Source organism: Salvia miltiorrhiza, chromosome 3 (genome assembly GCF_028751815.1).
Source record: "Salvia miltiorrhiza cultivar Shanhuang (shh) chromosome 3, IMPLAD_Smil_shh, whole genome shotgun sequence".
Classification (NCBI taxonomy): domain Eukaryota; kingdom Viridiplantae; phylum Streptophyta; class Magnoliopsida; order Lamiales; family Lamiaceae; genus Salvia; species Salvia miltiorrhiza.
The window spans coordinates 24,737,612-24,881,456 of record NC_080389.1 but is presented as its reverse complement, the minus strand read 5'-3'; the positions used below and the strand labels follow the sequence as shown (position 1 = coordinate 24,881,456).

The following is a 143,845-nucleotide window of genomic DNA, read 5'->3' as shown; positions in this document are numbered from 1 at the left end:
CAAAGTCCATGGAAATATCCTCCCAAGGTGCACTAGGAATAGGTAATGGTTTATACAAACCATGTGGATGTGATTTTGATTTAGCTTGCATGCATTTATGCATCTTCCACAAATTTTCTCAACATCAACACGCATTTTAGGCCAAAAGAAATGTTCATGCAAAACTTCCAAAGTCTTATGACACCAAAATGTCCCATTAACCCACCCCCATGAGCTGTACGAACAAGCAATTCACGCATGGAACACTTAGGAATGCACAATTTATTTTCTCTAAATAAATAGCCCTCATGCTTATAGAACTTATCAAATGCAGCATGCTCACAAGCTAAATATATAGAACCAAAATCAGAATCATGGGCATACAATTCCTTAATTGACTCAAAACCAAGAAGCTTAGAACTCAAAGTAGTGATCAAAGCATACCTTCGAGACAACGCATCAGCCCACAATGTTTTCCTTCCCTTTTTGTACTTGATCACATATGGAAAAGATTCAATGAATTCCACCCACTTACATGTCTCTTGCTAAGCTTACCTTGACCCTTGAGGTATTTGAGAGATTCATGATCCGTGTGAATTAACAACTCTCTTGGCCACAAGTAATGCTGCCATGTTTCCAAAGCTCTTACCAAAGCATATAACTCTTTGTCGTAGGTTGGATAGTTCAATTGAGCTCCTTTCAACTTTTCGCTAAAATAGCAATTGGCTTTCCATCCTGCAACAAAACAGCACCTACTCCTACTCCAGAAGCATCACATTCAAGCTCAAACATTCTATCAAAGTTAGGTAATGCAAGAATAGGAGTAGAAGTTAGTTTTTCTTTAAGGAGATTAAAAGCATGTTCTTGTTTTTCCCCCCAATGAAAAACCAACATCTTTTTTCACTATCTCATTCAAAGGTGCAGCAATCGTGCTAAAATCCTTAACAAATCTTCTATAGAAACTAGCGAGACCATGAAAACTTCTAACTTGTGCCACATTTTGAGGAATTGGCCATTCTAAGATAGCTTTCACTTTCTCTTTTTCCATTTCAATTCCATTAGCACTGACAACAAAACCAAGAAAAACAACTTTATCCATGCAAAAAGAACACTTGTTTAAGATTAGCATACAATGATTCTTTTCTTAAAGTGTCTAAAAACAGCACGCAAATGATCAAGATGTTCTTCAACGTTTTTGCTATAGATCAAGATGTCATCAAAGTAAACAACCACAAATTTTCCAATGAAATTTCTCAAAACATGATGCATCAATCTCATGAAAGTACTAGGTGCATTAGTTAATCCAAAAGGCATGACTAACCACTCATACAAACCATACTTTGTTTTGAAAGCAGTTTTCCATTCATCTCCTTCTCGAATTCGAATTTGGTGATAACCACTTTTCAAATCAATTTTACTAAACACAATTGCCCCATATAACTCATCAAGCATATCATCTAGCCTAGGAATAGGATAGCGATACTTTACCGTGATCTTATTAATTGCTCGACAATCCGTGCACATTCTCCATGATCCATCTTTCTTGGACACAACAATCACCGGTACAAAGCACATGGACTCATGCTCTCACGAATCTTTCCTTTCTCCAACAACTCTTGGACTTGCCTTTGGATCTCTTTAGTCTCTTCCGGATTGGCCCGATAAGCTGGTCGGTTTGGTAGAACAGCTCCGGGAACAAAGTCAATTTGATGCTCAATACCTCTTAAAGGAGGTAATCCACTTGGTTTCTTCCTCGGGAAAGACGTCCTCAAACTCCTGCAAAAGAGACACAAAAGTACTAGGCAAAGATGGGGTTAGTTCGTTAGTGCTAAAGAATGACTCTTTGTACACCAAAATGAACACACTCTTTTCTTCGACTATTGCACTCTTTATTTCTTTTGTTCTCACATAAAAATTCTGTTTTTCTTTTCCCTCACTCTTGCTTTTCTCTCGACTCTTTTTTTCACTCGACTCTTTTTTACTACCTCACTTTTATTGCCCTCACCTCACGAGCTCTCCTTGCTTGAGACAATTTCTGCTGGTCCTCTTGAACTTGTTGAGGTGTCAAAGAAACAAGCATGATGGATTTGTTGTTGTGCTTGAAGGTGTAGTGATTGCGGAATCCATCATAGGTCACCCTTCGATCAAACTGCCATGGCCTCCCCAAAAGAATGTGACTAGCATGCATTGGCACCACATCACAAAGAACTTCATCTTTATAATTACCAATAGAAAATGAAATTAGAACTTGTTTGGTCACACGAATTTCACCACATTCATTAAGCCATTGTAGCTTATATGGATGAGGATGCCGTTCAGTTTTAAGTTCAGTTTCTCCACCATCTCGCCACTTGCCACATTGGTACAACTACCACCATCAATAATTAACATGCAAACTTTACCTTGGACTAAACATCTTGTGTGGAAGATGTTCTCCCTTTGTTTTTCCTCATGTTTGATTTGCACGTTAGAGCCCTTCGAACCACCAAAAGCTCACCATGTTCCGGTACAATCTCCTCCAATTGTTCATCATCTTCATCATCATCATCATCATGTTCACTTCAGATTCGATTTCTCCATTCGGCTTCAAGACCATCACCCTTTTGTTTGGACATTGAGATGCAATATGTCCAACACCTTGACATCGAAAACATTTGATATCTCTATTTCTAGTAGAAGATGTAGAATTAGAGATACCTTTGCCCTTTTCGCCTTCGTTGGACTTGAATTTGGACACATCATTTTGAGGTTTAGAGGCTGCCCCCAAAATTTGACTTAGACGAAGTCCACTCCTTCGACTTTGAAGATTGAGAACTTGTTGGAAAATTTCTTTGAAAGGTTCCCTTCTTCTTCAATTGCCTCTCCACTTTCATGGCCATGTGAACCATATCCTCCAGCTCCACATAGTGTTGTAGGTCCACGATGTTTGCAATCTCCTTATTCAGCCCGCATAGGAATCGAGCCATGGTTGCCTCTCTATCCTCATCAACATTTGCCCTAATCATGGCAATCTCCATCTCTTTGTAGTACTCATCAACAGATTTAGTACCTTGATTCATAGATTGTAATTTTTGATACAATTCACGAAAATAATGAGAAGGTACAAATCTCTTACGCATTATGCTTTTCATTTCCTCCCACGTGGAAATTGGTCTCTCTCGATAGCGCCTTCTATTTGTTGTCAATTGATCCCACCAAACTATTGCATAATCAGTGAATTCAATTGCAGCAAGTCTAACCTTCTTTTTCTCGGAGTAGTTGTGACACTCAAAGATGAGCTCCACCTTTCTCTCCCACTCCAAATAGGCTTCAGGATCACTCCTTCCTTGGAATGTTGGGATCTTCAATTTGATGCTTCCCAAGTCACCATCAACTTCATTTTGATGTCTTCTTCTTCTACCTCCTCCTCGCCTTTCATTTCGATGTGTTGATGTACGATCATCTTCTCCTTCGCTCTCTCCTTCATCCTCATTCCTCGGTGGTGCTTGAAATTCCAACCTCTCTAATCGTTATGTTACATTTTCCATAACAGCTCCAAACCTTGCAAATTGTTGTTGCATGGCTTGCAATGTAAATTCAATAGGATTTGTGTTGTCCATGACCTCACAATTCACTCGTGTATCACACAAATATATCCTCACACAATGTGTCTAAATACTAGCTATTACAAAAACTTCACTTCATCTCTCCCACTTATACTGAAAGTTTTTCTCTAAGTGGGTGGCATCAACCGCAATCCCATCCCTCGAGCATGCTTCTCATAGGTCTTTTGCGGTAAGCTTTTCGTGAAAGGATCAGCTAGGTTCTCCAATGTGACAATCTTCTCAACTAGCACATCTCCTCTGTTTACGATTTCTCGTATGATGTGGTACTTTCTCTCTATGCGTTTGGACGCCTTGTGGCTCCTGGGTTCCTTAGAATTTGCCACTGCACCCGAGTTATCACAATAAATTATGATACTCTTAGGCAAATTAGGGACCACTCCTAGATCCAAGAGGTAGTTCCGGAACCATACAGCCTCCTTAGCAGCTTCCGAAGCAGCTGCATACTCGGCTTCCATGGTGGAGTCTGCAATGCACTTCTGCTTTGCACTCCGCCATGATACGGCTCCACCTCCCAAGGTAAACACATAACTAGAGGTAGATCTCTTCTCATCCCGGTCAGCCTGGAAATCCGAATCGGTGTAACCCAAAGGAAATAGACTGTCTGACTGGTAAACTAGCCTATAATCTCGAGTCCGTTTCAGGTACTTGAGAATATGCTTTACCGCAGTCCAGTGTCCTGGTCCAGGGTTCGACTGATATCTTGCAACCATGCCAATGACATAGCAAATATCAAGTCTCGTGCATAGCATCGCATACATGAGGCTACCTACGGCGGAAGCATAGGGTATCTTCCTCATCTCCTCAACCTCACTAGGCGTCTTAGGACACATGTCCTTAGACAGAGGAATGCCATGTCTAAAAGGTAGCAAGCCTTTCTTGGCATTTTGCATGCTTGGTGGTCGTCGTATCCCACCAAAATAATTCCTGCAGAATTATCAAGAGTAAATTAGTACACTGATAAGCAGGGTCGATCCCACAGAGAGCAGATTAATCATCAATTCCCTAAATCTATAAAAAACGGTGATGCCACCACGCCTTAATTTTAAGAGGAATTAATTAAACTAAGAATGCAAAATTAAATCAAATAAAATACGCTTGAAGTAAATCAATAAAAAGGTAATTCGGCTCAAATAAATCCACTCTAATTCAACTCTGATCCTCGACGCAATAATTAATCAATCCCTATCAACCAACCAGTTATAGGATACCGTGATACGCACTGACATACCCCAATTCCTACTTACTATGTCGATAAACAGCTAGATACGCTAGTCTTGTCTATTTCCCTTATTAAAATATAACCTAGCTGGATACGCCAGTCTTAGATTTAATATTCTAACAGCATTAAGAGGAAGGAACCCAATTTAGACCAATTATCCTAAATACGCTAGTAATAATTAATCCACCAATTTTTTCCTACTACAAACATGGTAGTTTTGTCACTAATCAGCCCTATTCCAACAATTACGGATTGGAGGTGCTAATTGACTATAATCCAATTGAACCTAAGTTGATCAGACTTAAATAAAATCAGAATTATCATTGAACCTAGGAATTAATCGGAATCAATAGGAATCAATTTTAAACCAATTAGGTCTCACAGATCATTAAATCAGAGTTTCATTATTCTCGCCGAATTAAAAATTTAGCTACTCATGCTTAAATTAAGAACAACAAAGAAATAAAAGTAAACATAGAACAAAAGAATAAATTAAAACGCAAAGAAAATAAAATAACCAATCTGGAATGAAAAACGTCTGCACTAAAAACTGAAGCAAAAGTATGAATGTAATCGAAGTAAACTAATAAATCAAAAGCTAAAGTTGCGGCTGCCAAGGGAAAGATGATCTCCAGCAAAAAACGAAAATTAGAGCAAAAGATTGTGTATCTGAAAGAAAAACTAGGCCCTATTTATAGACTTCGAATCCCTATGGATCACCATGGAAGTTTCCATGCAAAGAAGAATTCTAAAGGCAATAGAATCGTGCAAAATAAGGCAACTTCCAGCTGGATGCGCGCTTCTGGAAAACACTCCTACTCTCGCCAACTTCGCAGCTCTCGCCAGAGGAATGGATGATTTCCCTGACCTCGCCAGCGAAATGGTTTGCCAGCGGAATGATGATCTCTCTGGCATTCGCCAGAGGAACAGTGAATTCTCTGCTATCGCCAGAGGAACGACGATTTCTCTGGCTCCTCAGGGCATAAAAAAAATAAGGAGAGTTTAGAGAACGTCCCTGATTATCAGCAATGAAAAACTGAAGCATCGTGAGAGGTGGTGAAGAGTGGAGAGTAGCAGCGCTGGCAGGGCAGAGGAGAGAGTGGTTCCGCTGGCAACCGAACTTAAGACAAAGAACAAAACACCAACTAAAAACAAAACAAGAACAACAAAAACAAATACTAAAAACAAACCATCGGTGGGTTGCCTCCCACCAAGCGCTAGAGTTAAAGTCTCCAGCCCGACTTCAGATTTGACTCATCAGTGAGGATCATGCAGAGCGTGAGGCTCCACCACCATCGGAGTACTCCGCCCATAGTAGGATTTCATGCCATGACCTCTGACCTTGAAACTCTCCTTCGCATTCTCCATGTACAACTCAACTGCACCAGGGTCGAACACATCCGTTAGCACCGCATCTTCTTGCTTCCGAGACAGCGCTGGTGATCTGAACATCGGCGCCTCATTTTCCTCTTCCGTGCAGGTGCTCATCAAAGCAGGCTGGATGGGCAGCGCTGGGCTCATCAGAGCTGGAGTGCTGGACAGATTTGGCAAAACTGGCAGAGTTGGAGTGCTGGAAATTCCCACTTCTTCCACATGGTCAGAAATCTCAATAAAAGAACAGAAATGCATTAAAGAGGTGGGAATAACAGGCTTCTTATCGAAAACCGAGAACGTTACCGATCTACCGGACCCCGCCATACTCACAGTTCCAGATCCCACATCAATGCGAGTCTGGGTAGTAGCCATAAAAGGCCGCCCGAGTAGAACAAGATGTCCATTCTCTCCTATAACGCCCTGCCCTGCATCAAGCACCACGAAATCTGCCCGCACTTTAATTCCTCTCACCGTGACTTCTACATCCTCTAAAACGCCACGGGTGCTGCTAATTGCGCCATCGGCTAGCTGAATTCTCGTATTCGTGCATTTCAACTCATCTTCCTTCTTGCCCAATTTCTGAAAAATAGCAAACGGCATTACATTGATTGTCGCACCTAAGTCTAACATTCCCAAGAACTCTCCAGCTCTACCCAAACCAATACTAAGAATAAAGTTGCCCGGATCTCCTTACTTCGGTAATGGTTGGGTTGGATCACCCATCGGTGATGGCAGAGGTGGGCTGGGATGTTGGACAACTTTCGGTGGTCGATACGGCGTAGTGGACTTGTGGAGAGTTAGCTCTGGCCGCCTTATCAACTCTGGTATTCTCCTCTGCTCTGGCGTCCTTTTCCTTTGCTCTGGCTGCCGAGTCAGAGCTGACTCTCTCCTCTGCTTTGGCGTCCTTTTCCTCTGCTCTGGCTGCCAAGCCAGAGCTGGCAGCCTAGTCTGCTCTGGCATCCTCGCCAGAGCTAGCGCTTGATGAGTTTGGTTCTGTTGCTGCTGAAGCTGGTTCACAGTGCCCGACAGTTGATTCACATGAGTTTGGTCCTTGGGATTCACATGAACTTGAGATGGTAAAGCTCCATTATTTCCCTTAAGTTGATTCATGGATGTGGCGAGCTGAGACATCTGACGGGATAGTCCTTCGATTTGCACCTTCTGCTCGGCTTGAGATTGTTGAAGCTGTTGCACATTACCTTGCAGAAACTGTTGGTTCCCAATCAAATCCGCCATCATCTCCTCAAGTGACTTGCCTTGCGTCTCGGGAGGATGTTGTTGAGCTTGTGGAGCTTGATATCCTGTCCTTTGATGAGGAGGACGGTAGTTTTGCTGCTGCGGCGGTTGCATCGCTGGTGGCTGCTGTTGTTGCCTCTGCTCCGGATCCCTCCAACGAAAATTAGGATGGTTTCTCCATGGTGCATTGTGATTGTTCGTGTACGGGTCCCGTTTGGGCAAAGGAGGCAGTGGCGCATCGCAACTGTAAAAATTGTGGGAAGAGTTCGCATGGGCTTGATACTCTTCCTCATCTCCTGTGCATTGCAGGCTGGTGTGGCTTGGATTACCACATGCTCCACATGGCTTCTCTGATGGTTGTCCAGCCGTTGCAACTTTCTCCACCACATTGCTCAACATTCTCTCCAATTTCCCCATCCTTGCTTCGAATTTATCCTTAAAATCCGATGAACTTGCTTGAGCAGCTTTCTTGAGCATTTGAATGCGTGGCTCATCATACTCCCTCGTTGCATCCACCAAGTGTTGAATTAATCTTTTGGCTTCACTCACAGTGTTTTGGGAAAATCCTCCTCCACTCGCTGAATTCACCAAATTCTTGCTTTCTATTGTCATTCCTTGGTAGAAGTACTACAGAAGATCTCCCTCGGAAAATTTATGGTTCGGGCAACTATCCACCAATCTCCTAAATCTGCTCCAGTAGGCGCTTAACGATTCATCATACTCCTGCTTTGCACCACTGATCTCCTTCTTTAGCGCATTCGTCTTGGTGGGAGGGAAAAAGTGCTCCAGGAATAGCCTTTTCATCTCCGCCCACGTAGCGATAGAATAAGGTGGGAGACTCGCGAACCAAGAGTTCGCCTCTGCTGTCATGGTGAAGGAAAAAGCAGCTAATCTGAAGTGTTCCTCCGTTACATCAGTAGGGCGCCTCTGGACCTTGCAAATTTTTATGAATTCGCTCAAGAAATTGTACGGATCTTCTCCCTTCTTGCCATAGTACTTCGGGAGAACATTAAGCAGTCCAAGCTTAATCTCAATACCGGTAGCAGCTGCCGGCATACGAATTGGGGTAGGTGGGTCATCAGCCTCGTGACTGGAGAGGTCACACAGTCTAGGATCGTCAGCCATGTCGTCTCCGGTGCTCTCGTCGGAAATTGACTTAACTTCCTCCTCACAATCAGTTTCTGCCTCAATGAACTGTTCCGTGTTGGTCGACCGGTCAAGTTGCGAATCCAGCAGTTCCAGCAACTTCCTCGCCTTAGCCTCCTTTCTTAGTTTCTTTTCGGTCTTCTCGATTTCACTATCGAAGAGGAGGTTTGGTTTGGACGATCTGCTCATAAACAAGGAAAATAAAATAAATAAAAAAGACAAAGGGAAAAGAATTAATTAACACCGCTCCCCGGCAACGACGCCAATTTGGTGGTCGTCGTATCCCACCAAAATAATTCCTGCAGAATTATCAAGAGTAAATTAGTACACTGATAAGCAGGGTCGATCCCACAGAGAGCAGATTAATCATCAATTCCCTAAATCTATAAAAAACGGTGATGCCACCACGCCTTAATTTTAAGAGGAATTAATTAAACTAAGAATGCAAAATTAAATCAAATAAAATACGCTTGAAGTAAATCAATAAAAAGGTAATTCGGCTCAAATAAATCCACTCTAATTCAACTCTGATCCTCGACACAATAATTAATCAATCCCTATCAACCAACCAGTTATAGGATACCGTGATACGCACTGACATACCCCAATTCCTACTTACTATGTCGATAAACAGCTAGATACGCTAGTCTTGTCTGTTTCCCTTATTAAAATATAACCTAGCTGGATACGCCAGTCTTAGATTTAATATTCTAACAGCATTAAGAGGAAGGAACCCAATTTAGACCAATTATCCTAGATACGCTAGTAATAATTAATCCACCAATTTTTTCCTACTACAAACATGGTCGTTTTGTCACTAATCAGCCCTATTCCAACAATTACGGATTGGAGGTGCTAATTGACTATAATCCAATTGAACCTAAGTTGATCAGACTTAAATAAAATCAGAATTATCATTGAACCTAGGAATTAATCGGAATCAATAGGAATCAATTTTAAACCAATTCGGTCTCACAGATCATTAAATCAGAGTTTCATTATTCTCGCCGAATTAAAAGTTTAGCTACTCATGCTTAAATTAAGAACAAGCAAAGAAATAAAAGTAAACATAGAACAAAAGAATAAATTAAAACGCAAAGAAAATAAAATAACCAATCTGGAATGAAAAACGTCTGCACTAAAAACTGAAGCAAAAGTATGAATGTAATCGAAGTAAACTAATAAATCAAAAGCTAAAGTTGCGGCTGCCAAGGGAAAGATGATCTCCAGCAAAAAACGAAAATTAGAGCAAAAGATTGTGTATCTGAAAGAAAAACTAGGCCCTATTTATAGACTTCGAATCCCTATGGATCACCATGGAAGTTGCCATGCAAAGAAGAATTCTAAAGGCAATAGAATCGTGCAAAATAAGGCAACTTCCAGCTGGATGCGCGCTTCTGGAAAACACTCCTACTCTCGCCAACTTCGCAGCTCTCGCCAGAGGAATGGATGATTTGCCTGACCTCGCCAGAGAAATGGTTTGCCAGCGGAATGATGATCTCTCTGGCATTCGCCAGAGGAACGGTGAATTCTCTGCTATCGCCAGAGGAACGGCGATTTCTCTGGCTCCTCTGACTATTGAGCGCTGGACTTTACTTCTCTGATGCTGGTGCTTCTCGGCAGAGGAATAGGTGATTCCTCTGCTCCGGCTTCTCGATTCCTCTGACTAGCGACTTCTCTGACTAGCGACTTCTCTGACTGGTGATTCCTCTGGCGCTTCGATTCCTCTGGCTTCTCTGCTCCTCTGGCGATTGGTTCCGCTGCTCTGGCTGGTGATTTCGCTGCTCTGGAGATTGGTTTCTCTGACGCGGGTCTTCGGCTGACTTCTCTGGTCTGGCTACAGAGTTATGCTAAAAACACCCTCTTTAGCCCCGAAATCTCCAAAATTATATTCTTCCATCTAAAAACCTAATTCTCCTGCGAAGCATCAAACAAGCCATAAAACGCACCAATTTCCAGAAGATTCTCTTAAAATAAAGCTTATATAAACCCCAAAAATTAGCACAATTAAGCATAAATCAATGCTAAAACGAGCAATCACAGTATCAATGTAAGACGCTTGAGATAAGCTCAACATCCTTTTCTGGCGATCACGAACGACCTTGATCCCCAGGATGTACGCTGCATCTCCTAAGTCTTTCATTTAAAACTGTTCGGATAACCACTTCTTTATGTCTGATAATAGCTCATAGCTCAACATTGTTGCCAATGAGGAGGATATCATCTACATAAAGTGCAAGGAAAACCACGTCACCATTGGCATCTAAACGGTACACGCAACTTTCGTTCTCACAACGAGTAAATCCATAGGATTTAATGACCTCGTCAAAATGTTTGTTCCATGACCTCGAAGCTTGCTTAAGTCCATAAATGGACTTCTTAAGCTTCCACATAAGATGCTCTTCGCCCTTCTTCACAAACCCTTCAGGTTGCTGCATATAGATGTCCCTTCCTTCTTCAAGGAAACCGTTTAGGAAAGCGGTCTTGACATCCATTTGCCAAATCTCAAGGTTCATGTGGGCTGCTATGGCAAGGAGTATTCGGATAGACTTGAGCATGGCAACCGGCGAAAAGGTCTCATCATAATCTATACCCTGTTCCTGGGTATAACCTTTCGCCACCAGTCTAGCTTTAAAAGCTGCGACTTCGCCATCCGAATCTCTCTTTCTCTTGTATACCCACCTACTACCTATAGCTAAAAAGCCATCTGGTAGTTCGGTCTTCTCGTATACATCCATAGCACCCATGGATTCTATCTCAGAAACCATGGCTTCGTACCAAGAATCTGCATCTTGATCTTCCATCGCTTGTCTAAAGTTGTCAGGGTCGATATCCTTTTGTTCATCAACAGGGAGAAGATCTGAAGATTCTCCCAAGAACATAAATCGATCGGGTTGAACTATAACCCTCCCACTACGACGAAGCGGTGGTGGTACAGCTGTGACAATGGTTCGTGCAGTGTCTTGTGGTGCATTCACTTGCATACTTGGCTGGGGTAATGGAATCGCCTGTCCATTGCCTTCGATTTCTTGAAGGACAATCTCGGACTTAGACTTGTGATTATCTTCATAATCGTGTTCCAAGAATCGTGCGTTGGTGCTAACAACCACTTTCTGATCCTTCGGATTATAAAAATAACCACCTTTCGTTTCCTTAGGGTATCCTATAAACAGCATTAGTTCGCATCTAGGCTCCAATTTCCTCGCTTCCTTGTCTAGCACGTATGCAGGACAACCCCATATCTTTATATGATTCAAGCTGGGCTTACGCCCTGACCATAACTCAATAGGAGTTTTAGGAACCGATTTGGACGGTACCCGATTCAGCAAATAAACCGCTGTTTCCAAGGCATATCCCCAAAACGAAATAGGCAATGATGCATAGCTCATCATAGATCATACCATTTCCATAAGAGTCCTGTTTCTTCTCTCTGCTACACCGTTCTGTTGGGGAGTACCCGGTGCAGTCAATTGGGATGTAATCCCAGAATCTGACAAATATTGCAAAAACTCGTTCCCGAGGTATTCGCCACCGCGATCAGACCGTAATGACTTGATAGATTTACCCGTTCTCTTCTCCACCTCCGCCTTGAATTCTTTGAATTTCTCAAAGCATTCAGACTTGTGTTGAAGTAAGTAAATGTATCCATATCTTGAGTAATCGTCAATGAAAGTGACAAAATACTCATACCCTCCACGAGCTCTAGTGGACATCGGTCCACACAAGTCAGAGTGAATCAATTCTAACACATGCGAGGCCCTATTCCCCTTTGCCTTAAAAGGCCTTGCCGTCATCTTTCCCTCTATACAGGATTCGCAGGTTCTAAATGGAACCGCTTGAAAGTCTTTCAAGATTCCATTTGAAACGAGCCTTTGGATCCTATTTAGATTGATGTGGCCTAATCTTAGGTGCCAAGTATGTGTATATTGTTCATGAGAATAATACTTCATCTTATTCGGATTTGGAAGGATTTGTGATGTAGATGCAACATGGACAGAGTTGTTAATTGGACATGTAATAGTATAGAGAGAGTTGTTCAAAATTCCAGAACAAATAGTCTTGTTATCTCTCATGATAGAGACACCCCTATCAAAAGTAACAGAATATCCATTCAAAAACAATTTTGAAACAGAAATTATGTTCCGCCGAAACTCCGGCACATACAAAATATCCCTCAAAACTAAAATGTCATCACCAAAACATAAAGATAAATCTCCAATTGCAACAGCTGCGACCTTCGACGCGTTGCCCATGGAGATGGTGATCTCATCACTTGCCAGTTCCCTTGTCGGCTTGAAGCCCTGCAAGGTGTAACAAACATGGTCAGTTGCCCCCGTATCCACTACCCATGAATGAGTAGAAAACGAAGCTAAACATGTTTCAGTTACTAAAACTTGTGACGTACCTTGTCCCTTTGCCTTGAGCACTAGACAATCTTTCTTCCAATGCCCAACCTTGCCGCACTTGAAGCACTTTCCCTTGGCCGTTGGCTTCTTCACGCCGCCGGTAGGGCCATCTACTTTGGCTTTACCGCTCCCACTAGCCTCACGGTCATGCTTGCCCTTTGGACCTTTCCACTTCTTTTTCCCGCCTTTCGACGAAGAAGCAGATCCCTTGGCAGCAACAAGGACCTCTTTCCCACGGCCCATCACTCCCTCTGCCGCAACTAGAGCATTCAACAACTCATTAAGAGTGTAGTTGACTTTGCTCATAACGACATTGAGACGGAAGTTCTCATAGGCTTTGGGGAGAGTATTGAGGATGATATCGACCTTGGCTTCGCCTTCGATACCCCCTACTAGCAGATCAAGCCTGTCAAACAAATTTGTCATATGCATGACATGATCGTGCACAGGACTGCCCTCGCTCATCTTACAAGATAAGATTTCTCTCATCAAGTTAAAGCGAGCAGACCTCTCGGACTCCCCATAAACCTCCTTGAGGTTTAACATGATGTTAGCCGCGTCATCCATGACCTGATGCTGGAGTTGCAAAGTTTGTGACATAGTCATCATAATATAGCACTTGGCCATATTATTCGACTTGTGCCACCTTTTATGCGCCTCTCGTTCCGCATCAGTCGACTCATCAGTTAAGGCTGCGGGACGTGGGGTGGTAAGCATAAAACTGTGCTCATCAGCGTCAAGTATGTACATAATATGGCGTTTCCATTCGGTATAATTAGGACCGATGAGAGGATTGTTTGCTAGAATGTTAATTATCGGAGACATAGACATATCTGAAAGTAAACAAATAAACATGTAAGAACATGAAGCACATAATTCGTAACAATAATACTGTAACCTTCTGATAAAACAATATTAATGAAAACTCCAACGGCTCAAAGAATCCCATGTGCAAGCCACGTTGGGTGGACGTTTATACACGAACTCCTTAACCAGACTATTTACCTAGTCATTTAATTTCCATCCATGTCAACTTAACCTTTTGACAAAGGAAATTAATAGTTGGCACCTTAACTAGACCATATCATCATCAAGAAGGGACTCCTTTGGGAGTTGTACATTGTACTTGATATGATATCTAAGCAATGACCACATTTTAACCTCAAAAATTAAATTCTCGAAATTAGCATACTCACTCGGACCATGCCGCTTTCAATTTAATTTTCTTGGTTATCTTATTTAATTCCATTCTCCAAAGTACTTGTGAAAATTACACAAGTAAGCCACGTTGGGTGGACGTTTACTGCATAACTCTCACTACTTCAATGGTTTAAATATTTTTTATAGAAACCTCTTCTGACAAACTTATGAAAAACAAATATGAAGTAAGCCACGTTGGGTGGACGTTTACTCACATGAGTGTGCATAGCTGGAAACCCAAATTGTTTCACTTATGGAAAACCAGGGCATTACTCGAGCCAGTGCCCCAGTTGACAGCAAGGGACGAGTAGAGGAAGACCCAATCAGTTTCCAACCCCACAGCTCAGGGCAATGAAAGGAATTCTTCCTCTACCTCAACCACTACAACAACAACCATTTCGCCATCCAAATCAGCCTCATAAGCAGCTACCTGCGCCGCAAGCAAGTGGACCACCACAATATCAAAGGATGTATGACATCGACCAGAAGAATCAGGATAAGAATCAAGGAAACTTAATAGGTATTGGGGAACTGAAAGGTGTACCCATTGTTATTCTCTTTGATACGGGCGCGTCACATTCTTTCATCTCATATACCTGTGTGGATACGTTAGAGCTGAATGTAGAACCAGCCCAGCTACACTTAAGGGTAGCCACTCCCTTAGGGAAGGTCACCACTGTTACACATGTGTGTCCTAACTTGGAATTCGAATTGGGACCTCTTAAGCTTAAGGCTAAGACGTTGAGATTTATGCGAATGTGGAGCACAAACATCATTTTAGGAATGAATTGGTTAGCAGAACACTATGTGGTGATACAGTGCGAGCAGAGACGGATATCATTCCAGCCACCAGGCAAGGAACCTACATGTTTTTATGCCATCAATAGAAAATGGAAGAAGACACCTATCATCTCTGCAGTACAAGCGAACAAGATACTAAAAGAAAAGGGTGCGACGACATATTTAGTATACTTGAGCCAAGAAGAGGAAGCACAAATAAAGATTGAAGATGTACCTATAGTGCGGGAGTATCAAGACGTTTTCCCCGATATTCTACCAGGTCTACCCCCGAATCGACAATTGGAATTCACGATCGATTTAGAACCTGGAGCAGCACCAATATCCAAAGCACCATATAGGATGTTACCAGCAGAATTGCAAGAACTGAAGTTACAACTACAAGAGTTGTTGGATATGGGATTCATTCAACCCAGTGCTTCGCCTTGGGGAGCACCGGTCCTGTTTGTCAAAAAGAAAAATGGAAGTTTAAGATTGTGTATCGACTATCGGGAATTGAACAAGGTGACCTTAAAGAACAAGTATCCGTTGCCACGTATAGACGATTTGTTTGATCAACTTCGAGGAGCACGCATTTTCTCAAAGATAGATTTAAGGACAGGGTATCACCAATTGAGAATACGACCTGAGGATATTCCAAAGACAACATTCCGCACAAGATACGGACAATATGAGTTCATAGTGATGCCTTTTGGATTAACAAATGCCTCCGCCGTATTTATGGATCTCATGAATCGAGTGTTTCACGAATATTTGGATCAATTCGTGTTAGTATTCATAGACGACATCTTGATTTACTCGAAGAATGAGAAGGATCATGAAGAGCACCTTAAGACTGTGCTAGAGAAGCTAAGAGCTGAAAAGCTTTACGCTAAGTTTAGCAAATGTGAGTTTTGGCTACGAGAAGTCAATTTCTTAGGTCACGTGATTTCAGCTGAAGGAATCAAAGTGGACCCTGCCAAGGTTTAAGCAGTGCAAGAATGGAGATCACCAACGACACCTCACGAGATTCGTAGCTTCCTAGGATTAGCAGGCTAGTACCGTCATTTTATACAAGATTTTTCCAAAATAGCCAAGCCTATAACTCATCTGCTCAAGAAAGAAGTCAAATTCTTGTGGACGGACGAATGCGAACAAAGCTTTCAAGAATTGAAGAATAGGTTGACCACTGCCCCAGTACTAGCCGTTCCGGAAGCAAACAAGGAGTACACTATCTATACGGACGCATCAAAGAAAGGACTAGGTTGTGTACTGATGCAAGAGGGAAAGGTAATAGCTTACGCCACGCGACAACTTAGGCCACACGAAGCAAATTATCTGACACACGAGCTAGAGCTAGCAGCAGTAGTGCATGCATTGAAAATTTGGAGACACCACCTTTATGGAGTAAGGTGTGAAATTTACACCGACCATAAGAGTCTCAAATATTTCTTTAAACAGAAGGATCTGAATATGAGACAAAGAAGATGGCTAGAATTGGTCAAGGACTACGATTGTGGAATCAATTATCATCCAGGCAAAGCCAACGTTGTGGCAGATGCCTTGAGCATAATGGAACGAGCCAAGTTAGGATGTATCCTAACCAAGGAAAATGACTTTGTCAGGGAATTCGAAAGGTTAAGGTTGGAAGTGGTATTTTCGCCACAAACCACAGATTCGATCATGGCGACACTCAGTGTTACCCCCGACCTAAGATCAAGGATTGCTAGTATGCAAAGAGAGGATGGGAAAATGGAAAAGTTGCGAGTGAAAATCCGTACCGAGAAGCTTGATTCATACCAAGAAGCCGCGGATAACGCATTGATGTTTGAGGGAAGAATCTGTGTACCCGATGATGAGAAATTAAAGAATGAAATCATGAGCAAGGCTCATGACACGCCTTACGCAGCACATCCGGGAGGTACGAAGATGTGCCAAGACTTAAAAGAAAGATTTTGGTGGGAAGGCATGAAGCGAGACATAGCTTCATTTGTAGAACGATGCTTAGCTTGTCAGCAAGTGAAGGCGTTGCACTAACGACCTTATGGCCAATTACAACTGTTAGAAATCCCAGAATGGAAATGGGACCACATTGCCATGGACTTTGTCACTGCATTGCCAAAGTCGAATAGAGAAAATACTGTCGTTTGGGTGATCATAGATAGATTGACAAAAAGTGCTCACTTCATACCGATTCCTATCACGCATGGGTCCGGAAAGTTAGCTCAAATATACATTCGTGAGATAGTACGTCTGCATGGAGTTCCAATGACGATTACCTCCGATAGAGATACAAAATTCACCTCACGTTTTTGGATGAGCTTACACAAGGAATTGGGTACTAAGTTGAATTTTAGCACAGCTTTTCATCCACAAACGGATGGACAGTCTGAAAGAACTATACAAGTTTTGGAAGATATGATTCGGACTGTAGTGTTAGATAGATGAGCTCAATGGGAACAAGTATTACCCCTGATTGAGTTTGCCTACAATAATAGTTTTCAAACGACTATTAACATGGCACCATATGAAGCCCTCTATGGAAGAAAATGTAGATCTCCGCTTTATTGGCATGAAGTAGGAGAAAGAAAAGTGTTAGGTCCTGACGCAGTGGAGGAAATGATCACAACTGTGAGACAAATTCGGCAACGGATTAAAGAAGCTCAAGATCACCAAAAATCTTATGCCGACACTAGACGCACAGAGATTCAATTCGAAGTGGGAAGTAAGGTCTTTTTGAAAGTTTCCCCTTCTCGAGGGATTCACCGATTCGGTATAAAAGGAAAGCTCAAGCCTAGGTTTATAAGCCCATACGACATATTGGAAAAAGTAGGCCCTGTTGCCTATAGACTCGCGTTACCTTCAAATTTCGCGAATGTTCACAATGTCTTTCACGTGTCGCAATTGAGAAAATATGTGTTTGACCCGAAGCATGTTATTCATCGAGAAGATATATCTCTTGAACCGGACCTGAAATATGAAGAAAGACCCGAAGCTGTGTTGGATAGGAAGATCCAACAATTGAGAAATAAGTCAATTGCCGTGGTCAAAATACAATGGAGACATCACGGGCAAGAAGAAGCGATTTGGGAATTGGAGGATAAGATGAAGGAGAAATATCCAGAATTGTTTCCCGAATGTGAGATTTCAAATTTCGGGACGAAATTTTTTTAAGGGGGTAAGGATGTAACACCCCTTATTTTGAGAAGCTATTTGTGCCCTAGCTCAAACTTAAATTGAGTTTTTAAATAGTAGCTTGAATATTTATGCACGCAGGTGAATAAATGAGATAAGAATTATTGACAGTTTATTAGGGGGCGATATTATTTTTCTCGGGCCTTATAAATTCTATTATGAAGAAACCTATCTTCGCCCAATATTTTTATTGAAATGTCTATGTGATATAAATATTTAACTTGGTAGAATATTCACATATAATTATTGATGCATTGTTATTATGATATTAGTAATATCATAATTGAGATAAATTTCCTACACACAAGATGAGAAATAAATTATTCAAGTATATATATATATATATATAGAGAGAGAGAGAGAGAGAAAAGTTAAACAGAGAATGCTAAATATTTAGAGAATAGAGAATTCGTGAAATAAAAACGAACAAATCAATATACCGCATGAACAGCAATTTGCCCCGGGTTCGAATCCTGCTGGTGGCGAGTTTTTCTCTTTTTTCACTAAATACGTCTGTTCGTTAGTTATGTTGATCTGTTCGTAAAATGTATAGACTTGTTCAAAATGAAATATATAATAATTCTCTGTTTAACTTGACCCTATATATATATATATATATATATATATATATATATATATATATATATATATATATATATCTCCCGTCTATCTCCCTTCTCTCTTTTTTTTTTCTCGTTCTTTTCCCTACATTAAACACACATGCATGCATAGTAACCTCCCCTCTAAACCTAGCTCTAACTAGCAAACATCCTCCACAATTCATGCACTCACATGCACATGCACACTTCTTCCTCTCTTCTCTCTCCCCCTCTCACGGCTGCTCTCATCTCTCCCTCATCTCTCACCTTTTCTCTTCACTCTACTTTATTCTCTTCCCTCTCTACTTATCCTCACTTCTCTTTCTTCTTTCTTTCTTTCTCCCTCTCCTCCTTCCTTCTAAACCCACGACACCCTCCCATATTTTTCAACCCCTAATACCTACATTTCATAGCAATCTCTTGAAGATTATGCATTTATTGTGATGAGACCACACAGTCCCATCACCTCTCACTCTAAGTATGGTTTCTCTCCTTCTTTCTTCTCTTAAGTTTCGGCCAGCACCTTCCTCCATTTAGCCTCACTATTTTCTCCTCTTGTCTCACCAAATATAGTAAAAGATTAAGGTTCCAAAAGTGTTCATCTCCAAGCTAAAGCTTCAAGAAAATACTAAGCATCATCCTCTACTCCACCTTCGTTGATTTTGTTGGAAGTAAGCTCATATCCTCATCTTATGATATGTGTAGGTGGCCATCCGAACTGGAATCGTGAACCGAACTGAACCGCACGGTTCTGGAACCGAAACCGTGAGAGACGGTTTCGAACCGGAACCGAAACCGGCTCAAAACGGTTCGGTTACGGTTCCATTTTTGAGAACCGTCGGTTCCCGGTTCCAAACCCGAACCGAAACCATGGAACCGTGGAACCGCCATAATCGGACCGGAACCGTCCAGAACAGGCAGAACCGTCTGTGCCTCGTTTTGCGTGTATTTTGCATGCAATTTTGTCATGCATTGAAGTGTGGCAGGCTTTGTCATGCTTTGCAGGTGGCAGGCCATTTATTTGACTGCATCAATTATAATGGAAGGGAGCGTATGTATGTGAATTTGAATTTCAAATTCAAATTCAAAATTTACCTCAAATTCATCTCAAATTCACCTCAAATTCACCTCAACATCTTCCTATAAATACACCATTAATTCTCTTCATTTTTCCTCACACCAACTATCATATCTTCATTCTTTCTCTGCAATTCTCTCTACAAAAACTCTCTCTATATTACTTTGTTGCTCTCTAAATTACTCTCTGCACTCTCTTTCTCTCTATATTACTCTCTTTCTCTCCACAAATACTCTCTCTCTGCATTCTCTCTACTACTCTTCTTCCTTCTTTCATTTATCATCCGCAGTACAAAAATGGCTGCTTCCGGTTCCGGCTCTGGTCGTAGTGGTGGCAAGGGAAAAACACTCGTTGACTACACTGCTACCATTGGAAATAAATCCCGCGCCCCTCGTCGTCAACGTGGGGTTGTTATTCGAGATCTCGACGAAGCAACCTATCTTGGGAGTGAGGATCCTACTTCTCAATTCCAAAGGGTGCCCAATCGCCGTGAACGAGAAGAAATAGAGGAGGAACAAATGCGTGCCGATGCGGAAATGGCGGAGCGCCTTGCTCAACAACAATCCGATGAAGAAATTCCATCCACATACCAAACTGAACAAGCCGATGCCGATGCCATCGATTTGGAGGACGAGATGGGACCGCTCCGACCTAAACGATCGACAACGAGCAAGAAAGAACGAGCTCCGCGGTCCAACGTCTTCACGGTGTACTTCAAAAAAGTACAAGTGAAAGACCTCAAAATCGGCAAAACTGTCACGAAGGCCGTGTGCAACCTTTGTGGCAAATCTTATGTTTTCAGCGCGGGGAATGGTTATGGCACCTACAACAAGCATATCAAAAGTGTGCATCCTCCCACCAAAGGCAAAGGTAAACAAACGCAACTCACCTCTACCCTCGGCGAGCAAGGTACGCCCGAAATCTCTCTTTATAAGTTTAACGATATTTTTTGCTAGGGAAGTTATGGCTAGATTTATTAGTACCGAATCTCTTGCTTTTCGATTTGCCGATAGCATGAATTTTGAAAATGCCATGAAATTAGCATATAATCCCTTAGCTAAAAGAATCACACGTACAACTATGACTAGAACCATAGTTAAATTAGCTAGAAGATATAAAATTCAATTGCGTAATATTTTGACTACTTTACCACATAGAGTTTCTGTGCGCTCCGATATTTGGACATGTGCATTTAAACATAATTCTTATATGGGTATGATTGTTCATTGGGTCGATTTGCAATGGAATTTGAACAAACATGTTATTGCTTTCAAAAAATTCAATTGTGCTCATACCGCCGAAAATATTGCTCTTATTATCTTGAAAATTTTGCAACAATTCAAGATTACTGAAAAAATATTTTCAATTGGTTTTGACAATGCAAGCGCCAATACCGGTAGTGTGCCTTCTTTAATTTGTGCATGTAATCCTTCGCTACAAGGTAAGTATTTTCATACTCGTTGCATTGCTCATATCTTAAATTTGTGTGTTCAGGATGGCCTTAAGGCTTTGGATAAATCAATAAAACCAATTAGGCAAGTTGTTGAAATGTTACGTGATAAGAAAAAATTACATAGGTCATGGCTAAAATTTTGTAAAGCTCAAATTGGACGTAGCAAGTGCTTTAACATAGACGTGTGCACTAGGTGGAATTCAACATATGATATGTTGAATTCAAACATACGAATTTAAGGATTTATTAGTAAAAAATTTTACAAGTAGTTGATTCAAATAAAGTAATTATGCAATTTATAAGAATATTTGTAAGAATAGCAACTTTTATTTTATATTTGTAAGAATTGCAATTGCAATTTTTAAGTTAAATATATTTGTTAGAATATTTGTAAGAATATATCAGTTAATTATATAAGAATATAAGTTAATTATATAAGTTAAGAATATATTCTTTGTAAGAATATATAAGTTAATTATTTTATATTTGTAAGAATTGCAATTTATAAGTTAAATTATATTTGTAAGAACTGCAACTTTTATTTTATTTAATTAAAGCATATTTCATTTAATTAAAGCATATTTTATTTGAATACAATTAAAAAAAAACTAAATCACGGTTCGGAACCGGAATCGGAACCGCCGGTTCACGGTTCGGAACCGTGGAAGTTCTAAATCGGTTCGATTTCGGTTCCCGTGTTCATAACCGTGGAACCGCCGGTTCGAACCGGGAACCGGACCGTGGCCACCTCTAATGTATGTATAACATTAATAAGCATGTATACAATTGAAGCATGATGAGTTCTTGGTATGAAAAAACATGAATATAGTGGTGGAAATTATAGATCTATGAGAATATGTGAAGTAAACTTTGAATATATCAGCTTTGGTTTTTCAACCATTTGAGAATTCTTCACCAAGCTTTTGTACTGCTGAGTCAACGAGGTTTTCATTGTCCAAAAATCTTGAAACTTTTATGGTGTGTAGACAGAGGTGTCGTAAACATGCTTGTAAAATTTCAAGTCATTTGGACTTTGTTTACTACCTTTTTAAATTATAAAACTTCTACTGCGAAATTCTACCGAAAATTTGGAAGGGCAGTCACTGGAGTCACACTTTTCAGTAGCTTTCAAAAACATTCAGCCTCCCAAATTTTTATGGTAGAAAGATACATGTGTGATACAGATGCACACCGAATTTCAAGCTATTTGGGCAACGTTTACTATTTTTCAAAGATCTTAACTTCCAGTTGTCCGAAACTGCCGAATCTGGTAAACCGTGGGAAAACATCCATATCTCTTAAACCACTTGGAGTGTTTCAACCTACTTTTTTTTAAACGAAACTAGACTCAAAGAGGTTTTCAACGGTAAAAGTCTTGAATCCAGGAGATTTATGATATGAAACAGTTTATTCTTTAAAGACGAGGCAGTGCAGAGGTAGTAAGTTGTAGGTGTTCGAAATTTCTTACTTTTGATATTGTATTGAGAATTTTAAAGTTTTGGTGGAGAAATACACCATGTTATGTCATGAAAATGCTACTAGAATATATATATATATATATATATATATATATATATATATATATATATATATATATATTCCATAGCTTACATGAATATTTGAGAATTTACTTATCTTTTTCCAGTTTCATAGAGTGACTTTTAAGTCATTTGATTATTGAGATAAATTGTGAAAATGTATTATGTGGAATAATTGATTAATTTGAAGTGTGAATGACTATGTAAATTATTTGAGTGCTATTTACCTATAAGATTGAGAGTCTTTTGATTGGATAAGATATCCAATTAAATTGGGAGGTCCAATTGGGTAAATAGTGTAGAAGTTATAAGTTGAGATTAAGCATATGATGAGAGTATGAGTATTAGATATTAGTTAGATGAATTTCTAACTAGAGTTTATTTTGTCGCATGGCAATCTAAACCACGTGCGCCACCAAAGGTTCGAGTGACGGCCGGCGTTAGTACGACTCGGAGCTCTACGTCATCGACCCTTGAGACTGGTGGGATTTATTCTAACTCTATTATGGCAAGCTACCATGATAATGAGTTCAAATGCAAATCTTATGAAAATGAAGCAAGTTGAAGTATTATTGATGAGTATTATGAAAATTGTCAACTTGCCATATTTACTATTGATGAGAATGAAATGTGATATGTTGCCTCTATGAAAGACATGACTATGATCACGATGCAAGATATCAGCCTTTGACTGATTTATATGACAGTTAAGGTTTTGTGCGCAGAGGTGATCGTGAGCCGTCTCTAGTCGGCCGATCACGGTGATTTGAAGGAGGCCTCCTTCTCTTCACCTAATACATATATGATATATGAGTTCTCATAGTTGGCACATACCCTGAATATAAATTGTCTGCAGACTAATAATATTATTATGATGATGCAAATGAGTTTATGACATAAAAACATGAACAGGTATTTTTTTTAATCTCACTAAATCCTGTTGATGCATTGAAAAGGGCAAGGTTGACATATAGCTCTAAGAGCAACATTTCAATTCTTTCCGGCATGATATATGCATCTCTAACATTGCAAATTGTCAAATACTTCATAACAATGCATCAAAACAAGTAATCACATTTCTCATTTAATCAAAATGGCCGCTTTGGCCAATCATATATATACCATGAAAATTGCCTCAACAAGGACTTCTTTTGTACAAAAATTTTATACTATGATCTATATACTGCTATAGGTCAGTACAAAGTACTACTCTGTTAAAGACCTAGCTACTGCATCTATACTGCGTCCATGTACAAGCAGCCCTACAACTGGGTACAGATACTATCTGTTACCTGTGTACTATAGGGGCCTAACAAAATAAGTACAAAGCCCTATGGCTTGGGATGGAACTATCCATTGCCATCTAAATCTAAAGGCTATCTAAACAAAGCTACTATATATGCATCTCTACTCAGTACTAGCATATCAATACCATAACCACCCATTACCTCTACCATCATCTCTGCTACCATCGTCGCTTTCATCCCCCATAGCATCATCACCGTCATCCTCTCGAGCGTCACCCAAACGAGGCATATGAGGCACGCCGTCCTCACTGTCAGAGTCGGCACGGCAGAATGGGTCAAAGGGCGGCTCTCTCTCGAATCGGATCTCCTCGGGGAACGTCCGTCTCGAAGGCTAGACCCATGCTATGAAGGGCCAAGGGCTGTGAGATGAGAGTCCCAACAACTAGGACTCTCTCGAATCGGATCTCCTCGGGGAACGTCCGTCTCGAAGGCTAGACCCATGCTATGAAGGGCCAAGGGCTGTGAGATGAGAGTCCCAACAACCAGGACTGCTCCAGTGTCGACCTCTGTGTCTTTAGCCATCTCGCGAGGTCGTGAAGGCCCTGGCGTGAACGGATCAACATCAATCACAACAATCTCACCCTCTCCAACAGTAGGGAGAGGAGGAACAGAGAGGGTCTCACGGAAGGGGCTCATCAACTGCTCGGTAGTATCATGGCCTCGGTAGTGTCGATTGTCATCAGAGTAATAAAGGATAAGTATCCGAAAGTCGGGGAGTACATCCCGGGAGAATACATGGGATAATGGGGGTCCAAGACAACAATAGGAGGAACCTCCTCTTCGGGCAGAATGCCCTAACGAAGTGAATGAAGAGGGTCAGTAATCGGCTGGGAGCTAGGAAGGTCTAGTCCCAATGCCACAAAAGGATCATCAGTCTCAGAAAGACCCTGAGGCTGGCTCTCAGTCTCTCCCTCTCGGGTGTCACTCTCTGTCAGATAAAAGTACGACGGGTTCGCATTAACATGAAACGGCTAATCAGAATGGTTATGTACTCTGGAAATCGCACCTCGAAACCTCTCGTTACCAACGGGTCATAGAAGTCAGGGGCTATGAAATGACACCAAACCTGCCAATGAGGTGGCATCTTATGCGGCAGGATTTGCATGGCCTGCTGAGCAGTGACCTCGTACTCTACGGCATCAATCCACATGTGGTGGAAGCGAGTCATACTCATGGTGCTCCAAGGTACAGTCATAGAAGGCTTGCACTATTTCAAATCCGTCTGTCATGCTATAAACAAAAATAACAATTCGTGTTACTCAAACTAAGTCAATAATGATTTACTCGCTTATTACTCAATAACATACTCGTTTGTCGGTGTTCCTCTAGGATTCTCGTAGTGCATTGGTATCAACATTGATTCCGATAAAAATTCCACCATCTCACTTATCCAATCTACCAAAACAAGATATCAAATTATAATTATCACTTTCTCAAAGTTTAATCTCTTATAGAATGGTGTAATTTTTATAAGAGATTAAACTTTGAGAAAGTGATAATTATAATTTGATATCTTATTTTGGTTGATTGGATAAGTGAGATGGTGGAATTTTTATCCGAATCAATGTTGATACTAATGCACTACGGGAATCCTAGAGGAACACCGACAAACGAGTATGTTATTGAGTAATAAGCGAGTAAGTCATTCTTGACATAGTTTGAGTAACAAGAGTTGTTATTTTTGTTTATAGCATGGCAAACGGATTTGAAATAGTGCAAGCCTTCTATGACTGTACCTTGGAGCACCATGAGTCTATAAGAGAGTTTTTGGCTCGCTTCCACCACAGGTGGATTGATGCCGTAGAGTACGGGGTCACTGCTCAGCAGGCCATGCAGATCCTGCCGCATAAGATGCCACCTCATTGGTAGGCTTGGTGTCATTTCATAGCCCCTGACTTCTATGACCCGTTGGTAATGGAAGGTTTCGAGGTGCGATTTCCAGAGTACATAGCCATTCTAATTAGCCGTTTCGTGGTTAATGCGAACCCGTCGTACTTTTATCTGATAGAGAGTGACACCCGAGAGGGAGACGCTGAGAGCCAGCCTCAGGGTCTTCATGAGACTGATGATCCTTTTGTGGCATTGGGACTAGACCTTCCTAGCTCCCAGCCGATTACTGACCCTCTTCCTTCACTTCCTCAGGGCATTATGCCCGAAGGGGAGGTTCCTCCTATTGCCGTCTTGGACCACCATTACCCCATGTATTCTCCCGGGATGTACTCCCCGACTTTCGGATACTTATCCTTTATTACTCCGATGACCATCGACACTACCGAGGCCATCGATACTACCGAGCAGTTGATGAGCCCCATCTGTGAGACCCTCCCTGTTCCTCATCTCCCTACTGTTGGAGAGGGTGAGATTGTTGTGACTGATGTTGATCCGTTCACGCCAAGGCCTTCACGACCTCGCGAGATGGCTAAAGACACAGAGGTCGACACTGGAGCAATCCCGGTTGTTGGGACTCTCATCTCACAGCCCTTGGACCTTCAAAGTCATTCAAGATTTAATTTTTTTTATTATTACTATTACCGTACTACATAGCATGCAAAGTTATCCAATTTATAGTTCAACATAAGTTAAGAAGCATGCAAAAACAAAGTGTTTAAATTCCAAGTTAAATACCGAATACCAGAATATCAAAGCATGCGATATATTCTATTTTATTAATTAATTATATACAATACAAGGTATATGTTTATATGTTATTATTTATTTCAAGTTTTATGGTTGTTTCTAAGTCAATATACATTGTTGTATTCTTTTTCCCGATGTATGTTCTATTATATTAATTAATTGGTATCATAACATTGATATTAACTTGATTATATTAATTTTACTAGTTGTTTTCAATCATGAGTCGAAAGGATCCAGCTTGGAAGTACGGGAAAGAAATTCCCGTAACAGGAAAATTATATAAATATCTTGAATGCAACTTTTGCAAACAAGATATTAAGGGTGGAGTTGGTAGAATGAAGAATCATCTTGCTTGTACAGATAAGAATGATACAGCTTGCCCAAAAGTTCCGGATGAAGTCAAATAAGAAATATTAGATTACATGAAGAATGAGAAGATGGATAAAGAAAAGCATCAAGAACAATTTAATGATATGGTTAATTATGGAGATGGCAGTTCAAATCCTACACATGGTTCTCATGGTTAGGCCTGGGAATCGGGTCGGGTTCGGGTACCCTACCCGAAAAAATCGGGTACCCGAACCTGAAAATCTCCAAAACCCTATACCCGACCCCGACCCCGAAAATGAAATCGGGTACCCTAATACCCGACTCGGGTACCCGAATCGGGTATTCGGGTACCCTAATTACCCGATCAATCGACGGATCTCTTCCAAATCAACTGCATAAATTCGAAATATGTATTAAAAAAAAAAAAAAGAAGAAGAAGAAGAACGGCGGGGCGAGGGTCGCGGTGGGAGTTGCTGCGGCGGCGAACGGCGGGGCGAGGGTCGAACGGCGGGGAGTTACCTACACGGCTGCTGCGGCGGCGACGGCGAGGAGTTACCTGCACGGCTGCTGCTGGGGAGGCTGGGACGACTGGCGAGGGGCGCCGCCTCCCACGCCGGGCTGGAGACTGGAGTGGCGAGTGGGATGGCCGGCTGGGACTTGGGTTTGGGAAATTGGGATGATTTGGGGAGGACGAGATGATTTGGGAATTGGGATGAATCGGCTGGGACTTGGGTTTGGGAAATTGGGATGATTTGGGGAGGACGAGATGATTTGGGAATTGGGATGAATCGGTTGGGACTTGGGTTTGGGAAATTAGGATGATTTGGGGAGGACGAAACACGGGGCGGGTAATTAAAATATACTCCCTCCGTCCATGAAAAAGAGTCCCATTTGGGACTCGGCACGGGTTTTAAGAAAGTTGTTAAAGTAGGTGTAAGTGGAGAGAGAAGTAAATTTATAGGGGTAGTGTTAATATGACTTTTAAAGTCCTTAATTCTCAATTAACTTTTGATGTCAATAATTTAACTTTAAATCGATTCCAAACAAATTCAAGAACAGATCGATTCAACAAATTCTCAATTGAAATTCCAATTCAAGAAGTAAATCAATTCTCAATTCAACAAATCGATTCAAGAAGTAAATTCAACAAATCGATTCAACAAATTCAAGAAGTAAATCAATTCTCAATTCACCAACAAATTCAAGAAATTCCAAAAATAAATTTCAGCAACTAATTCAACAAATCGATTCCAACAACAAATTTAAGAAATTTCAGCAACAAATTCAGGAAATTCCAACAACAAATTTGAACAAATTCAACAAATCAATTCCAGCAACAAATTTAAGAAATTACAGACCAAATCGAGTAGCAGTAGCTTCGCTTTGAAGCTACTCGCGCAGGTAGAGCAGAGGAGGCGGCGCCTTAGGGTTTCGAGCTCAGAGGGAGCGAGGCAACGAGATCAGTGAGGCGGTGCTTTCAGACGATGGGCTCGGCGGCGGCTGTTCGGCCGGGAACGGAGAAGTGGCCTTCCGGTCGTGGCGCTCAGGGAAGCGGTGAGAGAGAGAGAGAGATGAAGCTAGGGGATTTAGGGTAGATTCGGGATTTTGGGGATTTAGGGCTGAGTGGTGAGAGAGAGAGATGAAGCCAGGGGAGCGGCGCTCAGGCGCGGCTTCGCCGGAGAGGGAACCGCGGCGGCCGCAACCCTCGCTGCTGTCACCTTCGCCGGAGAGAGAGATGAAGGCGGCGCGGCGTCTGGGTTCAAGGGTGCGTGAGAGTTTGAGAAGAGAGAGAGGGCGTGAACCCCTTTGCATCCCCTCTCTCTTTCCCGATGAAGAAGAAGAAGAAGAAGAAGAAGAAAGAAGGCGACGCGGCGAGATTTTCAGAAAGTAGGGTTTTGCCAATTAGGGAAGGATTTAATTAGGTGATGATTCATTTGACCGAATTTAATAATGGGAAGGATTTAATTAAAAAATAGATTAAGATTTAATTATGGTGGGTCCATAAGGGCAAATAAAATAAATAGAGATGTTAAAAGAGGGTAAAATGGTACAAAAAGTGAAATGGAACTCTTTTTCATGGACAAAAAAAAGAGGGCAAATGGGACTCTTTTTCGTGGACGGAGGGAGTATTAATTAAAAAATCGGGTAATTCGGGTATACCCGATACGCGATCGGGTATACCCGATACCCGATTTTTTCACACCCTAAATACCCGACCCCGACCCCGACCCCGACCCCGATCCCGAATTTTTCGGGTATAGGGTACCCGATACCCGATTTTTTCGGGTCGGGTATCGGGTACCCGATTACCCGATCCCGAAATTCCCAGCCCTACTCATGGTGAATGATGAGGATCGTTATGATTAAAATTTTAAATATTTGACAAATTGGAGAATTTGGTTTTTTTGATATATTTTCAGCTTTTAGGTTAATTATTTTAAGACTTTTAAACTCATAATTTATATATTAATTGTATTTGGTGTTATTTGTTGTTTAAATTTATTATGAGTTTTTTTTTGTGCTCGGTGTGAAGCTTACGCCTCAAACCGCCTCGAGGCTTACCGCCTCGCCTCGAAGAGGCAAAACGCCTCAATCCCGCCTTAAGCTTTTCACAACATTGGACAAGAGGCGTGAATTTGAATTATTTTGGAAACATATGTATAGTCAAAAGTTGAAAAAAAATTAGGCCCAAAACCTAAAAATTGAAAAGAAAATAGTCAAATTTGAGTTTTAAAATTTGAATTCACAAACCAATCTATATTCGAATTGTGAATTTTAGTTTTAAAATTCAAATTCACAACGAAGACAACTAGTTGTGAATTTGGATTTTAAAACTTGAATCACAACCAAGATAACTAGTTGTGAATTCAAGTTTTAAAACTCAAATTCACAATCAATCTATATTCGAGTTGTGAATTCAAGTTTTAAAACTCAAATTCACAATCAATCTATATTCGAGTTGTGAATTCTAGTTTTAAAATTCAAATTCACAATAAAGACAACTAGTTGTGAATTATAACTTTAAAAACTCGAATTCACAACCAATTTATATTCATGTTGTGAATTCGAGTTTTAAAACTCGAATTCACAACCAAAACAACTAGTTGTGAATTTAAGTTTTAAAACTTAAATTCACAACCTAGATTGCACAGGTGCGAGGGGGCGGGTGCGGGAGCGATACGATTCGGGCGCGGGGATACGGATTTTTAAAAATTATAGGGTGCGATTCGTGAAGGATACGTCTATTATATTTATATATTTTATTATATATAACCAATCAAATACCATATATATTTATATATTTTATTATATATAACCAATCAAATACCAATTATTATGCATCATCCTTAAAATAATTAAATCAAACTATTTATATAATCTAATTAATGTATTTCATTAACAAGCCTTTCTTAACTAAAAATGGAGCCAACCTTTTCTTAACTAAAAATGGAGCCAACCTTTAAATATAAGGTAGCCCAAAATCGGCCCAGCTAGGCCCAGCCCCTTCTCCTTCTTCACCAAAATAGGCCCAGCTAAACCCAACCCTAACAGTCTAAAACACTTTCCCCTTCTCCTTCTTCACCAAAATCGTTCCCTCTCTCTCTCTCTGCTACCCGCAACATCCGCCCCAGCCTCCCTCTCCGAACTCCGGCCACCTCTCCCTCGGTTCTGTGACTCAACCCGACGGTACCCCGTGCGCCTCACGATACCCACCCCACTGTTCCTGCTTCTCTCCCACTTTTTCGCACCCCCGACGATTTCAGCAGCGACAAGTCGCTGCTCCGCCTTCCTCCTTGGCGACGGCGAGGCGCCATAGCCACCGGCCACCACCGCCATGTCTGCTGTGTGAAGATTCGCGAATCCGATTCGCGAATCCAATTTTTTTTTTTTTTTGGGGGGGATTCGCCAGGTGGCGAATCCCGTGCGAATCCCACGCGAATCGCGCCCGCACCCGCCCCCCGCGCGAATCGGATACTGCAGGGCGTTGATTTCCGGCGAATCCGTGCATTATAGTTCACAACCAACGTTATTTTCTATTGTGCATTCAAGTTTTAAAACTCGAATTCACAACCAACGTTATTTTCTATTGTGCATTCAAGTTTTAAAACTCGAATTCACAATCACAACTAATTGTGAATTTAAGCTTTAAAACTTAAATTCAGAACCAATATTATTTTTTATTGTGAATTCAATTTTTTAAAGCTCGAATTCACAACTAATCTATATTCAAGTTGTGAATTCTAATTTTAAAACTTGAATTCACAACCAAGACAATCAGCTGTGAATTCTAACTTTAAAACTCGAATTCGCAATCAATCTATATTTGTGTTGTAAATTCTAGTTTTAAAACTCAATTCCCAACCAAGACAATTAGTTGTGAATTCGAGCTTTAAAATTTAAATTCACAACCAATCTACATTCAAGTTGTGAATTATAGTTTTAAAACTCGAATTCACAACCAAAACAACTAGTTATGAATCCTTACTTTAAAACTCGAATTCATAACCAACACTATCGATTCAGTTGTGAATTGATCGAGTTGATTGTGAATTCAAAAATATTAACAACACAAACTCACTTCCACAATAATTTGACACATGCAACCTTGAATATTTAATTATATCCACATCAATTTCTCATCACTTGTATTTTTTTTTTCTTATTGAAAAAACCACAAAAAACATAACTCAATTACTACCATCTAGAGGTAACAGATGAGGGGTTGTGCCTTGGAAAACAAGTCATTACTACCATCAAGAAGATAGTTACGAAAGCAAAAAACTCCACTATTGCACCAAGATATATCCAGTCACGGTGGTGACGATTATTAGCATTTTTAGGCCTACCGCTCTACAAGAAAAGCTCTAACATCTCAACAATGTGTCCAGCAAAATGACACTAGGCGTCACTGTAAACATACAGATATCTACTGTAATGCAATTTAACACATAATGAATACCTCTGTTCCAGCTGCAAACTTGTCGAATTCATAAGGCCATTCCAGATGATTGTCTTAGTAGAATCAAGAGTTTCGTCGAATATTTAATAGAATATGGCCCAATATCTATGCCCATACATCCATCACGGATGGCGGATGCTGAAACAGTTTGAAAACAAAAGAACCAATTAATTTTTGAGATAGCAGCAAAGGTGCTCAATTATTTATGTTTTGATCGTGAAAGTGAGACAAGGAAATAACCGCCCTTGATCAAACTTTGACATAAAAATTGGCTAACTCATAAATTGAAAAATCGGCTACCCCCTCTGTCCTCCACTCAAAAAATTGGCTAACTCATAAATTGAAAAATCTAGCTACTGCTCAACAAAAAGAAAAAAAGCCCAAATTCTAATCTAATTGAAAAACAGAGGAAAAAATTCAAACTCACTGTGAGAGTCACGAGCAGCCGACGCAGCGTCGGCGTGGAACGCGAGCGGCGGTGGTGTTGTGGCCGGACAGGGGCGACTCTGGAAGCGGCAGCAAGCAAGAAGGGTTTCAAATTTAGTCTGTCCCGTTTGTGTTTTACAGCATGGAGTATTTAGTTTTATTACTATTATTTTTTATTTATATATATAAAAATTAAAAAAAAACATTCAAAATTTGGGGGCTCTCCTGATCCGCCACTGGCTCCATGTACTCTCCTTTCATCCTGGTAACATACGCCATCTCCTCCTCCCTCAAGCTTTGTTGCGCCTTCGGCCTTCTCTGACTCCAGCTGCTCCAGCCGCTATGTCGCCTCCTTCCTGTGCCGCACCCACACCTCCCGCCCTTCCTTCACTTCCCTCACGTACTGGATCGGAATCCCCATCTGCTACAGAAGATCCGCTTTCGACGGCGGTGCCGACGACGACGACGAGATCTACGATGATGTCGCTGTGGAGGTGGAGATTTCTAGAATCACGCAGAGAGGGACAGGTCGAATGAGAGAATTGAGAATTGATAGAGATGGAAAAGAACGGTTATTTTTTAGTTTTTAATTCAGGGGTAGTTTAGATTCAATATAAAAATTGGGTACTTATTTAAATTTTTTATAGGAGTAATTGTCTGTAAATACATCACCTTTCACTTAATTCTGATATTGCACGTCATTTTTAAAATTCGCCTCCAAATACATCACATTTATCTATTTTTTTATTTTGCACATAACCACTAAATCTGCCAACCGTGAAGATGAGTTGGAAGCCGAAAATCCACATAAGCACGCTGGCGAAAGCATTTAAATGACGTGGTTGAGAAGATTGGCCAAAACTACATCGTTTTGCTCATTAAATCAAACTCCTAAAATTTGAAATCCCTAAATCAAATTACAACAAAACTCGCGCACTCTCTCTCCCTCACTCCACTCACGCACGCACCCTCACTCAACTAACGGCCGAGCACACCTCGCCGGAGCAGGGTGTCATTGCGTTGGCCGAACTCAGGGGGCCGATTTCACTGGCCGCAGACTGCCGATTTTAGATGAGCGACAAGAGATTTCAGGCGAGCGTTTTTCAGCTGCAGGGATTCAGGCCGCAGACTGCATTGAACTCACGCTTTGCTGCATTTCACAGCGATTTCGATCGTGTCGGACCAATTCGCCATCGCGCCGGCCGTAGGGGGCCGATTTCGGGCGAGCGACGGGTATCTCTAAATCGACGGCTACGGTTCGCGAGCAATTTCAGATTTCACGAGCGATTTTTCAGGCGAGCGATTTCACTTTTGGGCTCGCGAGGGTAAGGCGAAAATCGACAGCTAGGGTTCGTTGCTTTCACAGTTGCAGAGATTCAAGCTCGCCACGACCAGGTTTAATTAAGTTGAAGTGAGTTATGCACATTTTTCTTACCGTGAAATCGCATTGGGCAGAAGCTTTTTGAAGTGAGTTTTGCACATTGTACTTGAGTTTTTTCTAGTTTTCTTACCGTGAAACATGTTTGTGTTTTATCTTCGCGTAAGCTGCTGCTGCTTCGTTTTCACATCGTTGCTTTCTAAGCTATATATGTTATCTTGATGTTGTCATTATGTTGATGCTACATCTGTTATCTTAATAGTAATTAACTGATTGGTGAGCAAGGGACCAGGCTTCGATGTCGAACTCAACTAGCGCAAGAGACTCCAGTGGTGGATTTCAGAAGTTGTGTGGCCATGGTATTGTAGCTGTCGAGGAGACCTCACACACTCCGAAGTATCCAGAGAGAAGATTCTACTATTGTTCACGAAGGAAGGTGAGTCTACCGAGAAGATTGTACTCCTGTCGTTGAAGCTGAGTTGAAATATTTTTTTGCTTGTTTTGTTGTTGTATATGCCTCAATTATGAATTGCTTGATTTCGGATGATTGTGGCTTGTGGCAATGGGTAGATTCTGAATTGACATCTTACTACAAATTGTGCTTCAACAACATCAAAAATGAAATGGATAAGCTATTAGAACAAGTGAACTTCAGAGGCAAATGTGAAGAATTGGATGGCATGAAGTTGAGGCTGGAAGAAACTAACTTTAAGGTTCAAGAGTTGGGGAAGTTGGCAAACGAATTGGAATGAAAGCTGATAGTACTGTACTTTATTGTAGGATCTTGTGTAGTTTTATATGTTCTGGTGAAATTAATGTCGTAATTGTGTAGTGGTGAAGTTTCTAGACTAGATTTCATGTTTTGTTCATGTTTTGTTCATCTGGAATCTTGAGATTCATGTTTTGTAAAGACTATATCATGCAATTCTTGGATAAGAGTAATTTCTTTTCTTCTTTCTGTGTTGGCTTGGTTTAATAATGCCTCTGTTTGAGCAAGCTTCTTCACTTCTCTTTGCTTTGTCAAGATAAAACATTAGAAATGTCTCTTCAAGACTCGTTGCATTATTAGAAACAGGAAGCAAATCTATAACAGAATATAAATATTTCCATCAAGAGTTCCTTCTAACAACTCATTTTATCAGTCAACAGCCACTCGATATGCATTCTGACATTTTTCAGCATATTAGTTATTGCTAAAATATAGAGAAAACAGTAGTAATTGCAAAAGTTAGACAAAATGGAAGTTCTTTTATCTTTATAATTAAGATACCAGATAATATAGGAGCTACCAAATGTTTTGTCTTTATAATTGAGATTCACCCCAAATGACAGCAATACAATCACCATTAAAAGAAGCATAAGCTATTAAAAGAAAAAGATCAAAATCAGAAAAAGAATGAAAGTTCCAAATCTGTCAAGAACAACATATTTAGTTCCCACAACACAAATTAAAGTTCCAAATGGAAAACGTTTCCACAAAACAGATATAGATGCTTCAGGCTTACAACATCAAAACCCAAGTAACATGAAAGAATGCTATAAACCTATCTAATCCATGGGTGCATTATCAGAGGCATTAATGCTTTCTTGTGTGGAAGACAGTACTTGATTTTGAGTAGAGTTTGAAGTTACTCCTCTATCACAATGTACATGATACACTCTTCTCTGTAATGGCGCATGAGTATAGATATTCCCAGTTCCCTCAGCTATGAAGACACCAACACCTTATCTAGCAAAGTTCCTCTCTTTGGCAATAGTAGATGCTTCACTTGCTTGTGGTGTTTTTCTTGACTTACCCATGGATGTAGAAGCTGCTGCTACAGGTGGATTTTGTTTAGCCGACTGTCCTCTTTTCCCCTGAAAAGGACCAGATCAACGTGTGTGTAAATAACACTAGCCAAATTAATATACAAAATTTAAAAACAATGATACCTTTTCTTTGGTTGGAAGCTCCACTCGATCTACCTTGCACGGTCGTTTGTTATGCCCTACTCCTCCACAGTTTTTGCAAGCCATTTGCATCCCATCCTTCTTCAACTTATTCGGATTTGCTGGATCTCGTTCAGCAATGCCCCTAATTCTTTTCTTTTTGGGCCTTCCAGCTTTTTTTAAGATCATAGGTGGCTTCACCTTAAATCCAGAAACCTCTGGCCACATTTTTTCCCCTCTAACAGGTTCTAGTCCACATTGATATCCTAGCAAATATTTCTCGACAGAATAATATTGATGCACGTAGTGAACTGGATCATGATTCATGAAATGAATGGCAGCCACCACATGCATACAAGGTATGCCAGATAGGTCCCAAACTCTACAAGTGCAACTACGGTTCCCTAAGTGCACAACAAATTTATCATTGTAATGGTGGACCTCGAACTTTCCCCCCAGTGCAGGATGAACAACACAATTTCCACATGTTGCCCTAACCTTCTCAAGCTTCTTTCTAATGTTAGGACATATAGTATCATGTCTTGTACTCCTCAAGATAAGTGCTTCTAACAGCCCTCCAAAAGAAAATTTTCAAAGTTGCACCCTTATGCTCCTTCTTCCAGTTCATGTACACGTGAAGTGCACAATTTCTATGCTCTGCAAAAGGTGTCAGAGCAGCCACAACTTTCTCCAATCCCTGTGATTTTAAGATAAAATTGAAAATCAAAACAAACACAGCTTTCTTGATTTAAACAAGCTGCAGTTCTCTACAAAGTTGCACAGATTATGAATAGTATCAGAACCATGACAAATGAACTAGAAAAGCAATAACACAAGTTCTATAAATGAGGTGCATTCACACGAATAATAATATAACTTGAGGAATAAGATACTAAACCTAAACTCCTTAAGTTCTTGACAAATCCTTGTTCTATACTGTCACCCTCCTTTTTAATCTCCAGAATTTAAATTTACATCTATCAAAATTAATAAATTTTAATCTTCAACTCTGAACAGGGTCAACGGAAAACAAGTAGTCTTTGGCATACATCTGATCAAAATTAAAAGGTCAAATGTTCAACTTTTCAAGGGCACCCATGAAGATATTCCAGAAAAACATTCAAGTCTTCATTTATTTTTAGTCAATTATCAAATGACTGTATACCTATCTCCGTACAAGTAGGATTGCTGCATACTTAATATATATATATATATATATATATATATATATATATATATATATATATATATATATATATAAGTGCATGTAAATTAGTGATATATACCGTATATATGGGATGAAATGCATGTATGTTCAAGTAGTGAATTTTGTATGAACATTATATGTATATTATATTGACTTTAATTTGGTGTCTTAACATTCATAATTTTAAGCTATGTTACAAAATAATCCGTACAAATAAATCAAACTGCATTAAGGATCGAACACATACAAATAAATCAAGCACTCAATGGAAATAATTAAAGGAAAGAAAGTATGAATAACATTACCTTTTGTTGATCTGAAATGAACGTGTATCCATTTCTATGAGGAACCAACTTCAATTATCTTCGTTTTCAATTTCTACCACTGTCCATGCTATGGGAAACATCTGATTATTTCCATCTTTCCCTATAGCACATAAGAATATACCTCCTAAATAGGTTTTTAGGAAGCAACCATCTAGCCCAATTAGTGGCCTGCAACTATGTTTGAAACCCTTGATTAGTGAGCCCAAATACATTCCCTTAAACACAGCATTTTCCCACTCCACCCACCGGACCATCATCTTGATTATTATGTTGTGTTTCTGTACTTTGAATACTTGACTATTTCTATTATGTTTCTTAACACTTAAATATTTTGTTATGTTATGACTATATGAACGATATTTTAGAATTTTAATATTTTATTGATTTTGTGTTTTTGGTGATTGGTGTATTGATAATATACTAGAATAAAAGTGTATAATAGGACGTCGATAACTGGGTAGAGCAAATTATATATATATATTTTTTTTAAAATCAGTGACGGAATTTAAGTCCGTCGTTAAATATGGAGCGGACAAATAGCGACGGAATCGTAGTCCGTCACTAAAGTTGACCCGCCGAACAACGACGGAATTTCAGTCTGTCGCTATCTAGCGACGAAAAATTTTGTCGCTGTTTTCGTCGACACCTTCGTCGTCGTTCCCCGTCGACGGCCGCGCCGTCGTTATTTCCGTCGGAAAATTAGCGACGAAAATAAAATTTCGTCGGTATTCAATTTAGCAACCACTTTTACGGCGACAGACGGCCTCCGTCGGCCTTCCGTCGTTGATTGAAATTAGCGACGAAAATTTGGGGATTAGCGACGGAAAATTCCGTCGCTAGTCGCCCAGTTTCTTGTAGTGTTCCCCTAACAATAACTCAAACCTACCCTCTCTATCTACCCTTCGTAACTCAGCAAGATACCTCCTTATCTGCCCATAGTAATGCTCTTAGAAATTCTAAAACATACTTAATAAATATTGTTAGGTCCGGAGGGTCTCGAATAGGTGTATGGGGGGGGGGAATACACCTATGGGCTATTTTTCTCCTCTAAAACAGAGGGATCTCAAGATAGAGATCAAAACGAAACTTTACAAACAAACAAAGACACCTGTTAACAGAAAGGAGTTTTGACCAAACAGGGTTGACGACTGATACTGAAAAACTCTTTAGTAAGGAGTTATCAATTAAGTCATTGGAACTTAACTGATGCACGTTAAGGCTTCAGTCGAGTTTGCTAAGACAGAGATGTTACAAGTCTTCCTGACTATCAGAGGATAGATCAGTCAAACTGATAACATACGCAGCGGAAATAACTTTGTTTCGTAATAGCCTCGGTTGAGCACGTTGTTAGTCTTAGGTTTCTCTTTGCAGTTAATCAGAATTCAGTTTATCAAAAGTAAGAACACAAGTAAGAATGTAAAACTGAAAGCTGTAAATAACACAGAGAATTTTACGTGGTTCGGAAAACACTTCCTACATCCACGGTCGGTTGATCAGACCAATAATCCACTCCACAAGTGCTTAACTGGTGCACTACAAACCTATTCGTATGCTTGCCGGGTGCACACAACCGAAACAACTGAAGATCCAATCTTCAGCACCAACACTTCACTCGCATTGGATTTTTCACTCCTAGCACTACCTGCACTAGGATCTCACGGAGTCAGAGTACCTTCCTGAACTCCTTTACCACTCAAACACTCGATTCTATCTCTCGAAAGGAGGTTTGAAAACTTGCCAACTATACTTCAAAGAACGAGTTCTTTGGAGCAAGTTTGACCTAGGCTTCTGGGTAAACAGAGGTTTGCCTAAGGTCTAAGAGAATGTGTGTAATCAGCAGTGACTGCTTTTTGGCTTTGGAATTCTCTTCTTCGATTCAAGCTTTGGGGAGGTTAAGCTTTTGGCTGAGAAACTATTTTGGCAGAGTTTCAGCTTATGTCGTTGAATCGGTGAAGATTGAAGTGATCCTCGAGCGCTATTTATAGGAGAGGTCTTGAATAGATCCGTTGGCGGAGAACGTCTTCAAGATTTCTTCCGTTGGAGAGCATTTCGAATTTGGGCTAAGGCTTCAATCTTCGAGGTTCCTTGTTTGGTGGAAACGACTATGTTGTAGAGCAGGAGATGTGACGTCTCTGATAAAGTAGCCACCAAATAGGAATTACCTCTGCAGAGAGGGATGATCCTGAGATCTCTGCATTTAATGCGGCTGTGCTTTTGGAGTACGTGGCTTCCTTTGAACGTTGGAAGTTCAGTCCGAGGAAGAATGTTTAACTGATACTTGACTTTAGTATCAGTCTGCTGAGTTCACGCGGCACGCATTAAGTAATCAGTTCCGAACTGATTCTTCAACTGATACTTCAATTGGTATCTTCAGTCTTCAGTCCTTCGTCCTTCAGTCTTCAGTCTTCAGAACCGCAAGCTAAACTAGAAACGAACTCTAACACTTGAGTTCAAACAGTTCTAGTCTATTACAATTAAGACCTATGGATTTTGGTATCATCAAAACAAGGATTAGAATATTCCACAAGGTTCCCAACAAATATTATTTAAACCTAGCATGCTCTTCTAAGTGTTGTAAATAAATAAATATCAACAAAAAAAAAATGGATATGTTATAACTGCGATATCCAACGCATAGACATACACTACATGCTATTACATAAGGAATAAAACCTACGACATGCCAATAACAACATAAATAAAATAAATAAGTTCTTCGCGACCCATTCGTAGAATTTCATTCTAATCTATTACATTAAAAATAGGGTCATTAGCTTAAAGCAGTCGCCTTCTCAAATTGTAGTGGTGCGTTTAGCAGATATAAGATGGTGGCCACTCGGCAAAGCAGCTGAGACAACCCGGTAAACTGACCTCACTTACTTGTACGTGCCGTCTCCTATGATGTTCTTCGCCTTCTCCATCCTGTCGGCCTCCGCGCCGGGGAGCCCCCCATTTTCTCCTATTCTTTGAACTCCATTTAAACCTACTTCTTCAAGCCTGTTGCCACCTATGAATTGTTTCAGGAGAATTCCGGCCGTGAGGACGATGAGTGGCTACCGGCGGTCATTTGTGGTGGGTATGGCTCCCGATGAAAAGAAGATGACCCATCGTTCGCCTCTCAATTTAGCCAAGAAGTAGGATAGGCCAAAGCCGGGAATGAGACCAGATATATTTCCTAAGTTGAGCCCAATAAAAACTCCACTACCCCACCAATGCCAGCTAATCTTCCAAAAGAAGATGAAGAAGATGAAGAACGGAAGAAATAGGAAGATGAGTAGAACGAGGAAGTGAATTCGAACAAGGAAGAAAAGTGAAGTGATATATTCTAGTCTTGCACGCAAAGAAACAAGTAGGTATACGAGACCTCCCGATGACCTTTCTTCGTGTAGATTATTTTTGAGCGACGACCTGTTTAATTTATGAGTGTAGACATTGGCCTCTAAGATTGTACGCTATGCATCTATCCTCCCTGTTTACATAATTGAGCTCGCAATGAGGCTTTGTATACTCACTCCGTCAACAAAAAAAAATCCTAGAAAGAAACGCCACAGATCTTAATAAAAATGATTAATGTATTGTAAGTGGAGAAATGGACCCATTTAAAAAGTAATGTTAATAATTATAATTAATTGTATTGTAAGTGGAGAAGAGGTCCACCATGTGATAGAAAATTTTCAAATATAAAAAGAGACTAATTTTTATGAACGTCCCAAAATGGCAAAAATGAAATATTTTTTATGGACGGAGGTAGTATTTCGTTGTCATTAAAATATGAGATTTTCTGTCATGCAACATGTAATCTTTTTTTCCTTTTTGATTCTAATTAGACCATACATTATAGCTATTACATTAAAAGTAGAAAATAATAATAATAATAATAATAATAATAATAATAATAAATCTCATTGGGCCGAAAAATGGGCCCCAAAACACACACAAGACAGCCAGCAGCGCCTAGCCCAGCGCTTAGGCCCATAACGTAAGCCCAAACCGCGCTCCAGGCCCAAACCCGCGTAGCAGACCCAGTTCACGACCCTTTCACCCGTGCCCGACCTGGTCCACCATTTTTCTGCAGTTAGGGTTTGTGAAACCCTAGCAGTCGCTGCACATCACCTGCTCGGCCGCTGTCTAATGCACCTTCTCCACGACGTCGTCGTTCTAGCCGTGGTCTTCCCTCTGGAGAGCCTTTGCTCGACGCCGGTGTCGCAGAGCCGCAACAACTCCCGGAGCAAGAACACCACCACGACGACTCCGGAAGCATGTTCATACCTTTTGAGGTTTGATATTTTTTAATTGAAATTGAAGCAAATTTGATCATAGTTTTGATAATTATTGGATTGAACACGATCACACACTGGCGAGCCCAAGTTTTGTGCTCTTTTTCTTTGTTGGATATGAGTTTTTAGTATTAATGAAATAAACGTTTGAAAAAATAAAAATAAATAAATAAATTGCAAAATAAAATAGACAAATAGACATCCAACACAACTCTGTTGTCAATCAATAAATAGACAAATCGTTGTCTATTTGTTGATAGACAAGATGCAGAGAAATAGTAATCTATTTAAAAAAATCGCAGTCGAAATAGACAACGATTTTGTCTATTAGCTCCCCCTATATAAACTAGAAATTCATTTATAACATGCTATTTTTTAATAGACAACAGTTTTCTCATGTTGTGTATTAGCGAAATTCTTGTAGTGTAGAGAAGTCCCAACTCGAAGAGGTCAGAGTCTCTGTAATTATGCTCCAAACAAGACTTCATTCAATCAGAAGATAAGAAGTTGTGCAAATTCTCAAGATTCGCCAAGAGAAAACTCTCAAAACAGCTTCTAAAAATTCGCGAACAGATAAGCTTTGCACTATATATCCCTGACACAACTAGCACAATGAGTGATATTATTCTTACTTCAGGAAGTACATATGCTAATACTTTCAAAATATCTATATAAGTGAGTATAACGTATACTCTAACAATAGGCACTGCATATTTTGCTCTCCTAATGTATAATATTAATTTGTTCATTCAAATTTATGCATTTATATTTTTTAATGTGATTATTCATATGTTATACTACCTCCGTTCCATAAGAGTGGTGCATGATTGTTGATGTCACGTGTTTTAATAAATATTAGGTGAGTATGTTATTAGTAAAAGAAGGGACCCACTTTTATTAATTAGTGGAAGAAGGGGTTCAGAAAAGGAAAGTGCACATTTTTATGGGACATCCAAAAATAGAAATTAGTGCAGACTCTTATAGGACGGATGGAATATTAATTTGTTCATCTCAAATTTATGAATTTTAGACGTTTGTGCATGTATTATTCTCTATTAATTCTCACGTAAAAATCTCATTCTCACTTGATCCTAAACCTATAAATACAAAACATGCATATTAATACATTTGAAATTGGTAGTGATGAAATAGCCCCTATAATAACCAATCAATAAATTAATTAGGAAACATATAATAATCACAACAACAAATGACGGCCATTATTGGTTGATTCAAGCATATACACTCGCGTACACAAAAAATACAATTCAAAAGCTGCAGAAAAGAAAACAGTAGAGAAAAGAGAAGACGTTTGAGGTGGGCAGGGCATCAATTGGCAATGGCATCCTGATCATCTTCATCATCATACTCTCCTTCATTATCCGCATTGGCATCCTGATACTGCTGATACTCGGACACGAGATCATTCATGTTGCTCTCGGCCTCGGTGAACTCCATCTCGTCCATGCCTTCCCCGGTGTACCAATGCAAGAAAGCCTTCCTCCTAAACATGACGGTGAACTGCTCCGACACCCGCCGGAACATCTCCTGTATGGACGTGGAGTTCCCGACGAAGGTGGACGACATGGACAGGCCCGTGGGGGGGACGTCGCACACGCTGGACTTGACGTTGTTGGGGATCCACTCCACGAAGTAGGACGAGTTCTTGTTCTGCACGTTGATCATCTGCTCGTCCACCTCCTTGGTGCTCATCTTGCCCCGGAACATCGCCGACGCCGTCAGGTACCGCCCGTGCCGCGGGTCGGCCGCGCACATCATGTTCTTCGCGTCCCACATCTGCTGCGTCAGCTCCGGGATCGTCAGCGCCCGGTACTGCTGCGAGCCGCGCGAGGTCAGCGGGGCGAACCCCACCATGAAGAAGTGCAGCCGCGGAAACGGGATGAGGTTCACCGCCAGTTTCCGCAGGTCCGAGTTCAGCTGCCCCGGGAACCGCAGGCAGCAGGTCACCCCGCTCATCGTCGTCGAGATCAGGTGGTTCAGGTCGCCGACTGTATATTATATTAATATAATCAGACCAGATCACACCATACTCTTTTTACTTTACTTAACCTATATTTATGCATACATTTCACTTTTGGTACGTTTTTTAAATTTATACATACTCTATTTTTAGACAGTATTATCTCATACATACATGGACGGTTTTTTAGGCCAGGCACCCTTAACCACTGCCCGGTCAATTCTTTTTATCTTACCTGTATATATGATTTTAAAAAAAAATCTATATATGTTAATCCCGTCTGATCATAATTGTATAATTTCAAATAATTATTTTAAGATCCGACCGATTTTCTTTACTAAAAATTCATTAGAATCATCCGATGAAATCTCACTGTGTCCTAAATCCGCCCCCGCACACATAATTTTCACAATTTTACCTTTATAATTTATATTATTTATCCATAATCTATTTAACAATACCCTCATTATGAGACTCTTACTTCACTATCAATATTTAAAACAACTTTATATTAAAGTTGGTGTCGTGGTCAACTATGTATATTTAGGGGGGGACGGAGGGAGTAGTAGTATACTTACAGCTTGGGTTGGTGAGCTTGAGGGTGCGGAAGCAGATGTCGTAGAGGGCCTCGTTGTCGAGGACCATGCACTCGTCGGCGTTCTCGACGAGCTGGTGGACGGAGAGGGTGGCGTTGTAGGGCTCGACGACGGTGTCGGAGACCTTGGGGGAAGGGAAGACGGAGAATGTGAGCATCATGCGGTCAGGGTACTCTTCTCTGATCTTGGAGATGAGGAGAGTCCCCATCCCAGAGCCCGTGCCCCCTCCCAAGGAGTGGCATACCTGAAAGCCTTGCAGGCAGTCGCAGTTCTCTGCTTCTTTCCGAACCACGTCGAGAACAGAGTCGATCAGCTCTGCTCCCTCCGTGTAGTGCCCCTTGGCCCAGTTATTCCCGGCGCCGTTCTGCCCGAACACGAAGTTATCCGGCCGGAATATCTTCCCGTAAGGCCCGGTTCTCAGGCTGTCCATCGTCCCGGGCTCCAGGTCCATCAGCACCGCCCGGGGCACGTACCGCCCTCCGCTAGCCTCGTTGTAGTAAACGTTGATCCTTTCCAGCTCGTTTTTCGACGTCCCCACGTAGTTTCCGACCTCGTTGATGCCGTGCTCTTCGCACACCACTTCCCAGAACTTGCCGCCGATTTGGTTGCCGCATTGCCCTGCTTGGATGTGAAGAATTTCTCTCATTTTCTTGTTTTTCTGTATCTTTGATGGATCAACCCAAGTTGTAGTAGCTATAGGCTATGGAGAGGAGAGTAGTGTTGGTGTTTTTGTAGTGAAGGGGGAGATGATTAATTATAGTATGTATGATATGATTGAGACGTTGATATTTCTTTTGCATATTTAAATGTGAAGAGATAAGAATATATCGATGGTTAGAGTTTAATAATTTAATGTGGGCTTGTTTTTTCGGCCACCATGTCAAGGATCAACAGGAGTTTCTGAGCTGGAATGGAAAGGAGACAAGGCAACTAACTGCATCATATCTCATGTGGGCTGCATAAAAATCCAAGATTTGCTCCAACCCATATATCTATCTCTTTCTTCATATAATTATAATCCCATTTATGACCTTGTCCAAAAATTGAAAAACATATACATATCGACTATACCATTTATGGCTCCCACCATTGTCACGATATATGTTTCGTGAATTTCGGTTTCGGTCTACATTCAATGTGTTATTTGGTCAATTTAGTTAATTTATGACTATACCATTTATGACTGATTGTGTCACTGTACCAGTCACTATTATATTGATTATTTTAATAAATTTTTTATTAACATAAAATTTATTATAATATTATAAGTCATCATTTTAATTTTTATATACATTTTAACTGTTCACGTGAAGTCAAGTCTATGAACATGGTAGGAGATTTAGAAATCTTAGTGTCATTATTTTTGGAGGGTGGGATGTGATGTTATTCTTAATTAATCACTTTTTAGGTGATAATTAGTGTTCCTTAATGATAATGAATGAGTTTAGACATAATAATCGTCGGTTGCCAACTTGTGTACTAATCTGGCATCTTAATTGAGAGAGAAGAAGGTGTGGAAGAATAGGTATAGGAAGCTTCAATTATTGATGCAATGAGTGTCTCACTGTCGATGATCATATCTCTATTTTTATTACAAACTTCTCTCTCATTTCCAGATTGTAACAATGGCGTATGGTATGGGATCCAATGTTGTACTCATCTCATTTTTAACCAAATTTAGTTAGTATAACTTTTTTTTTAGGTAAAAGGAAATTTATTTAGAAGACGAATAAGAACACCCGAGAGTCGGAAGACCAATCACAATACTAGGCAGTTCAGTCCACACATGAGGGTTCAAAAAAGACCGAGCAGAACAGACAAGAAATAGCACAGAATAAACCATTTAGATACAACAACTTTTTGCGTATTCCTCTGTTACATTGCTTTTGTTGTTGATTATTGATTTTGGGTTCATTGCTTTCGTTGTTGATTTTACCATTTTGGAAGGGCCCTTTAGGAGTAATTAAATAGCCTAATTAACTGTTCCTTGATTTAACAGGCACAAAATGATAAGACAAATTTAATACTAGCATAACTGTGGAGAATTCATTATGATTTGTTGAAAATTACACGACATATGAATTTTATAAATTATTCCAATCACGCTGTTCTTTTTTGGCTTTATTCTCTACTCGTAAGTTAGCACACATTGTTAACCAATTATATTGATGTGTTACTACTAAACTACGCTACTTAGTTATTGAGATCAAGATTTACTATTGAAATCTGTGTGATATTGTTATTAAAAGTGATTATATATGTACGTATACATATATTGTCAGTGAAGAACCAGTGAGGCAGTGTTGTTTTATTAAACATGCCAGATATTTTGTTCTACAACTTGCTGCCGCCACGTCGTCATCGCAATCGAAGCAATTTTTTTCTCTCTTTAAAAATTTATCACAATCAAGAGTTCTTTTAGATATTCGTGTACATTATTCACGAAAACATTCTCATTGATTTAATTAAACTTCAAAACTTACAGTATATCATTTGTGTAGTCCCATTTTTCCCTTTTGTCTCATCTTGTAAAATGACCATTATTTATTCATGTAGTCCCATTTATGAAGTGGTTCAGCCAACCACGCGTCTCAACTCATTATTAAAGGATAATAAAGGTGTGCAAAACCAACGCCAATCAAACACTGAAATTAACTTTAACATATAGTAAAATCGCATGCTTTATCGGGCTTATCAAAATTTTCACTGTGTTGGCAATTTTCTTTACTGTCATTTCTTTATCTCTTTTTGTCATGCATTCAATTTAACGATTCATCAAATATTTGACCAAGCCTTACGTAACATCCGAATGATTACAACACCAAGAAGTCATAGTTTTCCATACACATCGAGGTGGTTAAGGATTCAGAAATGGGATAGATGAGTAGCAATGGAAGTGAATTCCAATTTTTACCATTTTGTATAAAATTGCTGAATAAAATACACAATTTATTTCGAAATTTCTCAAAAACTGACGTGGTTACGTGGCAGCATCGAAACTTTTACCAACTTTGCAGAATATGAAAAAAATATCATAAGTTTATCAAGTACAACCAATTAACCCATAACAAAATGGGAGTTACTAGGAATCTAGTGTAATTTGGTAGGTATAAGAGGAAGAATGTAAGCACATGGAACACTATGATACCCACGTGGCTGTGAGAAGTAGCTGGATCCTCAGCAACACACACTCATGCATTGTTTTGTTTCCATACCAACTCCCCATAGTCCCACCGAGGTAACTAACCATCTCATAATAATAATAACAATAATAATTAAAACGTACAAAATTACAAAAGTCGGCTTAGGTAATCAAATTGCATTGGATTATACTCATATAATGCAACAGTGCATGGAAATTATTCATGCACGCCCCGACGAGGTACATACATAGCACAACACGAAGCAACGAGAAAGCGAAACAAATGAGGAATGAGAGACGCAGAAGCTGACCTTAAGAGTAAGAAATCTTCATCAAAACTAAATCTAACCTTTCCTATTCGGGTGGGGTTCAAATCGGAGAAGTATGTATGTAGTTCTGCGGGGTACAATGAAAAATTTCAGCTTCCAACTGATTATATAGCACGCGAGGCTTAGTACCAGGGGAGGCACGTTCACACCGTCCTGGTCCGATCTTGAAAAAGACCACCCAAAATACAAGGTTGCTTGAGATAGTAATATCTGATACACAAGAAAGAAAAACTAATCTGTCATGTCAATAATATTCCTGATCACCTAGAAAGAGACAAAATATTAAAATCATATCCACAAACGACCTCTAGTAGAGCAGCTCTTCAAATACAGGATCGACACTTTGTCCCCACTTTCCATGGTACAGAGCAAGGAGTTTCTCGGCTGGAGTTATACCTGCATTAGGCAATTTCAGAACAAACATGAATCCAAATTGGTCTTAAAGAGGCAGTACACAAATAATACAACATTAAGGGGGTGTTTTCGTTATGTGAGAGCATAAATAAAATTTAATAGAGTATATATATAGACTAATCTACCACAAATGTTAATGGATTGGACAATTTTGAGCTTGTTTGATTATGAAATCCTCTATATACTGTCAGATCTACGCAGCCTAATAGACAGAAAAGGTAATAATCTACGAATTAATGATCGGGGCATTGCGGACTGGAAACATTTTTTTAGCATTGTTGGAATTCTTGGAACTCATTTTAGGTACAAACAATGAGTGCTGAGGATGTTTCATAACAGCAATTTTGTCAATATTGGATCAGAGGGGAAGTAAATTTGACAAGAATCTAAGAATTAATGCATGAAAAGTAAGTTCATTTGCACGACATAGAATCTAATGCCTCCCCTCTTGTTAGGAATGAGCTGTTAGACATTCAGCACATATTATGAATTCCAACTGGGTAAATTATAAAAAGAAGAGACTATGGGAGATTTGACCCTAGAAGTTTTTGGGAGAGTGGGGTTTCAGTCCTCACCAGTATTAACAACTTCAGTCACTTCATTTAAAAATCCGGTTTCCTTGAAGCCTCTTCTTTCCAAGCCATCCTACGAGAAAAAAAACATAAAAATGAATGGTGGACAGGAAAAAATGAAGGAAGACCACTCAACCTACGATTGTACCAATAGTTGAGTGAAAGCTACTACTACTATGTGCAAATCAAGCCAACCAGGACAAGACAAAATGAGATTATTATAAAGTCACCTTAGCAAACTTGACAATTTCTTGCGCTACATGCTTCAGCAGCCCGTCACGAAATGGTGTCTTTAGCCCACTCTTTGGGACCTACCACAAATTTTCGATTAAAAGGGATGGATCTTCATGGCTAGCTATAAAAGAACCTTGCAAGTTCAGAAATGGTATTGCAGGACAACAAAAATACATCTTAAGCAGTTACTCTTATCTCGGTAATTCTACCATGAAAGAGAATAGAACTCCGGATCTTCAACCAACGGAAACCCAAAATAGAAAGGTGACCGTACTTCAATACACTTATGTATTTGCTCAAAAACTCATTTGTACTCGGTGCTTTACTCAGCACTACAAGTTTGCAGAAAACAGGCCATACAACAGGGTGAAATCCTTAATATAGGGTGTAATGCTTGTGACTGCTGGTAGAAGATTTGCATTATATATATGAGACCAAATTTAGATGGCACTTCATGCACTGAGAAGATTGTGTATTGCATCAGGCACATCACACATCCATGCGGAGAAATGCACTCACAGGAATATCACCACCTCATGGTGTGAATACAAATCCCTAATTGTAAATCCAAATGAAGGCACTTGCACATTTTAGTTACTGTGAAATGAGTCAATGAGTTCATGTTAAGATCTGTGCATTACTAGATATATATGTTAGCAGCTTCAATAATTACAAAGAGATGGATGGACACTTATGGCCAACAATGGATGCATACAAGTGCAAGTATGCAGAAATATTAAGAGCAAAGTAGCAGCTTCAGAAAGTGTAGAAATAACAAATTAGTATTGATTACATTATTTGCAACAGAGAAAAATCTGAACCTTCAGAATGTTGGGGTTTGTCGAGGAGTGTGCTCATTGTAAGATACAAAAGTCAAAAGGCATAAATTAGAAATTGCAAAGCTAAGGAAGCGAGTATGCAATGTGCTTATATCTCATAAAAACTAAATCCATTTTCATGCTGATTAGTCTTCTGCGATTATTTCAACACAAGTCTTCTTCGGTTTAAAATCATAGTCAGCCTACTGAGCATGTTACCTTATTTCTAAGCATTTGTCTTTCCTCAGGAGTCCAATCTGCTGTCATGTCCAAAACATTTTGTAGAGAGACCTCATCATACAAGAGACCAACCTGAAACTCAGTTATCTTAGTACAGAGCTCCGTACTGACCAATATAGTGGTAAAGATTCCAAATAAAAACTTAGTGAAGCAGGAATCTTGAATCAGATCATGAATTATAAAGGTTCCTCTAGGCTGCTTCTCCCTATATCACACTCCTTACCACCAGCAAGTTTGGTCCTTCAATCTATGAAGAGCTTGAGATATAATACACTGAAGGCACATTCACTAATATTTTAATTTAAATTATTATGTCCTCCATTTTCATAGTTTGATAAATGCTGGTGTAAACCACATAAGCAAAAGAACAAGATAAAATGCTACCAAAATTCAGAGAATATACCCAAAATGCAGGTAGCGCGCATAACCGCCTCCAAGGTCCTCCATCAGCACCCCTCATCTCCAAGTATCTTTTAAGCCTAACCTGGGGAAAGATAATACTGAAATTAGTAAAATGGTGAAGATGATTGCCAAACATCTTTGCTTGATTCTTCACAATACAAACCTCCGGAAATATTGTTGTTAAATGATTCTCCCAGTCGTTGAGAGTTGGATATTCACCTGGAAGACATGGAAGTTTCCCAGCCAAAAAACCCTGCAAAAGATTTATAAGAGACAATAACAGTCATGCCCAGCAGAATTACATGAAAAAATCTATGTCGAAAGAATCATCTGAAGGTAAATACCCGGAAGGACATTCCGGAACAATCAATATACTTTTTCTGCCGATAGACAAAGTACATAGGGACGTCAAGAGCATATTCTACATACGGTTCAAACCTGTGCCAGCAAACAAACGTGCATGAAATACAACTATACAAGTAGTCCATTAATATTTAAAGTTCAAACAACTGGTGCTCAAAGTTCCTAAGGATTTAGTGACAACAATAGAAAACTTCAAATAAAGGATGTTAAAAGCAGCCAACTAATTTGAGATTCTCTATTATGTTGTGTTTATTTGCTATAATTAGCTAGATGCGTGTCTTTCTGTTCTCGACAACATACAAGCCACAATTCAATTATATACAACCTTCTGGGATCAACTACCGGAAGAAGTAAAGTGGTTATCTAAAAAAGTACAACAGAAATTAATTTGGAAGATGTGTCTATACTTGTAGACTGCTGACATGAGCACACAACTATAAATAGCTGGTTATAAAACAGCAACATGATGGTCAGAATAAGGCCTTCAAAAATTTAGTCATTTTTCAGCTGGAAAAGTGACAGGTGAATTTTAATTTTATCCAATAGAAAACAAGAGGTTTTGAAGCTCAATCTCAAGAGCTTTATTCAATTGCACCAATTAATTTAAAACCGGTAAGGGCTTAGAGATCACCATTCACCACATTAGAAAAGGTCAACCATAAACTGCAAAGCCAAATGTCATTCAAGTTCACAAGAATATGTGTTGGGTGACTATATCGAAATGAATCTGGTGTCAAGGGCAATAAGGACAGTCGGTATATGTATATCATGGTTACAGGAGTTCATTTAAATACTTCAATTGGTATGCACTAGAATAGGCCATTTCAACAGCTTTTCGTTCAACTTCACATGGAGTCGCATTCTCTTCAGTATGAGTCAATGGCTTGGCATAATTTGTCTATTGTGTGTACATTCCGACAATGATGGTGTTTTCCAAAATAAAACTTGGAGTGTGTGGAAGCCGTACCGCAGTGTATTCAAAATTATGATCAATGGAAGGTATGCAAATAGGAAGATCAGTTTCAAGCATTAAGATAAAGTGAGAAGAAAAATGTCCATTGTTTTCAAAATACTTTCTGATGCAGTGAGTCTTTATATGAACATACTTTCTTTAATGCAAAGAAGTTTTGAGTAAATGCCTTTCCAAAGGGTGGTTGCAGAACCTAAGTAGAAATAGTACTCTCTTTTTGGAGCAGTAGAGTCAGACTAGTTCCAATAATAACAAGATTTTTCATCTAAATGGCCAAAGAGTTGGCATTAGAGGCAGACTTACCCAAAGGAGTCGTCAAAGACAAAAGGAAGCATTCCAGCTCGATTATTGTCAGTGTCTGTCCATATTTGACTGTGCAGAAAAATAGAATTATTATGTGAATCAACTTCTTTTTTTTTTTGAAATAATATGTGAATCAACTCCTAAAAGACTAAAATCAATAACCTATAACTCAGGACACTGAGAAATAAACTGAACTATCTCAATTAGAGTTGGCAAAATAAGCCCCGGCCCGATTCATAGAACAACCCGATACTGGGTCGGGTTGGACTATGTGATTTAGTGTTCAATGGAATTTCAGGTTGGGCTGAATGGCCTGAACCTCACCCAGTACTAGCAAAAGTTCGTTGAATTTGGCCGAATCTAACTAAAGCTTTTTGCACTATGAAAGGTATTTAGGCATGGTTAAATTTATTCAGACTCGATGAATTTTTGGCCCGGCCCAATTATTAGAAAAAGTTGCCCGACTTTATTTTTGCTAGCTCTAGTCTCAATCATGGAACAGCATAACTACCTCCTCATGCTAAGATAGCCGTTTGGTTTCCCTTCAGTGAATGGTGAATTTGCAAACAATGCTGTAGCTATCTGTTCAATAAATCATTAGATCCCGCATAATTAATTGATTCCTGCAGAAAACACCAACTTACAGGCTGTAAGGCAAGTCCAGCCCGGAACTTCCTTATCATGTCAGCTTCAGAATCAAAATCCAGGTTCACCTATATAAGACAAAGAGAAAACAAATCTGACAAAGCGTCTAAAAAGCTGGAAATATGGAAGACTGAATAAAATATGGGGAGAACCGAATAAGTATTAATAACAAGCCGTAAATGAAAATTCAACATAACTTCTCACCTGGACGGTACATGTTCTAAACATCATATCAAGTCCCAGCGAACCAACTTTGGGCATGTAATTTTTCATTATTATGTATCTTCCCTGAGAATATTTATGTTGTCAGTATAGATTGAAACTCATCTGATTTTATATAGTAGTCAATCCTTGTGCGAACAGAACAGGGAGAAATTGAAATATGCAATCGGCTATCCCATAACTGAAGGAAACAGATGTGCCATGATGAAATACAATATCCTAAAGAATACGAGAAAATACAACAGGGGACTAAAGAATAAGTCCAACTGATTGAAACATCTCAAGAAAATAAAAAATCAATGTGCAATGGTAATTAGCAATCAGTTAGAACGGCCCTGATAACATTTCCGACAGAGTGGTTGTCTAACTGTCCAAATCTATGACTCAATTCTCTAAAATGGTTGCTATAAAAAGGATCCAGTTAATAATATGTTCCACGAATATTATTCCTTGAGCAGTGAGTGGCACAATAACTATTTGACACATGGTTGCTAAATTTCAAGCCATTCATACGGAGACATTATCTTTCAAGTGTAGTGCTTATGACATGATAAGAATATTATCAAGAGTATTATGAAATGTGAAGTTATAACTTGCAGTCTAGGATGTATCCTTGTATACGTAGAAGAGTAGATGAATCGATTTCTTATTCCTAGAGAAAAGGAATGTGGATATTTTAGATATGTTAAATTCTTAAATTTTTCTAGGTATTTTAGCTTCATCCTTCCTTTTCTTGTAATATTGAATAAGTAACCTATCTGTATTCATATGCGTTCCTTACTCTACATCAATACGCATATATATTACTCCCTCCATCTCATTAGTAATGTCCCATTACTTTCGGGCATGGAGATTAAGAAAAAGTGTAGTTAGTATATAAAGTGAGTTGGTGGAAGATATTTATGGATTATTTTAAGTGAGTTGGTATATAAAGTGAGTTGGGCCCACCATTAATAATATTTTAAATAGTTAATTTTTTACTAAAAAGGGTATGAGACATTACTAATGGGACGTCCCAATATAGTAACTGTGTCATTACTAATGGGACGGAGGGAGTATTTATCTAAAACTACATGGTATTAGAGAAAACTGGTCGTCCTGTCACCATTTACTTTAACAAAATGTTAGCACTATGGAATTAGACCTTTGTTACACTGACACGTGAGAAATTGGTCTTGATTTGGCACATTTCACCAACAGGAGGTTGATGATCAAGTCTTTATCTTCCTTGTTGGTGTTGATTTCTCCTTTTGATGAAGTCAAATGATGTACTATTGGTCCTGAGCCTGATGCTTCCGCCTTGCACAGCCAAGTGGGAGTTGGGAAGCAAAAGAAGCAATTTTTTCGTCAATATTGCAAGAAACCGTGGCATGTAAACCTGTCCACTTGAAGAAGAAGCCTGATAATAAGGATGTGACATTATGTGATGCTTCCACAAAGCCCAAAGTTGTTCCTACTCAACCTTTTACCAAGGAACAGCTTGATAATCTGTATATGCTTTTACAATCTTCTTCTAATTATCCTTTTTGGCTTTTGCCAATCATGGTTTACCAGTGTCCTTTACATGTTTTCCTGATTCTAATGCTGGGGTCATCGATTCTGGAGCGACAGATAATATGACATCTTGTTTCCATTCTTGTCTAAGTATATTCTATCTGCAGGGTATCAAAAACCTTTGCTGATGGTACATATTCTGCTATAGCCGGTAGTGGAGGAACCTAACCAAGGAATTTGATAACAGATCTTGGTAGCTCAAGTACTTCTTAGGAATGGAAATAGCAAGGTCGAAAAAAGGGATTGTATGGCTGGTTCTAAGCCTGTAGAAACTCCAATTAACCCAAATTAGAAGCTTGGAGAAGCAAAGGATGATGAACCTGTGAATACTAGTCAGTATCAGAGATTGGTTGGAATTTGATTTATCTTGCCTATACAAGACCTGACATTTACTTTGCTAGCCTTTGTTGTGAGTCTGTAAGTCAGTCTATGCATTCTCCAACCAAGGAACATCTGGAAGCTACCTACTAGATAGTCAGCCTGAAAGATCCCCTGAAATAGATTATTATTTGCTAAGAATAATCAAATAAACATAAAAATCTACACTGATGCAGACTCTGGAGCTCTGTAACCAACAGACAGTCTACGTGTGGATTTGTTCTTTATGTATAGGGATTTAGTCACAAGGCAGAATAAGAAGCAGAATGTGGCAGCTCGAAGTAGTGCTGAAGCCAAGTTACAATACCTGCAATGGCAATGGAATTTGTGAACCAATGTAGCTAGGGAAGATCTTGACTGAACTTAGACTACCATTTGGTCCATTTCAAGCACCTACAACTAGTACTGCCACCCCCTGGGATGCACGGGAAGCATTATAGTTATATAAAATAGAAAAAAAATAATTAAATTGAATTATATACCATACATAATTAATTAATTATGAATAATTCACTTGTAAGTTGTAAACCACAAAATTTAAGTAGCTAAACCATTCACTTGTAATTAATCGAGCAAGACAATATGTTTGATACATTGTAAGAAATATATATTGATTTATAGCACATGCTATAATTATTACTTTTTGATGCATGCATCTGTCATAATTATATTGAATACTATTTTAATTCCATTGTAAAGTTGACAACCTGGTTAAGCTACAATGTAACTTACTTTCCTTCTTTCGTTTCTCGGTAGTTTGTCATCTTGCCTTTATTTAGTACATTAGCAAACAGAAAAATGAGGGGGGGGGGGGTGGGGAGGGGGGGAAATTATGAATAACTTTGCCGTCTCTCTTTTGCGTCTACCTATAAAAAGATGTATAGTAGGAAACGCGCTCTTTCCCTCCAACCAGTAGATAGGGGATTGGAGTCATTCAATGTGTGAGTTGTAACTCAAAAAAATGAAAAAAATAAAAAATAAAATAAAAAATACAAAATTTGCCGCCACTTTAACATTCAATATTATTAGTGTTTCTCAGTCATGTGTAATTTTGAGTTGCCATATTTCTGAGGGTTGGGCGTCTCTCAATTTATCGACTCTATATTTTGTCACCATTACCTTGACTTCTTGACCAAGGGGAAATTTATCAAAAAAAAAAAAGACTTAACCTCTCAGTTCATAATATCCTACACCAGCATGTATTGGTTTTGAACCTTATGTAGTTATGTGTTGTGTCTTCTAGTAATTATTTTTCTTATGTAGAGTGTCTTTGTGTCTTCATAAATGGTAGTTGTTGACTTGACCCATATTTTATACCTTGACGTAATGAGTATGCAGTTGATTATTATGCAGCCTCATGAAAAATGATTATCACCAATTATAGTTAACCCACTCACTTGATTGCTATGTCACTCTGCCCACAGGGCATAGAAATTCTAAAGAACCACATTCTACTGCTGCAAGAGACTAAAATTCCTCAAGGTACTACTTCATAAAAAAGTCAGTTCCCAGCTAGTTTTTAAAAGCCCCTTATAATGCATAGTTATTTACAATGCCACTGGGAGAAAAGAAGTTGCTGCCTTAATAAAATTTAAAATTTAATTTTATAAGTTCGAATAGATGTTACCTTGGGCATTATCGGTATGTCTTCACGCCTCCATTTGGGCTGGAAGCCAATTCCTAAAAATCCAATCCCCATCTCCTCAGCAACAGCCTTAACCTGTGCATTCACTAAACCAATTATTATCTGTTGAAGTTTGATTTGGCTGGTTAAAGAGAATTTCTGCAAGTACAATAGACTGGACATCTTTAAGGGAGAGAGAGAGAAAAAGAAACATCTCCAGCACTCTACCTGGGAGGCTCTTTTCGAACTTCGGTCAGATGCATAAAGTAAAGGCACCCAATTTAAAGGGCACATGGCTTTACTTTTCTGTGGAAAGCTTCTCTCATTTAAGGCACATTTCAATTCTGACTAAATCTTTTTAAAACGTGATAAAAAAGAAATATATGAGTTCATGATAGGAAGTGATTCTAGCCAATAATGTTGCCACTCATTTTGGTTTATTGTCACATTGTAAAGGAACAAGTTTACCAGATAAAATAACTCTTAAAGATAAAGAAATCATTATGCACTATACTTCCTCTTTCTCATGCCGTTGAGGCAATAAAGGATAAGCATATGATCATGTCGACCAAAGCATATCAGAAACAAACAAACGGAAACAAAACAAAAATAGCATTTCATTTAAGAAATAGAAACCCAGAACACAAGATTCCTCAAACGTCGTATTACAAAACAGATCTACGAACCTGATAAAGATGAGAATTGACTTCAGCACAAGTTTGATGCAGAGTTTCAAGGGGCGCACCACTAAGCTCAAATTGGCCACCAGGCTCCAGCGAGATACTTTGTTTATCCTGCACATTATAATAAACTTAATCAATTTCAGGTGTTGTTAGCATCACATATTTCAGATAGGGAATAGCATTGTTCCAATTAACTTAACCTTTGACTTGGAATCTAAGGTCTGCCAATATGTGTCAGATAGAATAAGAGTTTAATATATATTAGAAATTAGCAATTGCCTAGTGTTGCATGGAAACAAGGCGAAAAAGTATTGGGGAAAATGACCATATATTTTTCTGGGAATTGAAGAAATAAATTACATACTTGTGTGAGTCCAATAATGTTTTCACCTTCCATTATTTTATCCCAGTGAAATCTCTCAGATATAGCGTTTAGAAGCTCAGCTATCTGTTCATATTTCATGGGGATTAATGTTCCGATCTCAAACCCAAACTTTTCATGCTCAGTGCCTATCCTGTACACGCCAATGATATATGGTTTCATCAGATGTCAGATCTTTATGAACATAAGAACCACCCAACGTAAATTTACTCAAACTTAAATTATTAACTAGAAATACAAATGCAAACTGCTGGTTGGATTCTCATAATGAAACAAAATCCGGCAATCAACTAACAGAAAGTGATTAATCATTTATTGATGCTGGGAAAAGGCATGATAAGGAACAAATGAACATTCTGAACTCAAATAACGGCGTACAAGATTAATAATCTAAATTAGAGGACTATAAATTTGAACCTCTCCGACCACTATATAAACTGGAAAGGAACAATATAGCTAAGCAGTAAAATAATGAAAAGTAAAATAGACTATAAAAATAATCGCAAATAAACTGGTTGTTTCACAAAAAAATAAAATAAAGGAATAGCAACTCTAGAGCACATATTTCAACCAGAGGGTACTTTCACAAGAACAAGATGCAATCAAAATTTTTGTACCAAGGAAAGCTATAACTTCAACCTCCAGTTTTCCTTAGGCTTGCAACCTGAAGCAAGGTAAGCTACGAGATCTTCTTTTGTAAGTGGCTCAGTTGAGATAACGGCATCTTCTGTAGGAGGACTTGCAGCAACAGTTACCTGGCGCTCTTGCCTCCTTCGCACTCCAGTGCCAAAAGAACTCAAGCATGGTTTCACCTTCAGGGAACTGCGTGAATGGGACCGCAGACCTAATAAGGTTTCCTTTTTTCTGGCTGAATCAAATGTGTTGGCAAAGCTATTAACTCCATTGTATCTAGTTTTACACTGTATAACCTCAGAATGGATGATGTGAGATGAACCAGGATGGGACATCAATGCCATGGCTGGCACCTGCACAGTCAAACACCAAAAAAAAAGACATAAAAAGAACCATATATTGAGCTAAAGAAAAATGTTGGTCACATTTTAATCGACAACCTGGTACATAAAAAAATTCTATATGACACATGGTTCTAGACATATTTGTTATGAAAATTCAGGCATATTACACAGCAGAATGGTACTGTCAGGCTAATACCCAATGCACGTTACAGAACCATTTATATGATTGATCAAATTCTTATATGAAGTTTACAAGTTGAATAACAGCATATAAGAAAACAAAATCCTATGAATCAAAGAAATACTGATTTTCAAGTCCACGGTCCAATAATATAGAGCAACCAGCTTTGCATGATGTCTTTACATTATGTATTGGAGAAGCAATAGGACAATAATCATCAAAATTCTAAATATGCTGTGCTTAGAACAACCTTTGAACTTTCAACATTTTTTCCCATAGTAAAACACTTCACAATTCTTTAGCATATGTATATATGCTATATGCTAATGCTGATGTATATATATATATAGGGTTGGGATCAAGTGAGAATGGCTGGCTATGTTTCGAGAGAAATGATAATAACCTAGCCTCCATTTTTTCTCTCAAACCCATCATCTACATCTACCATTTTCTCTGTTTAGCACACAAAAACAACACGACAACCAATGGAAGAATGAGAAGACTTAGAAAGGAGCTCATCAAGACTACATGATTGAAGATTAAGATTATAGGATTTGTTTATGAATTTCTATCTTTTTATATATTTGTTTATGTCTTCTTATGACTTGGGATTTATTTTGATTATGTATATGCTTGGCTAAAATCCATTTATCTTAGGGATTAGATTAGATGGATTTGTAATGGATTTATGTTTATTTTAATTTTACTCTTGTTTGAATGTCTGTCTCCTTGAGCACGAGGTTTATTTTCTTGTTATTCAAGTGTTACATTGATTTTTTTTCATGGATTTTATTGTTTACTTTGTACTCTCATTTCTCAATATAGTCATTCTCACTAGATCCTTTCTATATATAACACACATATGTAAACATTTTGAATTCCTCAAGATCATGAAATATAATTTCACATTTTTTTTGCAGCGAACTTGATTCACAAATTTTTCAGCTGCTCACTTATATCCAGTCACCAATTAAACAACTGAGTGTAATCAACAAGCATATCGCATTGATTTTTTGAACTATTTTAAAAAGTGCTGAACTCTAGAAATGCATTCTCAAGCAGAATTCAATTGATGGCGAAAAAACTAACACCGGCAAAATATTAAAAACAAAAAAAAATCCACAATCGGTATATGTAACCTTAGAATCAAAATGAACGAAACTAACTCAACACGATAATACCTTTAATCGGCTTCAGATAAGCAGAATAAGAAACACGAGTCCAGTGCAATGGAATTGGCGTGATTGAAATATTTCAGTAGAATTTAGAGAGCAAGGACTGAAAAGAGGAAAAGAATGGCGTAGGGAGCACGAGGTACAATGATGTGTGGCACCATCCACCCTTTCTGCTGTGGTACATTCCATCTGTCATCTCACACGTCATCCACATCAAAAAGATTTCCTCCATCTATATAAAGAAACAATTTTTTCGGTTCTAAAAAGAAAAAAGCCATTTCATTAGGAGAACCTATATAAACAAACATGGGATACTTTTGAACAAATCTATTAATTATTGTTAAAAGTACGAGTATTTTTTAATAAATTTTTTAGTATGATGGCCTAGTCCGAAACTCAAACATTTTTTTACCCGAAATTTTTTCAATTCGATTAGCCTACACTAGAGATAGCCAAAAAAATCGGAACCGAAAATCGAACCGACAAATCAGACCGTTCGGTTCCGGTTTTGGAACCGGAACCGCCACGATTCCGAATCGGAATCGAAACCGTGGTGGGGCGGTTCGGTTCCAGTTCCCAAGACCTCAAACCGACAATTCTCGGTTTGGAAACGTAATCGAACCGGGGAACCGCGAAGCGTGCAGAACCTTGCCCGAAACCGCCACAGAACCAGAACCGATGGTTCCGACTGTTCAAACCGCAATCCGTTGAACCGTGGCGAAAAACGACGGGAACCATGGAATCTTCTCAGATGGCGTGCACTACAGATTCCAATTTGGTTTCCCCAAAAATTGACTAAATTTGCATTTCAAATTCAAATTTTAAATCATTCCCCTTAATTTCACGTCATTCTTCACCTATAAATACCTCACCCAATCCTCACCATTTCTCACATCAAATCTCATCTCTACTACTACTCTCTCTCTCTCTCTAAGCATTCTAAATTCTATAGTTTTTGAGTTCTTCTTCTTTTGTTCTTCAAAGCCCTTGAAGAAAGAAAGTTCTTCTTGCGTTCTTGTTATTCTTATTCTATTATCATCCATCTTCTTAATCCTCACAAATGGTTTCTTTCGGTTTCGGCTCTCGTTGTAATGATGGGGCAAAAGCCATATTGATTATGAAGCTACCATTGGAAATAGATCACGAGGCCCTCGTTGTCGACGTAGTGTTGTTATTCGAGAAGATCCTCACGAAACCTCATACATTGGTAGTGAGGATAGTTCTCCGACTTCTCAATTCCGAAGGGTGCCCAATCGTCGTCAACGTGAACAAATGGAGGAGCAACAAATTCAAGCTGATGCCGAAATGGCGGCATGCCTTGCTGCCTAAATGGCCAACGACGATGAAGAAATTCCATCCACCTACCAAGAACGCGATGCAATTGATTTGGAGGACGAGATGGGCGAGTTTGAAGATGGCGGCATTGGAGTGAACCACCGATCTCGAAGGTCCACGGTGGGGAAGAAGCAACGAACTCCGCGTTCTAACGTCTTCACGGTATACTTCAAAAAAGTAGATGTTGTGGATCCCGATAACGGCAAACAATCACGAAGGCCATTTGCAACTTTTGTGGCAAATTCCATGTGTTTCAACGCATGAAACGGCTATGGCACCGACAACAAGCACATTAGGATGTTCATCATCCCACCAAAGACAAAGGTAAACAAACGCAACTTAGCTCCACCTCCGGTGAGCAAGGTACGGACGGAATCTCTCTTTTTAAGTATAACGATATTGTAGCTAGAGAAGTGATGACTAAATTTGTTAGTACGGAATCTCTTGCTTTTCAATTTGCCGATAACATGCGTTTTGAAATTCTATGAAATTAGCGTATAATCCTTGTGCTAAAAGAATACAACGTACAACTATGACTAGGACCATAGTTAAACTAGCTATGAGATATAAAATTCAACTACTAAATGTTTTGACTAGTATAACCACAACCGAAGCCGAGAGCACCGATGCTTCCGAGTCATCTCAATGTACCGAAGGCGAAGACTTCGATGATGATTTTGACTTCGACATGTAGAAGAATTCAAGATTATGCGATGTCACCTAAGGTAAGACGAAGGTAACGTGGGCTTTGATTCCTTCAAGATACGTAGGCAACTTAATTATAACTTAAACTAGTGCATTCGCCAATGTAATGCACGGTAAATATCAAAATTAAACGATATTTTAAATAAATAAATATAAATATTAAATAAAATTAAAATATAAATAAATGTGAATTATATATAAAAAAATCAACACTAATTACTCAATCAATCACCTAAATCTAAAATTATTTTTCAACCTTTTCAATAGTTGAAATACTAATTAAATTTTATTAATTGATCATGAGAATAATTATATAAATTCATCAAAAATCACAAGCAAATGTAAATAATAATAAGTATCAGTTATGTATCATATAGATATTTCAAGATATACAAAACTATATATTTGCATATATTTTAATATGTTTTTTTGAATGAATATTCAAATAATATCCATTCAACCATTTTATTTAAGGGTTAATTGCCGATAAATCCCTGACAAATTCGCATTTTCCTGGTTTTTAACACGACAAATTAAATTAGAATTAAAATACATGATCAGAGTAATTAATTTGATTTTTTCCTCGGTGAACACTTACGACTAAATGTGCGCTGATGTGGCAATCGGAGTTCATACGTGGCAACGCCGGACCGTAGAACTAAACGCTGCCGTTTCAAATAAGAACTAGTCGACGTCGTTTTTCTCCAAACGACGTCGTTTGGAAGTAATGATAGTTAATTTAAAGTATCTTCTCCCCCACTCGGCCTTCATTTTAGGGTTCTTCGATCTAGGGTTTGCAGCGTTTCTTGTCTACGCCATGTCTGAGCATCAGTGCAACCATAAGCTCCCTGCTGAAATCAGAACTTCTTGGACCGATGCCAACCCGGCCATGCAATTTTATCGTTGTCCCCTACAAGTAGTAAGTATCCAACAGTTGAACGGAGGATTTATGAATTTTGAAAAATTTAACTTTTTTTTTTGTTTTGGTGAATGACAGGCTGATTCTTGTTCTTATTTTGAGTTCATCGACCCGAGGCCTACTGAGTTGCAACGGAACTTCATTGCCAAGCTCAAACGCGAAAGAGATCAACTGCAAGACGAGCTTTGTAGGAAAACCTGTGAATGTCTTGATTTGAAGGAGGCCGAGGAAAATGCAGAGACCTACATCGTGGAGCATCATGAAATGAGTGAAGAAATTGTTAAACTTAAGGAGGAGCTAACCAAATTGAAGAGAAAGTGTTGGTTGAGGGGTGCTGTGATAGGGCTTTTGCTTGGTCTATTAGTCGTTGTTCATGTTTAGAATTCTGTCTAGTGGTTGTAGAAATAGTAGATATTGGTATGGTTTCATTAAGTGGTTGTCATTTTGGTTATTTTTTACAACCATTTCAAATATGTATTGGTATATGAATTAATGAAACCTTATTTACCTCAATTGACATGTTCATAATGAATAAATTGCTATATGAATGAAAGAATTGACAAGAAAAAATGGACTCTATGAATAACAAACCCAACTCATAAATAACTTGATCAAAAGGCTTCACATACTACTGCATAAGTGTTTTTAACAGAAAATGAGTACCAAAAGAACTTTAAGTTTTGTATCCCCAAGCATTGTTGGCAAATAAAAACTTCACAACAGTAGCAACAAAAACTCCTTATCCAACCTTCATACACCTATCTACTATATCTAAATGTTAGTTTCTGCTCCAACATCTCCAGTTGAACACCTGCTTTCTTGAGTGTTAACCATTCCCACATTGGGGGCTGCAGGGCCTTCACCTTCTCTTTCCATTGGGACTGGTCCTCGAGTTGTTTTTTTGTTTCCTTTACTTGCACTTGTTTTGCTTCCACTGCCTTTGCTTGCACTTGCCTTGTTTCCACTGCCCTTGCTTGCACTGTTCACATGAGTTACTTTTGTGCTTTCTGGCATCTAATTCAAACAAAATGTGAAAATCAGCAAATGAATAATGTTGTCACTATGTATGAAAATCTTCAGATTTAGACTAACATGGTAGTAGATGTTTCCTGTCCCCAAGCTTGTATAAACTCCAGCACCAGTTTTGGCAAAATTCATTTCCCTAGCTGCAATGGCTTGACTAGACTCCTGTCTTGTTGTGGTTGAAGTAGCATCCTTGTCAGCCTTCTTCCTCGGGCGACCTCTCTTTTTCTATATACATTTATTCAGTATGAATCTATTACTATTGGCTCTTAATAGGTAACCATTTGTAATCACAATGTGGGATTGGAAGGTACCTGCTCTTTTGGAGGCCTTACAACTGTCATGTTGGTGCAAGTTCTTGAGTTATGGCCAAGCTTGTTGCAGTTGTTGCATGTGATTATCTGTCCATGCCTTTTAAGCTTGTTTGGGTTTTTGGGGTCCTTCTCTTCGAGTGCTCTCTTTCTCTTTTTCTTTGGTCTTCCAGGCATGCTTCTGACAAGTGGGGGTTTCACTTTCTCATCATCACCTACCTCTGGCCACATCCTTTGTCCATTTAATGGTGGCAATCCGAACTCGTAACACTCCTTATACCTGTCAACACCATACCAATCTGCCATAAAATTCCCAACATCTAGACCCATGTATTGTATTGAGCAAATACCATGAACACATGGTATACCAGTCAACTGCCACATCCTACAACTGCATGTACGCATTTCAACATCTACAACAAACTTATCTACAGCCGCAAGAACCTCAAATTTTCCACCTATAGCAGGATACGGAATACAATGCCTGCTCAACCATCTCAGTTTCTCTAACTTCTTCCTAATTTCAGGGCAAAGAGTATCAGTCACCTTACCAATTGTTTCAAGTTTCTTAACCTGCCTCACCATTATTGAAGTCCTGATTTCTTCGAGCATGTGTATAACCATTTTGCTTCTTGCATTGATGATATAACCATTAAAGGTCTCTGCAATATTATTGTCAATCATATCAGAGAAAGTAGTAGTAGGAAGAAATGCCTTGCAAAACCTATGTACATCCCTTTCTCTAAAGTCTTGATATGCTGCAACTGATTCAACTTTCATCTCTTCCATAGCCCTTTTGTATTCATCCTTGTAAGAGGCTCTGACAGCTCTCCAAAATATATTTTTCAAAGTGCTTCCAGTGTGACCTTGCTTTTTCCAATTCATGTATACATGCCTAGCACAGTTCCTGTGCTCGGCATGAGGAACTATGGTGGCAACAACATTTTCAAGACCCTAAAAGATTATAAGATTAGTGTTGGGTAACACCACAAATACTTAGTTGTTAGAATTGGAACAAAAGAATTAATATGTTACCTTTTGCTGGTCTGAAATGAATGTCCAGCCTTGTCCATCTGTAATCTCCAAATCTTGACACAAGCACTTCATAAACCAGCCCCAATTCACTTCATTTTCAATGTCAACCACTGCCCAAGCTACAGGGTACATTTGGTTATTACCATCTTTGGCAACTGCAGGAAGGAGTATCCCTCCCAAACAAGTTTTCAGAAAACACCCATCCAAACCAAGAATTGGTCTACACCCCACTTGAAAACCCTTCCTCAAAGCAGTATAACCCATGTACAATGCCTTGAACACCCTACCTTCTCCAGTAATCAACTCAAATCTACCAGTGGGATCTACCCTTCTACTCTCTGCAATGTAACTCCTCACAAGTCCATAATACTTAGTGACTGTCCCCCTAACCAATTGTTGGGCAATAGACCTAGCTTTGTAAAGCCTATCTCTGCCAACTTTTGTTGCAAACCTTCTCCAGATGTCATCTTTCAATTCTGGAATGGTGATATTGTTCCTAATTCTAAACACATTAACATATCTCTCTGCTATCCACTTGCTACTAACTAGCTTATTGTTCATAGACTTAGTACAGATGTGCCTCCCACCCACTGACTTCACCTTGAAAGAACCCTCCCCCTTAACTGCACTGGCATAAACCCTCCACTTACAAGGTGGATCACAATAGGCTTCACATTTATCAACCACTACCCTTTTAAAATGTATAAACCTTCCATTCTCTATTGCCCAGGTTGTCAGAGCTTCCCTACATTCCCAACCATCCTAAAATCTCAAACCAAGCTTCACATCTAGGTTTTTGTGGTCACATTTTGGGTCATAGACTACCCTATTCACTCTACGTTTCAGGAATTCTTCATCTTCATCAGTTTCATCAGAGTTGACAGCCCCATCAGATGAATCATATTCAGATTCATAACCCTCTCCCTGTAAGTCTTGTTCAGTCTTAACATCATCATCTATCATGTCAAAAATTTTCCTATTTGCAATTAGGTTTCTTCTCTTTCTAGATTGAATGTACTCCTCATCACCTGAGGCTAATTCTAAATCATCCAAACCATCATCATCACTAGAAGGATCATCTCCTGGTGGTTCATAAGACTCATCATCACTGTCATCATCACTGGACACTAACCAATCATTGTAGTGGTCAGATAGGGCTTGTTCATCATCAATATCAGTTTTTTCCAATTCTTGTGGAATTAACTTACCCTTACCCTTGTCATTTTTCCCAATTTCATTACTACCAAACAACTGTCTCTTACCCTTTTCTTCTTGAATTAAGTTGCCCTTTTCAATGACACCCACAAATAAATTATTCTTAACAGCTGACACACTCTTCCCTTTCACATCTATCTCACCCTTCCCTTTCACATCTTTCTCACCAACAATAAACAGGTTTCCTACTTTAGTGTGATCAGAAATAGTGGTAAACCAATCCATTACCTCCTTATCACTGAGCATCTCCCTATATTCATCAGTACTAGTCTTGTACCAGACTTTGGTAGATGCAGGAAACCCTATGCCCTCCACTAACTCCATCATATCAAAATATCCAAACTTATCTCTATCTAGCTTAGTTTTCCAGTCTACAGTTTCACCTAAATACGATTCTTTACCACACAACTCCATAAAGCGACCACCATGATGAAGGAAAACAGAAAAGAAATCACTGCAAACGAAAAAAAAAACTGAATTCTAAGCCATGCAAAAAAGAACAAAACTTTTATTCTCAAACTTTGTAACTACGTTAAAAAAATTGTGAATCAGGGCCTACCTTTGGGACATTTCTTTCCAGATGACTCCAAAAGTCCGACCAAGTTCAATACTTTAATCTCCACCAAACGAAGCCCTCGATTCTCGAAGAACACTGACAAACTTTCCCCAAGAACTCTGTCACCTTTTCATTCTAAGTGGGAATGTAGAAGTTGTAAAATGTTAGGGTTAATGGTGAAAGAGCAACCTTTTTAGCGGTAAAAAGGACAACCTTTCACTTTTAGTAGTGGAAACGACGTCGTTTGGAGAAAAACGATGTCGACTAGTTCTTATTTGAAACGGCAGCGTTTAGTTCTACGGTCCGGCGTTGCCACATATGAACTCCGATTGCCACATCAGCGCACATTTAGTCGTAAGTGTTCGCCGGGGGAAAAATCAAATTAATTACTCCGATCATGTATTTTAATTCTAATTTAATTTGTCGTGTTAAAAACCAGGAAAATGCAAATTTGTCAGGGATTTATCGGCAATTAATCCTTTATTTAAATACAAATTTCAAAAATAAAATTCATTTGGCTTTCGGGACATTTAACGAATGAACCATCTATCTTAAATATAATAATAAATCAAAATCCTAAAATGTTGCATAATAGATATGTTAAATTATGAGTTGAATCTATAAACTGTAAACAAGCCAATGTTTCGAACATTTTTTTATGCAGAAAAAGATTGTATAAGAAACTTAGTTACACTCATTATTTCTATATAACTTTGCAAATAAGATAGGATTTATTTTTATAAATAAAATTGTTTGATTTATTAAATTTAACTTTATAACGTTGATTCTAAAAAAATTATAATATTGATTAATAATGTTACATTGTTTTAGTTGGATTTTTATTTTATTAAATAGCTTATAACAATTGTGCTATCGGCGAATCGTGGGTGAATACGTGCCAAATAACTTGAATACACATGATAACAACTATTTTCGTATGTGTATAAATTTTAATTTATAGGAGTACTATTTTACCGATAGAGTGGATTTTGAAAATAGCCACTTTGGAATTGTAAATTTAAAAATTACTCACCAAGATAAAAAAAATTTAAAAATTAGTCACACTTACCATTTTACCCTTGCATATAAAAATTTAAAAATTGCCCACGAATTCACATCAATCGAATTCACAACTATTATTAATTTTGGTTGTGAATTCAAGCTTTAAAACTTGAATTCACAACTGAATAGCTAGTATTGGTTGTGAATTCAAGTTTTAAAGTTTGAATTCACAACTAAAAGTAGTGTTAGTCGTGAATTCAAATTTTAAAGCGTGAATTCACAACTATAAATAGTGTTAGTCGTGAATTCACAACTAGAAATAGTATTAGTCGTGAATTCGCGTGAATTCACAACTAGAAATAGTATTAGTCGTGAATTCAAGTTTTAAATGAATTCACAATGATGAGGAGTAAAATATGCGTAAGACAAATTGGGAAGAACTGACGATTACAGCCCTGCAACAAAAAGAGAGAAGCTTCAGGGCCATTTCGAGAGGATCCTGCCACTTAAGGAGCCAGGGCTGACATGATCAAAAAGGAAGAAGGCGGAAGGAAGGACAGATCTGGAATGAAACAGCGAGGAAGTAACCTGCGGACTCGGGCAGGGCTGACGTATCTAGGAAGAAAACTTCAGAGCTGGCGGACCCGGGCAGCGCTGGGAACGACTGAAGGCGTGCCGACTGCTGACAACTTTTACCAAAGATTCTTCCTAACTACCAGGGTTGTTATCAGACGTAAAATTACCAACTTACCCTCATTGTAAACACCTATAAATAGGGGACGCGGCCACACTTGTAACACACGCTATTCCGAATATTCAATACGATTCTTTTCTCTCTTGTCTTAGCAATTTTCACGGTTCTCTCGATTTATCGCACACTACAGGTGAATTACTTTCTCCGTGATTAAAGGAGTGTAATTATCGAATTCATCAAATGGCGTCGTCTGTGGGAACTGCGGATCGAGTTTAAGACGTGAAGAAATATGTGCATGAACTCTGCTCGTCCGAATTTCGTGGCAAAAGTTGTATATCTTTGTCGGAAATTCGGGTCTAAGGAGCGTATACGATTATTTGTGGGTGTTTTCTTGTGTTTTGATCGGTTCCGTGGTTGGGTATTTATCTGGGTTCTTCCGATTTTACGTGCATTTTAGCTCATTTTAGATTTTACAGATTTTTCGTGTTTATATGCTTTTCTCGCGCTGAATTTCATTCAAATTCATGTTGCCTGTGGTATCGGGAGTTTCTTGTTCACAGATCTATGGAATTTACAAGATTTGGTTTTATGTCGTTTTATTTGCGGCTCGATCAATCGGATTTCTTGGAAAATTTCTTGCATGACTTCCGTATCGAGTGGAAATTAGCCTTTTTATGGCAGTTCTTCATGAGAATTATGAGCTACTATCTCTGTGAATGAAGAACACTTATTATCCGGAGAGTTTACTTTGTATTATTTTTGGGATTTTTAACTTTGCCACTACAAGTCATGGAGGACACCAGTATCATCAAAAATCTGATGGGGGACTTCGCGGGGAGGGCAGGGCTCCTGCTCCTACCACAGCTGCTATCGTAACTAACGAGGGAATACGCGTTGAGGACTCTACACCTATTGGCCCCCTCGGGCCCACACTGACAGCGCTGCAAACAATGCCGGCTGAACAGGGATCAACTGCGCAGGGAACGGGACTGGTTAATGTCACCATGACTGAGCAGATGTTATCTTTTCTGAGCTACGCCTACATGAGACAGGTGTTGGGAACATCTGCATCACCACTGAATTTGGGGCTACCAACAATTACAGGGTTAGGGTCGTCAAGACTGCCCACTCAGACTATTCCAGGAGGACTGCCAACTGAAAATCCACCACCGTTGGTGAAGAACAATGTGGTCGTTTCCCCAAAAAGAGCAGAGAAAACCAGGGATGCGTGCCAGCAGGGACATTTGTTCCCTGGCGACATGGATCGTATCGAAGATGTCGGGGACACCTCTAGTCAGACTAGACCTGTTACAGAATGTCGGGAGAAAGGTACAATACTGGAAGATCCAGCCCAGCTACAGGAGAGAGTTTCAGCAATGCAGCGACACCTCTAAGAATTTGAGGAAGTAATCGAGGAAAAAGAGAAAGAAAAAAGCAAGGCTGTCTCACGAAAGAGGGGACGGTATGAGGACTCTACCCATTCCAGGGCTGAGAGTCACCGAGATCGACATGTTCATCTGAGGGAGAAAAATAGCAGATGTGGCGAAAGTAAGCGTAAGCATGCCATTCAGCGCTTCTCAGGTGAGGAAAACTGGGAAAGTCGTCGCCACCAGTATTATTCTGAGACTACCACTAAGATGGGATCAAGTCCATTTTTGGAGTATATCTTGGCAGATCCGTTGCCTTGTCACTATAAACCCATTAACATGGAATACGATGGATCCGATGATCCAGAGGTACACATGGCTAGATTTGAAACCATGATTACTTTACATCAGTACACGGAAGGGATTAAGTGTAGAATCTTTTCTACTACATTAACTGGGATGGCTCAATAGTGGTTCCGAGCTCTGGAGCCGGATTCTATTCATTCTTTTGAACACCTACATGATGTCTTCATGTGCCAGTTTGCAAGCTCTAAGCGTGCTGCAAAGACTGTTATGTCATTGATGGACTTAAAATAAGAACATACTGAGACTCTAAAGGAGTTTGCCGCTCATTTCACCAAGGCATCTCTGGAAGTGCCCAAAGCTGAATCTCAAATTAAGGGTTATGCCTTTGTACGTGGCTTAAGACCTGGGGCTTTCTTTGATAATTTATAGGTAAAACAACCGCGTGACTTTGATGACATTCTAGCCCGACTCCCAAGGTACATACAGCTGGAAGAAGCCAGAGCTGCTCGAAAAACAGAATATAGTGGTAACAAGCCCAAGAAGGTGGAAAATAGAACTGAATCATCAGACACTCGTTATCAAGGGAAAACACCATGCAGGGGACTGCCACCCTGAGTGCTGACAGAAGAAGCGCAGCCAACATACCAACCTGCTCGCAACGAGCAAACATTTAAAGGAGAGCATAATGTTAATCGACTCACTGATCAGACCCCATTGAACAAGCCTCAAGAAGAGATCTTTCATTTGATCAAGAATGAACCATGGTTTCGTGCTCCGCAAGACTTTGCTGCAGGGGCCCCTAAGCCTGGGCCGAATGGTCTGCTCTGCTAGTACCATAATCATTACAGACACTCTACAGAGTACTGTGGGCACCTGCATCACCAATTGGAAATTTTGGTAAGATAGGGAAGGCTGGATCAATTTGTGAAACAGACACCACCCTTGCATTTGCAGGATAATAATTATAATCCCAGAGCTGGGAGAGAGTAAGGGAACCCAGGGGATGATCGCAGGGTTGCTTCTCCGCCCCGCGAGGAAAAGAGGTAGGTACACATAATTATCGGCGAAGAAAATGGGCCCATATCCAACAGGGCGCGGAAGTAAAACATTCGTTCGTGCAGGGCTGGAACTTTTCCTAATCAAGTCATGACTGTCCGCAGCGCTGCGAGGGAGCCGAGTATTTCCTTTGGGCCGGAAGACCATGTCGGGCTGGTCCACCCGCATGATGATGCTTTAGTTTTCTCTGCAGATGTGGCAAATTGCACTGTGCACCACATATTTGTAGATTCGGGAAGTGCCGTGAACGTAATTTACAAAGATTGTTTGACAGTTATGGCCCTAGATGCCACCCTGAAACCGCCAGGCAAACCATTGTATGGTTTTACAGGAGAATCTATGTTACCGCTGGGATCTTTGGAGCTGCCAATGACGTGGGGAAGGGAAGGGGCTTCGCGAACTCGTATTCTTAAATTCTTGGTGGTGGACTTTCCAAAACCAAGTTATAATATCATCATTGGGAGGCCAGCGCTGAATGCTTTCCAGGCTGTGATTTCCATGTACCATCTGAAAATGATGTTCCCGCTTGAAGGCGGTCGGGTTGGAGAAGTGGTTGGGAATCAGATTACCTCAAAGGAGTGTTTTGTCAAGAGCTTAACGGCCCAGGCTGAATCTAAGATAACGCAAAGTTTGCAAGGAGAACCAGTGGAGAAGACTGCCAGAGCTGGAGGTTGTTGGATTTGTATACTGAAAGCAAGAACGTTTTATGCTTGTATACAATGATTCCTGTTTTCACTATTTAATCTCCTATCTGATTGGGTTCATGATTGCATATGTATGTTCTTTATCTCCATATAAGTAGATTATATGGTGTGTTGTAGATCACAGAAGACCATATAATTGGATTAACCTTAAGAGATATAATATGATCACAACCGAAATAACTCTAGGACAAGTTATTGGTTTAGGTTGCGGTATAGATGGAAGTAGTTTGTCTTGACTACTTATCTATACTGGTACGTAATACGTATTGATAGGACCAAAGTGAGATATATTCTTCTATCTGACTTAAGTGAAGAATTAGAGATCTCGGTGACTTATAAGATCTTAATACTAATAAGATGTCAGATATATATGTTGATTCGTCTATCACTTTGACTTACTATGAGCGAGAGTTATATAGTAACTTGAGTTGGGTGATAGCGGTTAATATATGATATCTGATTATCTGTATTGGTACTCGTATCCGTATAGGATAATGACATCCCCTTAAGAAGCTCAATAATGTTTATTGCGCTAAACCCTGCAGGTTGATTAAGTTCAGGCGCAATAATAAGGTTTGAGTGGTACTGCTTAAGGATTACAAAGAGATTAATTAATTTAGGCTGTCAGAGCTCTAATTAATTAATGGATGTCGGATATTTTAAATACGAGGATTTAATAAGTCTAAATACAAGCCCCGACTCATCACCGGTAATAAAGGGGTAAGTCAATATTGGTTCTCTAGTGGAATGAACTGATATTTATAAATTAATTATGGTCTGGGCTGACCATAGATAAATTAATTTATTTGAGGCCCATCTTTATTCCTTGTATCTGGTCCCTGTACTGGCCCAAAGTCTCCCAGCCCAGATAGAGCCAAAAAACGCCCCACACCCTAAAACTGGCGCCTCCCCCTATTCTGTATTATAAAAATACAGCTGTCAGCTCTCAGGAAAGACACACTGATAATTATTAGGGTTTGAGAACTGAGAGGAGGCGCAGGAAACGTGGGAGCTTTCTGCCTTGGGATTTCTCACAGTTCGTTGTCCATCCAACGGTGAGACTTGAGCGGGATACAGTCGAGAAGATCAGAACTGGAGTTACTCGACATGATCATCAACCACCTGTGCATCCAATTTACAAGTAAGTAATTCCTAACACCTATGTGCAGCTGTTAAATTCATAGGAGCATGTTAGGATTAATCGTTGTATGATAAATTAATAATAACCAAGAAACGATCATCGGGCAAAGTGGAACGTTAATTCAATTTAATATTCCTTCAATTGGTATCAGAGCCCAGGATTAATTTTTTGGCTCTATTATTAATTTATGTACGATTAATAATGTGCGTTGTTTTTACTGCTGTTGTTCTTCGTGGTCTGTTGATTCGTGGAATACGTCGTTTGACGTTGTAATCGTTTTTCACCATGAGAAAATCCGTGGTTAGATTAGGATTTCAAATTGTATTTGTTTTTCCTTTGTAATCTGTAAAACTGAAGAACGAGACGAACACGACGATGAATTAATGATGATGAACGGTGTAAGGAGGAAACGTACGGAATCGGGTACGAGGGGCTGTGAGCGCCGAGGGGCAGCGCGCGCGCGGGTGCAAGCACGCCGTGCGCATCGTGCCCAGGCCGGCGCCGCGCGACCACTGCTGTTCTCGGTTCAGGACGTGCGCTGGAGGCGAGGCGAGGCGGGCTGGGGCTGGGCGAGCGACGGGAAAGCAGCCGGCAGGGGCGGTGCGCGCCCGGGGCCGCGCCTGCGCGCTCTGCGCGCTCGGCGGGCGGCGCGCTGCCGCTGCTGTTGCTGCCTGCTGGAGCTGCTGCCGCTGCTATCGCCGTGCGCTGGAGCTGCTGGAGGCTGCTGGACGAGCTGTGCTGCTGTGCGCTGGAGGCCGCGCCGGGCAGCTGCTGCTCGCACAGGGGGCTGCCGCCTAGGGCTGCTACCGGTGAGCTGCTGCAGCGCCGGGTGTGCTGCTGTGCAGCGGAGGGTGGCTGTGCAAGGGATGCGGCGGCAACTTGGGTTTCCAAACCCTAGCTGCGAATTCCAAACCCTAGGGGGCCCAAACCCTAGTTTTTCCAAAGACGGGCCTATGTGTTTGGGCCGAGTTTTAGTTTTTGGGCTTGTTTTTATTTATTTTTTTTTTTTTTAAAAATAGAATAGATGTTGGGATTCCACGAATGGGTCACGAAGAATTTTAATTCTTTTATTGTGTTCTTTGCATGCCATGGTGTTTATCCCTTATGCTCTTAACTTGCTTTTGTTCGTCTCTGCTTGTTAATATGCTTTATTAACTGCGCTTAGACAAGCATGATAGTAGGTTTATCATTTTCTTAAGCATGTTTTAGAATTCTGCGAGCATGTTTTACATGTTGCGTTCTAGAAAAGCATGATTAGGATTATGTGCTTGAGCATGAACAAACCTTTTGAGTTAAAAAGACTAAGCAGTTTTTGATAATTTTAAGCAATTAAAATTATTTTAGACCTCCACATGCGGTCTCTAGACAAAGTGATTAGCGATGTGAGTAAACGTCCACCCATCGTGGCTTACTTCATTTTTGCTTTTCATAAGTTTGTCAGAAGAGGTTTCTATAAAAAATATTTAAACCATTAAAATAGTGGGAGTTATGCAGTAAACGTCCACCCATCGTGGCTTACTTGTATAATTTTCACAAGAACTTTGGAGAATGGAATTAAATAAGATAACCAAGAAAATTAAATAGAAAGCGGCATGGTCCGAGTGAGTATGCCAATTTCAAGAATTTAATTTTCAAGGTTAAAATGTGGTCATTGCTTAGATATCGTTTCAAGTACAATGTACAACTCCCCAACGGAGTCCCTTCTTGAATATGATATGGTCTAGTTAAGGTGCCAACTATTAATTTCTTTTGTCAAAAGGTAAAATTGACATGGATGGAAATTAAATGACTAAGTAAATAGTCTGGTTGAGGAGTTTGTGTGTAAACGTCCACCCTTCGTGGCTTGCACATGGAACTCTTTGAGCGGTTGGAGGTTTCACTAATATTATTTTTATCAAAAGGTTACAATATTATTGTTACGAACTATATGCGTTCATGTTCTTACATGTTTAAATTGTTTACTTTCAGATATGTCTATGTCTCCGATTATTAACATTCTAGCTAGCAATCCTTTCACTGGTCCTAACTATACCGAATGGAAACGCCACATAATGTACATTCTTGACGCTGACGAGCACAGTTTTGTGCTTACCACTCCACGTCCCGCGGCCTTAACTGATCAGTCGACTGATGCGGAATGCGAGGCGCATAGGAAGTGGCACAAGTCGAATAATATGGCCAAGTGCTATATTATGATGACTATGTCGCAAACTCTGCAAATCCAGCATCAGGGCATGGATGATGCAGCGACGATCATGTTGAACCTCTCTGAGGTTTATGGGGAGTCCGAAAGATCTGCCCGCTTTAACATAATGAGAGAAATCTTAGCATGTGGTATGAGCGAGGGCAGTTCTGTGCACGATCATGTCATGCATATGATAAATTTGTTTGACAGGCTTGATCTGCTAGGAGGGGGTATCGAAGGCGAAGCCAAAGTCGATATCATCCTCAACACTCTCCCCAAATCTTATGAGAACTTCCGACTCAATGTCGTTATGAGCAAGGTCAACTATACTCTTAATGAGTTGTTGAATGCACTAGTTGCGGTAGAGGGAGTCATGGGCACGCGAAAAGGGAAAGAGGTTCTTGTCACTGCCAAGGGATCTACTTCTTCGTCGAAAGGCGGGAAAAAGAAGTGGCAAGGTCCAAAGGGCAAGAATGACAACGAAGCTAGTGGGAGTGGCAAAGCCAAAGTTGTAATACCCCGAACCTTTTTAATTTATTTATAATTTAATTACAATATATTAGAGATGTTTATGCGTAAATTAATTATTTTATGACTTCATTAAAACTAACGGATTTGATTTTTAAATGTTTTACAGGTTGTCCGACTTAGAGCAAGGATCCGCCCTAGCAAAATTAAAATTTACTTATAAATAAATCTTAAAGAATAAGATTAATAAAATAAAATACAAGAAAACTCTAGAATATGTTAGATATTAATATGTAAATTGTTTATAGTAAAAGTATAAATAAATGGAATATTCTAGAATTGATTTAATAATAAATATCTAAGATTTTATTAGCAAATAGCATTAAAATATTTATAAAGTGTTAGATTTTTATTGTATAAGTTAGATTTTTTAATAGATAATCCATGTATATATATAAGGATATGCTTATGGTTTGGTAATTTCCCTATCTTCTCTCCCCTGCGTCTTTTCTCTTCTCTCCATCTTCACCACTCATCGATTTACTGCAGCCATCAAGGTAATTTCTCCTAATTCTTGTTTCTTCGATTTTGCTTGTTGAATTTGAAAGGGTTTTGCACTTCTCTTCCATTCTTGTTCTTCTTAATCGATGGCTAAAGGTCTTGAATAGATATTGGTGGGATGGAGTCTGTTGTGTGTGAGTGAGGAGGAGGGATTACCGGAACAGTAGTTCCGGCGGCGTGGTGGCTGCCGGCATGTCTGTTGCTGTGTTTTTTATTTTCCCCTGTTTTTGACAGCAGCAGGGTCGTATCTTGCGATCCGTTTTTCATCTGTTTTCTGTCATCAAACCCCATCAATATAGGTACCATTGGAAAGCTATCGTCGTTGGCTTTCCAACGGTACCTTCGGATCGTCAATCCGACACCGGACGAGGGAGTTATGAGCCAATCAAGTCAGGGTGTCGGGTCTGTGCGCGAAGGTTTCCGCGCGAGTTTGAGTCGACCTTCCGGCGTCAAATCGATGCCGTGAGGGAGAATAAGTTTAGGGGTTTTGTAGCTCATGTCGTAGACGTTCTAATCATAGGTTTTCTTCTTGAGATCTAAGGTCGAATTGGCCAGAATAGACGTCGAGATGTAGCTCCATATGTGTCGAATATGAGTTTTAATATGTTATGCTTATTTTAATTTTTATTTGGGAATTTGAATTAGATTTTTGATGATTGTTTCACCTTGAACACATAAATAGATAATCAAGACATTTGCTTTTAATATTATTAGCCAAGAATTGAAATAAATTATAAGGATTATGGTGATCTAAACTTAGTATATTATATAATTAAATGATATGATTATAATGAAGTTAGATTAGTATAATTTATACTAGTAATTGAAACTATGAATTTATAATTTGTAGATTCATAAAATGTTCAAATATGGTCTTCGGCTTCAAGTGTATTGTAGAATTATCAAGAATATATTCAAGAGAGATTAAAAATATTGTTTAAAGAAATGAGAGCTTATTCAAGAATAAGTGCTTGTAATGAAACTAAGTTTAAAGTGTTTCAAGTGCTAGGAGCGGCGCATCCAAGGCTCGAGGAGGACAACCGAAGCAAGCTTGAAGAGGTTTGAATTCAATCACTTAAGGTGGGGTTTACTTTTATCTGTAAGCGTAGTTGTTACATGGTTATAATCATTGTTGTGTTGTGCGTCATTCATATGAACTAATGGGACCCACAAGGGGTCGGATCCACAAGGGATCAAAGAGCTGAACGGCCCACAAGGGGTCAGGTCCACAAGGGACCGAGACTAGTCTCACAAGATGTCAGCTAAGTGAAAAATTATAAGAGTTCAACATGTTATGATTCATTACACAATTGGTTATAACTGCTTGCAGTGTTTACCCCACTGAGTGTGCTTGCACACTCATACCCTATTATTTATGATTCTTTTCAGGTTAAGGAGTTGACGGCAAGACGGCAGACATGGAGCTCCACATTCTCCCGTTCTATTATATGATGAAGTATTATATGTTGCTGTTTTTGGTAAATATATCTTGCTACTAACCAACTTAATCTCTTCTAATTTTGGTGGGTCGAGACTTTATATATATTGGTTTATGATCATGAATTTTGATGACGGCTGTGACCGATTATATATATTTTGTTTACCGTATGTGTAGTTACGAGCTGTGCCTCGAACACGTTAATTATAATATTAAACTTGATGGTTTTGCTTGTACTCCACCTTTTTATATATATAAATATGATGCTTAGATAAAGTTATTATTGAATGTTGTTTATATAACTTACAGCTTCCGTTGCCTTTAAAATATATATATAGTGTATTGGCAGGAATATTATTGTAGTTTATTAGCTTCCGTTACATATTTTTTTATATTGGAAAAGAGAAATAAAATTTTGATAATTTTTCTATTACACATATAGTAATATTTATTAGATTACTATATAATCAAAAAGGAAATTCTTTTTTTTCTATTTTTCTTTATAGCCTATACTTAAATTAATATTAGAGAAATGAAATAAATGAATATTTTTGGTAGCATCTCCTATTCGCAAGGGATGGGGGCGTTACAAAAGTGAACGTCCCTAGCGGCGGTGTGAAGAAGCCGACGGGAAAGGGAAAGTGCTTCAAGTGCGGCAAGACTGGGCATTGGAAGAAAGATTGTCCGATGCTCAAGGCAAAGGGACAAGGTACGTCACAAGTTTTAGTAACTGAGACATGTTTAGCTTCGTTTTCTACTCATTCATGGGTAGTGGATACGGGGGCAACTGATCATGTTTGTTACACCTTGCAGGGCTTCAAGCCGACAAGGGAGCTGGAAAGTGATGAGATCACCATCTCCATGGGCAATGCGTCGAAGGTCGCAGCTGTTGCTATTGGAGATTTATCTTTATGTTTTGGTGATGACATTTTAGTTTTGAGAGATATTTTATACGTGCCGGATTTTCGGCGGAACATAATTTCTGTTTCAAAATTGTTTTTGGATGGATATTCTGTTACTTTTGATAGAGGCGTTTCTATCATGAAAAATAACATGACTATTTGTTCTGGAATTTTGAACAACTCTCCCTATACTATTACATGTCCAATTAAAAATTCTGTCCATGTTGCATCTACATCACAAATCTGTCCTAATCCGAATAAGAGGAAACTTTTTTCTCATGAACAATATACACATGCATGGCACCTAAGGTTAGGCCACATCAATCTAAATAGGATCCAAAGGCTCGTTTCAAATGGAGTCTTGAAAGACTTTCAAGCTGTTCCATTTAGAACCTGCGAATCCTGTATAGAAGGAAAGATGACGGCAAGGCCTTTCAAGGCCAAGGGGAATAGGGCCTCACATGTGTTAGAATTGGTTCACTCTGACTTGTGTGGACCGATGTCCACAAAGGCTCGTGGAGGGTATGAGTATTTCGTCACTTTCATTGACGATTACTCAAGATATGAGTATATTTACCTACTTCAACGCAAGTCTGAATGCTTTGAGAAATTCAAAGAATTCAAGGCGGATGTGGAGAAGAGATTGGGTAAATCTATCAAGTCATTGCGGTCTGATCGCGGTGGCGAATACCTCGGGAACGAGTTCTTGCAATACTTGTTAGATTCAGGGATTACATCCCAATTGACTGCACCGGGTACTCCCCAACAGAACGGTGTAGCGGAGAGAAGAAACAGAACTCTTATGGAAATGGTACGATCTATGATGAGCTATGCATCATTGCCTATTTCGTTTTGGGGATATGCCTTGGAAACAGCGGTTTATTTGCTGAATCAGGTACCGTCCAAATCGGTTCCTAAAACTCCTATTGAATTATGGTCAGGGCGTCAGCCCAGCTTGAACCATATAAAGATATGGGGTTGTCCTGCATACGTGCTAGACAAGGAAGCGAAGAAATTGGAGCCTAGATGCGAGTTAATGCTGTTTGTAGGATATCCTAAAGGAACGAGAGGTGGTTATTTTTATAATCCTAAGGATCAGAAAGTGGTTGTTAGCACCAACGCACGATTCTTGGAACAGGATTATATAGATAAGCACAAGTCTAAGTCCGAGATTGTTCTTCAAGAAATCGAAGGCAATGGACGGGCGATTCCATCACCCCAGCCAAGTGTGCAAGTGAATGCACCACAGGATACTGCACAAACCATTTTCACGGCTGTACCACCACCGCTTCGTCGTAGTGGGAGAGTTGTTGTTCAACCCAATCGATTTATGTTCTTGGGAGAATCTTCGGATCTTCTTCCTGTTGATGAACAAAAGGATGTCGACCCTGATAACTATAGACAAGCGATGAAAGATCTGGATGCGGATTCTTGGTACGACGCCATGGTTTCTGAAATAGAATCCATGACTGCTATGGATGTATACGAGAAAACTGAACTACTTGATGGCTTCGAAGCTATAGGTAGTAGGTGGGTATACAAGAGAAAGCGAGATTCGGATGGCGAAGTCGCAGCTTTTAAAGCTAGACTGGTGGCGAAAGGCTATACCCAGAAACAAGGTATAGATTATGATGAAACTTTTTCGCCGGTTGCCATGCTTAAGTCTATCCGAATACTCCTTGCCATAGCAGCCCACATGAACCTTGAGATTTGGCAAATTGATGTCAAAACCGCTTTTCTAAACGGTTTCCTTGAAGAAGGAAGGGACATCTATATGCAGCAACCCGAAGGGTTTGTGAAGAAGGGCGGAGAGCATCTTGTTTGGAAGTTGAAGAAGTCCATTTATGGACTTAAGCAAGCTTTGAGGTCATGGAACAAGCGTTTTGACGAGGTGATTAAATCCTATGGATTTACTCGCTGTGAAAACGAAAGTTGCGTGTACCGTTTGGATGCCGATGGCGACGTGGTTTTCCTTGCACTTTATGTAGATGATATCCTCCTCATTGGCAACAATGTTGAGCTATTATCGGACATAAAGAAGTGGTTATCCGAACATTTTCAAATGAAGGACTTAGGAGATGCAGCGTATATCCTAGGGATCAAGGTTGTCCGTGATCGCCAGAACAGGATGTTGAGCTTATCTCAAGCGACCTACATTGATACTGTGATTGCTCGTTTTAGCATGCAAAATGCCAAGAAAGGCTTGCTACCTTTTAGACATGGCATTCCTCTGTCTAAGGACATGTGTCCTAAGACGCCTAGTGAGGTTGAGGAGATGAGGAAGATACCCTATGCTTCCGCCGTAGGTAGCCTCATGTATGTAATGCTTTGCACGAGACCTGATATTTGCTATGTCGTTGGCATGGTTGCAAGATATCAGTTGAACCCTGGACCAGGACACTGGACTGCGGTAAAGCATATTCTCAAGTACCGGAAGAGGACTCGAGATTATAGGCTAGTTTACCAGTCAGACAGTCTATCTCCTTTGGGTTACACCGATTCGGATTTCCAGGCTGACCGGGATGAGAAGAGATCTACCTCTGGATATGTGTTTACCTTGGGAGGTGGAGCCGTATCATGGCGGAGTGCAAAGCAGAAATGCATTGCAGACTCTACCATGGAAGCCGAGTATGTAGCTGCTTCCGAAGCTGCTAAAGAGGCTGTATGGTTCCGGAACTACCTCTTGGATCTAGGAGTAGTACCTAATTTGCCTAAGAGTATCATAATTTATTGTGATAACTCGGGTGCAGTGGCAAATTCTAAGGAACCCAGGAGCCACAAGGCGACCAAACACATAGAGAGAAAGTACCACATTATACGAGAAATCGTAAGCAGAGGAGATGTGCTAGTTGAGAAAATTGATACTTTGGAGAACTTAGCTGATCCTTTCACGAAGAGCTTACCGCAAAAGGCCTACGAGAAGCATGCTCGAGGGATGGGGCTGCGGTTGATGCCACCCACTTAGAGAAAAACTTTCAGTATAAGTGGGAGAAGAAGTAAAGAGTGAAGTGGATGTTGTAATAGCTAGTATTTAGACACATTGTATACTAAAAGTTTTGCTTTAGTATAAGTGGGAGATTGTTGGATTTGTATACTGAAAGCAAGAACGTTTTATGCTTGTATACAATGATTCCTGTTTTCACTATTTAATCTCCTATCTGATTGGGTTCATGATTGCATATGTATGTTCTTTATCTCTATATAAGTAGATTATATGGTGTGTTGTAGATCACAGAAGACCATATAATTGGATTAACCTTAAGAGATATAATATGATCACAACCGAAATAACTCTAGGACAAGTTATTGGTTTAGGTTGCGGTATAGATGGAAGTAGTTTGTCTTGACTACTTATCTATACTGGTACGTAATACGTATTGATAGGACCACAGTGAGATATATTCTTCTATCTGACTTAAGTGAAGAATTAGAGATCTCGGTGACTTATAAGATCTTAATACTAATAAGATGTCAGATATATATGTTGATTCGTCTATCACTTTGACTTACTATGAGCGAGAGTTATATAGTAACCTGAGTATTCTGTATCTTGGGTGATAGCGGTTAATATATGATATCTGATTATCTGTATTGGTACTCGTATCCGTATAGGATAATGACATCCCCTTAAGGAGCTCAATAATGTTTATTGCGCTAAACCCTGCAGGTTGATTAAGTTCAGGCGCAATAATAAGGTTTGAGTGGTACTGCTTAAGGATTACAAAGAGATTAATTAATTTAGGCTGTCAGAGCTCTAATTAATTAATGGATGTCGGATATTTTAAATACGAGGATTTAATAAGTCTAAATACAAGCCCCGACTCATCACCGGTAATAAAGGGGTAAGTCAATATTGGTTCTCTAGTGGAATGAACTGATATTTATAAATTAATTATGGTCTGAGCTGACCATAGATAAATTAATTTATTTGAGGCCCATCTTTATTCCTTGTATCTGGTCCCTGGACTGGCCCAAAGTCTCCCAGCCCAGATAGAGCCAGAAAATGCCCCACACCCTAAAACTGGCGCCTCCCCCTATTCTGTATTATAAAATACAGCTGTCAGCTCTCAGGAAAGACACACTGATAATTATTAGGGTTTGAGAACTGAGAGGAGGCGCAGGAAACGTGGGAGCTTTCTGCCTTGGGATTTCTCACAGTTCGTTGTCCATCCAACGGTGAGACTTGAGCGGGATACAGTCGAGAAGATCAGAACTGGAGTTACTCGACACGATCATCAACCACCTGTGCATCCGATTTACAAGTAAGTAATTCCTAACACCTATGTGCAGCTGTTAAATTCATAGGAGCATGTTAGGATTAATCGTTGTATGATAAATTAATAATAACCAAGAAACGATCATCGGGCAAAGTGGAACGTTAATTCAATTTAATATTCCTTCAGAGGTTATTCAGAAAATAAGGCATTTTGGGTCAGAAAAGAATGCAGCGATTAGGGAATAAGTAAAAGCTTTACTACATACGAGTCATATCGTGGAAGTACAGTATCTTGTGTGGCTGTCAAATGCAGTGATGGTCGAGAAGAAAGAAAAGGAATGGAGAATGTGTGTAGACTATAGGGACCTAAATGCAACTTGCCCAAAAAATTGCTACCCTTTGCCCCGTATAGATCAGTTAGTCGACTCAACTGCTGGGTATGAGTTGTTGTCCATGATGGACGCCTTTCAGGGCTATCATCAAATCAGCATGCACTCGGAAGATATCGCAAAGACAGCCTTCGCGGTATGTTGTGGGGTTTTTGGATTTGCTAGAATTCCATTTGGACTTAAGAACGCTGGAGCTACATATCAGCGCATGATGGATACGATTTTCCAAAATCAAATTGGGCGGATTATGTCAGTGTATGTTGATGATATGATGGTTTAAAGCAGGGCTACCGCTTCACACCCGCCAGACCTGGAAGAGGTATTCAAGGTTATTCGACAGCATAAATTGATGCTAAATCCAAAGAAGTGTACATTCGGAGTCAGAACTGGAAAAATTTTGGGCTATCGGGTGACCCCATAGGTCATCGAGGTAAACAAGGATAAGGTACAAGCCATCATGAACATGACACCGTCCAGGAATATCAAAGAGGTGCAGACGTTAAATAGGAGACTCACAGCAATTGGGCGATTTATCTCTCGCCGATTGGCGGATCGAAGCTTACCTTTTTCCAAAATTATGCGGAAATGAACAAAATTCGAATGGACTCACAATTTCCAGCAAGCATTTGATCAGTTGAAAAAATATCTAGCGGAGCTTCCAGTGCTTACCAAGCCGAAAGCTGGAGAAATTTTATACCTGTACATAGCAGTGGGGATGGAATCTTTAGGATCAATCTTTATCAGGGAAGAACGGGGGCAGCAGATGCCAATTTATTTTATCAGTAAGATGTTATAGGGAGCAGAGCTGAATTACTCCGAAATTGAGCGGGCAGCGCTGATCGTGTTGGTTACGGCTTGAAGGTTACGACCATACTTTTTGGCGCACAAGGCCATCGTGCGTACGTCATTGTCGTTTAAACAAATGTTGGGGCGACCGGACCTGTCAGGGAGGATGGTGAAGTGGGCAATTGAATTGAGCGAATATGATATGGACTGAACCACGAACGGCAATCAAAGCACAAGCTTTGGCAGATTTCATACAGGAGACTAATAGAGGAGAAAAACAGAAGCCCTGGAAAGCATTAGTCGATGGGTCTATCACCAAGGAGGGCTGCGGCGTGGGTATTTATATTCAGTCCCCCACGGACGATGACTTACAGTTTGCTATTAAATATGAGCAGCGCTTATCTAATAACGAGACCAAATACAAAGTTGTTTTCCGGGCTTTAAAGATCTTGTTAGTGTTGGGAGCTGAGTCGGTACATCTGAAATCTGACTCGCAATTGATACTGCAGCAATTATTGGGAGAGTACGATGTCCGAGAAAGCCGAATGGCTGCATACCATGTCAGGGCTAGGGAATTGATGTCTAAGTTCCAGGATTGCTTCATTGAACAGATACTACAGGAACAAAATAACAGAGTTGATCTGTTGGCACGGATGGCCAGCGCGATCGAACACAGTTGGACAGATTCTGTAACTTTACTTTTTGAGCCTAGTGCAGAGGGCAAACATGATGTCTTAAGCGTGGACATAAGGGAGGATTGGCGAGCACCCATTATCCACTTCTTACGAACAGGGGAACGGCTCGACCCGGTCATTTCTTAGCGCTGCCTCTATGGTAGATATTGTATAACCAACGATCAGTTGTATAAGAGGTCCTTTACTCATCCACTGTTAAAATGCTTGTCTCCGGAAGAAGCACAATTCGCTATCAGGAAAATTCATCAGGGCTGCTGTGGGAACCACGCTGGATACAAAGATTTAATGAGGAAAATAGCCAAGGCTGGATTTTATTGGCCCGCAATGGCGGAAGATGCGAAACAATTTGTCAAAAGGTGTGAAGTTTGTCAAAAGTATGCCCAATGCATTAATGTTCCAGGGGAATGAAGGGTTGTATACTGAAAGCAAGACTTTATGCTTGTATACATTGATTCCTTAGTTCAGTGTGATTCTTCTATCTCAAATATTGTTATTGCATAATCCTATTATAGTCCAATTTATCTCATACTATAGATTATATGGTGTGTTGTAGATCACAGAAGATCATATAATTGGAAAAAGTTGAGATATAAATTGAGTTCACAATCGAGGCAACTATGGACGAGTTGCTGGTTTAGATTGTAGCATAAATGGATAAATAGTTTGTCTTGGCTATTTATTTATGCTAGTACCTTCGTGTATTGAACAGGATCACAGTGAGATGAATTCTTATATTCTGACTAATTAAGAATCAAGATCTTGGCGACTTAAATAGTCTTAACCTTAGTTGGATTAATCGGTGTGAATAATAGATTGACTATTGCTTTGATTTATCATGGGTGAGAGTTCTCTTGAAGCTCAATATACTCGATACTTTGGGTGATAGCAATTATTATTTGACATGTGATTATATTGCAATAAGGATCCGTGTCCTGCTAATAACAGGATGATAATATCCTCTCGAGGAACTTAATAAGTTTATCGTATTAAACCCTGCAGGTGGAATTAGTTCCGATACGATAATAAGTTTAAGTGGTAGCACTCGAGATGTCGTTTATAATTAAACGACTAATTAATTAATTAATTGATCGTCAGAGGAATTAATTAATTAATGGATATTGGATATCTTAAACACGGGGATTAATTAAGTCTAATACTAGCCCCGACTCACCTAAAGAATAAAGAGGTAATTCAATATTAATTTTCTAGTGGAATAAATTAATACTTGTGTCTTGATTTTATTCTGGGTTGAATAGGAAAATCGAGCACTGGGAGGCCAAACTTTATTCAAGCTAGTAGATCCCCGCTTGGCCCAATAAAGGCTTAACTCCATATGGGGCGTCCGTCCATCTATTTCTCACTTAAGCCTTTGGGCTTTGTTTTAGTTTAATTAGATGATGGGCTTATTATTTAGGGTTTTAATGCCCAGTATAAATAATAGGTACAACCCTAATTCTAATTACTTGTGACATTACGTGAGATAAAATAGAGAGAAATCTGTGAGAGCACAGAAAGTGAGGCGACGCGTTTCCCTAGGAAAATGAGAGGACTTGAAGATCGTTGCCACCCAACGTCAAGTCTTGCCGTGGGAACAAGTTGGAAGATCAACACTGGAGTCGATCATTGCCGGATTTGCAAGTAAGATTCTATCCTCTTGCTATAGGTACATGGTTTTTGTATGTATTCGTTTGATATCCGAAATGGATCACGGACACGTGAATCATATGTCAAAATATGGTTCCTTCAATTGGTATCAGAGCCGTGGTTCCAGAATTTCGGCTCTGTCGGATAAACGAATAGTAAAACCATTAAGTTTTTTTTCGTTTTTCCTGCTGTTGTTCTTCGTGGCTTGTTAATTTGTGGGATACGTCGGTTTGACGTTGTAATTGTTTTTCCACCACGAGAAAATCCGTGGTTAGATTAGTTTTTCGAATTGTATTCGTTTTCTGTTGTAATCTGTTAATGTGGAAAATCAATCCGGACGGTACTGCGCACGAAGAACAAAGGCACCGGAATCAGGCTGTCGCTGCCGCGCCTCTGGCGGGCGCCGCCGTGTCTGGTGCTAGCAGGGTCGTCTCCTGGCTGCAGTCGCGCCTCCAGTGGACGATGCAAGGCCTGGAAACGCACAGGGGCTGTCCGAAACTGTTTTCACTACCAATTCGTTAGATGCCAGCCTGCACTCGATGACGTTGAGGGCTGGAGTTGCTCCGGCAACCTCTGCCTGCTCGACAGCCGTGTCTAGCGCGGCGGGGCTCTAGCGTTGTTTCACGGCCGGAAATCGCAAGCGAATGAGGTCACGGTTGCAGGCACCGGGCTGGCGGCTGAGAGCTGGAGTTTGCAGGTGGCGGGGCTGGTGGCCGGGAGCCGACTGCGCGTGGGCGGTGGCGGTGTGCAGCGCCGCTCTGGTGGCGCAAAACCATAGGCGCAAAGGCTGGTGTGCGGCGCGAATCCCGAGGCAAGACAATTGGGGCAGAAAACCTTAATTCTGACCGGGTCAAAGAGGCGGGTTGACTGGGCCTGGGTTCTGGGCCGATTTTTGCTGGGTCAGCTTTTTTTTCTTTGGGCCCGGTTTGGTGGTTGTTTTGGGCTATTTTTGTCCATTATCATCCATTTTTTTTCTTTTTAATTGTAATAGATTAGAAATGGGATTCCACGGATGGGCCACGAAGAATTTTAATTCCTTTATTGTTCTTTGCATGCCGTGGTTTTTATCACCGTTAAGGTGTTTTGAACATGATTTTATTTGCATTATGTGAATGTAAATGTGCATAGAATATCATGCTAGGTTCTATCACGTTTTCACTAAGCACGTTTTAATTTCAAGCGAGCATGTTTTATTACATGTGTTCTAGAAATGCATGCTTAGGTTTTCTGTGTCAACGTGATTTAACCTGTAAACCTTTTGAAGTAAAAGACTAAGCGGATAATTTAATTTTTTAAATAAAATTGATATAGACCTCCACAGTTGGTTTAAGACAAAGTAAATTGATAATTGGTGTAAACGTCCACACGAACGTGGCTTGCACTCGTTATTAATTTGCAGCTTTTGTCGGTTAAACTTCTAAATTAAAAATATTTTAATCTTGTGAATAAGTGGGAGTTTTGCATGTAAACGTTCACACTATCGTGACTTGCATGTATTAATTTCTGCGAGTTATTCTGGAAAGGATTAAAATTAAATATATATACCTTGAGAATAGTGGGAGCTTCTCGTGTAAACGTCCACACGAACGTGGCTTGCACGGGTTAGTTTTCATGGATTATTCTAGGAGGGGTTAAAATAAAATATAGTCATAAAGTTGACTAAATTGTGGTGATTGCTTAGACGTTAATTTCAAGTACAACTTCCCAATGGAGTCCCTTCTTGAAATTGCGTGGTCTAGTCAAGGTCCGTTTATTGGTTCCATTTTGTCATAAGGATAAGTTGGCAATGGAATTAGACCAAAGACTGGGTGTCTGGTCAAACGAAAAGCGTGTAAACGTCCACACGAACGTGGCTTGCGTGTAATTCGATTGGGCTAACGGAGGTTTCAATAATATTGTTTTATCAAAAGGTTACAATATTATTGCTATGAATCTTTATGCAATAACGTGTTTTCTAATGTGCGCTTGTTTGTTTATATTTCAGATATGTCTGTTACCCCGCTTTTGAATGTTTTGTCTGCTAAGCTGCTTACTGGTTCGAATTTTTCGGAATGGAAGCGCAATCTGGGATTTGTCCTAGACGCGGAGGAGTATAAGTTTGTGCTTACTACTCCCGCTCCCGCGAACCTTACTACTCGGTCTTCCGAAGAGCAAAGGGAGGCCCATAAGCAGTGGCATAGGGCGAATAATATGGCGAAAGCTTATATTATGACCACTATGTCTTCTGCGTTGCAGCTGCAACATCAGTCGTTCGAGACTGCGGCTGCAATTATGAGGAACCTCGAGGAGCTCTTTGGGGAATCGGACCGATCAGTCCGTTTTGAACTGATGAGGAAACTCATGTCTTCAAAGATGACGGAAGGTTCGTCTGTGCGCGAGCACGTGCTTGGAATGATTAATCATTTCAATGAGCTGGACGTGCTCGGTGGAGGAATCGAGGATGCCACTAAGGTAGACATGGTTCTCTACACTCTGCCCAAATCCTACGAAAACTTCCGACTCAATGTCGTAATGGGCAAGAAAAAGTTCACTCTAAATGAACTGCTTAATGAGTTGGTAGCGGCCGAGGGGATCATGGGAAAGAGTCCACAGGCTTTGGCCACTGCCACAGGACCCAGTTTTCCACCGAAAGGTAGGAAGAAGAAAGGGCCCCATGGCAAGAAAGGCCAAGCAAAAGGTGGGAGCAAGAAGAAGCTAGGCCCAACCGGAGGCGTTGGCAAGCCAAAGGGGAAAGGGAAATGCTTCAAGTGTCAACAAGTAGGACATTGGAAGTCTGACTATCCCATGATGAAGAAAGTTCAAGGTATTTCTACTGCTCTTGTAACGGAAACATATTCAGTTTCGAGATCTTCCCATCAATGGGTTGTTGACTCGGGTGCAACTGACCATGTTTGTTACACCTTGCAGGGGTTCCTGCGGACAAGGGAGCTTAGTGGAGGCGAGCTAGCACTCTCCATGGAAAATGAAGCAAGCTTACCTGTTGTTTTAATTGGAGATGTGAATTTGTTGATTGATGGACATGTTTTGGTTTTAAGAGATGTACTCTATGTTCCGGGTTTTCGGAAAAACTTGATTTCGACTATTCAATTACGAAAGTATGGATATTCTGTTCTTTTAGAAGACAGTGCAGTATTCATCAAAGATGGTCAAGTTTTATTTAGAAGTGCGACTGATTCTCTTTATACTTTTTCATGTCCATTCGATTATTCTTCATCTGCTTATACTTTGACTACAAACCAAAAGAAGAGAAAGGCTTCTTCTCTGGAGAACCAAACTCTTCTTTGGCACCTAAGATTGGGTCACATCAATCTAAGGAGATCCAAAGACTGGTTTCCGATGGTATCTTAGAGTATCTCCAAGTAGAACCAATCCCAGTCTGCGAATCCTGCATAGAGGGAAAGATGACGACTCGGCCTTTCAAGGCCAAGGGGTATAGGGCCAAAGAAGTGTTGGAACTGGTTCATTCTGACTTGTGCGGACCTATGTCCACTCAAGCTCGTGGAGGGTACGAGTATTTTGTCACTTTCATTGACGATTACTCAAGGTACGGATACATTTACTTGTTATGCTACAAGTCTGAATGTTTTGACAAGTTTCAAACATTCAAGGCGGAAGTAGAGAAGCGACATGGTAAAAGTATCAAGTCACTGCGATCTGACCGCGGTGGCGAATACCTCAGTAACGAGTTTAGAGCATACTTGTTTGAATCTGGGATTACATCTCAGTTGACTACACCGGGTACACCCCAACAGAATGGTGTAGCAGAGAGAAGAAATAGGACTCTTCTACAAATGGTTCGTTCGATGATGAGTTTCGCTACTTTACCTATTTTGTTCTGGGGATATGCCTTAGAAACAGCTGGTTACATTCTAAACTTAGTGCCTTCTAAGTCGGTTGCAAAGACCCCGTCCGAGCTGTGGTCAGGGCGCAAGCCTTCTCTTAACCACATCCGGGTTTGGGGTAGTCCAGCACACGTGCTGAACAAGGATACCGATAAGTTGAGCCCTAGAACTGAAGTAAAGCTGTTCATAGGATATCCTAGAGGAACGAAAGGTGGTTATTTTTATTGTCCTAAGGATCAGAAAGTCGTTATTAGCACTAACGCAAGATTCTTGGAAGAGGACTATGTAAATAACCACAAAAGTAGGAGTGAAATCGTCCTCGGTGAGGTCAAAGACATTGGCACGACAAGTCAACCAACTCAACCAATTGTGCAAGATGTAGTACCACAAGTCTCATCAGAAAACGCACAAGCTGTCGATACGGAATCTGTAATAGTGCCACGTCGTAGTGAGAGGGCATCAAAGGGCAAACCGCCCAATCGATATGCGTTTGTCAATGAATCTACGGATTCAGTTGATGATGGGCTTGTCGAGGGAAATCCCTGGACTTACTCAGAAGCACTAGCAGATCCAGATGCTCTTGAATGGGAAGCATGTATGGTTTCTGAATATGAATCCATAACTGCCATGGATGTATACGAGAAATGTTTGCTACCTGTTGGTCGTGAGGCCATTGGCTGCAAATGGTTATACAAACGCAAGAGAGGACCAGACGGGAAGGTTACGGCCTTCAAAGCGAGACTAGTGGCGAAGGGTTATACTCAACGACCTGGTATCGATTATGAGGAAACTTTTTCGCCAGTAGCCATGCTTAAGTCTATCCGAGCTCTTTTGACATGGCTGCCCATATGAACCTAGAGGTGTGGCAAATGGATGTCAAGACCGCATTCTTGAATGGGTATCTTGAGGAAGATAGAGACATCTATATGCTACAACCAGAGGGGTTCATCAAGGAAGGTGAGGAACATCTAGTGTGGAAGCTCAAGAAGTCCATTCATGGACTTAAGCAAGCTTCACGATCCTGGAATAAACGTTTCGATGACGTGGTCAAAACTTATGGTTTTGAGCAGTGTGTCAACGATAGTTGCGTTTATAGGGTCTGTATCGATGGGAGTCTGGTATTCCTTATACTCTATGTGGACGACATACTTCTCATTAGCGATAATGTGAATGTATTGTCTAGCATTAAGGAGTGGTTATCCCAACAGTTTCAAATGAAGGATCTGGGAGAGGCAGGATATATTCTCAGGATAAAGATTGGTCGTGACCGATCTAAGAGAATGTTGAGATCAAAACGCGCCTCGTCATACATGGAGGAAAGAGAAGGTGAGGATGAAAAATCGAATCAGTGGTAGTCGTGAGGACTAGCACTGTCGATGTTGCGCCGGTTGACAACGAGCTCCTGCTCATTGCTGTTGCACCACATGCATGGAAGCTTCACCAAAAGATGAGAAGCTTTCCTGAGACTCAGGTGAAGTCCGTCTTCTTCAGACAGGTACTTCAAACCCATGTGCCGGGCATGAGGATGGAAGATACTCGCTTCGCTGGATACAAGTGAGGGTAAAGCAAACTTTGACATCGGAGAGACGTTGATATCCAGTGGAAGGGTCCGGTGAAGACCAAGTATGTGAGCGTCATTCTTCCACTCCATGACTTTGCAGTCATTGATTTCTCCTTTAGTCGGAACAAATTTTCTCTGCAACTGTGGAAAGATTGGAAATTTTTCTCACAGTGAAGGCTGTGGAGAGTTGTTAGTTGATGCAAAAAAAGAGTGAAGACAACATGGTATAAATAGACAAATTTTTACCAAGTAAGAAGATGAAAAGTTTTTCGAAAACTGTGCCTAAAATGTTTTTGAAGAAAAATTCACGTCCGCCGTCACTGCAGGGGACTGAAGCTTCAAAAAAGTGAGAGGTATCATTGCATTATGTCATGTCAATGAGGTTCTCAAGAAATTTTATCACAGAGGCAACAGGTTGGAAAGATTTTTAGAGAAGATTTGGACAAGTTCAATCAAAACAGATTTTCCCTTTTAAAGTACTTGTCCTTCACGGATATTCCATTTTCCAACAATCAGTTAAAGGTTTTGAAATAAACTGATCAGTTAGAGAAAGATTTTGAATTAAAACTCAAAGCTCTTAACTGAAATAACTGATTTTAAATAGTAAGCTTGAAAAATACTTACTGATCGAATGATCATTGTAGTCAGTCGATACCACTTGATCCTGGTTGAATCATCAGGATGACTTCTCTTCAGATGAGCGCTTGTCTTGATTTACTTTCCACGTCAGCGATCGTAGAACAGCAGTTGGTTGACCACCAGTCAGCATGACTATTTGAGAAAATCTTCAAACACAACATCACTCTTCTGGGTTGATGAGGCTGATCCTTCCACACAGATCGTTGAATCTTTCTTCTGGAAGAGCTTTGGTCAGCAAGTCCGCTCTCTGAACAGCAGTTGGAATCCATTCAACAGAGATATTCTTCTTTTCGACGTGATCACGGATGAAGTGATGTCGAATAGAAATATGCTTGACTCTGGTGTAATGAACTGGATTCTGGGATATTGCAATAGCACTGGAGCTGTCGTAATAGATTGGGACTTCCTTTTCGTCTATCCCATAGTCCTTCAACTGTTGGACTAACCACAGGAGTTGTGAGCAGCAGCTTCCGGCAGCAACATATTCAGCTTCAGTTGTGGAAGTGGCGACTGAAGTCTGCTTCATTGAAAACCATGAGATGAGCTTGTTGCCTAGGAATTGACAGGTTCCGGAGGTTGATTTGCGATCAATTTTGCATCCTGCAAAATCTGAGTCTGAATATCCGGTGACTTTGAAGTCGTCGTCTGCTGAGTACCACAATCCTAAGTCGAGTGTGCCTTTGAGATATCGCAGAATTCATTTTGCTGCATCCAAATGAGCTTCATTTGGATCTGACTGATATCTTGCACAAACCTCGACTGCATACGTGATATCTGGTCTGCTCGTAGTCAAATACAACAATGATCCAATGATTTCTCTGTACTTCGTTGAAGAGACAGATTTTCCTTCTGAACCTGGATCAACTTTCCAGTTTGTATTCATTGGGATCTTGACTGATTTCATGTGCTGAATACCTAACTTGGCTATCAGTTCCTTGGCATACTTGGACTGACTGATCATTATTCCTTCGCTGGTCTGCTTGACTTACAATCCAAGAAATAAATTCATTTCTCCCATCATGGACATCTGGAACTTGTTGGTCATGATGTCAGCAAACTTCTTGCACATGCGTTCGGATTTGGATCTGAAAATTATGTCATCGACATAAATCTGAACAAGCAAGAGATCTTCTCCTTCTTTGAGAGTGAACAACGTTCTGTCCACAGATCCTTTCTTGAAACCTTGTTCAACAAGATACTCTGAGAGAGTATCATACCATGCTCTTGGAGCTTGCTTCAAGCCATAGAGCGCTTTCTTCAGCTTGTACACCTTTTCTGGTCCAGCAACCTCAAAGCCTGGAGGTTGTTCCACGTAGACTTCATTGGTGAGCACTCCATTGAGAAATGCACACTTCACATCCATTTGGTGTACCTTGAAACCTTTGTGAGCTGCGAAGGCTAAGAAGAGTCTGATTGCTTCCAATCTGGCAACTGGAGCGAACGTTTCATCGTAGTCGATTCCTTCTTCTTGACTGTATCCTTCTGCTACAAGCCTTGCTTTGTTTCTCACAACGTTTCCTTCTTCTTCTTTCTTGTTTTTGAAAATCCATTTCAAACCAATCACCTTTGCATCGTCTGGTCGATCCACAAGCTCCCAAACTGAATTCCGGTTGAATTCATTGAGTTCTTCTTGCATTGCGATGACCCATTAAGTGGACTTCAGAGCTTCTTCAACATCCTTGGGCTTTGTAGATGATAAGAAACAGCTGAAAATCTTATCTTCGTTGATGCAGTTCTGATTGATATCAAAGACGAGGTTGCACATTGATCTTCGAGTCTTGACGCCATCTGATGGTTCTCCAATGATGTTCTCCTTTTAGTGAAGTTCAAACCATCTTCGATACTTCTTGATCTCTTCTGGAGATGGTGGGGCTTCTTCAGTCAGAATGGTTCTGAAGTGTTGAGCACCTTCTGGAGCAGGGGAGAGTTGAACTGGAGCTGCTTCGGCACGTTCAACTCGATCTTCAGCAACTGGAGTTCCCCCTTGACTGATGCCATCTGCATTGGCTCCAGTCTGAATTTCAGACCTTTGGCTGATCTTTTGATACTGAAGCTTCCCAGTATCTTCATCTTTTCCTAGTCCCCACACCAAGACAGTAGAGGGCTCGGTGTTGTGGATTTCAACACATCTTTCAGTTTCCTGTTTCCTGAAATCATCTGTAGACTCATCAAAGACCACATGAGGTGTTTCTTCAACACAAAGAGTTTGAGAATTAAACACTCGATAGGCTTTGCTCGATCGTTCTGTTCCAGAGTATCCAAGAAAGACTCCTGGATCAGCCTTGCTATCAAATGTGTTTAACCTCTTCTTTTCATTGTTGTGGATGAAACACCTAGAACCGAAAGCATGAAAATAGGCAATTGAAGGCTTCCTGTTCTTCCATAACTCGTATGGAGTTTTTCCATGTCTTTGAGTGAGGAAGGAGCGATTCTGCGTGTAGCATGCGTTGTTGACTGCTTCGGCCCAAAACTTCAAGGGGAGTTTTGATTCGACTAGCATCGTCCTTGCTGCTTCCTTCAAAGACCTGTTTCTTCTTTCTGCAACTCCATTCTGTTGAGGAGTTCTTGCTACAGAAGTTTGATGACTGATTCCTTGTTCATCACAATACTCACGAATGACAGTATTGAGGAACTCAGTCCCACGATCTGATCTGATGCTGATGATGTTGACTTCTTTTTCCACGCTCAGTCTTCTCAGCAGCTTTGGCAGTTCCTCCAGTGTCTCTTTCTTCTTGAAGATTTCAAGAGAAAGATAACCCAAGTATATCGTGAATAATCATCCACAACAACTAAGGTGTACTTCCTACCGTTGTAGCTTCTTGGAGAGATTGGGCCAAACAGATCCATGTGAAGTAGTTGAAGAATTCTTCCAGAGGAGTGTCCTGACTTTGACTTGAATGACATTCGCGTCTGCTTTCCTCTTTGACATGCTTCACATTCTTGCTTCTTCTGGAACACAATAGAAGGCAGACCTTCTACCAGTTGATGTTTAGCAAGCTTGTTGATCGTCTTGAAATTGAGATGGTTGAGTCTTCTGTGCCACAGCCAGTTGAGCTCCGAGCTGCTTTTGCTGATGAGGCACATTTCTGGTGGGCTGTCTTCCCAAGAAACGACGTAGAGACTCTCTTGTCTGAAACCTTTCAGAACCACTTTCTTTTGATTGTTTCTAACAGTGAATTCATCCTTTTTGATCTTCACTGTGAAACCGCTGTCACAAAATTGACTCACAGACAACAGATTATGTTTAAGACCAGAAACAAAGCTAACATTACTGATACTGGCGTTACCCATGTTGAGCACACCATAGCCTTTTGTTTCTCCGATTGAGTTGTCTCCGAATGCAACTTTGGATCCAGCTTTCTCAACATACTGAGATAGATATTCTTTATAGCCCGTCATGTGCTTCGAGCAGCCGCTATCCAGATACCATGTTCTGATTGAAGCTTTAACTTCTTCCTTCTTTTCGTGTTTCCTGATTTTGACCTGCAAGGAAGAGTTACTTCAGGTACCCAATCAAGATTTGGGTCCTTCGATGTTAGCTCGAGTTCCCCTTGGAACCCATATCCGCTTCAGAATTGGTCTGCCTGATCTCTTGCGCTTTGCTGATCGTCTGACTGAAGTTGTTGGCGCTTCAGTTGGCACATGAGCATTCTTCTGTTGAGATTTTCTTTTGAAGGCCTCACTCTTGTAGGAGTTTTGTCTGATGAGTGGTTGAGGTCTTCTTTGCTCAATGAAGTATCTCCCTTGAGATACTCGAGTCATTCCAGACTGATAGAGACTTGACTGATGTCGTGGAACATGAGTCGTTCGATGTCCAGTTGCTTATCGTCGTGGATGTCGCTTGGCTCGTTTGGACTCATCATTGTTTTGTCTCCATGGATGTTGTTCTTTCTGAAACTGAACTGATTTCAGTTTCTGACTGATGTGGCCATTCTTCCCCCTGGGCTGGTGAGGAGGATTCTTCTTGATTCCTGGTGTTCCTTCCCCGATCTTTGACTGAGATCTGCTTTCCAGTCTTCTCAGTAAGGTGATCTGGTTGGGGGCCTCCTTTGCTCGTCTGTAGCTCCGTGGAGGTGGAACATTTGATCTTGCTATCAGTTTGCGTTTGCGAACTTCATCCATATCATGATCTCTTGATTCTTCTGATGTTGTGACTTCAGAAGTATCGTCCTTTGAAATGATCATGACATTCTTTCCTTTGTCAGCTGCAACCTTTCCTCCAATGCTTTAAACAAGGCCTTTTGATGGAAAGTTGCTCATCATGGGTGACTTCATCATGCACTCTTTGACTGTTTCTTCCAGTTTGTGATTGAGCCTCTTGATCTCATGAGTTGCTCTATCACATTCTGAGTTGGAGATTCTGAGCTTTTCTTCCAGTCGACTGTTCTCCATGATTAGCTGATCAAGACAAGTTTCATCCGAAAAGTAGATGATTGTCTGATTCCTAGCTCGTTCATCATTGATCTCTTTTTCCATTTTCTGATTCTGCTTGAGGAGATCTTCGAATATTTTCCTCAACTAACAGTGATCAGTCATGAGCTGATTAAACTCGTCAGTTTCATCGGACGAGCTTTCTCCAAATTGTGAGTGGTCTCCAAAAACATCAGGAAGTTATCAGTATAAGGAGTTTTTGAATGAGAGATTACCTCTGAGCCATTCATTCCATTGTTGTAGCTGTTGTCAGCCACGCTTTCAGATCCATTGGCCATCAGGGCTTGACTCTCATCGTCTGAGCTGGTGCTGTCGAAGTCAGATGATTCTGATGTGTCTTTGGAAGAATCAGCAACGTCAGCAACCATCGCTTTCTTCTTTGAAAAGCTACGATCTTTCTTAGCTTTCAGCTCTTTGCGCTCAGATTGAGTCAGTTCAGGGCATTCATTTCGAAAGTGCCCTTTCTTTCTGCATCCAAAGCATTCCATGTCTTTGATGTCGTAAGTGGCTGACTTCCTTTCTCTGCTTCGATCAGTGGAATGTCTGGAGTTGCTTTCTCTTTCCTTTCCTTTGTATTACTGCTTGTGGAACCTTCTGTACTTTCGGAACTTGGACTCCATTTTGTTAAATCTTTCAGTCAACAAAGCATATTGACTGAAGAAGTCCTCAGGGTTGAGTTCCGCTGGTTCCTTGATTTGCTTCTTGCCTTCTCTCGTTGAAGCTTTCAGTGCTGCTCCTCTTGAGGTTGATGGACCATCTTCGTCTGATCCTCCAGCCTTCTTGATTCCAAGATTTCTCTGAAGGTCGAACTCATTTGCCATGAGATCAGAGAAAAGCTTGTTTGTCGGGAGCTGACTGAATCCAGGCTTATGCTAACGACCGACTGAGTAGATCTGCCATTCTCCTCATGGCAGTGCTCAAAGAATCTTCAGGTTGATTTCTCGTTGAGTGTATTTGTCTTTAGAAATGGATTGAACTTCATTCAGGATTTGATTGAATCTGAGTTCCATTTCTTCGACAGATTCATTCTTGAGCATGAGGCAGGAGTCGAACTTCTGGCAAGCTATGGATAGCTTATTCTTCTTGATTTCCTCGAAACTTACGCACATTCTTTCAAGAATGTCCCACATCTCCTTTGCAGTTTCCACACTTGATAATCTTCATGACATGCTTGTCGGGAACGGTGCCGGAGATGATGCTTTTGGCGAGGTTGTCTAGCTCATCTTGCTTCCTTTCTTCGGTGGAGAAGTCTGCCTTTTGCTTGGGTTGGACCTCATCGTAAGGATCCTATCGTGGATCAACAGGAACCCTTTTAATGGTTTCGGTGATGGTGATTGGTCCGTTGGTGATGACTTCCCACATTCGGCAATGTTGGGCGGTGAGGAAGCTTTCAAGCCGAAACTTCCATATGTCGTATTTTTCAATACTAAACATAGGTAGAGAAGATAATCTGTTGTGGTTAGTCTCCATCAAAAAGAGAGAATAGATAACAACAAATAGAACAAACAGCAAGCACAAATTGTGGTGAAACATGACCGAGTGGGTGTAGATTTAATCGATGAATTATGGTAAAGCGATGAACTATACCTAGTGTTACTTGAAGATCGTAAGAGAAAAGTAAGGTTGAAAGCTCGAGAGAAAAACTGTTGTTGTATTGCAATAGTGAAGATAGCGTAACCTTACAAAGAGCACGTAGGCAACTATTTATAGATTACACGTAAAGGGTAAAATGGTACATTCATCGCTGGAGCATGCGCCTTGCATGGTCAGGGGCATAATAGTAAAATTGCCCTTAAGCGGGAGATTTTCCCGCATCTCTGGTGATTCCTCTGGCGAAGACCGTTCCTCTGGCGAGAGCGGCTTCTCTGGCGTAGGTCATTCATCTGATGAGGTCCATCCCTCTGACTTCTCTGCAAGAGCCCGTTCCTCTGTCAAAGGTGGTTCCTCTTGCAAAGGTGATTCCTCTGGCATAATCTATTTCTTTGATGTATCCATTCCACTGGTGAGGCCCGTTCCTCTGATTTATATCATTTCTCTGCTCTGCACATATTACTCCTCATCAACTACTCCCCCCTCTGGTCAGACTAGTTTGCTCTGGAGCAGAGTAACCTAGTCAGAGTAATCACCCGCGTGGCTGACGTCACCCGCATTAACTGCCCGTCCCTTCACAGTGTACTTTCCCGTATTTCAAGGTTACTTTTTACTCTTTGCGTCTTTTCATCTTCCCGTAGAAATTCTTGGCCGTTGATTATTTCCCTAAGGCCATGTGTCATTCATCCCGCCTGTTGGTAGTTGCCCGCACACATTTTACTTAGTCGATTCGAATTTTTATTTTTCACTATTCATCTTCTCCAGTTTTTCCGAATCCCTTCGACTGCGATTTCCGGCGATCCTCTCCCTGTTCCGACGTATTTCTTGCGACCCTTCCGTTCTAGTTTTTATCGTCGATCTTTCTTTGACTTAGGTAACTCGCGTATCCTCCTCTCCCGATATTTGTGTTTAGTGTAGAGTGATTTTGAGATTTGTTGGTGCTCTGATTGAGCGTGAAAACCCTAGGACGTTTTTAGATTTTTACGATAATGGCTTCCTCCTCCGCCCCTGTTGCCCAGCCTAACTTTTCCCCTTTCCCGTCTCCCTCTCCCGTAGCTTCTCCAGTTGACTCTCCCCCTCCTTCGAACCCTAGTTCACCTCATGATTCCCCGGTCTCGATTGAGCCTCAACCCTCCGCTCCCAAATCCCCCAAAACTATTCCTCCATCTCGCCTGGGTGTGGCGGCGATGCAGAAGATGTATGATAGATGTAAGTGTCCGGGAGGCCTGTCTTTCGAACCCTATTCCAAGGCCTCAGCGCCTTTTACTAAACTTAATGCGACCAGAATTCCCCTCTTCGAGGCACAAGTGGATGCCGGCCTTAGGCTTCCGCCCCCTCCTCTCCTTTTACAGGTTTGCAACCATTTCCGCATCCCCTTTTTCCAAATACTCCCGTCCGCTATTCGGAGGTTGTTTGCTTTTCACATCCTCTGCACAGCTCATGGTGTCCAAGACACTGCTGAACTGTTTATTCAAACCCAAACCATCAGGTGGCAGGGTCACCCTTTATACAGCTTTGCCGCCCGCAAGACCTACCCTACTTCCTTCCTCAACTCCCTCAATTCTCATGATAAGGGATTCATATCCCGCTATTGTTACGTGAAGGCTAACCAGGGCTCCTGGCATCAGTATAATGCCCAAGAGTTGTTGTGGCATGAGTCCCGAACCTCGTACAAGCCTCCTACTCCCAAAAAGCCCTCTGATTTTGATCTGAATGTGCTCAACTTCCTTAACTCCCTTAATGAAGATGCTCTCTTCCCCTGTAAGAAGCTAATAGAGGATAACTCGGCCCTAGCTGCCACCGGCTTGTTTCCCTTGTATCCCCCTGGAGCTATAGGTAAAATAGGTGTTAGCATATGTATGAAATTATTTGTTACCTTGCTTTTGTTAATAAAACCCCATCTCGTGTGCAGGGATGTCGTGGAGGAACAAGTGTAGGTCCGAACTCTCCGCCGACCGTCCCTCTGGCGAAGAGGGCCAGGGCTCTGGGCAGCCCGTGGATGCTGGGGTGGACATCTCCAAGCTGGTACCCGTGGTGTCAGAGGAGACCACTCCGGTGCAGCACTTCCCCCCGGGCAAGGGGAAGAATATGGACGTGTTACTCGCTTTTAGCCCGGACAGCCAGAGGGCAAGAGGCTTGGGTTCGGGCCAGGGTGGAGGATAATCCACCATCCCAGTGGTGGATGTTGAGGATGTCGAGGATGATATGCCCCTCTCCCGATCACTCCGCAACATTCTAACTCCAGAGTCCCGTTCAGTCCAAAAGAAAAGGAAGGCTGCCACGGAAGCCCTTGCGGAGAAGCGTCATAAGGCACGCCTCGAAAAAGGCAGCAAGTTCGTGGACCCAGAGGTTGGGTCGGCATGTGAAACGGAGGCAGCAGGCTCCGCGGATGTTGAGAGGGGCAAGGCACTGGCCTTGCCTGCAGAGGAATCAGAGGTCCTGATGAGCCCAGGTTTGTGCTCTGTTTTTGTGTTTGTTTTAAGTCTAGTTCGAGTCTTTTTCCGTGTGTTTGTGTGGTTTGGTCGCCTGGGAGGGCATAGTTCAATGGCAGGAACCAGCTTGCGGGAAAGAAGCCAAAATGCCAGAGAAATGGAGTATCAGAGGATTCGGAAAGGCCAGAGAAATCGTAGCCGCCAGAGGAGTCGGGTTTGCCAGAGGACTCAAGCTTCGCCAGCGGAGAAGTGATTCCTCTGGAAGCACAGCGGGGAAGCAAGTCCTCTGAACGACAGAGCAGAGATCATTTCTCTGGATCCAGAGCGGAAGTCATTCCTCGGACAGCCAGCACAGAGAAGTCATCCGAGCAGCGAAATCCTCTGACCAGAGGAATCAGCCGAGCAGAAGAATTCTCTGAAGCACTCCATGTGTTGAAAGCGCTGTCACCTCTCGTGAAAGAGGTATGTGCCAGAAGCAAAGGGATGATGGAAGCAAGATTTTCCCTTATGCCCAGAAGTACCGCACAAGAGCTGGCAGGAGAGAGGAGCCAGGAAGGAAAGAAAAGACAGAGGCACGACAGACGGGCGAAGAAGAAGAGCAAGTGGGAGTCCGAGAAAGGAGGAAGGCGGTAGCTATCCAAAAGAGATCGATAAGGCCAAACCATAGCCTTATCCAAAAGGAAACATATCTTCATGAAAATTAGGTCTGAAAAAGGATACGCATCTCCATGCTTGCATGGATCCGGCCGCAAGTCATGGGCTGGGCCTTAAAACCCTAATGACTCCTATAAATACCCGAAGAGCTTCAGACGCTAAGGGTGCTGAAATTCCGTCCTGTTGCGCGTTATTTTGAGAGATAGAGCTAACCCAGGCTGTGGGCTAATTTTCTCGTACTCTACCGTTTTATGTTTTACACGGCACTTTCGGCCGTAGGTACTTTCATTTTCATTTAAGTCAGTTCAATTTCAGTTATGTTTTCCTTTACATCTTCTGTTTGTGTTATTTACTTTATGTCTGGCTAAGTTTATATTCTGATTTGGGTAAGATGATCTAAGCATGAATGAATAAACTTGAGAGGTCTAATTTGGGCATAATAACTATATGAACATATTCCCGATACACTAGGTTTGATTCCCATAAGGCTATGATAACTTGGTTAATTAATTGATCACTAGTTAACTAGGGAGTTTTGGTCACAAGTAATACTTTGGGTAAAAGGCGAGTTGCCATCGACCTCCAAAATAGTACAACTGGTGTTGGAGCCGTGACTGCTGTGAAATATCGGCGTAAGAGTCAAGTGGGTCTATCTAGTTCTTAAAGCATTCTGGGCAAAGCACAACTAGCGATAGGCCATCGCAGAGAGCGTGGATGTTGTCCGGGGTAGTTGATTTCCATTAGCTGACCCTTCTAAGGAATCATAAACTGAAAGGATAGATTGGGCAGAGGTTTGTTGTGTACGTGACAAGTGACAATAGGGGCACAACAATTCTTATGCCTATAACCACTGGTATGTGAATATAGTGATTAATCTTTGCACCAATGATCGAGTGTAAATTCATGTTTAGTGATTCAAACCCAAGTCAGAATTATTTTGTTATTTGATTTATCTACTTTGTTATTTCAGTTTGGATTGGTTACCCGTTCTGCCCATAACCACGCTTTGGTCAGAACACCACGGAAAACAAAACCCTTTTTAGTGACACCCTTGCAGGAGAAGTTATTGCTCAGTTCCCTGTGGATTCGACTCTGGACTTACCACTAGCTAGTCTAGTTGTGGGCACAGGATTATTTATTTGCACGAAGCTCAAACGACAGCTCCGTCAAATTGGCGCCGTTGCCGGGGAACTGAGAGCGCTAGTAATTTCTTTTGTGATTTTTGTGTGAGTTTTGCCTTCACGTTTGTGTATGCGTCGTACCAGGAGTGCAGGTAACGAAGATCTTTTGTTCCACGAGGATAGCGAAAGAATTGCTCGAGAGAACAACGCTGCTAGACGCAGGGCAGAACAAGAGGCACAAGCCAGAGAAAGAGAGTTAGAAGCAGAGAGACAGAGAACAGCAGAAAGAGAGATGGCAGAGAATCCAGAAGGGCAGAATGATGACGCCAACAAAACTCTCCGAGACATGATGTTTCCAAGCAACCTGAACCTCCGGCCCTCAGCCATAGTACTGCCGGAGATCACTGGAAATTGGGAATTGAAGTATACTCTCATCCAGATTTTGCCCAAATACAGTGATATGCCCGGAGAGGACCCTCAAAGGCATTTACAAGATTTTGAGATGGCATGTGGAACAGTGCGCACCGCTACCCCAGCCCTTGGCGAATACATACGCCTCCTTACTTTTCCGTTCTCTCTGTTAGAGGGAGCGAGGGAGTGGTTGTATGATTTACCCGAAGGAAGCATTCGGACCTGGCAGGAACTACAAAGCAAGTTTTTGGAGCGATACTTTCCAGCTGCCCGGATTCAAAATCTAAAGACTCGAATAAGCAATATTAAGATGGGATCAATAGAAGTTCTATATGAGTACTGGGGAAGGTTCAAGCAGATGCTGGCCAAATGCCCACAACACCAAATACCAGATCATGATCTTATTCGGTATTTCGTGGGAGGACTCCGGAGGCAAGATAGGCAATGGTTACACGCTGCATGTGGAGGATCAATCTTAAACAAATCCGCAACGGAGGCTTTCAAGCTCATAGCCGACATGGCAGAGGAATCGAGAGATGAGGAAGGAACTATAGTCAGGACTCCTCTGACACCAGCCACCTCTGCCCGAGACGAAAAATTGGACAAGCTGTGCAACATGTTCGAGAAGTTTATGACGAACCAAGGAGCACCCAATCAAGGAATTCCCAACATTCGGAAACCTGTGAAGGCATGTCAACTCTGCATGGCAACTTCACATGCAACCGATGAATGTCCACAACTTTTCGAAGATGAAGAGCTTAATGCCATTGGGCAACAACCAGGAGGAAACAATGGAGGGCAGAACCAGAAACCTTTTGAGCCTTACAGACAGCAGTATAACAATCAAGGATGGAGGCAACATGAGAACCTTAGATACGGCAATAACCACTATTTGGGGCCGAACCAAAGGCAGACGAGTAATCCACCACAATACTCGCAACAACCTCAACAGGCAAGAGGATCCTCCTTATCAGAGCTAGTGCATCAAATGGTTCAGCAACAAGTGAAGTTCCAGAGTGAGACCGAAAAATTCATAATGGAGACAAGAGGAGGAATGCAAAATGTGAACTCCCAACTATCACATCTTGCCCAAGCAGTCGCCAGACTTGAAAACAAACAAGGGACACTTCCATCTCAAGTGGAGGTGAAGAAAGTGAATGCCATGACACTCAGAGGAGGAAAGGAGTTGCCCGAAGTGGTGAAAGAGAAAGACCAAGAAAAGCCAGAGATCAACGAACAAGTCGAAATGGGATCAGCAGATGAGGAAGAATTTGCCAGAGAGAAAGAGGAAAAGTGGAAAGCGATGGGTAAGGGAAAAGGGAAAGCGAGCCAGACCGAGCCCATACTTCCTTTTCCAGGCAGAGCAGCCAAGGAACAAGAAAAGGAAGAGCTGACCGAACTGGTCAAAATCTTCAAGAAGGTAGAGGTCAATATGCCCCTTTTGGTCGCATTACGCTCTATGCCCAGATGTGCGAAATTTCTCAAGGAACTCTGCACCAGGAAAGTCAAATACACTGATGATGCGAAATTTCAAGTGGGAGAATCTGTATCCGCAGTCTTACAAAGAGATATGCCGATAAAGTGTGGAGATCCTGGGATGTTCTACATCCCCTGTGTGATAGGAACAATGAAAGTGGAGAAGGCGATGCTTGATTTAGGGGCATCTATCAACGTTATGCCCTTATCCATGTACCAGGACCTGGAGATAGGACCGCTGAAGCCCACCCGAGTGGTAATCCAACTGGCAGATCGATCAAGTGTCTACCCAGAGGGGATATTGGAAGACGTGCTGGTTAAAGTGGAGGAACTCATCTTTCCAGCGGATTTTTACATTCTCGACATGGGGAAGTCAAAAGCACGAGATCCTGTAATGCTTTTGGGCAGACCATTTCTAAAGACTGCCAGGACTCGCATAGATTGTGATACGGGGAAGCTAACATGTCAGTTTGAAGGGGAAACGGTGACCTTCGACATATACAATGCCATGAAGCATCCAGCTGATACAGAGATGGTGAGAAGTGTCGACATGATCGAGAAAGTTGTTGAGGAGGTTTTGCCTAAAGCAGCATTCAAAGAGCCATATGACATAATAATCCAGAATGCCATAACAGAGGAGGACTTGCAAGAGAAAGAATTGCAAGAGGCAGTGAAGGTACTTAATACATGGAGCGAAGAGGTCAATTATACGGAAGCTCTAAAAATCCCTACCTTGAAGGAGAAAGACCGACTGGTGCCTTCAATCCAAAGGGCACCCAAGCTCGAGCTGAAGTCTCTGCCCAAACACCTCAAGTATATCTTCTTGGGCGAGGATGACACTTTGCCTGTGATCATCAACTCGGAGTTGACACTTGAAGACGAGAACAGAGTCAAGATGACTTTGGGAAAGTACAAGGAAGCAATTGGATGGACCTTAGCCGACATTAAGGGCATAAGCCCCACCGTATGCATGCACCACATATTACTAGAGGAAGATGCAATTCCAGTCAGAGATCCCCAGAGGAAACTGAATCCAGCCATGAAGGAGGTAGTGATGAAAGAAATACTCAAGCTATTGGATTTGGGCATAATATACCCAGTATCCGATAGCAGATGGGTAAGTCCAGTGCACGTTGTGCCCAAGAAGTCGGGCATACAAGTGGTGGAGAATGAATTTCGAGAATTAATTGCTACAAGATTGCAGACCGGCTGGAGGTGTGTATCGATTACCGCAAGCTCAACCAGAAGACAAGGAAGGATCACTTCCCTTTGCCCTTCATCGATGAGATGCTGGAAAGACTTGCGGGGAATCAGTATTTTTGCTTTCTAGATGGATACTCAGGCTACATGCAGATTTGGGTCGCAGAGGAGGACCAGGGCAAAACGACTTTCACTTGCCCTTTCGGGACATTTGCCTACAGGAGGATGCCATTTGGGCTATGCAACGCCCCAGGCACATTCCAAAGATGCATGATGAGCATATTCTCGGATCTCCTTGAGAATTGCATCGAAGTATTCATGGATGATTTCACGGTGTATGGAAAACCTTCGACTCATGCTTAGACAATCTGGAAAAGGTGCTGCAAAGGTGCGTGGACAAAAGTTTAGTGTTAAACTATGAGAAGTGCCATTTCATGGTCAGAGAAGGAATTGTGCTCGGACATGTGATATCGAGCAGAGGAATAGAGGTGGACAAGGCAAAAATTGAAATCATTGCCAAGCTACCTTATCCAACGAACATTAAGCAGTTACGAGGATTCCTTGGGCATGCTGGGTTTTACAGAAGGTTTGTAAAGGACTTTGCAAAGATTGCCCAACCTATGACAAGGCTGCTACAAAACGAAGTGGAGTGGGATTTTGATGAGGATTGCAAGGAGGCCTTCCAGATCTTGAAGAACAATCTTATCTCCGCACCCATAATACAACCTCCTGACTGGGGTATGCCCTTTGAGGTGATGTGTGATGCCAGTGGATACGCCATAGGGGCAGTTCTTGGGCAGAAGCGGGAAAAGGAGAGTCACGTCATCTATTATGCCTCGAAGACACTGAATGGAGCTCAAGTCAATTACTCCACAACAGAGAAGGAGATGTTGGCAGTGGTGTTCGCCTTTGAAAAATTCAGATCTTACCTGCTTGGAGGAAAGACCACAGTCTACACCGATCATGCGGCTCTGAAGTACCTTCTGGCCAAGAAGGAATCTAAGCCCAGGCTGATACGATGGGTTCTGCTACTACAAGAGTTCGACGTGGAGATAAAGGACAAAGCTGGAGCACAGAACCAAGTGGCCGATCATCTCAGTAGGATCGGAAGGAAGGAAGAAGGGGAACCAATCAAGGAAACATTCCCAGATGAACAACTAATGAATGCTCAAGGAAACAGAGAAGATCCGTGGTACACGGATCTGTGCAATTACCTTTGCTCCGGATATGTACCCACTGGGTACACTTATGCCCAGAGGAAGAGATTGGCCAGAGACAGCCGAGCATACATCTGGGATGAACCATACATGTGGAAGCAATGTGGGGATCAAATGCTTCGAAGATGTATCCCGCAAGAGGAGCAAGGAAGCATCCTAGAATTCTGCCATTCGAAAGAATGTGGGGGACACTTTGGGCATAAGAGAACCGCAGCCAAGATTCTGGAGTGTGGTTTTTATTGGCCAACAATATTTAAGGACAGCTACACCATCTGCAAGAATTGCCCACAATGCCAGCGAGAAGGGAACATAACACGGAGAAATGAAATGCCCATGATGCCAATCATGCCCGTGGAGATCTTTGACATTTGGGGAATGGATTTCATGGGACCCCTTCCCAGCTCGAGAGGAAACTTGTACATCCTACTTTTGGTGGATTATGTTTCCAAATGGGTGGAGGCAAAAGCATCCCCAACAAATGACTCAAAGGTAGTGGTGAATTTCTTGAAGACTAACATCTTTTGCAGATTTGGTGTGCCCAGAGCAATCATCAGCGACCAAGGATCCCACTTCTGCAATTTCTCAGTCGAAAATTTGTGCAAAAAGTATGGAGTCCAACATCGAGTCTCGACAGCCTATCACCCACAAGCCAATGGACAGGCCGAGCTCTCAAATCGCATAATCAAAACGATTTTGCGAAAGACTGTGGGCCCAACAGGGAAGGACTGGAGTCTCAAACTGGAAGATGCCTTATGGGCATATCGCACTGCATACAAAACTCCATTCGGGATGTCACCATATCGAATGGTGTACGGCAAGAGGTGTCATTTACCGGTGGAATTGGAGCACAAGGCGTTCTGGGCAGTGAACAAAGTAAACTATGATTGGGATAAAGCAGGACAAGCGAGGAAGCTAGAGATCCAAGAGCTCGAGGAAATCAGGAGGGAAGCATACGACAATGCTGCCCTCTACAAGGAAAGAATGAAAAAGAGCCATGATGCCTTAATCACAAGCAAGCAATTCAGCTATGGGCAAGAAGTTCTGCTATACCAAACACGGTTCAAGTTTGCACAAGGGAAGCTGAGTACCAAGTGGACCGGCCCATTCGTGGTGAAGACCCAATTCCCAAATGGAGCCGTGGAGATCGGGAACCCAAAATCAGGGAAGATGTTCAAGGTGAATGGACAAAGGTTGAAAGCCTATTATGGGCATAAACCCGACGCTGGGGAAGAACTGGATCTCGACCCAGCCACAAGCACCTCGGACCAATAAAAAGGTATCACGTCATGCCCAGGACGATAAATAGGGCACTAGCCAGGAGGTAACCTGGTGTTTCCGTTTAGTTTTTCTCTTCTTTTAAGTTTGTTTCGTTTTTTTCGTTTTTGTTTGCCCAGAAGCCTGGTTGTGCCCACATCTGTGGGCAAGTTTTAGTTTCCCGCCTTCGCGGAAATTTGAATGTGTTTTGCAGAAACAGAAAAGGAGTTATGGGCAAAATGGACAGTCTAGTAAAGAAGCAATGATTCCAGGGCAAAAAGGGGGCCCTCGGGCAGAACGCGGCTGAAATCACCTGACGCACGTCACATCAAGTTACAGTTGTCAGTCCGACTTTTCACCTCCCAAAAACCCTAAAAACCCTTACCACTACATTATTTCCCTAACAAGCCAACTTCCCATAATCACCACCCTTCTCTCAACCTTTCGAATTCAAAACCACCATCAGCCACCATGGTAGCCACCAGACCCAAGAATAAACTTTGAGGAATACCCGACGGAACAGAAATCGACCTTACCGGAGAAGACCCCTCACCGGCAAAACCAAAAGCACCAAAGAAAGCCCCACACAAAGAACCACTCCCGATGGAAACCACGCCTACTCCCTCATCCAGAACCCTAGCTCGCACCGAGAGCCCCTCGCCGGTAGACGAACATGAAATCAAGCAACTCACGGCGGAAATCGTCGTCCCTACTCTCGGCGCCGAGAACCAGCATGAGAACGAAGTAGAAGACAAGGCGAAGGAAGAAAAGGGAGAGCCGTCCAAGAAGAAGCGCACCACGACTACCCAGAAGAGGAAGAAATCGGGGACGCCGGTCGAAGAATCATCAACAGAAAGAAACGAACCATCTGATTCGGAGAAGTCCGGCGAGGAACAAGAAGAAACTCCAGCGAAGAGGAGGAAGGAGGTACTAGACCCAACCCCGATCCGTATGATAAAGGGAGAACCAGCTTCTGCACCGAAGAGCAAGAAGAAGGCGGAGAAAGGGATTGTTGTGCCCAAGATACCAGATATGGACGCACTGGAACCCCTGGGCATAGTGGAAAAGGTGAAGGAGTATTTCAACAACATCGGATGGAAAGCATTCTTGGATTGGCCAGGGCACGCTTACGAGGAGGTGGTGAGAGAAGTGTTTGAATCAGTGCAGGTGGACATCAATCAAACCTGCGGGCCTTTGGGAATGAGTTTTTCCATGAATGGGGAGATCAGAGACATGTCAGTGAATGAGCTCAACCAAAATCTGGGGATGATTAAGCTTAAGGATTTGCAGAAGAAGGACTACAAAGAGGCGAAGAGAGGAATCCCCACATTCACTGCACAGGAGTGGGATGAAATGTGGGCAGAGATAGGAGATGGAGGGCAGTTCAGAACTCAGAAGGTGAAAGGGCATAGGATTCGAGACTCAGCTTTGAGGATCTGCCATCGCATTCTTTCGTATTCCCTCTTCGGCAAAATCGATAGTGGAAATGCTATGTCCAAGAAGGATCTCTATATCCTTTGGGCAATGCACAGCGGGGTGAGGCTCAACTTTGGGGCCTTTCTGATTGAGCATATCGATTCTATAATCAGCAAACCGAATCAGAGACTTTCCTGCATTCAATTCACCACCGCTTTCGCCGAAATGAATGAGATTGAGATTGAGGAGGGGAACACCAGAATCGAGCCAGAGAAGTTAAACATCGAAGCCCTGATCCGCATGAAGGACGTCAAAATGGATCGGGGGATTCCCAGATTTATCAATCCAGATGAAAGAGAATCTTCAGCAGCAGAAGCCCAAGGACCCGTTGAGGAAAAAGGAAAAGAAAAGGTGGAGGAGTCAGAGTCGGAAGAGGAGGAAGGAGATAGGCTGGAAAGGATTGAGAACAGGATAATCGAGACCCAAGAAGCACTGGCGGCAACCCAGAAGGCCCTCCTGGCCTTTTTCAAGTATCAAGGGTTCAGGTATCCACCTGCACCTGCTCCTTGAATTCTACCCTCCCTAGGATGTTTAGTTTTTAGTTTGTTTTGTTTTGTTGCGTCTGCATGATTTGTGTTTGATCGTTTGTGTTGGTGTTTCTGTTTTTGTTCGTTTTTTTTTTTAGTTTGTGTTTTCCTTGACCCCCTCTACACACCCACTTTGCACAAAGCAAAGTGTGTGTGTGGGGGGGGCCAAGGCGTCTGTTGTTGCTTTACCGGGTAATCCTTGTTCTCGCACCCTTTGCCTTAAAGCAAAGTGTGTGAGTGGGAGGGAAGACCCGGTATCTTTTTTGTTTCATAGTTTGTGTCAAGCATGCTGCACATTCGAAGTTTCTCAGTTTGTGATGATTTGAAAGTGCAATTTTGTGAGCGAGATTAAGCAAACTCTATGCCGTATGTAGTTGAGGACGATGGATAGGGAATTAGGCATACCTTGTGAGGATTTGAGCTTTTAAATTGTTACCTTAGGCCAAAACAATTCTTTCTTTCATTGTGTGAATTTTGACATCTTGATTAAGGGAAATGCTAGAACTTGCCTTGATTCTTGGTCGAACCATGTGTACACAGTCTAGGTGTATTGAATGATTTAGGCATTTTCTTTCTTTCAGCCCACTGAGCCAAACTGACCAACCCCACTTTTATCACTTGCAACCCTTTTGAGCTTAATAATTCTTTTGAATTCACTTATAAAATTTGCCTAGATTTGAGCCATCCCGGTCAAAAACTGAACTTAAGGGCAAAACAAAAAGAAGGGGAGAATGGTGTAATGGATCCTACGGGCAGGACTAGTGCAAAGAAAATGCAAAAATGGGAAATCTAAATCCCAAAACAGAGAAAAGTCCAGAAAAAAAAAAAAAAAAAAAAAAAAAAAAAAAAAAAAAAGAGGAAGAATAAAGGGAAGAATGTGCTTAGGCCCGTAAGAATAGGCAAGGATCAAAAGAATTTAGGAAGTCAGTTGCCCAGAGTGAAGTTCAGTATGACCTTAGCCTCGTACCAAAAATCCTCACCTTATGCCTTAAGCCACACTACAACCCATGAAAGACCTAATGAGATGCACCTAGGACTTTGACTAAAGGGGAAGATATTAGAAGATAGGCAAGCTTATGGTCAGAACCCAATCAAGATGTCTGGAGTGTAAACACGAGCTTAAACACTTGAGAGAAAGAGTGGAATGGGAGGAACATCCTTATGCCCACAACCCGATCTTGACTCAACTGATGGCAATTTTGATTGTTTGATCTAGCTACTTGTTGTTTCTTTTGATCTTCATTTTACTGTTGGACTGAGAGAGTTTGGCATGCTATGTGTTTTCGTTTTTTTTTATGTTTTGTGTGTCTTTTTCGTTCGTGTCTGTTTCCCAGGCAAATTCATGCATGCACGCTTGAGGACAATCGTGTTTAAAGTGTGTGCGTGTGATGAGCCCAGGTTTGTGCTCTGTTTTTGTGTTTGTTTTAAGTCTAGTTCGAGTCTTTTTCCGTGTGTTTGTGTGGTTTGGTCACCTGGGAGGGCATAGTTCAATGGCAGGAACCAGCTTGCGGGAAAGAAGCCAAAATGCCAGAGAAATGGAGTATCAGAGGATTCGGAAAGGCCAGAGAAATCGTAGCCGCCAGAGGAGTCGGGTTTGCCAGAGGACTCAAGCTTCGCCAGCGGAGAAGTGATTCCTCTGGAAGCACAGCGGGGAAGCAAGTCCTCTGAACGACAGAGCAGAGATCATTTCTCTGGATCCAGAGCGGAAGTCATTCCTCTGACAGCCAGCACAGAGAAGTCATCCGAGCAGCGAAATCCTCTGACCAGAGGAATCAGCCGAGCAGAAGAATTCTCTGAAGCACTCCATGTGTTGAAAGCGCTGTCACCTCTCGTGAAAGAGGTATGTGCCAGAAGCAAAGGGATGATGGAAGCAAGATTTTCCCTTATGCCCAGAAGTACCGCACAAGAGCTGGCAGGAGAGAGGAGCCAGGAAGGAAAGAAAAGACAGAGGCACGACAGACGGGCGAAGAAGAAGAGCAAGTGGGAGTCCGAGAAAGGAGGAAGGCGGTAGCTATCCAAAAGAGATCGATAAGGCCAAACCATAGCCTTATCCAAAAGGAAACATATCTTCACGAAAATTAGGTCTGAAAAAGGATACGCATCTCCATGCTTGCATGGATCCGGCCGCAAGTCATGGGCTGGGCCTTAAAACCCTAATGACTCCTATAAATACCCGAAGAGCTTCACACGCTAAGGGTGCTGAAATTCCGTCCTGTTGCGCGTTATTTTGAGAGATAGAGCTAACCCAGGCTGTGGGCTAATTTTCTCGTACTCTACCGTTTTATGTTTTACACGGCACTTTCGGCCGTAGGTACTTTCATTTTCATTTAAGTCAGTTCAATTTCAGTTATGTTTTCCTTTACATCTTCTGTTTGTGTTATTTACTTTATGTCTGGCTAAGTTTATATTCTGATTTGGGTAAGATGATCTAAGCATGAATGAATAAACTTGAGAGGTCTAATTTGGGCATAATAACTATATGAACATATTCCCGATACACTAGGTTTGATTCCCATAAGGCTATGATAACTTGGTTAATTAATTGATCACTAGTTAACTAGGGAGTTTTGGTCACAAGTAATACTTTGGGTAAAAGGCGAGTTGCCATCGACCTCCAAAATAGTACAACTGGTGTTGGAGCCGTGACTGCTGTGAAATATCGGCGTAAGAGTCAAGTGGGTCTATCTAGTTCTTAAAGCATTCTGGGCAAAGCACAACTAGCGATAGGCCATCGCAGAGAGCGTGGATGTTGTCCGGGGTAGTTGATTTCCATTAGCTGACCCTTCTAAGGAATCATAAACTGAAAGGATAGATTGGGCAGAGGTTTGTTGTGTACGTGACAAGTGACAATAGGGGCACAACAATTCTTATGCCTATAACCACTGGTATGTGAATATAGTGATTAATCTTTGCACCAATGATCGAGTGTAAATTCATGTTTAGTGATTCAAACCCAAGTCGGAATTATTTTGTTATTTGATTTATCTACTTTGTTATTTCAGTTTGGATTGGTTACCCGTTCTGCCCATAACCACGCTTTGGTCAGAACACCACGGAAAACAAAACCCTTTTTAGTGACACCCTTGCAGGAGAAGTTATTGCTCAGTTCCCTGTGGATTCGACTCTAAACTTACCACTAGCTAGTCTAGTTGTGGGCACAGGATTATTTATTTGCACGAAGCTCAAACGACAGCTCCGTCAGGTCCCAGGTCCCAAACTAATCTCGTCCCTAAAGGGGCGCGATTTTGTCCGCACCCTGCACTCCCACACCCATCCCAAGGATAGGGAGGCCGCGCAGAAGATGACGAAGTCTGCGTTGGCTAACTCACTCAGCCGCTTGGTGCTTCAGGTATCCTGCATCATTTAGCATGTTTAAATGACATTATTACTAACCTCTTAATTTTTTATCCTGACATTTTGATTTCTCTGCCCTGATATTTTCTCCCATTTTCCCTATAGCTGGAGTCCCAGGTCGGGGAGGTGATCCACTGCATCGATGATTACGGTGCTTTGGAGAAAGATCTGAAAGCGGAGAAGCAGCGGACGGCCAAACGCGACGACGAGGTTGCCGGTACTGTGGAGCGGCTAAGCAAGGCCGAGGCAAATGTGGCCGAGCTGCAGGCCAGACTGGACCAGGCCGAGGTGGAAAAGGCCTCTCTAGCCTCTGAACTGCAGAGGGTTAAGAAAGATGGTCACGACAGCATCCTCCGCCTCAGGGCGAAATATGATGAAGAATATAAGGATGCCAAGCGTGGCTGGAGGAAGGCCTGCACGGATGCTCAGAACCGTGGCTATGTCATGGGGGCTCGGGACCAGCGCCTGGAGTACTTCTTGTCTCCCCAGGGCCAGCATTTCCGTGGCATGATGCTGGAGGGTACATTGGCGGCCTTCAAGCAGACTCCAGACTACTTGGAAGGCTTCGGGTCCATCTTCGCCTACGTGATAAAACAGACTGCCACAAAGGCGTTAGAGATGGCGGGGGTGGCCCCGGAGCAGATTGCTGCCCTGGACCTGCCGGCCTTGATGGAGAACATCAAGGATGAGGACTTGAACGAGTTACTGGGGATCACTACTGATTCCCCAAAGAAGCCGGAGTGGTGGTATCCGGCTCTGGAGAAGGCCCTCCCCTACTTTGCTTTTAGGGTCGGTTCTTCATCGGTGCCTGCTGCTCCGGTGTACACGCCCGCTTTATGCGCTTCCCTGGTGAGCTTCGTGAACCGGCTGCGAGGTCCAGCTGCCAGCAACACCCGGGGATTTTCACAGTATAGCCTGGAATCTCCTCTGCCCTCCGGTTTCAAGGCCTCAGCCTTCGAGGATCCTGCTTCTTCTCTCGCCGCGGTGGATCAGCTTTTTGCCATGTACAAAGATAAAACAGCCTATGTGCAAGAAGCTTTGAAGCTGCTGGATGTGGAGGCCCGTCTCCCCAAAGTGAAGGACACTGGCACGCTGCCGGTGCTGGAGGCGGGAGGATCCTCTAGCCAGGCCCCTGCAGCTGTCGTCTCTGCCCCGGTTGCCTCTGTCCCTGCTCCGGATTCCTCCGTTCCTCCCTCTTGATGGCCCTGATCTCCCTTTTTCTGATTTGCCCACTATTTTTTGTAATCTCAGTCTTGTAAATTTTTAGTACTTGTTTTGACTTTTGATGTATAGTTCCACCGTTTTGGCCGTTATTAATGAAATTTTTCATTACTCGACTCGCTTTTAAATTTCTATGCTGGTTCTGCATTCCTTCGTGCTTTATGTTGTTCTGTCATTTGCTGGTATTGAGCTTGCATTCCCGGACCTCGGGCTATGATGTATGTTTTTGTGAAGTTGGATAAGATTTTCATTTTTTGTTGAAGTGTTTGTGTTTCCTCTGAGTAGCTTCCTTGACTGTGCCTTCTGTTTGATGCTTCTGAATGATCTTTCTGAATGATCCCTCTGAATGATCCTTCTGATTCCTTCGCCGGGAACGTCTTTGGTTCGTCCCTCTGTGACTGCTCTGAGTATTTCTCTGGTCTTTCCTTTTGGGATTTCTCTGGTTCTTCCTTTGGGGATTTCTCTGATTCCTGTCTTGATGATTTCTCTGTCTCCTCCTTCGGGGCCATCCCTTCATTGCTTCCTTCGCTACTTCTCTTCGCTGTTTCCCCTCTCTGCGCGGAACATGGAAGACCCAGAGGGTACGACCACCTTTCGCGGCTTACGATTGAACAGTAACCCTCTGCGCGGAGCATGGAAGACCCGGGGGGTGCAACCAACTTTCGTGGCTTACGATTGAACAGTGACACCCTGCGCGGAGCATGGAAGACCCTGGGGGTGCAACCAACTTTCGTGGCTTACGGTTGAACAGTAACCCTCTGCGCGGAGCATGGAAGACCCGGGGGGTGCAACCAACTTTTGCGGCTTACGATTGAATAGTAACCCCCTGCACGGAGCATGGAAGACCCTGGGGGTGCAACCAACTTTCGTGGCTTACGGTTGAACAGTAATCCCCTGCACGGAGCATGGAAGACCCTGGGGGTGCAACCAACTTTCGTGGCTTACGGTTGAACAGCAACCTTCTGCGCGGAGCATGGAAGACCCTGGGGATGCAACCAACTTTCGCGGCTTACGATTGAACAGTAACCCTCTGCGCGGAGCATGGAAGACCCTGGGGGTGCAACCAACTTTCGCGGCTTACGATTGAACAGTAACCCTCTGCGCGGAGCATGGAAGACCCTAGGGGTGCAACCAACTTTTGCGGCTTACGATTGAACAGTAACCCTCTGCGCGGAGCATGGAAGACCCTGGGGGTGCAACCAACTTTCGCGGCTTACGATAGCAATGAATCTTCTGATCTGCCCTTGGAGCTTGCTTTTTCCTTGACTTGCTGAGAAGCAATTCCGCATTCCGTTTCTCTGCGCGGAGCATGGAAGGGGGTGCAACCAACTTTCGCGGCTTACGATAGCAATGAATCCTCTGCTTTGTCCTTGGTGCTTGCCTTTCTCTTAAATTGCTTAGGTAACAGTTTTTGAATTTGTTTTTCCCTTGATTCGTTAAGCAGCCATTTTGAATTTGTTAATTAGGGACTATGGGTATACACCCTACTCCCCCTTCTGGTGACATGTGCAATGCTCTGCATGAACATGTTAAGTAGAGTATGGAATATGAAAAGCGATAATTAAAGTGAAAGAGACGACACCAGGGAATTCCCTAGAACCACGTATCTGATTTTATTGATATCATGGCCCCGAACCTCGTTAAAACCCATGTGGGGAAAAAGAGTATTCGGTCTACAATTTGTCGTGTCATCTAAGCAACATTACACGTAGAACTTTTTCAAAGTATTGATGTTCCATGGTCTAGGAAGAGCTCTGCCGTCTGGATCCAACAGAATGTACGCTCCGCCGCCCAGGACCTCGGTGATGATGAAGGGGCCCTCCCAATTGGGTTCAAATTTGCCCACTGGCTTCAGTGCGTCGGCTCTCTTGAGAACTAGGTCGCCCTTGGTTAGCTTCCGAGCTCTGACCCTCTTGTCGTATCCGGCCTTGATGATGCTTTTGTACTTCGTTGCTCTGATCTGAGCTTCGTCCCTCTGTGCCTCCACCAGATCGAGCTCTGTTCTTCGGAGTTCGGAATTGTGTTTTATATCGTAGGTAGTGATGCGATATGACTCCAGTCTGGCCTCCGTTGGTATTACGGCATTGGATCCGTATACCAGGGTGAAAGGCGCCTCTCCGGTTGCTGTCTTTGGGCTAGTTCGGTAGGCCCAAAGGACGGTATCCAACTCCTCGACCCATTTCCCTCTGCTCTGATTCAGCCATTTTTTGATGCCTTCGTAAATTGATCTGTTTGCTAGCTCCACTTGCCCATTCGCTTGAGGATGAGCTACGGATACGAAACGCTGGGTGATGTCCATTCTGTCACAGAAATCCGCAATTCGTTGTCCTGTAAACTGGGTTCCATTGTCCGACACAATGATCCTTGGGACGCCAAATCTTCAACATATGTTCCGCCAAATGAATCGCTCCACGGTCACCTCGTCGATCTTCCCCACGGCTTCGGCCTCGACCCATTTAGAGAAATAATCCACTGCCACTATGAGGAAACACTTGTCCCAGGTGCCGTGGGCAACTTCCCAACGATATCTATGCCCCACTTGTCAAAGGGGCATGCAGCATACATGACGCCCATGGTTTCTCCCGGGACGTTGATTCTCCCAGCATGTCTCTGGCAAGCCTCACATTTGCGGATGAACTCTCTGGCATCTTTGTTGATGTTAGGCCAGTAGAACCCTGCCCGAATGGTTTTTCGTACGAGATCACGGAATCCCGTGTGACCACCACAGCAACCTGCATGAATTTCTTTTAAAGCAAAATTAGCCTCCTCTAGAGATAAACATTTTAACAGGGGTTGGGTAAAAGATCGCTTGTAGAGTTGATCATTGATTAAACAGTAATTCTCATAGCGAGTCCTCTGATTGGATTCGTTGCTCAAGCGTTCCCCTGTCTTAAGAAAGTGTATGATTGGGGCCCGCCAGTCATCCCTGATTTCCACTGAGAAAACCTGTGAAGTCCCCATTTCTCTGGTATCACAGAGCAATATGATCTCGGCATTCCATGTCTGTTCTACTGCACTGGCCATGCGCGCCAGTAAGTCTGCCTTTGTGTTCTCCTCCCGGGAAATCTGTTCGATTTTGAACTCCATGAATTTTTGTTTCATTTCGTTGATTTTGCAGTGGTATGCTTTCATCCGCTGGTCCTTGACATGATAAGCCCCCGACAGTTGTTGAGCCACTAACTGGGAATCGGTTCTGATGATAACGCATTCAGCCTTTAGCTCTGACAGAATATGCGCTCCTCTGACCACAGCTTCATACTCGGCTTCGTTGTTGGACAACCGGCAAGTGAACTTGATAGCAAATTGATATATCCCATATCCTGGTGAGATGATGTACACCCCAATTCCACACCCTTCCTTTGTAACTGACCCATCAACAAAGGCGATCCAAAATTCTTGCATAGGACGGCGAGTGGTTTTTTGAATGAAATCCGCCAGAGCTTGTGCTTTGATTGCCGTTCGCGGCTCATACTCCACATCGTACTCCCCCAGCTCCACGGCCCACTTGACCATTCTCCCTGATAAATCCGGTCGTCCCAACACTTGCCTGAAAGGTAGAGCAGTGCTCACCACTACCCAATGTGATAAGAAATAAGGCCTCAACTTCCGGGCTGTGACCATGACTGCCAGAGCAGCCTTTTCAATCTCAGTGTAATTTAACTCGGGGCCCTAGATAATTCTGTTGACAAAGTAGATTGGCCTCTGGTGATTTTCCTCTTCTCGAATAAGCACAGAGCTAACCGATTCTTCTCCCATCGCGATGTATAGATACAACGTTTCTCCCGGGACTGGCTTGGTTAGAGTTGGGAGCTTTGCCAAATATGTTTTGAGATCCTCAAATGCCGCTCGACATTCCGTTGTCCATAGAAATTTGGTCCCTTTCCTTAAGATTTTGAAGAACTGCATGCTGCGCTCTGCCGATCGCGAGATAAACCTGCTCAGAGCAGTGATACGCCCGTTCAGAGTCTGTACTTCCTTTATCCCTCTGGGTGGTGTCATTTCCATGATAGCCTTAACTTTCTCTGTATTGACTTCGATTCCTGCGGGAGTGACTTTATAGCCCAAGAAATTCCCTGTGGTGACTCCAAAAGTGCACTTTGCTGGGTTCAGCATGAGCCGATTATTTCTGATGACTGTGAAGACCTCCTCCAGGTCAGAGACATGATCCTCCACTCTGACACTCCGCACCAACATGTCGTCAACATACACGGATATGTTCTTCGAAAGTTGCTCTTTAAAGATTTTCTCCATCATTCTTTGGTACGTGGCCCCTGCATTCTTTAACCCGAATGGCATGCTCTTCCAACCATAGACCCCACAACAGACGGTGAAAGCCGTTTTGGCGATGTCCCCTCTGTGCATCTTCACTTGGTGGTAGCCCTGGTACGCATCCATCATTGACAAGAGCGCACAACCAGAAGTAGAGTCAACTAACTGATCAATCCTCGGCAGAGGATAGTGGTCCTTTGGGCAAGCAGCATTCAAATCTCTATAGTCCACACACATCCGCCAAGTGTTCGTCTTTTTTGCTACCATCACAGCATTTGATATCCACTCTGGATATTGGACTTCCTCAATATGCCCGGCATCCAATAGCCCTTGAACCTGTTCCCTGATCGCGGCGTCTTTCTCGGCACCAAAATGCCTTGTTCTCTGTTTTACTGGCTTAACCTTCGGATCCACATTAAGGCAATGTTCCGCCAACCCTCTATCTATTCCCTTCAAATCGGCTGTGCTAAAGGCAAACACATCCGCGTTTCTTCGGAGGCAATTGGTCAGTTCTTCTGTAGTTTGCTCATCCATGGAAGACCCTATCTTGGTCTGAAAGCCCTCTCGCCCGGGGAACAACTCTATCATATTACACACGTCACTGGTAGAGACCAGAGCGGTCTTCTCTGTACTGTCCCGGTCCTTTAATAACCCTGCCAGTTCCTGCCTCTCTTCTGCCGGGGCATTTACTTCGCCCACTTTCCCCTTCTTCCGTGCATCTGGTCCCTCTGTTAATCTTTCCCTTTTTTGCCCCGAGGAGTGTGTAAGCATTTGTACATGGCAAGCTTTCGATGCCCTTTGGTCACCCCAGACCTCGCCCACTCTTCCCCCTCCGATGGGAAATTTCATCTTTAGATGGAACATGGAGATTACTGCTCTGAACGCCGTCAAGGCGGGACGACCGAGTATCACATTGTAGGATGGTTTTGGCATATCCACTACCAAGAATCGCACTATCCTAGTTTTGCTGCTAGCAGCTACACTACCGAGAATTAACGGCAATTCCACGAAACCTAAAGGCATGACCATTTCTTCCCCGAATCCGAATAAAGGGGCGTTCGTTGGTTCAATATGGACTTCGACTCCCATGTTTTGGAGGCACTCTAGATATAAGATATTCACTTCGCTGCCCGAGTCTACAAAGATACGGTGAACAATGCAACCGGCTATGTCTGCCATGATAACCAGCGCGTCGTCATATGGATACATAAGCGTCCGCAGATCCTCTGCCCCGAAGCTGATGACCGGCTCCTCTGCCGCGCCCCTGACCTCCATCACCTGCTTGGGGTAGTACCCTGATTTTACTGCTCGCACAACTTGTTTCTTGGCTCTGTTGGACGTAGGCGTCCCATTTTCTCCACAAATCATGTGGACCTCCCTTCTGTACGGGAAAGGGGGTTCCCGTCCCTGTACCGCTCCCCTCCTGTTATCGTGGTTATCTTCCGGCCGACGGTCCCGATTATTCCCCTACTCTTGTCGTTGTTCATTCCTCTGTTCTGGCCTCTGATATCGGCCCTCATTCCCTCTGGCAATAAATTGATCCAGATTACCCGCACGCACCAAAAACTCCAGCTGGTGCTTGAGATGTGTGCAATGTTTGGTATGGTGCCCATAGGCGTTGTGATATACACACAATTTATTGTTAGGTCCTTGCTGTGGCTGCCCATCTCTGTAAGTCCCAGGCGCCCTGAAAAACGGTTGATTCTTGATCAAATGGAAGATCTCCTCCTGTGGTTTATTCAAGGGGGTATACTCGTCGAAACGAGTGACTTCATTCACGGTGCGCTGTTGGCGGGGTGGTCCCTCTACTTGGGGAGGAGGTACTCTCGGGGGTAACCCTCTAAAAGGGGCCCTATCCTGGTGTCGTTGCCTCTCTGGTGCTTCCTCGGCTCTTTTAGCCTTATGTTTGTCATTTTCAGCCTTTCGTGCCATCCTGGCATCCTCCAACTGCAAATACCCCGGTAGTCTAGACATGATGTCGTCGAAGTCCTTGGCCGGTCTGATTTGCAGCTCATCAAAGAAGAGCCCCGGCTTTAGCCCTCTGACGTAGGCACAATTCTTGATCTGGGATTCTGCCTCTGGCACCTCCAGAGCGGCGAGATTGAACCTGGCAATATACTCCCACAGTGTCTCATTCTGGTCCTATTTGATATCCATCAGGGAAAGAGCTGACTTCCCAACTCTTCGCGAGCTTGCGAACTGCCTCAGAAAACGCACTTGTAATTCCTCAAACGAACGAATGGAATTTGGGGCAAGCGTCCCAAACCACAACTGGGCGGGGCCAGTCAGCGTGGTGGAGAATATACGGCACTTGATGCCCTCAGTATACATGTGTAGAGTAACCAGTCTCTCAAACCGATTGAGGTGTACCTCTGGATCAGTGGTACCATCGTAGTCCAGAGAAATGGGTTTGTAGCTTCGCGGCAGAGTATCCGCTAGGATGTCATCGAAAAACGGACTGCGGTTGTTGATGGGGTGGAACCTTGACGTCTTAGCCCTCTTGTCCTCCTTATATCTCCCATGTTCCCTTCTTTCCTTCGGTGCATCATGGGCATGACGCTTGTGAACCTTGTGGTCACGCTTCCCAGAGGAGTACTCCTGCTCCCGTCTCTCTGACCGCCTGGTCTGTAGCGATTTCTCTGACCGGTGTGATTTCTCTGTCCGGTAAGACTTCTCTGCCCTGTGGGACTTCTCTGACCTCTGTGCCCTGTCGTCCCTCTCGGACTTCTCCCTTAGTGAGTTCTCCAGGTCCTCGAGCTGGTGTTTCAGTTGCGACACTTGGTTTTTCAGTCGTGCATTCTCCCTCGGCCTCTCCTCCTCGAATACGGGCGAGATGGATTGACTATCAGACTCATCAACCCCTCCCTTCTGACGACGCTATTAAGCCTGACTCGGCTCCCCTCTGGCCTTTTCTCCAATTCCCTATCAGCAAGAACCCTCTGTATTTCCCCAGGCATCACGGCCTGTTTGTTGACTATCGGGTTAATTGCCTCCAGAGCAGCAGGAGGTGGGGCCTCAGTGCCCTGTGGGTTGAGTCCTCCCAGCAGGGGAGTTGTGGCGGGGATAGTGGACAACATGGGAGTCCCCAAAGCCTGGCGCATGGTAGCGTAGTTGAGCAGGGCCATCATTTGCTCGGCCAGTCCAAAGTTCAGCGGTCCGCCACCAGACGTGGGGACCAAGCTTGGCACATCGGAGCCCGGTGTTACCAGAGCAAATCTCTGGACATTAACATTCTGCTCTGTCGGTGGAGTAGCTGAGATAGTGTGAAAGTCTGGCGGCATGGTGAAGGCAGTGCTGCCCTGCATGCCGTTGAACAGTGAAGTCGGCACCTCAGTAGTGTGAGCAGCGGAGTTAAGCCTAGCGTTGTCGAACTCCTTTTCCAGAGTGCGGTGAACGTCCGAAGAACCCATAGTACCTACACATAAACAATGTGAGAAAAATCCTGATAAAAAATGAAACGATCCACCTCTTGTGACCGAAATTCCCGAGATAAGAAATCCAGAGCACCGGCGCGAAGGCCGTCATAAATTCCCCCTCAAGATATCACTATACTCTAGGAAATAAACCCAGGGCATAGACCGAATGAACGGAGGACAAACGACAGAGATTTCCCCTTTGAATTCATATTAGGATCCAGCAAAAGAAACAGACTATCAGGAAACCCAAATTAAGAAATTCGAAGACAGACATAAACAAAGCAACAACCAAGAGATTTGTTAGCGAAACACGTTAGGTGCGGTAGAAAATGAAGATTACACGAGGAAACACGAGAATCACGACCCATAATTACCACGCGTATACATAAAATAACCGTAAATTCACGACGAAAAACCCTGGAAAGCAAAAACAGAGTGTCAACCAACAATTCACTGGTGCAATTCGTTAGATCCGTAAGGAAAACACAAATTATGCTAAGAAACACTGCAACAGCACACACTTATCTCGATCATGCGTAAAGTAATCATAAATTGACACTCGATCGTCAATCCCCACCCCCTTCCCATCATGCACATGCAGGAAAAAACACAGAAAGCACAGATCTCAAAAGCTTGTAGGTAGATCAGCCCGGGAAACACGATTATGGACTCGAATTCACTTGGGTAACCAGATTATCAGCTCGATCGGTGCCTGCGCACGCAAATCCGACCGTAATTATGGATCTGCATGCGCCGGCGAACAAAACTCACGTCCTAGCCCATTTTTCCCACAGACGGCGCCAGATGGTGAAACATGACCGAGTGGGTGTAGATTTAATCGATGAATTATGGTAAAGCGATGAACTATACCTAGTGTTACTTGAAGATCGTAAGAGAAAAGTAAGGTTGAAAGCTTGAGAGAAAAACTGTTGTTGTATTGCAATAGTGAAGATAGCGTAACCTTACAAAGAGCACGTAGGCAACTATTTATAGATTACACGTAAAGGGTAAAATGGTACATTCATCGCTGGAGCATGCGCCTTGCGTGGTCAGGGGCATAATAGTAAAATTGCCCTTACGCGGGAGATTTTCCCGCATCTCTGGTGATTCCTCTGGCGAAGACCGTTCCTCTGGCGAGAGCGGCTTCTCTAGCGTAGGTCGTTCCTCTGATGAGGTCCATCCCTCTGACTTCTCTGCAAGGCCCGTTCCTCTGTCAAAGGTGGTTCCTCTGGCAAAGGATCTAGTTCAATTAGAACCTAATCAGATACAGAGTGTTCTTGCGAACAACCTGCTCTGATACCAATTGTTAGGTCCGGAGGGTCTCGAATAGGTGTATGGGGGGAGGGGGAATACACCTATGGGCTATTTTTCTTTTCCTCAAAGTGAGGGATCTCCAGATAGAGATCTAAAACGAAACTTTACACGCAAATAGTGACGCCTGTTAACTGAAAACAGTTTTGACCAAACAGGGTTGACGACTGATACTGAAAGCTCTTCAGTAAGGAGTTATCAGTTAAGTTACTGGAACTTAACTGATGCACGTAAGGGCTTCAGTCGAGTTTGCTAAAACAGAGATGATTACACTCTTCCTGACTATCAAAAGATAGATCAGTCAGACTGATATCATACGCAGTGGAAATTAAACTTAGTTTCGCAATAGCCTCGGTTGAGCACGTTGTTGGTCTTAGGTTTCTCTTTGCAGTTATTCAGGATTCAGTTTATCAATTGAAATAACACAAGTAGAAAAGTAACACTGAAAGCTGTAAACAACACAGAGACTTTTACGTGGTTCGAAAAAACCCTTTCCTACATCCACGATCAGTTGATCAGACCAACAATCCACTTCGCAAGTGCTTAACAGGTGCACTGCAAACCAAACCGTGTGCTTGCCGAGTGCACACAACCGTACCACTGAATAAACCACTTCTTCAGTACCCACACTTCACTCGTGTCGAATTTCTCTTGCTTAGCACAACCCGCGCTAAGACTCTCAGAGTCAGAGTACCTTCCTGAACTCCGAATCACTCAAACACTCTAATCTTACTTCCTGAAAGGAGGTTTGAACGGGTGTCAACTATACTGCAAAGAACAAGTTCATTGGAGCAAGTTTGACCTTGGCTTCTGGGTAAACAGAGATTTGCCTAAGGTCTAAGAGAATGTATGTAATCAGCAGTGACTAATTTTGGCTTTGGAATTCTCTTCTTCGATTTAAGCTTTAGGCTGAGTAGCGATTTTGGCAGAGCTTCAGCTCAGCTTATGTCGTTGAATCGGTGAAGATTGAAGTGATCCTTGAGCGCTATTTATAGGAGAACTCTTAAATAGATTCGTTGGCGTAGAACGTCCTCAAGATTTCTTCCGTTGGCGAGAATTTGGGCTGAGGCTTCAATCTTCGAGGTTCCTTGTTTGGTGGAAACGGCTCTCTTGAGGGACAGGAGATGTGACGTCTCTGATAAAGTAGCCACCAAATAGGAATGACCTCTGCCGAGATAAGGAGATCCTGAGATCTCTGCATTTAATGCGGCTGTACTTTTGTGAGTACGTGGCTTCCTTTGAACGTTGGAAGATCAGTCCGAGGAAGAATGTTTAACTGATACTTGACTTTAGTATCAGTCCGCTGAGTCCACGCGGCACGCATTAAGTAATCAGTTCCAAACTGATTCTTCAACTGATACTTCAGTTGGTATCTTCAGTATTCAGTCTTCAGTCCTTCGTCCTTCAGTCTTCAGTCATCAGAACCACAAGCTAAACTAGAAACGAACTCTAACACTTGAGTTCAAAACAGTTCTAGTCTATTACAATTAAGACCTATGCATTTTGGTATCATCAAAACAAGGATTAGGATATTCCACAAGGTTCCCAACACCTAGGACCTAGAAGTCACCTAAGCGCGAGCTCCCAGAGCTGCCTTAGCGCGGGCATTAAGTGGGTGAAAATTTTAGATGTCGCCTAAAGTCCGAGCTCCCAAAGCTGGCTTAGCGCGGGCAGCTGCCTACACCGGGTCCCAATGCTGGTAGTAGCACGAGCACTTAGGACATAGAAGTAACCTAAGCGAGAGCTCACAGAGCTGCCTTAGCACGGGCGTAAAAAGGGTTAAAATTGTAATGCCACCTAAGTCCGAGCTCCCAGAGCTAGCTTAGCGCGAGCGTCAAGAGGATCAGAATTTTAAATATCGCCTAAGTCTAATGTCACAGCCCGCTACCCTTAATGACGATTTAGCCGGGATTATGACTTGGGATGAGAATTAATGAGTGGGAACAGATATGGACAATTACTTAACATTAAAGTATATGTAATGTCACTCATAGATAAAATGCTAGGATCATATATGATCATTTGGATACTTATAACACATACACATAAAGGAGAACTGATTAAGGTGGGTTACTCAATAACACGTGTAACAATTTCATAACATAGAGTTATCCTAATCAAAGTGTTTTGCAGCGGAAAACGTGTGAGATATACATATGAAGATGTATACTCAAGGTTACATTTCTTGAAATGATCAAAGGAACACCCGCTCAACACCATTCCATTCCATCAGCTGCTCAACCTGCACATTTAGAAATACATGCAGGGCTGAGTATAAAAATACTCAGTGGACATATGTCGAAAATACAACATGCATACATATATAAATTGAACTGCCATAACAGTAACACACAGGGGTTTTCTTGAAAGTCCTGCGCTTACTAAAACATTTCTTTCATTTTCATAAGATTGGCCGGCCGACCCATTTTCCTTCATATGATCCATATCTGTTCCTTTCTGTCACGCGCCGGGAATGAGGCCTCCTTACCACGGACGCCAAGACCGGTCGCAAGTGACTCGCGGTCTCCATAAGTGTACACGTTAACCCTAGCTAGCAACCTTTGTCTAGCATAGGATCCCAATTGGATTTCCTTTAAAGTTGGCGAACCAACACAGATAGGATACATACGTAAAACATAAACATTTTTGGCAGTCAATTATTTCATAAACATTTCATTTCATTTCATAAACATTTTTATTTTCATAAACATTTCATTTATCATTTTGGGCATAATAATAAACTGAAATTAACAGTTAAAATCATCTCATGCATATATTCGTATAAGAGGCCTACGACACGCAGGGGATCTCTATATACGTATAGTAAAAATAATGCCCACCTCAAACGTTCTTAAGCTAGCGTGGAGTCGCTTCTTCTTCGGCTTCACTTCCTGTCGCCCGGACCTTTATTGATGAAGAGTCGGTAAGTTCGTGAAGAAAATTGTCACAAGACAAAGTCTAATTCTACGTGCTTAGGGTATCTTTTGGTGTTTTAGGGTTCTAGCATCCATAAGTCGTTTCGATTAAAACAATCAAAAACCAACATAACATCGACTAACCACATAATATCACGTAACCACATAACAAACAAAATAAAAGAATCCAACATCCTTAAACTTAATATCATTTAGAAATTCACATGTTCACATAAAAGATAATAATCATGCACCGTCTTATAACATTCTATACATTTCATTTCCATGTAAATGAATACGAAATTCCATTATTCATTTATAAATGACTTAAATAAGCATTTTAAACTCCATTAAAATGGAATTGATTTAAAACATTTTAATCCTTTTAAAATCCATACCCATAAAGCCTTATCTCATGCTCTTATCTCATATTCTATCTCCTTACTCCACTCTATATAAATTCTCCACTCATCTCAAATCCTTAAGTTCAAGGATAGGTTTCAAGAAAATCATGGTTCTAAGTCTTGATTTATCTCTCATATAAGGCTCGTCTAATCTCATTCAAACACATAGGCAACACAATCACATAAGGCACATAAGAATCACAATCAAACATCATTAAAACATGCTCTGTTTTTACACTGATTCAACTTCAAAATTTAACCTGTTCTGACTCCGACACCTCCTGGACTCGAGATTCATACCAAAAGAAAGGTCTTCGAGTCTAGTTTTATATAAAAAAAGTAGAGTCAAAAACTCCAAGTATTGTAGGAGATATGACTGTTTTACTACAGTCTACCATATTCGGCAGTTTTGAGCAATCGAAAACGTGGATTTTTCAAAAAATAGTAAATGTTGTTAAAATGGGCTCAAATTTGGTGGATATCTATCTAACACAATAAGGTTAATACCATAAAATTCTGGAAAGCTAGATCACACAGGAAGATACTGAAATGAATGACTCTTTCCCCTGCTCTCAGAAACTCTCGGTAGTAATGTGCAGTTTCGGTTTTGTATTTTATAAAAATAGTAAACGAAATCCAAATGACTTGAAATTTTACCGGTGTGCTTAAGACTCTCAAATATACTTACCATGAAATTTTCATGGTGTTTAGGTAACAAAAACCCCTCTAAAACAGTAGGTCAGTGCGTCATGAAAAACGACTCCGAAACATACACACAAGCAAACATGCTCAACTCAACATTTCTTCAAAGCAAACTCATCAAAGCTCATTTTAAGCACTGATAGCACTAAAAAACATTCAAGTACAACATAATACTCATAATACTCAATCTCGACTCTTTTCTTTCATCATAAACTCAAATCTCATGGAAAACGTTTCAACGAACGCATCAACAAATTCTCTTTTCATTTTCATGCTCGAAATTACTCAAATACTCAAACATGATCTTTTACACCATATAACTCATTATACACATATTTATTCTCTTTTTATCATGTAAACTAAACTCTAGTGAAAACTCATGTATCAACATAAATCTCTTAATAAAACATGACAAAAGTTTACAAAATGGTCATAGAGCAATTAAACTTCATTTTACCAAACATCACACTCACATCATACAAGAACTCAAAAACTCATACAAACTAAACTAAGTCAAAATTTTACTTAGCCAATAAAAGACTTAATCAAAGATAAAAAGACACTACTATCATGCTTAAAACATATATCTTAAGCCAAATCACTTAAATAACACATAGACCAAAAAGTCCTAATTTTTACTAAACTATAAACTCTTTGAAAATCTTATGGACACATATGAATCTTTAACCCATTCATAGATCTATCATTCTTAACCAATTTATCTCACATATAAACCATCAATTACAAATTAGAGCATAGATACACATATCCCTAATTTTATTAAACTAACTCATATCAACATCATCAATTGACCTCATATACTCAAATTACTCCATCAATCATCATCATATACATCTCATGGACTCATCTTCATCATCAATCCATCATTTTAATCATCAACTCACAATTTCCCAATTTTTGGGTAAACTAAACTCAATCGACTTTCACATCTCAAAGCATATACTTTCACAACACACATCAATCATCAACAAACACCACATAGATCTCATTTTTCACCCCAAATCAAAGAAAGAAAAAGAAAATTTTTGAAGGGTAAATACCCATTTTTTTCGAAAATTTTAAGAACAAGGGAGGGGTGATTTTCTTGCTTCAATCTTTCAAGAATACTCACATACAACATCATTCAAGCAAGATTTATGGAATACATGGTCACTTACCCAAATTTCTTACCAAGATTCACACTTTCTCACTCTAGCTTTGAAGCTCTTCTTCAAGGATTCTCTTGAATATAAGTAGCTAGAATGTGTTTATGGAAGATTTAAGAGTGGATTGAGGTGTTTGGTAATATTTTTGGAAGCTCCGAAGGTCTTCTTCAATGGAGGAAAATGGAGGAAAGTGAGAGAAAGATGGAGGAGGTGTTGGTCGAAAATGATGAGTGAGGAGTGAGAGAGGATTTTGCAAGATTGTAAATGATCTTGTAATCTTAAGGAAATATTGGCAATTAATGCCTTGATCTCTCTCTCTCTCTAATCTCTACACTCTCTCTAATCTCTACTCTCTCAATCTCTACTCTCTCAATCTCTACACTTGGCAATTTGTGGTATTTAGTCACATGGTAGGGAAATTAAAATAATAAGGTGAGAAGGGTGATTAAATAATAACCATAATAATTATGGAAATATTACTCATTAATAAAATACCATAGCATAATTATTCATGTGACCAAATAAAATAATCATAGCACTAATATTAGTGCACTCACTCAATTATAATATTCCTCTCATAGGAAAAAAAAATTTAAAACAAAATATATGCTTGGAAATATTTTCATAAACCGGCATTCTTTGATTTCTCGGTAAAAATAAACTGCACTTGCTTTAGAAACTTAATAAAAATTCCAAGTGCTAATATCCTCAAATAAAAATCATAATAACTTGCTCATAAGGTCACAAGTAACGAAAATCACATATATAACGATTAAGTCACATCAGATAAATCAAACCAGTTTTATTATTAATGGATGCCGAACCCTAATTATTAATAATTAAGCCCTTAATCAGGGGTTAAAAGTCGGGGTATGACATCTAACCTCTCAAAGCTGGCTTAGCACGATCACTTGTTCAAGATTGGAAAATGATATAAACAGGGATATGTGAAATTAATTCATCACCCGCAACAAGTTTATCAGAACAATAGTCAAGAGAGCAAAAGGCTAAGCAGTTTTGTGAATATACAAGATTAAAAGAAATTTACAAACACAGGTACATTCAAGCCTATCTAGGGAGGGGAAAATTCAGGCTGTGAAGGAGCCGGAGCCGGAGCAGGAGCAGGGGCAGAGCCGGAGGCGTCAGAGCTGGGAATGGAGGGAGAAGGACCTTCAGCAAATATGGGAAGAGTCCTCGTCGCATCAACATCGGGGAAGGGGTCTGGATCCTTAAACAGGTCACCAACCAAAGAACAAGTCAGACGCCAGAGGTTAGGGGGGATATAACCCAAATTCAGCAAAGGATCGAGACGCAGCCCTATCTCCAGATTGTACAAACTCTTGGAGAATTTCGAGGAAAGGATTGGAGAAAACGGGCGCCTCTTGGACAAATATTGTTAGTCGTGAATTCAAGCTTTAAAACTTAAATTCACGACTAGCATTATTTTTAGTTGTGAATTTAGTTGTGCATTCATCAAACTGATTGTGAATTCTAGTTTTAGTTGTGAATTAATAGATCTAGTTGTGAATTCAAGAACATTAAGTTATGAATTCATAGAAATAGTCGTAAATGTAAGAACATTAAGTTGTGTTTTTTAGATTTACCGCAGCCATGTCGCCGGCGAGGCCCGGCGTAGCCTTCTCCATTTATGTCGGCTTCGCCTTACCTTAGCCACTTTCCTCTACCTTTCTTCTTAACTTTTTTTTGTAACAACAAATTCGGGGAAAAATGATCCGTTGGTGAGATGGTCTTCAAGATTTCTGCCGTTGTGAGACAAATTTGAATTTTCGGCTGAGGCGTCAATCTTCAAGGCTCGTGATTGGTTGAGAATTGGGCGTCATTAGCAGTAGGAGCATATTGCTTCTGAAAAAGTAGCACGAAATAGGAAACTCTGTTCAGGCGAGGACGATCTTCGTATAAATTGCATTTAATGCAGTTGTACTTGAATATGTGGCTTGTTTTAAACTTGGTTCTTCAGTCCAAGGAAGAATGTCTTTCGGAATCTCCACTGATACTTGATTCAATTATCAGTCCGCTTCTTCCACATGGCCATTACTAGTGTTCAGTCATAACTGAAACTTCAGTGATATTTCGTCCTTCAAATACTTCAGTATTTTGTCTTTAGCATTTTCAGTACCAATCTTCAGTCTAGCGTCTTCAGTCTTTCAATCTTCAGTCCAGTGGTCTTCAGTCTTCATTCTTCAATCTAGCTAGTAAAACTTTAACACTTGAGTTCAAAAGGTTCTAGTTTAGAGAAGAAAAATCTAAGGGTTTTGGTATCATCAAAACAAGGACAAGGATATTTCATTAATTTCCCAACAAACAACCGTTGGGCACGGGCCGACGCTAGGTTGCTTCGGTTCGAACGATAGCTGGGCTCCAGCCGATGCTGGGTTGCTGTCTTCCTAATTTATATCAAGTCAATGAAAATCCATGAAAAAAAAGTCAGCCAAACTCTGCATAGAGTCTATAGATTTCCTATATCGATGAAAATCCATGGACTTTTTAAAGTTAAAAAAATCCAACAGAATCCCAAACCAATACATATGGGATATTTTTTTAAGAAACAATATAGTCAAATGGCCATAATGAAGATTGAAAATCAATTTTTGGCCCGGAATCTTAAAACATCAAAATATGGCCATTAATTAGGTGGTATGCCTAATTTACCCTTTTTACTCGGCCGCTGGGGTGATTGCTCGGCCGCTGGAGGCTTATGGGTGAGCTGCGCGCTCGCGGAAAAAAGCCAGCGCCCACTGCACTTATGGCACTAATAGTGCCATAAGTGCCATACGCATCATTTTATTACTTGGTTTTATTTTGGATTTTCGTTGGCAAGTGCCAAAATGACCATTTTAAACACTTTCTCGTAGGGTTTAGATGTTCCATTTAGGGTTTAGATTATCCATTTAGGGTTTAGATGTTCGATTTAGGGTTTAGATTATCCATTTAGGGTTTAGATTATCCATTTATGATTTCTTGATTCTATTATTGTTGTTTCTGTTGCACGTATGACACTTATGGCACTATTAGTGCCATAAGTGCCAAAATGACTATTTTACTTTGGTTTTATTTTGGATTTCCGTTGGCACTTGCCAAAAGTGCCAACGGAAATCCAAAATAAAACCAAAGTAAAATCTTGGCACTTTTGGCACTAATAGTGCCATAAGTGCCTAACCCGACCCGGTACGCGACCCGCGTGCCTGATCCTACCCGGTCCGCCTCATTAGGTAAAAACGTCCAAATCAATAAAAATAACCAAATTTTATGTTTTTTCAATGTGTGGCCATAAATTGTGTTTTATGCTTCATTTTGGCAACTTCAAAATTTTACTCTTTTTTTAATGAATCAAATTTAACATTTTTTAAACAAAACATAATAGAAAAAAGAGAAGAGAAGATTGAGAGACATTTGTTGGAGAAATATAATCTTGAAACTATACTTTCATATATTGTGTATATTCTTTTATTACCGAAAAATATCCAATATACATCTCAAATTAAAAATCATGATACAATCTTTAATTTAATATAAAAAAATTATCAAAAATATATAAAATATAATTATTTAATTTTCCAAAAATTCAACATTTTTTCTCTTTTCTCTCTCATATTTTGTCTCTAATTTTTTTGGCTATCTAGCCTTCTATTATCTCTCATCTCTCATTTTTTTTCTCTTTCATGTGTCTTCTCTATCCCCTTTATGCTCTCGTAACTTCTCTCATATTTCTTGCTTTCTCTCTCCTCTCTCCCCTCTCTTTTTTAATTTCTAAAACATTTTCCTCAATTAGTTTTGTAATTGTAAAAATGCCATTAAATTGGCGGGAAAAAACTGGTGTTTTATACTCCCTCCATTCCATAAAAATATGCATAGTTTTCTTTTTTCGTTCGTCCCTTAAAAACATGCATAGTCCATTTATAGTAATAATTCTCTCACTAAACATCACAATCAATGTGACTCACACTATATTTTACAGGATTTTTTAAAACTCGTGCCGTCCCAAACTATGCATGTTTTTATGGGACGGAGGGAGTATTATATATTGATGTTATAACTAAGCTCAAGTCCTATTTCCTTCTTCTTCTTTTTTCCCAATTACAAGTGGTAATATAAGTTGCCTCAATTTTATTTTAGCTTCTTTAAGTTGTATATTGTATTTGTAAGAGTTATAACTTGTAAATTTGAAATATTATTTCAATTTTGAAATAAAGTAATTATGCAATTTATATTTAACTTATTGTGTCTTTTATTTTATTATTATATATTTCGTTAATACAAAATTACATAAAACAATACAAACAATTAAAAATAATTAAAAAAATAACAAAAAATCCTACGATTCGAATCGTGAACCGCCGATTCACGGTTTGAACCAAAACCGACAGCCTTCCTAGCCGGTTCGGTTCCAGTTCCGAATTTCAAAACTGTGGAACCAGCGGTTCGGTTCCGGTGCAAATCGAGAACCAGGCCGTGGACCCCTCTAGATAAAAGTATATTGTGAGTGGAAAATGGGTCTCACTTTATTAAAAGTAGAGATAAAAAGTAAAGAGATTGTGGTGAGGTAGTGTACAAAAATAGAAATGTACATATTTTTTTGAGACGACTCCAAATTTTAGCTCACAGAATTTCGCGGTTGGGATTTGATCCCTTGTCCTCTAGATTGTATAAGAAACACACAACCAATTGAGCTAGCTAATCTATTTTTTTTTTTTTTTTGCTCCATATTTTACATATATTTTATCTGCGCCGGATCAGATCCAAGTGGATTTCGAGTCGGGCAGACGTGGGTTCCAGGTCTGGATCATGGGATAAACCTGTTGCATGGTGCAACAGGTTGCACCCAAGTTTTTGTGATATACAATTAAAAATAGATGCGGCATATCAATCCCTCTATATCCTCCATAAAATTCATATATATATATTTTTGTCTAAAATCTTCAATCTCACATTGATTTTTATAAAACTTTATCAAAAAGATTTTATATAAAACAATACTTCTATTATTTCAACTAAACTTTGACATTTAATTGGCAAAAATAACCATGTCACATTAAATTAAGAGTTAATATATGAAATTAGCCACTTTCTTATAATAAATTTAAGGGTTAATAATGTTTTATGTCCCGAACTTTCAGCATTTTCCATAAAATGTCCCGAACTTTCATTCTCTCCTAAAAAATCCCGAACTTTTAAATTTTTCCATAAAATGTTCCGCTATACAAAATTCGATGACGAAAATATGACAAAAAATTCTGAACTTTCAGCGTTTTTCAACAATGGTGATTCCTAATATGATTTTCCAACTATGACGGTCCTCAAAATGTTTCATTCGGCGAGATAAATCATCTTTTCGTCACCGAATTTTGTATAGCGGTACATTTTATAGAAAATTTTGAAAGTTTGAAATTTTTAAGGGGAAAATAAAAGTTCGGGACATTTTATGAAATAATGCTAGTCGTGAATTTGAGTTTTAAAACTTGAATTCACAACTAGAAATAATGCTAGTCGTGAATTTGAGTTTTAAACATTGAATTCACGGCTAACAATAGTTTTAGTTGTGAATTCAAATTTTAAAACTCGAATTCACAACCAACACTAGCTATTCAGTTGTGAATTCAACTTGGTTGTAAATTCGAGGATAATTTTTAAATTTTTTATGTAAGGGGTAAAATGGTAAGTGTGATCATTTTTAAATTTTTTTATCTTAGTAGACAATTTTTAAATATATTATTCTAAAATGGCTATTTTCAAAATTCACTCTTAAATTAAATTAATTAAAAAAATAATTTATATATAAATAATTTTCTTATATAAAAAAAATATAAAGTAATTTAAATTATAACATAAAGTAATTCCAGTTGAAGTTCGATAAATTACACAACTAGTATTCTTTGTTGGAAGGAAGATATTTCACTTGCAGTGCAATAAGAGCATCTCCAATGCATGGTGTCTTAGGGGGTGTCTTAGATGGTAATCCTCACCTAAGATACACCCCTCTCCAATGCATTGGTGCTTAGAGGGTGTCTTAGATTTTCATTTCCACAAAATTCATATTTCTATGCTTTTATTTTTAAATTTCCAATTTCATTAAAAATAAAATTAAACATTACAATAATTAAAATAAAATTAAAAACATAATTAAAATACGATAATAAAATAAAAAATAACAATAATTTTCTAATTTAAATAAGCCCTCGACGCTTGAGCACTTTTTGGACTAGGTGGTTGTGCAAGGCCAATTGTGCCTCCGTCATACCCGTCGTGTCCTTGTTGAAGAGCTTCATATCCATCTCCTTTCGTTTCATCTCGGCTTGCATTTTTTTGACCTCGGCGATTTCCCCCGTTTTGAGAGCATGCTCCTTCATGCTTTCGACCACCTTCTCGAGGGCGTCGGAGAACGTCGAACCTCCTCCCGAAGACCCTTCTCCCTTCTTCACCTTGCCCTTATCTCGCTTTGCCGCGTTTTGGCCTTGGGGCCTCGTCGTGACACTTGGTTCCGAAGAAGTGGTGGTTGCTCCACCATCGAAGCCCTTCGACTTCTTTGCGGAGTGGACATCCCCGGCTTGCGACATGAATCTTTTGCACACGCGAAGCACTTTCCAAGCTTTGATGTAGGAGAATTGCTTCTTGAAATTCGCCTCGAACATCATCTGGGCTTGTTGGGTGATTTGGTCGTCGCTCATACCACTCCCCCAATACTCCTGCAAGTGTTGTAGAAGCCCTCGAAGAATTTTGTCTCCTTTTGGACACGGGCGAAGTGGCACTTGAGATGTTCCGACTTTCGCTTCGTTGCTCCCGACTCATTGAGTTGGTTGAACTTCTCCGCGATTGCTCCCCAATATTGGAGCAACCTTTGGGAGGTCCCCAAAATAGAATTGTGGGTTGCCTCCGCTCACAAGATTGCCACGAGCTCGAACTCCTCGCTAGAATATGAAGCGCGGGTGCCCTTGGCTTTCGGCCTCACCGCCTCCGGCTCTTCTTGGACGTTGGCGTTCGCCGCTGGCGTGGGAAGATTTCCCGTAGCCAAGACATTGGAGGCTTGCGAAAATGGAGCAAATCCCATTATTGGAAGCCTCGAACCGCCTTGTTGCTCGAGGTATTCATCGAATTCGTGATACATTACAAGCAAAATGTAGAAGAGAGAATTGTTGTTGGGATGAGAAAAATTTTAAAGAGAGAATTGTAGTTGAGAAAGTGGTGAATTTGATATTGTGGAAGAGTGGTATTTACAGAAGGGAAAAAAGGAAAAAAAAATAGCCATTTAACAGCAACGGTCGAATTTTAAAAAAAAAATTGCAACGGTTTAATTTTAATTAAAAAATGAATTTCGAATTATTTTTTTTTACGGACGCGCCAACCATTTCCTTCCTTCGCCCCGGGTCTTCGCCAAGACACCGCCTCGCACCTGGCCGTGTCTCCACCGCAGCCGCCCTTCCAGCGACCCGTGTCGATCCCCCCTAAGCAACGAGCATTGGAGATGCTCTAAGTTGCTTATACAAAACGAAAATGACTTGTTGTACTAAGATTTCCTTTTGTATGAAATGAGTTGCTCATCGACTTCCCTAAAATTTCCTTTTGTATGAAATGACTTGCTTATACTAGTGACTCTTTTGTAGACTAGTTAATTTTTAATTAACTAACTATAGATAAACTGATAATTATATATTTCAATACCTTATATTTTTTAGAGCTTATTGTCAGAAAATATTCATAGTTTGTCAATTATCTGGTTTATAACATGATTTTATAATTTTACCAAAAAATACATTAATTTTTAATTTAATCATAATTATAACATGACCTTATAATTTGACCAGAAAATACACCAAGTTTCAATTTAATCTCAATTATAACATGACCTTATTTATATCATTGTTCATCATCATAGATGGATTGATATTTACTGTAATTTCATATTAAATTGTCAATTGATTGATTTATTTTTATAATGATTAAGTTAGATGATTAATTATTTTATATTAATTGTTTCATAATATATATATATATATATATATGTGTGTGTGTGTGTGTGTGTGTGTGTGTTTTCAACACACAAATGCATATATATAAAAAAAATTATTCTATTAATATATTACATATAGGGCAAATAGCGCCAAAACCCTATACTTTCCCCGTTTTCGCATACTTCCCCTGACTTTTAAATTTCATGTTAAAATCCTTAACCTTTGATCTGATGCGCAATTTTCCCTTAATGACATTTTCCGGCAACTAATACAATGACGTGTCGCCTATGTGGCGAAGCTTGTGCTGAGTCATTAAATGAACCCCAAAACGGTGCCGTTATATCCCTAAATTAAATAACCCTATTTGCAGTGCTCGCGTCGGATCCTCTCATTCAGAAGCACTATGGAGTCGCGCTGCTTGCTCTCAACCGAAGTCCTCCGAGTTTTGGAGATTCTGGCGCCGTTGGTGTCGCGGGTCACCAGCGGCGACCACAAAACCTCTCTCGTTCTCACTCTTGTTAATTTGAACCCAAACCAAAACAAGTGTTTTGCGTCAGCCCCGCGCCCGCCATCAAAATCTCTTGACTTGAGGAATGACAGTGATAAACCATATATTCTTGGTGATGCCGTTACAATCATCATTGAAGCTGGGAGTCCATGGCCACATATTACTCGTCCCTTGTGGCTGAAGTTCTGCCGGAATGATGAAGATGAGGGCATGGATTTGGTGTTTTTTTTTCTCAAGAACAACCCTAATTTGCGTAAGAAATCAATTTTCCCCTAAATTTCTATGTTGGATGACATTTAAATCCCTAAATAAGGATAAAACGGCGATGTTTCACGTTATTAAGTAAAACTACGTCGCTTACTACGCCGGAATTTAATCCTACGTGAATTTCCGGGCTCCATGTCAGCATTACTTAAATCGCCGGCCAATTTTAAGGGAGAAACGCGAACGGGATTTAAGTTCAAGGATTCTATTGCGAGATTTTAAAGTCAGGGGAAATATGCGAAAACGGAGAAAGTATAGGGATTTTGACGCTATTTGCCCTTACATATATAATAAGTATTTATCTATTTAAATTATGAAATTATAAAATATTAGGACCAATAAATAATTTAGGTACATATGTAATAGGAACTATGTTAAAAAGTAAATAATATTATATAATACTTTTTTCCCTTAATTTGTGTGCGTGTGTAGGCCAAGCGGTACTAAGGCCAAAGATCTTGGGTTCGAATCCTCTGTGGCGCGACTTTTAAATTTCTTTATTTAATTCTGTTAATTTATCAAAAAAATATGAAATGTAAATTTTTTGAACTATATATATATATAATATTGTGAGATAAAAAGAAAATTAAAAATATTTAATGTTAAATTTTGATACTATTATACTCCCTCCGTCCGCGAATTAAAGCCCCATTTGCCTCTAAATATTTGTCCGCGAATTAAAGCCCCATTTGCCTTTTTGTACACTTTTACCCTCCCTCTTTACTTTAAATTACTACCCTTTGCCATTAATTATCCCACCTCATTTTTTACCCCATTTAATTAACTAACTAATCATTCCCCTAATTATCCATGAAACTCTCTCTCTCTCGTCTTCATTAAACTCTCTCTCCCTCGTCTTCATTTTGAGTGTCCGACCGAATTCCATGAAACTCTCTCTCTCTCTCTCGTCTTCATTTTGAGTGTCCAGCCGAATTCCCGACCTTCAATCTCTCTGAGTTGGAGTCGACGATGCCGGAATTCGAAGTGGCGGGCTTCGATTTCTCTGAATCGGCGTCGTTCCTGGCGGAATCCGAAGCAACGGGCTTCGATCTCTCTGAATCGGACATGTTCCTACCGGAATCCGAAGCGTCGGGCTTCCATCTCTCTAAATCAGATAGGTTCCTGCCGGAATCCGAAGTGGCGGGCTTTGAAATCTCTGAATTGGAGCCCATCTGTGAAATTCTTTTGTTTACCTTTGGTTTTGGGGTTTGGGGATGAGTGACGAGGAGAGGGGAAGGTTGTCAGAGGCTAGAAGTTGTGCTGACGATGCTGCGGCGGCCGGCGCCGCATGGGTAGTGGCAGCCTGTGGCTGCTCACAGTGAAGGCAGGCTAGGCGGCGCGGTACGAGGCAGAGAGATGGGCAGATGGGAGGTGGTGAGCGAGAAGGTGTGGTGAGAAAGGGACAACGACCAGAGGTGGTTCTCGGCGACGGCCTTCCCCTTCATTGGATCGGAGCGGTTGTTGCCGGAATCCAAGGCGGCGGCCTTCCCCTTCACTGGATCGGAGCAGTTGTTGCCGAAATTCGAGGCGACGGCCTTGTTCACTTAGGGGGTTTTTCGATTTGTTCACTGAATTTCATTTTTTTTTCCCCCTCCAATTGTTCGAGCAAAAGAGATCAATGAGAACAGAGAGAGGGAGAGAAGAAAGAGAATAATTTAATAAAGCAAAAGTATCTCATAATCATAGATTAGTAAAAGTAATTTAATATCTTAACCACTACCCTTTTATTTCACCTACAACACCTTTTTCAGTTTTCTTAGTTTCCGCGCCGACACCCAAATGGGGCTTTAATTCGCGGACGGAGGGAGTACTAAATTATAAGGTCATGTTATAATTGCGATTAAATTAAAAATTGGTGTATTTTCTGGTCAAGTTATAAGGTCATGTTATATTTCTCCAGCTTCTTTATTTTTCGTTCAGTTCTATTGGCTCAGGAAATGCTGGGTTTACTTGGGGGCGATGGTTAGGTCAGAGCTCCAGAAGTCTTCCCACTTTCCTAATGCTTTTTACTTTATCTTTTTTCATTCATTAGACGAGTACTATTTTTCCTCCCTCCCTGGGAGGTTTCAATGAGGCTCGACCCTTAGTCTACTTTTTTGTGCTTTCAAGGGTTTAGGTTCTTTTCTCTTTTCTTTTTTAATAAAATTTATATTTAATATAAGGTCATGTTATAATTGTGATTAAATTGAAAATTAGTGTATTTTTTGGTCGAATTATAAGGTCATGTTAAACCAGAAAATTGATAAACTATGAGTATTTTCCATCAATAATCCCATTTTTTTAATTAAAAATTTCACGTTATTAGAAATGAAAAATTATATCACCTCTCCTCACCTACCTACCTCTCTCTCTCTCTATCTCTCTCTCTCTCTCTCTCTCTCTCTCTCTCTCTCTCTCTCTATATATATATATATATATATATATATATATATATGATTGCGCTAAAATAAGATCCACTCTTAGCTGATAAAATAAGACTCAATCTGGACGCTTGATTTGTATTAAATAAACGGCCAAATTATGGTTACATATAATACTAGCAATTAACGCAGATTATTGTGGGAGGTTAACAAAGTAATTACAATTTTTTAATAAATATCTTCCCCACAGCTAGGGATCACGTTTTATTCATTATCACATTCCATAACTTCATTGCTCACTATTATCTCACGTCTGTTAACAGAGCATGAATTTAATCCACAAATGATATGATTTTTTTTTTTTTTTTTTGTATTCGGATTATATTTTCTGGGATATGAACTTGAATACATTTGCATCTATGGGTTGTTCTTTATGATCTAAATCAAATATTACAAACACGTGAATTTAATTCACGGTCGGTATGCATTTTTTTGGCGTTTTTAGATTTGAAGTTAACTTATGTATGTTTATGCATGTTTTTTTATGATATTACAGGATTAATTTTTTACATATTTTTTATAGAATGTATGAATATTTCTCCATCAATGGATGAATTAAACAACTCACGATCTTGAATACATTTGAATATATGTTAAGTTCTTTATGTCTATATCAAATCTTATCAATGCATGAATTTAATTTACAGATGGTATGAATTTTCCTTTTTCAGATTTGACTTTATAGAAGATTTTATGCTTTTTAATTACACACATTAAATCAAGACTCCAATTTTCATCAATATCTAATTTTTTATTTGGTTCAATTTTAGGTAGAAAACATTTATTCGTCAGTGGCATCAATCCCGTGAAGAAATCTACCAGCAATCATTTGAAATCATAAATTTCCCAATTAATTGGGAGTGAGAATCAGAATAGTGTAGGACTAAATTTGGAAGGTCAACAATATATGGCTAAAATACCCTTCCGCCACATAAACGTATGCATATTTTAAGTTACTTAATGAACTATGCAATCTACCCAAAAATAAGTATCAGCCGTTGATTAAGATATGATCTACGATCATAATTAAGTCTTATTTTAGAGACTAAGGTACACAAAAATGGCGAAGTCTCACTGACTTCCCTAAAATTTGGGCAATTGGGCAAGAACTTTCTGCTTTTAAGATAGCGATGTATCCACCATACAAGAGCGTGCAAACGAACCCACCCTAATCGAGCTAAATTGAACGTATACATGTTATGTGTATTTATTAGGGTTACAAACGCCTAAATACAAATATGACATAAATTACAACATACACAAAACACAAAACATTGTTATACTATAGGGTGCATTGGCTCTATAAGTGACGCTATAATCTTTATTTCCATTTAATCATATTTTTACGCTTCTATTTTAAAATTAAACATTTCACAAAAATTAGTAAAAAAATTCAACATTACATTAATTAAAATAAAATAAAGGATTTTGAAATTAAAAACATTACAATAATTAAAAATTAGGTGAAAAATAAAAGAATTAAAAAAATTAGAATTTTAAAAGTAAAGAAATCAAAAATTAAAATTAAAATAAAAAACAAAATCAAAATCAAAAAACAACAATAGAAAACCCTACTTTTAACCCACCCCCACTGCCCATTTCCTTTCTTTTCTTTCTTCCCCAACCCACCGACTCCCCCGTTTCTCTGCAAATAGCCGCTTTCTATTTTTTTTTTAATTGGTGCGTCTCGTGAACTCGCGCCTCCACCTTCCATTGTGCCTGATATCAGGCGAGGAATTCAGCCCGCACCACGATGGTACGCCAGCGCGCGTCTCTTCCCAGCCGTCGACTCGGTCAGCCATTTTGAGCTCCGTCACGTGGATGCTCTTAGCCTCTTACACAGAAATTAAAGTTACCTTCAAAGTCCAAACGCATCAAATGGGAAAAGCTATGGTGAATTTTATCATTAAATTCGCAATACTGCAAAATAAGGAAATTATGGAATTTTATCATTATTATGGTAAAAGCTATCATTATCATTAAATTTGCAATAGTGAATTTTTTTCAAAGTTAGGTGATGAAAGTGAAATTGTATCAATTAATAAATGGTGAGAATTGGGTATGTATCAATCACTTTATAGAAATACATTTGAGAATCATTAGTAAAATTTCTACGGGTTCACCCCTCCCCCATCTCTCTCTCTCTCTCTTGTCACGCAACTACATCGCCGGCGATCACCAGAATCAAAGTGTCGCCATCACGCAAGATTCTGGTGATTCCGATGATGTGGTTGTGAGCGGGCAAGAGATGAGGTCCCCTTCACTGCATGTTCTCTCGTCTCGTCTCACGCCGCCGCCGCCTTATCTCCCTTGCTCGAACTCTCTCCTCTCTAGACAATCTTCCTGTGTTCTCTCTCCCAAATTTCAGAAACCTAGGTTCTCTCCTCCTTTTCTAGCGGCGAGCAGCACCGCCACCATCTTCCTCCTCCCTCTCTCTCGACCGACGGGCAGCCCGACTTCAACACAAAAACATCTTCTTTTGCTGGTTTGAGGATAGTTTCTTTGCCCTGGATTGGACATGAATAATTCATTTTATAATTTATGCCCCTGATCTTGTGATATTGTTTTCTTAACTTGACTGCATTTGGTGCAGTCTGGCCCATGGTTAAAGCAGTTATCAAGAGAGGAAGAAGGGAGATTTGTCCTTATCTCAATTCTGCTTTTCTGTATTCCTGGCCATTTCTTATTCCCTCTTCCATTAAGACAGAGAATCGGAGCTTTGTTTTTTGCGTTTGCAGGGATACTGTTTGATTGCAAAGGATCAGATGTTGCGGGCCTAAGATAATGAGACATGAACTTGCCAAAATATGTGCCTCTGGTTTGGCCCAAACTCTTGATTTTGAGTCTCTGAGCTTCGACTGCTGATTACAACGATTGTCTCTCCATTTTATTTGTTTCTCAGATCGTTCATCACTATGTTTAGGCCTTCTTGATTTGCTATTTTTTTTTTGCTGTCTTGAGTATAGATTTTGTCATGTTGTAATATAATGCATGTGCAGCTGCTTAACAAATGTATTTACAGAGTGATACTTGGAAAAATTTAAATCATTTTTCAATCAGTTTTATTTGTGAGATTACACAATTCAATTTTATGCAAGTGTGGCCTATACAAACGTGAATTTATGGATTTTGGTGGAATTTTTAGGTCACATATGTGTATTTTGAGAAGAAGTTGCTGAATTTGAAAAGTGATCCGTCCACGAATTAAAGCCCTACTTGCACTTAAATTTTTGTCCACCAATTAAAGCCCTATTGTGCTTTATGGACCTTTTTACTCTTCTTCTTTTCCTATATTTACTACCATTTGCCACTAATGGACCCACCTTACAACTACTTTATCATTTTTATATTCTATATTTATTACACTTTATCACTAGTGGACCCACCACACAACACCTTTAACACTTTAGTCAACTACTTTATCACTTTAGTCAACTACCCTTATATTTCATCCACAACACCTTTTTTAGCTTTCTTAGCCTCCGTGCCCACCCTCAAATGGGGCTTTAATTCGTGGACGGAGGGAGTATGATTTTGAGATGAATCAAGTGTTGGTAGCTTTGTGGTATATCAATGGGCAAATGATACTACTGTTTTGTTTCTTTGTATCTAGACGGGTACTCTTTTTCCTCGTTCTGATGTTTTAATGAGGCCCAACCCTGGTCTTCTCTTTGGGTTTT

General features: G+C 40.9%; 4 protein-coding genes and 5 long non-coding RNA genes across 15 annotated transcripts; 4 read left to right on the top strand and 5 right to left on the bottom strand.

Annotated features, from left to right (window-relative positions):
• Positions 1–23,357: 23,357 nt before the first annotated feature.
• On the bottom strand, positions 23,358–33,031 carry LOC131016392 (uncharacterized). Of its 3 annotated transcripts, none has more exons than XR_009098940.1 (3): positions 32,467–33,020; positions 32,040–32,177; positions 23,358–23,596 (listed from the first exon to the last, which is right to left on the bottom strand). It is a non-coding gene; the product is annotated as an uncharacterized LOC131016392 (long non-coding RNA). The 3 variants fall into 3 exon arrangements; XR_009098941.1 differs by lacking the exon at positions 23,358–23,596 and adding an exon at positions 25,611–26,599; XR_009098939.1 differs by lacking the exon at positions 23,358–23,596 and having other exon boundaries at positions 31,846–32,177; positions 32,467–33,031.
• Positions 33,032–33,377: 346 nt separating this feature from the next.
• On the top strand, positions 33,378–34,801 carry LOC131016391 (uncharacterized). Its single transcript, XR_009098938.1, has 2 exons — positions 33,378–34,279; positions 34,414–34,801. It is a non-coding gene; the product is annotated as an uncharacterized LOC131016391 (long non-coding RNA).
• Positions 34,802–35,281: 480 nt separating this feature from the next.
• On the bottom strand, positions 35,282–36,593 carry LOC131019198 (uncharacterized). Its single transcript, XM_057947872.1, has 2 exons — positions 35,776–36,593; positions 35,282–35,700 (listed from the first exon to the last, which is right to left on the bottom strand). The coding sequence occupies exons 1-2, from the start codon at positions 36,124–36,126 to the stop codon at positions 35,569–35,571; spliced, it is 483 nt and encodes a 160-aa protein (XP_057803855.1). The 5' UTR covers positions 36,127–36,593; the 3' UTR covers positions 35,282–35,568.
• A 4,618-nt stretch (positions 36,594–41,211) lies between these two features.
• LOC131015713 (uncharacterized) lies at positions 41,212–43,719 on the top strand. The gene is made up of 2 exons (XR_009098676.1): positions 41,212–41,582; positions 42,007–43,719. It is a non-coding gene; the product is annotated as an uncharacterized LOC131015713 (long non-coding RNA).
• On the bottom strand, positions 42,775–45,066 carry LOC131015712 (tubulin beta-1 chain-like). Its single transcript, XM_057944132.1, has 2 exons — positions 44,142–45,066; positions 42,775–43,591 (listed from the first exon to the last, which is right to left on the bottom strand). The coding sequence occupies exons 1-2, from the start codon at positions 44,803–44,805 to the stop codon at positions 42,912–42,914; spliced, it is 1,344 nt and encodes a 447-aa protein (XP_057800115.1). The 5' UTR covers positions 44,806–45,066; the 3' UTR covers positions 42,775–42,911.
• A 2,397-nt stretch (positions 45,067–47,463) lies between these two features.
• LOC131015818 (glutamate--cysteine ligase, chloroplastic-like) lies at positions 47,464–60,057 on the bottom strand. 3 transcript variants are annotated; one of them, XM_057944244.1, is made up of 17 exons: positions 59,774–60,057; positions 58,074–58,420; positions 57,417–57,567; positions 57,056–57,163; positions 56,373–56,465; positions 52,796–52,879; positions 52,591–52,659; positions 52,458–52,528; positions 51,947–52,015; positions 50,655–50,748; positions 50,474–50,563; positions 50,312–50,392; positions 49,888–49,980; positions 48,847–48,927; positions 48,620–48,689; positions 47,936–48,026; positions 47,464–47,840 (listed from the first exon to the last, which is right to left on the bottom strand). In XM_057944244.1, exons 2-16 carry the CDS (start codon positions 58,409–58,411, stop codon positions 47,938–47,940), a joined length of 1,581 nt encoding a protein of 526 aa, XP_057800227.1. In that variant the 5' UTR covers positions 58,412–58,420; positions 59,774–60,057; the 3' UTR covers positions 47,464–47,840; positions 47,936–47,937. The 3 variants fall into 3 exon arrangements, with proteins under 3 accessions (XP_057800227.1, XP_057800228.1, XP_057800229.1); XM_057944245.1 differs by having other exon boundaries at positions 47,464–48,026; positions 59,774–60,012; XM_057944246.1 differs by lacking the exons at positions 47,464–47,840; positions 47,936–48,026; positions 48,620–48,689; positions 48,847–48,927 and adding an exon at positions 48,971–49,405 and having other exon boundaries at positions 59,774–60,023.
• Positions 60,058–76,187: 16,130 nt separating this feature from the next.
• On the top strand, positions 76,188–78,860 carry LOC131015710 (uncharacterized). Of its 2 annotated transcripts, none has more exons than XR_009098675.1 (3): positions 76,188–76,346; positions 77,360–78,497; positions 78,602–78,860. XR_009098675.1 is itself a non-coding variant. In XM_057944131.1 (3 exons), the coding sequence occupies exons 1-3, from the start codon at positions 77,769–77,771 to the stop codon at positions 78,631–78,633; spliced, it is 243 nt and encodes an 80-aa protein (XP_057800114.1). In that variant the 5' UTR covers positions 76,354–77,768; the 3' UTR covers positions 78,634–78,860. The 2 variants fall into 2 exon arrangements, 1 of the variants encoding a protein (XP_057800114.1); XM_057944131.1 differs by lacking the exon at positions 76,188–76,346 and having other exon boundaries at positions 76,354–77,828; positions 78,347–78,497.
• Positions 78,861–125,868: 47,008 nt separating this feature from the next.
• On the bottom strand, positions 125,869–129,158 carry LOC131015708 (uncharacterized). 2 transcript variants are annotated; one of them, XR_009098672.1, is made up of 3 exons: positions 129,022–129,158; positions 126,663–126,726; positions 125,869–126,064 (listed from the first exon to the last, which is right to left on the bottom strand). It is a non-coding gene; the product is annotated as an uncharacterized LOC131015708 (long non-coding RNA). The 2 variants fall into 2 exon arrangements; XR_009098673.1 differs by having other exon boundaries at positions 129,035–129,110.
• A 12,218-nt stretch (positions 129,159–141,376) lies between these two features.
• On the top strand, positions 141,377–143,230 carry LOC131015709 (uncharacterized). The gene is made up of 2 exons (XR_009098674.1): positions 141,377–142,650; positions 142,759–143,230. It is a non-coding gene; the product is annotated as an uncharacterized LOC131015709 (long non-coding RNA).
• Positions 143,231–143,845: the final 615 nt, after the last annotated feature.

What these genes read in the sequence shown, in the direction of transcription:
- LOC131019198 (XM_057947872.1), bottom strand. Translation starts at nt 36,126, where the DNA reads ATGCATGTGGTGGCTGCCATTCATTTCATGAATCATGATCCAGTTCAC. An exon ending in AGCTTCCAACCAAAGAAAAG is followed by an intron (nt 35,701 to 35,775) that starts GTATCATTGTTT and finishes GGTCCTTTTCAG; the next exon opens with GGGAAAAGAGGACAGTCGGC.
- LOC131015712 (XM_057944132.1), bottom strand. Translation starts at nt 44,805, where the DNA reads ATGAGAGAAATTCTTCACATCCAAGCAGGGCAATGCGGCAACCAAATC. An exon ending in CAAGCTCACCAACCCAAGCT is followed by an intron (nt 43,592 to 44,141) that starts GTAAGTATACTA and finishes TATAATATACAG; the next exon opens with TCGGCGACCTGAACCACCTG.
- LOC131015818 (XM_057944244.1), bottom strand. Translation starts at nt 58,411, where the DNA reads ATGGCATTGATGTCCCATCCTGGTTCATCTCACATCATCCATTCTGAG. An exon ending in TTAGAACATGTACCGTCCAG is followed by an intron (nt 52,660 to 52,795) that starts GTGAGAAGTTAT and finishes TGTCTTATATAG; the next exon opens with GTGAACCTGGATTTTGATTC. An exon ending in GGCTATCTTAGCATGAGGAG is followed by an intron (nt 52,016 to 52,457) that starts GTAGTTATGCTG and finishes TTTTCTGCACAG; the next exon opens with TCAAATATGGACAGACACTG.
- LOC131015710 (XM_057944131.1), top strand. Translation starts at nt 77,769, where the DNA reads ATGGAGCTCCACATTCTCCCGTTCTATTATATGATGAAGTATTATATG. An exon ending in ATTATATGTTGCTGTTTTTG is followed by an intron (nt 77,829 to 78,346) that starts GTAAATATATCT and finishes TATTTTTGGTAG; the next exon opens with CATCTCCTATTCGCAAGGGA. An exon ending in GCTCAAGGCAAAGGGACAAG is followed by an intron (nt 78,498 to 78,601) that starts GTACGTCACAAG and finishes TACACCTTGCAG; the next exon opens with GGCTTCAAGCCGACAAGGGA.